Source organism: Amblyomma americanum, chromosome 2 (assembly GCF_052857255.1).
Source record: "Amblyomma americanum isolate KBUSLIRL-KWMA chromosome 2, ASM5285725v1, whole genome shotgun sequence".
Lineage (NCBI taxonomy): Eukaryota > Metazoa > Arthropoda > Arachnida > Ixodida > Ixodidae > Amblyomma > Amblyomma americanum.
In genome coordinates, this window is record NC_135498.1 from 171898502 (window position 1) to 172042680 (window position 144179).

Consider the following 144179-nt stretch of genomic DNA (forward strand, 5'->3'; position numbering starts at 1 on the left):
AAGGGCGGATACTAGAGGGTGAAGGCAAGGATGCTGGCGGTTTTTCAGAATAATCCGCATCTGTGTCTGTCGACCGAGCAACAAAACGGTTGGAAATCTTGACACCAGCCTGAGTAGGCGCAGCCACCGAATGACGTTTCTTTCGTGGGCACTTTGAATAAGTGATGTCATGGTCGTTCGCCTTAAAAAAAGGACATGTTTTCTCCTTTCCGGGCGTTAACGATTGACGGAAGAGCTGTATACTCAAATTAAAGTAATCAAATATCACTCAGCAGTTCATGTGTATTGTAAATCAGGTAGCATTGAGTGCACCAAAGCTTGACTTGTACATTAGGAGAGGGAAGGAATTTTACGGACCTCGTGAACTTACTGAGTAAAGAACATTCTAATCCTTTTTTTTGTAAGGTACCAGGTGTTGACCGCACAAGGCTAGGCACTTCTACTGCAGCTAGAAATGCTATCGCATCCATTCCATGTGCATGTTCCAAAAGTGTAATAATGTATCATCAGCACGGTTCCGGCCAAGAGCAATAGCTTTTATAAAAAAGCGAGCTTTATACCTCAGCGACGTCTGCTTTTCATTTTTTTAGGGCTATAATTTCTCGTCTTGCTTTGTCTTGAGAGGTGGCTTTGTGGTATCCGTGCTGTGTTTCCTGTCTAAATGTCGTGAGTGGGAGTCCCGGTGTTATATCCCCGTTTGTTTATTTCTCTTTCCTGCTGTGACGTTACTTAGTTAACCATCTTCAGCATTTTACAGATACCAATACCTTGTTTTACGGGCTATTATTAGTTTAGGATAAGACAAAGGTATTTCTCATATAACTGTCAGTAGGTCAACGATATTCAAGGAGCTGTTCTTGAAAATTTGAAAGAAATTGTACAATCTTACAATTTTGTAAACTTTTTCTCAGTAATTATCTTCGTCGCCTGACTCCAAAAAGAACGTTAAAAACGTCCTCGTCATTCACCGTCTTCCTAAATTTTACAGGAGCCACGTACACTCCAGATTCAGAAACGATGTTTTAAAAAGCGTTAACACAATGCTGATGTTTTCTGCAAGCAAAACATTTGCTTTGAATCAGGTGTTCATAAGAAAAGGAGTTAGTCGCGCCGCGTGCAGTCAACTTTTTTCTGTGCAAAAGGATGAAATGATTCAATAAGTCTGCTTTACTTCTAGAAAGCAGTTTCATTCATTTGTGAGGAGGGGGAGGGGACGTTCTCCCAAGAAATATTAAAAATTGTCTGTTTGACACACATCGTCTTTTTGAACTGTTTTAGACTTCCCTAGCATATGAAGGAGCGGATAGCAGCGCTTCGCAATTATTCTCAATCACCTCAGTTAGAATACCCTAAAGAGGCAACCGGAAGATATTTTAAATAATCAAACCTGAGGATCTTGCACCTCACTGGTTTTCTTACATTGAATTTTTGAAGACAAAGCGTTTTATCCAGTCCACTTTCATCATAGTGCGACAGACAGTTTCATGGCACATATTGTATGACATTGATAGTATTAAGAAAACAACTAAAGTGGCTCAGTGATATCCACACTCGGTATCAAGTCGAAAGAACGTCAGTTCTAACCTTGGTGCATTTACATTTGGTCACCTCGCTTTCCAATCTTGTCATATATATCATTAAAGATGGCCGTACGTATTTCGCCCCAAATTACCCCTTAAATCAGGTTCCGATGTAATATTTCTAACGGCTTGTTCTGGCGAGGAGTTGTATTCCCTTCTGTGGAACTAAAAGTTAATTTCTGTGTATGTTGCCCTGAAAAGAACGAATGGCTGTGATCCCAAAATGACTAACCTCTGGCACGCCTTAAGTGCTTTTTTTAAGTACGTAGCAAATGTTGCTAAAAGCACTTAATGTTCCTACTTTATATAGGTAGTAGATGTTGCTTAACTTCGCACCTGTGACTGCACTAAGGAGGCGGTAAATGTGACGGCTTTTTTTTTATTCAGACAGCGTGCGCTTTCCGAAAGCTTACAAAACTTTGGCCGTCAGAAAGAAAAAAATGGTATCTGCAGGTTTAACGTCTCAAACCGACTCATGATATTAGGGACGCAGTAGTGATGGTATCCGGAAATATCGACCACCTGGAGTTCTTTAACTTGCACTGATATCGCACCGTACACGTTCCTCTACATTTTCGCCTCCATCGAAATTCGACCGCCGCGGTTGGGATTGAAACCGCGCCTTTCGGGTCAGCAGCCGAGCGCCATAACCAGTGAGCCACCACGGCGGCCAGACAAAAAAATGGCTGTGATTGCATTTCGGAATATTACATTCACCTCGAAGCGGCCACCAGTTGGGATTACGATACGAAGCCGACTGGTAAATGCGTCATATACTATCCAGATTCAAAATTTTTGAATATGCGCGAACGAATAAATATAAGCACGAAGGTGAAGAAAAACTCAGCAAAGAGAATGGACGGTAACCACTGCAATGTGTCGATTAATCCCTTACCAGTGGTTCAATTGTATTGATGGCGGTCATTTATTGTTTTTTCACAAGTAGTAGACATTTGTCTTTATAATCTGGAGGTGCCGCACAGGCTTATTACTAAATAAATATCGACATTCGTTACATTAAGTAAACCAGTACCGTCCGTGATTAAGGTGGGCAGTGATATAAAGTCCTAGTGACGGTCAAGAGCCAGGTTTATTTGCTTTTATGCATCTGGCAGCCAACTAACAGAGCTGAGGTCGCCTTGAATGATGCAAGAGCGGCCAGAAGGGCTTGCCTCGGCAGTTCGAAAGCCGTGCAAAGAATAAAGAAGTTACATGTCAAGAACATGTCACGATGACAACAGCAACAAGATGGATGCCTCCAGAAGCGCCCATACGCCTGCTGACATTCCTGCAAGATTGTATTATCGATGATTAATGCAGGCAATTGCACTTGACACGAAATAAGCGCAAATTTATTCTTCTTCGGAGGTCGTAAGAGAGAGAGAAAAGGCGGAAATGAAAAAAAAAAACTGCGCATAGATCGTCCGGAGGCGTATCAACTGCCGCGAACAACTTTCTTATATAGTTGCATACATGCGGTGTGAGCCAACTTGTGCCAAGTTATTTGAAAGGACAACGCACTCAACGAACAATGCAAAAAATTCATCATGTTAAACTCAGAACCAGCGTAGAAGACGAAGACAACGACACGTGTGCCTGTTTGTGACGTTCCACAAGCAGGTGTAAGTGACACGACATCATAAGCAACAGCTTCCTTGTCAGCTTCAGGCGCATCCCATGTTCTATATCCTCGTTTTCCATACTAGTGCAATTTTTAATGTGATCATTCTACGAAGATTCGACTACTCGAGAATTGTAGGCAGTCATATAGACTACAACAAATTTTTAAAATGCATATTGGGCTAATTAAGGAAGCAAGATTAGCGTTTTTTCTATCACATAGTTTACCGCAAAAGTTTCATTTTAAATGTCATAGAGTTTTCTTGAGAACACCTCTCTAAGATGTTTTCCTGAAAAAGCTTTGCCTTGTTCTGTTATCTAGCTTAGAACAAAGCCCACAAGATTTGCACCTAAACGCATCTCAAAAGCTTCCACGCTGGGATGCTAGCATCCTCTATGCTCCCCCAGCTAGAGCTATTAGGTTTCACAATGCTAAGTAATAAGCAGGCCAGCGGCGAAAGCGATGCTTCCGCGATGAGAGTGGCCGCTCCGTTTTGCTAGACTCACAATGCTTCAGTAGTACATGGGGCACCGTCACTGTTGTTTCACACCTTAGAGGAGAATTCCTATCATCCCAACGTGGTATTTCTTCAGCTGCAACCGTAGGGATCGCACGAGCAGGCATAGCAATAGCACGAGGGTAGAGTAGTCAGCTCTCATTTTGTGCGTCGAAGGTCTGACGGCAGTTCGAGCTTTAAGGGTTTCTATTTAGGCTAATGCAGGAAAGTTTTTCTGTTTTACTGAAGACAAATGCCCGGCTTTGAAAAGCCGCTTGTCCACATGAAGATGCACCATGTGTGCGCATAGTCGTAGATCCATTCGTGCGCTAAATGTAACAGACAATTTCTAGTTTCACTGTTGCACCAAGGGCTAGCGCCACTAAACAAGATCTGCCTTCGTTCGAAGCAGCGCTATGTTTGTTGCCGAACAATGCAGGTGCTGATCGCACGTCTGTATCCTGTTCTGGAAGCGCATCTTGAAGAACAGTTTTGAAAACAATTTCCTCTCAGTTGTCCAGGTAACAAACTGTCCGATTGCGGCAAGCTTGCTTGCAAGTCTTGCGTACGCGGTAATGTCGCTGCTGGCGGCGCAGTTCCAACGCAGCTACAGAGCATGCGAAGCAATTCGTCGCAGTTATCGCGGTGAATCCGATGCCAAATGCTGTCGCTCCTTGGTGGAGGGTCCCGAGCCGCAAAGGCACTCCCGGTTGCTCATAATTGCCGCAGACCGTGTCTAGGGCCCAGAAACACTGTCGATGTGCAAAATGGGCAGTTCCAGTTGCAGAGTGGCAAGCATTTGGGCAGGCATAAAGCCCTCCTTACGCTGGGTCGACTGCAAGCGGCTGCCGAGTGAAGATGCCACCGAGCTGGAGGAGCCGGTGTACCAAGTACGTCACGATCCATTGAGCACGGCTCCCTTAGTAGTCGCACTTGCTGCTGGGCTTGTAGGTGCATAGTTATACGTACAAACCTTAGCACAAAATAAGAGGAATTCACAAGAAAGGTGGACAGGACAACGCGCTTTCCTGTCCACCTCTCTTGTAAATGTCTCTTGTTTTGCGCTAACGTTTGTACGTAGAAAGGCTCACTTTGCTCTCCTCGCTCGGGGTGACAGCAAGACTTGGATGACGGCCATCGAGAGTATCAAATCCACTGACGTCATCACAACACCTGCAACATTGTACATACGCCAGTTCAACCAAACGATGATTACGCGCAACCGCTGCTGTGTGCTGCTCCAGTGCCCATCCCAGTTGTCCAGCCATTCCGCACGTTCCATTGCATCAGTAAGCGAAACAGAACCAAATTGTTTTGGTTTTCCAGGTAACACAATGAACAAATGGGCCACGGAGGTAATTAATTAGAAAGCCTCTGCGGAGTTTTATAGAAAGAAAGGCGCTATCAAGACCCAGGAAATCTGTGTAGATAACAGTTGATAGCATTTTTCAGTAAATATGCTTGAATGTAATTTCACCGCTGTATGTCTGTTTATTGCACGTGCGCTTATCGTGCCACCTATCTGTTATCGAGCCTCTCGTAGTGATGTTTCAAAATACTCACACTAAAATTCCAGGGCAACGCTTTGCAGATAGTGCTACCAAGTCTGTTTCATTGGGACCGGTTGAGAGAGAAGCGAGCAATGCGTGCATTGTGTGTAGAATAATGTGAAGTGTAATTAATTCAGGGCGTCACTGTGTCAGCCCTCCCAACCCCACATGTTGCAGCTTGATCCATCGAGTTTCTGTGGACGGTAACGATACTTTCACCACCAAAAGCCGGACCAAGTGAGTGTGCGAAGACAGTTGCCACTCTCGGTGACGTCTATCTTCCAAGCGGCGTCAAGAACATCTTGCAAGAAGGTCCCAAGTACTCCTTTGAGCCTCAGACGAACCGCCCAGCACTGGTAGCGATGGCACGAAATATCGGCTGCAAAGTCAATGACAAATATAGGGACCGGACCACTGGGGAAGGTCTCGCATGCATCAACAAATTGCTCCATAGCAAGAAGCCTCCGCTCAGTAGCCTTGCCAAATACATGAAGTCGTCTGACCTCGCAGTTCTTGAGGCTGACAAGGATGCAAGTTAGCAAACCTTAAATGTCTAGGACACTGCAAGGAGGTAGAAAGGCTGAAATTTCTTTACCTTTTAATTCATGGCAACTTTAATATTAACACATCACTCTATTTTGCAATACACGCTAATCACACATCAAGACATCATCATAGCATGTATATTTCTGTGCTGCGTTCTTATAATGATTGTTTTAAGTACAGCTTTTTTCCTCGTGTTATAAACGAATAGATTATGCTGCCTGAATCCATTGCAAATATCAATTCCCTCAATGTCTTTCTAAAGTGCATGGAATCATACCTTGACCTTAATACACCAATATATTAGTTCTGCCTCATATCATGCGTTTTCCACCTCCACGCTCGACGCCATGCTCCCGAACGTCACAGACGAAGACAACTTCGATGTCGCTGCCCACACTCGGCGCTCAGAAGCTTGACGACCTGCACTATTGTGGATCAAAGATCAACAGGGCACTGACACCTGAAAGAGCAACCCACGCCGACGACACGCAGAACACAACCCGTGTGCCCGTGTATTGGTAGGGACGCCCATTCGCCGCTGCAGACTTAAGAGAAAAGCTTCTGCGCTGCTGCCTCAGCCATGTAAGATAAGTCGACTTGGAGAGCATGGCTACGAAGTGTCCGCCGGCAAAGCTACAGCGTCACAGCAGCGCGGTTCACGCCCAGAACTTGTGTATGTCGTGCGCCTAAAGCCTTATTAGGGACAACATCGGATGCTCTGTATTTGCAGCACCAGTGTTTTTTTTTACAGTGCAGTTTATTGCCTCTGGGCATAAGGGGAGTTTGGAAGAAAAGAGAAAGAGAAGATTGGAAGGGGGGGGTGTTAAAAGAAGGAGAAAACGTTGGCCGATCTAATTAAGGCGAGGAGGTAGCGGTGACGTGGCCCCGGCGTCCAAGCAATATATAAGGACGGGTTGTCTGGCTGGAGACCCGCTGCTGCCAGGTGGCTAATTCTGGTTTCCTTCAGCACCGGGAAAACCCACAACACATGGTGAGTGTCAGCCTCAGTGTTTTGCGAGTGGCAGACTGGACCCCCTACAGGCGGGGATATAAGTGGCGAAATTGAAGCCACGTCCTAATTACGGCAGGAGTGAGGGCAACCCCGACCCGGATCCTCCGGAGCAAAACCACCTCTGCACGGGTAAGACCGCGGGGATGGTTATCGCACACGGAGGGACGATAGCACGTGTGCGGCGCGGGAGGTGTTCCTTTCTTGTGAGAAGGAAGGTATCATCCATACTGAGTAATAGAGGCAGAGATGTATGTAGGGTCGGCAAGCGGGTTGCAGGATCTGCAGAGTTCAGTGAATTGAGTAGGTAACGTGGGACCCACTCAATTGAAATGCCATGCGGGATACGAGCCTCCAGGTCATGTATACTCAGTATAAGCATCGAGCGGATGCTTATTTCAAAGGGGCAGGTGGCTATATTATTTTGTTTGTGAGGCGAAATGCGAGCTGACTTACCTCGACTGATCGTGGACACAAACAACTGCAGTCACATTTCTCCAGTTGTTGCACTTCTTTTAGTTCCTTATTTCGAAGCTTCCTTGCCTGCCTTAACTTGAGCGCAGCCAAGAACTGCGTACATTCTCTTCGATGACCGCCGAGCACGCTTGTTGCTTTCAGCCGCCGCCGAGTCAGTCTATTGTGGGCGCATGTCAGCCCAATAAACAGTTTTCTTTCAGAATAACGTCTCGATGTCTTCCTCGCTTCCTGTACTACCGTCACCATTACGTGAAGACAAAACAGCATGGCAGCACCCAATATTCTGGAGTATTTTTTTTTTGGCAGGTAGCTGCCATCGAACATCGTTGCTGTCGCCTTCGAAAGCAGAGTAAACATCAGTATGGTATAACTTGGCAGTGTGGAAGCCGCGCAAATATTATATCACAAGACACATGACAGAGACAAGACGAATGCCTGCAGAGGTGGCCAAGTTTCTGTTGGCGTCGCAGCAAGACTGGATGGTAGATAAACCCTGCGCTGCATTACAGTAAATAACACGAAATAAGCGCAAAATAGCTCGTATGTCATGCATTAGTGAGAGAAAATGCCTAATGACAAAAAGATGGAGAAAAGGACTGCAGGCGTATGGCCTGTCATGAATGAGTTTAGAAGAAAGTACATGAAGGAAGCCAACAGGCACCAAAATGAAAAAGAACAGGGGATGTTTTTTTTTAATTTGTGGTGTTCATAACTGGGAGATTAAAAGCGCAATAATTTTGTCGCTTAAAGATAACTGATTAGAAAGCAGAAAAAAAAAACCAACCACATCCTTCCGGTGGGATCCGACCCAGCGATTTCTGAATTTTGCGTTCTGTGCTCTACAAACTAAACTTCGGCGATGGCTGTCCCTTCTTTTGCTTCCGGGGCTATTTACGTGTTGTGTAGCCGGCCCTTGAGATTGCTCACCAGCGGCACCCCCGCCCATAGCGGCGGACGTGTACACTCGTCCAAAGACTTGTCTAGACAAGACCTTATTGTGCATGCACATTGGCATGGATCGTGTGTAATTCCCCATGTCGTTAAAAGCTATATCTAACTCTCTAGGCAGCGGCGACTGTCATAAAGTGACAACCGAGCGCGCTGTTCGAGCCCTCTATACAGATGTTCGGACGACTGTACGTCCTGTATTACTGCGAGATCCGCGTGAAACGTGATCGAACGGTGAGGGTGGAAGCTGCGCGATAACCCTCTTATGCTACCTATGGCATCAAGACTGCTAGAACAGAGGCCCTTGTTAACTGCTGATCAGACAAGGGAAGGGAAAGCAGGCGCTCGTTATGATACACTTGACATACTTGACTGTTTGCTTCCTTCATGCATCTAATAACAAGTCCCCATTTTTCCTTCCTTTGTCTGAGCGCAGAAACACTCGGGCACAGCTGCAGTAGGGAGACCAGTGATAACAAACCCTAGTGCTGCATGTGGTTTAGCAATATGACGCAACCTGAAGGCTCTGCACACCGTTCCGCCCAGGCGCCTTTAGCGTCAAGGCCCCACAGCGCATGCTTCTCAAGACGAGGAAATTAGGCCTCGGAGGCAAGAAAAAGTCCAAGGAACCACGAAGGTGTTTCAGAAGCAATTCGGAGCGGTACAATCCTTTTGGTGGCAGCTGCTCTGTGGTACCGCCGCGAACTCATGCCATTACTATTCGCTCCCCACTTCGCGCTGCATCGAGCGCCTACGACTGGCCATGTGACTATATTGAAGTGTTTCATCAGCTTACGCTGACTTTCGCATTGCGTTGCCGTAACTTTCGAGCGCTTTTTTTTTATTTTTTACACCATGCATCTTGCGTATACCTTCAGGTGGCGCTGTCTTTGTTTCTGATATTTAAATAACAGCCAGCCTCTAAACGAGTTTGATGAGACCATATCAGCAGCTGAGTTGGACACCGGGAGCACAGTGACCAGCTACACGCTCAGACAGTCTAGTTATTCCAACCTGCTCTGAGATGTATATAGTGCAAGCGAATCATGAAACACCAACACGACGCCCATGACGTCACGTATGCGATTTTATAGTAGTCTCCGACAGAAATACGCCAGCACGCACCTGAAAGAATGGCCCAAATTCAAAGCAGCTGAGGAGAACCGACTTCGACACGTGGCGCAAATTTTGTGCCCTGTGCTCCACCTTAAACCTTTAGACATAATTTTTGTCTGCGATAACGGTGTACCACTCTGTTGAGACCGTAGTTCAGCAAGGGGTTCCGAGGCCGAGAAGCTGTACCCGCGAGACCCAGAGCTGAGGCTGGATCTCACCGTTATTCTCTTCACTAAAATGAATACATCGCAGAGCTTGCTCTGCAATGTCGACGCAAGACAGGCAGTCTCATATATGTACAAAGTAGTCAACAGACCATAAAGAATGCACAGGTAAATAATATGCAAGAATAAATAGCCAAAGATTCCACTCCTCGTCAATGTTTAACGCCAGAACCTTATTCTGTGAGGCTAGTCTAGCGGTGCTGTTCGAAGAACAGCAGGGCATTAAATGGGATATCATAGGGCTTAGGGAGGTGGGACACATGAAGTGTATAAAGTTAACATGCGGGGGCCCGTACTTTGCTATCATGGATTTGCGGACAGACGATAACTAGGTGCCGGATTCCTCATCAATCAGGATACAGCTAGCAATATAGAGGAATGCTATAGAATTAACACGAGGGTCGCAGATATGGTAATTAAGTTTATTAAGAGTTACAAACTGAACGTGGTACAGCTCCACGAGCCTACATCTAGCTATGACGTAACAAGGGAGTAATTACTCAGTGGCATCCGCCCAAGCACAGCCATACAGCTAAAACGTAATGCTACACAGGTTTCTCGGAAAATTCTTTGTTAAAGAAAAATTCGTCCTTGTCCGAGGTTCGAGCCCGGGACCACCGCTTCACCGGAGCATTCGCTCTACCAACTGAGCTAACCGGGAGAGCAAGCTTATGGTAGGGCGAGAGGGAATTGATCAATAACTCGGAGTGGTAGCAGTGTTGTTCAAATATTTAGGGGAATCCCACAAGGTGCAGTAGATTTCTAATAAGGGAGTAATTGCTCATAGCGCCGCCATACGGCTACAAATGAAAGCTATACAGCTTTCTCAGAAACTTCGTAGTTGACGAAAAATTCGTCCTGGTACGGGGTTCACGGGGTTCACGGGTTCAGGCAAAGCTATGACGACCAGATCGTATCAAGCTTCTACGAGGACGTGGAATCGGCAATCAGCAAAGTAAAAATACAGTTCATTATAATAACATGCGACTTCAATGCCAAGGTAGGGAAAAAGCAGGCTGGAGACCAGGCAGTAGACGACTACGGCGTAGGCTCTAAGAATAGCAGGGGGTAGTTAGTAGTAGAGTTGGCAGGAAGAAATAAATTACGGATCATCAATACCTTCTTCCGCGAGCGAGAAAACAGAAAATCGACGTGGAAGAGACGCGATGGAGAGACTAAAACTGAAATAGACTTCATACCATGTGGTCAGCCGCGCATCGTGCAGTTTGTGGAGGCCCACGAAAAGGTGCGTTGTAGCTACCACAAGATGGTAAGGTCTCGACTTAGCCTAGACTTGAAGAGGAACTGAAGAACTAGAGAACTATTGAAGCGGAAGCCCATTAACGAGTACGCGGTTAGAGGGAAAGTAGATGAGTTCTGGATATCATTGCTGAACTGGTATTAGGCTTTAACCGAGGACAACAACCTTGATGTTCAAGTGGTGAACGATGATCTCACAACTATCATTACGGAATGCGCAGTAGAAGTAGGCGGTAGGTTGGTTCGACAGCATATCGTCAAGCTATGTCAGGGGACGAAAGATGTGATTATGAAACGCATAACGGCATGAAGGCGTCTAACCATGCAGACAGATTAAAACAGAACAGACTGGCAGAGCTATCAGAGTTAATCAATATGCGAATGAGCACAAGGTAGCCGACATAAGAAAGTTTAATATGAAGACAATCGAGCACACTCTTAAGAGCGGAGGTAGTCTAAAAACGGCGAACAGAAAACTAGGCATAGGCAAAATCTAGATGTACTGGTTAAGAGACTAAGAGAACAATGTGCTAGCAATATGGATAAGCTATTTAAAGTGGTTGAAGAGTTATACGCAAATCTACATAGTGGCGAATGTAATCAGAACATTAATGAGAGAGGCAGTACTTCGCAGCAATGGCACATCCCGCCAGTAACGAAAAATAAAGTGAAGAATAACTTAGGAACAATTCAAAGAGGGAAAGCAGATGGTGAGGATCAGGTAACAGCAGATCTGTTGACGGACGGAGGCGAGTCTATGGTAGAAAAACTAGCCACCCTGTACACACATTGCCTTAAGGCCTCGACCATACAAGAAGCTTCGAAGAACACTAACATTAACTTAATCCATACGAAAGGAGACATCAAGGACGTGAAAAATTGCATACCGATCCGCTTACTGTCCGTTGCCCATAAGGTATTTACTAAGATAATCGCTAATAGACTCAGGATAACCTTATATTTCTATCAACCAAATGATCAGGCAGGCTTTCATAAAGAGTACTCGACAATAGACTTTATTCACACTGTCAATCAGGTCATAGAGAAATGCGCTCAGCATAACCAACTCCTATATATAGAGTGAAATAACAAGAAGAATAACAGCAGGGTGGATCGCATTTGGCAGGTTCTCTCAGATCATGAATGGCGGTTTACCGATATCCCTCAATCGAAACGTATATAACGGCTCTATCTTACCGGTAATCACCTATGGGGAGTAACAAAGTCTAACGAGAAGAGTTAAACTTAAGGACAGCGCATCCAACTATGGAATCAAAATGATACGTACATCGTTAAAAGACAGGAAGACGGCAGAGTGGGTCAGGGATCAAACACGGGTGAATGACATCCTACTCGAAATCAAGATGAAGAAATGGGGTTGGGCAGTGCATGTCTTGCGAAGGCAAGAAAACCGATGGTCCTTAAAGGGCAACTGCGTAGGCTTTAGAAATCAACGAGCTTAAAGATGTCATATATGTGAAACATGCAGGTAAAGCATGTAAAGTTATTTAGGGCAAGAATGTAAAATGGTGACACAATAGTCGATTAATATCTCGACGGCTTTCAAGCTTCTGCGCAGCGCACTGCACTAAGCAGGGTCCTCATGATGACGTCATCGTGAGTACCGGTACATCGTGGGTACTGGAAGAAACTCAGGTGGACGGATGAGATTAAGAAGCTTGCGGGGATAGGGAGGTCCCAGCGGGCGCAGGACAGGGTTAACTGGATAGATATGGGAGAGGCCTTGGTCCTGAAGTGGGCGCAGTCAGGCTTGTGATGATGGTGATGATACGCTTCTGGTTAATTTTGCGCACAGTTGCTACGATACTCGAACCGTAGGCGACCGCATTCGGAACACGCAGTGCCGATGTAGGCATGTCTCGGTTTCGACTCGGGCAAGGCGCACTGAGTTCCGCCACCGATGAGCCTCGCTTCGGGCGAATGGCCCGCGCGTTTACAGCGCGCGCTACTCTTGCGCAATCTCTGACGAACGACGCATACCTTACCGATGATGTCATCCTCCTCCGCTCTTCTCCTCGCGCTCTCTTCGCAATCGCTGTCTCTCTTCCTTCGCTGCGCTCTAAGAGAAAATACACACAATATGTATAACGTCTTTGAAATCATAACCATGCAACGGGGTTTGCTTCCCATGCGTGCAGTGGAGCCCTTACGGCACCCCTCATCTTAAAGACAAAACATCCCGAAAGGTGTGCAGAAGGGTTCAACTTACCGCACACAGACTTAGTGCTAAATGGGTGCCATAAACGCTTCACAAAACTGCTGCGAAAGAAACCAGGTTGACTGGTCGCTTTAAGCAAATACTGTGCATTATGTAGCAAAACCGCGCACTGCACACCGCCTGTGCATCAAATAAGTCAGTTCGCACGTAGCTGAAGCTTGGCATTTAGTCTAACGTAGAGCTTGGGCTTCGCTGGATGCACAAAGTCAGCACCAGTCCCGCCGCCGAATTCAGTCTGATAGTTCACAAGAAAATATCTGCTTGCAGTCCTGTGTGGACCACCTGTAAAACATCGAGCGACTTCAGAACTAATGGCAAAGACTTGAGAATCCCCATCTGATCCTTCTCGAGCACGATGACTTTCTGCCGCTTGTCAAAATAGTAGTTTTTCAGAGCTACCTTGACAGGAGCGGCGGCCGCCTCTGGCTTCCTGAAGGTGCTTTCGGGCAGCAACACAGTAGGCGGAGTCTACCCTTAGTTATTTGATCTCACGGCAGTTATAGACGACGTCGAGTTGAAGCACATGGTCTCTACCATGTACCAATGAAAACCTTGTTGTCGAACGCATCATGATACCCCGTGTTTTAACAGAATATCACGTGGAGTAATACGTCAGCCCATTTTTCCCAGCAGTAGTACTTGCTATAATCTGCTTGATTGTTTTTGCGTTGAGCTGCCGCGAGGTGATAGGCAGCTGTGGGGGAGCGCCAGATCCAAAGATGCTTCAAGTTGGCTGACGTTGAGCGAGCTACATATTTTGTGCCTCTGTCTGTCATCACAAGAAGAGAGTGCCCATATCAGATAATGGGATAGCACCTGTTTTCCCCGGTTTTCGCCAATCGTTTCCCAACTACCGCAGGCCAGAAAATATGAAGCCTTTCCACCGAAGAAATTCCGCAGGGAGTGGCTTATCGACAATGCTTAAAGAAACGTCCTTTCCTCACGCAGTTGGCTCACACGATGCGTAGCTGCCATTACCTGCCATTGCCTCTTGCCTCTACCGTTCACTTACTGATGAATGGACAGAAATGATGTCACCATGTTGTCTGGAAGTGCGAAGTTTCGATCGAAAAAATGTTTTCTGCTATTAGACGAAAGCGTCGCCATGATGTCTCCACATTGTTTGGCTTCTGTCGTTGGGTAATTACACTCGCCCATGAATTAAAACGAAAGACAAAGTGAGTGAAGTCTTCCCCTGCTTGCTGGGCAGCGCTGAACATCCTTTAATTAGAAGCCACCTTGGAGTTCACCCCATACAGAAAGGGAATCTTGACTGAAGCCCACGTATTTACGTTCAGCAGCTTAATAATAACTTTATTCGCATCATGCATACATGATGCCGGAGGCCTGTAAAAAAGCTGTCATAATGGCAGCTTGACAAGGCCACATGCTCCCGCACGGGGAGCATGTGGTCAGAAAAATATAAAAGTAAAAAAGAAATTCGCAGTTTCATTTTCAGCACACAGGAATAAATAATAGAAGAACGACATTCAACATTTAAGAAGCTACGTTACAGTCCAGAAATACAAATTACATGTATTGAAATTCCATACCATACAAAACAAAAGTTTGCATTCACAATGACGGGTGCGTTGCTGCACTGTACAGCTGAAAATTCCTCGTCGAAAACGTCTCGCTTCCAAGCAATCGATGCGTTCGACAACAGGGGCAAGTGCACTATATATGGAACTCTGCGTAATATGTAGCGGAGAGTTAACGCTTGGCAGAGGAACGTCAAGCTCTTTTTGATCGCTCAGAGCGAAAATGGGTTCTTTCATACCGACCAGCTCGCGTTGGAAACTGTCGAATTCGCTTCTCAAAGCATACGCTACGTACACAGCTGACTGGAAGGCTTCGAGACGGGCGTCTTCTTGTGCGCGGCACCCTCGTAGCATGGGGCCAGCGATGGTCATAAGAGAAAAGGCTGGTGCGAAAGCGAGCGGAATGTTCATTGTCCCTATATATGAGGTATAAGGGCGGCATTTTACGGTACATGGAGCCGATTGGAGGTCAGGTGTGAAACCTGACAACTAAAGACCGCTTTAAGTGTATGACACCATAGCGCCAAGGGCTCCTTTCAGCGGTCTGGGGTCGCCTTTGCATACCACTTCACGGACACGAACACTATTTCTTATTTTGTTTTTAGTTTATTTTTTATCTGCCACGAGACACACAAAGCCTCTTTTTGACCAACTTGAACGAACGATTTTCTGCGGTCGAGGTGTACCGTGCCCGACTCACGACCTAAGGGGCAGCTGTCAGAGTACCGGCTCGAGCATTTTACTATTCAGCTCATTTTCGTGTCTTTCTTCGGAGGCACTACATACTGATAATGGAATGACGTCATGACCTTATAGACCAATGAGGAGTTACGCAGCGCCGTCATCACCGTTGTGATGTGTGATCATTGTGGCGTTTTTATTACCCGCGCGAGCCAGTTAGTTGCGATGGGACGACCCTCTCCACTAATGGAGAACTATTGTCCCACAGACACGGGGCCCCGCGTCTAACGGGAAGCCTCACGCTATATCGTGAAAACACAATTCTGCCCGTTGTTCCTGTTGGGTCCTGAGGCCGGGAGGCTATACCCGCACGACCCAGAGCCTAGGCAGGATGTGCTATATTTGTTCCGCTGTCTCGATCGCACGCACGGCGGAGCATCTTCTTCCTTCTCGGCACGTGAAGGACAGCCCCAGAATACGATTTCATAGCTATCGCCATTATTAATGTGGTTGATCGCATTAATGCGATTATTATTGCGATTAATCGACACCAAAACCAGGCGGCGTTGACAAGCAGCAGTGGTCCGAAAATCCCTCAGTGACGTCACCATCGTCTCGCATGACGTCAGCAGTAGACCGTAAGATAGTGACGTCAATACAGCATAGAAATATAAAATCTCTTCCGAAGGTGTGGGCAATTGAACCAAGGACCTTGAATTGCGATGCGAGCCCGCAACCCACAAGCCCCAACCCCGCGATGCATCTCCGAAATTAAACGTGAACCTAGTGTGTGCGTTTCCTTGCGGGTGTATGCTAACGAGTAGGTGTGTCATTAGAAAGGAATTTCAATGAACCTCGTAACAGCGCTCGCAATGAGTCAATGTTTTCGCATTCAAAGCACGTAAGTAGTCAAAAGTGCCATCCGTAAAATTTTTTAGTAGCTTAGGAAGGGACCTGTTACGCCCGGGGAGTACGTCCCACGTAGAATACGGTGTATGGCAAATGAAATAATGTCAACATTTTGGTTTTCAGGCATGCAATGCGTCCAAAGAGACCTGGCTATATGGTGTCAACTATGAATGGACCCATTGGAAGGACCGATGTCAATTTTTTAGGACCACTAACTTGACTAACCACCGAGTGAATTACACCAAGTTTGTAATCAAAGCGACAAAAACGTAAGTGATTTTTCGTGGGGACATAAGCATATGTGCTTCGTCCGAACGTTGTTGTTCCTTCAAGCTGTAGCCATCAGGTCTGTCCTCGGGCTCTGCTGATGAGCAGGCTTGCCACTGAGAAACATTGAAGCCTCGAAGAGGATGAGCAGGAACGCGGTAGTTTTAAAATTTCGCGGACTTGCACCTTCGCCGAAAAAAAGATGCTACGCAATGCTACTTCGTCGGAAGCACTTGGAGGGGTTGATATTCGTGGTACTCGGCAACACCCTTATTCAGGCCTGAACGCCTAAAGCCACATTTAAAGAGTTTATAAAAAATATCAATTGATTAATAAAACAGCCCGAATAAAAAGATTCTAACGAGAACTTTACGTAACTCCTCAAAACACTCACTCGTTTTCCGTTTGGAAAATCGTGTTATTTTGTTTTAAAATCTTGATCCTTTTCAGCTGGGTCAATCAGTGTAAAAGTATCATGCGGATTTATGGGGTGGAAATGTAGTGAAGACAAATTTAAACTGAGGGGAGCGGCTAGGGCAAGCAGAGTGGATCGTGGAATAAACACGAGTTAATGATATCCTAATAAAGATCAAGAAGAAATGGGCAGGGAATGTAATACGAAGGGAAATTCCCAATGGTGCATTATGGTAGCGGAATGGATTGCAAGAGAGGGAAAGTTAAAGCTGTGGATGAGATTAACAACTGTGTGGGAATAAGGTGGGCGCCACTTGAACAAGAGAGAAATAATTGGTGGGATATGGGAGAGGGCTCGGTCTATTAGTGCGAAGTGCGTTTCCTAGCAACAGCGGCACCGCGTTAAGGGAAACTAAGCATGAAACACGGAGATCTTAATGTTGCACCACCGAACCCGAATTTGACCTAGCGCAACACGATGGCTACCTCCAGATATGGCCTACGCCATTGCCAAAATTTGGCTCGGGCTACCCCTGAAACTTAATCGTGGCCGATTTGTGCACAGATCAATGTCCAATCATAATTGAGCGTCCCCGACACGATGGCGACCTCCAAATGTGGCCCGGGTTATTTACAAAATTTGGCCAGGGCCACCCCAGAAGTTTGAACTTAGCCCATTTGGACTGAAGGCAAACAAGTGAAGCCATAGCTTAGTGCTTTCGTATTTTAATCGGTTTAAACCAGTTAAAATGCTGACATTTCTTTTTAGTTCTAAGTGTCTGTGTCTAGTTATTTCTTTCTCCTCATCCTGATCCGTGGCTGGTGCCTGGCCTAAGTAAACGTATTTCATTACCGCTTCTCGCATTATGCTACCAATTCTAAACTAGTTTTCCATGACAAACTGTTGAACATTACTTTGATATTCTGCATAGAAAATTTTAAACCCGCTGTTCGGCTTTGCCTAAGTCATTTATCATGTTTTAAAACTCATCTCCGGTGTGACTCGGTAAGGCGATGTCGTCAACGATTCGCAGATTATTTAGTTATTCTCCATTAACTCCTATCCCCAGCTGTTCACAATCCAAGCCACTGAAAGCGTTTTGTGAACAGGCGGTGAATAGCATTGGTGAGATCACGTCGCCTCGCCTGACGCCCTTCCTTATTGGAATTTTACTGTTGACGGCCGCAAGTCGCATGTGCCTCTGGAGGCACTGCTGCCTGCCACTAACGCTTGCGACTACTAACATGCTTGTGAAGCTATTGCCCGTGCTGACGACACTAGCTAACTGCCATGTACTCAAGTCGTTGCATCACAGACAGTAGAACAAAGCTACTATGACCGCCGGTACTACATAGCACCTTCTCACCTAGGTCTCTCGTTATGCTCTGGTCGCATTCGTGCCGTGTGGGACTATCAAAGCTGCTGTTATGCTATTGTGTCCCGTACCGTGTGTTCCGCCAGGCGACTGCAGTGGCCTAAGAGATCGATGCGGATTTTACAATGCCCCTTATATTTTTCTTTAGCGCGAACCTCGGATCATCGAATTTAAAGCGACGCCAGGTCAGCGTCAGAGGGCCCCCAACTTTGTACTTTCCCGCAAGAATTCGGCCTTCAATTACTGATCTGGGCAAAGTAACTCCAGCACAAAGAAATTACTACGTGGCTCTAGCTGCTGTCGCCTGATGCCGATGTTGCTGCTCTATGTGGATGCCAATGTTTTGCGCCAAACATCAGTGGCAGTTGCAAAAGACATTTACCAAAGCGGTCCCCGGTTCTGCTCTTCGATTCGGCCGCCTCATCACCTGGTTTGTGACACATGGCTTCCGTTGCTAAGAAGGACAACACGGTGTCATGGCAGTGCAACGGCCCCTCCTTGCTGTTTCTTTTCTGCGTTTCAACTTTGCTGCTGAGGGTGGTATTTTGGTGTTTTTAGTGCACTAGCACTGCTAGGCGCATTTTTCGATTTGAGGAATGCGTATGTACGTACCCCCTTTGCCAAAAGTAATCGATCAACAGGTTTTTGCTTCTCAGCCGTATAATAGAGCTTTTACGGCACCGCTAAAGACAGAAAGGTGTCAAAACAGGAGGGTAAAGCTTCACCTTACTAGACACAGACTGAGAGCTTAAGGGCTTCCGCAAGTGCTTCGCTACGCGGCTAACAAGCACACCATCGTTGCCAGGATACTTTTGGTAAAGACGGTACGCCCCTAAAGCCTGCTTTGTGCAGGCGGCCCACCCGTCCAGTGGGTTGTGGATAACCTGCCAAGTCTCTACTCTGGGCAGACCTTCACATGGGTCTCTACCCAAATGCCTTAGAGTAAATGCCTTATGCTTTAAAGGCCTTTTCGGTGAATGTCTTCCGGGTAAATGTCTCCAGGTAGGAGGCATTTAGGCATAAGGCCTTTGTGGTAAAGCTCTTTAGGTCAAATGCCTTTAGTAGCTATGGACCTTAAGTGCTCACCGAAACTAGTGCTACTGCACGATATTCCGCGCTTAGCCATGCTAAACCGTCTGCTAATTTCTTTTCTGTGTGTGCCTTGAGTGAAAATGTAATCCAGATGCACGTATACATGAGAGCCTTGGGCCGGGCATCCTTGTTCGGTAGTAGTAGGCACAATGCAGCTAACGCTATCTTGATCCCTTAAGGACTGGGATTTGTTATGCTAGGTTGCCGCTCGCAGTAGCTACCACTCCCCAACAACACAGGTTCATCGAGTTAGCCTTTATGAGCTTGTTTTTTCCCTCTTCGTAACAAATTTATCCAGAAAGTTTGGTTGCGATAAACAGCGACATCAATGCTTGAATTTATTGCAGGTTGACTACCTCAATATATGGGAGATTCTACAGGTATGATGGAGCGAGGAACAGTCAAAACAACCATGCGGTAGTTTATAATTCCGTCACTGTTAGTACGGAACCAGGTGAATATAGGCAAAAAACTTTCCAACGTTCTCACGCGTTATTCTTGTTACTGCTGATGTTTCAAGAATATGGTGTTGCTGGATATTTTCTGCACATTCCTGTCAGGTCACCCACTGATCAAGGGCTTTTGAATATAAATCAGTGCACCATTGCCAAATACCGTCGAAGGCGAATATCCAGTTAGTTAGAGTGAAGTGTGTTTTTAAATGCCTATTTGTGAACCATTCCCAATATGCGGTGGGGCGTGGTAACTTCTGCAGCTAAATAGGTAGATGCTGCTTTCTGTAAGCATCCGATGAAAAATACAAAACGCGGCTAGAAAATGAGGTTTAGGACCATTGAGGGCATCCTCGTTAGGCCGTAGCAATAGCCGGAAACCCGCTCACGAGGTGGGGGTACCAGAATTTCGTTTCCGTCGACGCGCATTCACTAAGTTTTTGCTGCCTATTAGAACTACGACATTGAAGATTTCTTCTAATTTTAGTTTTTTCCGAACTGCTTGCTTTTGACACTTCAATATCAATCACATTTAAAAAGCTCCTGTAAATACAAACTCTTCATTGTTCTCCCAGAGTCTGGGATCCACCGGAAGCCCTAATTATTGACAATTCACTCAAGCTGCATGTGGTGACAGCGGCCTAGGTATGGAGGCAGCGCTGCAGTATAGTTAAAAAAAGCTCAGCTGGCAGTCACAGCGATTCTGGCCTTTCACGGTCACATGCGCCTATGATAATAGGGGAGTATTTAATCATTGGCATCCACCCAAGTGCAGCCATACGGCTACAAAGGAAAACTGCAGCATTCTGAGGAGCTTCGCAGTTAAAAAAAAAATTCGTCCTTGACCGGTTTTCAAACTCGGCGCCTATGGTGGTTTCCATCAGCGGGCTTCTTTGCTTCTTTAATTCGATAGTATTAGGAGAATCATAAAGACGAAAATTGTCCGGTAGTATTAGGAGAATCATAAAGACGAAAATTGTCCGGCGGCGTACGTGTCAAGCCTCCATCGTCTAAATGGTGTTTAGGAGAATTTTCCTCCCTCCACTTGCCACATGGCAACCATCTCCCCTCCCTCCTCTTCACTTGTATGGGGGAGGAGAGAGACGCCAGAGGAAGACCGACTGAGCAAAAACTAAAACGGCTATGAAGAAAATGACTGAGACAACAGCCGGCCTGCGTGCAAAATATACATCATCACTATGTGTGAAAAAAAAGCTTCCGGAAGGTATTCCTTCTCCACATTGCTTGGCAAAAGCAACTTTGCTCTCGCAAGCCCCACCGATGGCTGTGTTTGAAACAAACAGCTGCCAGTTCAGTAGCGTATGGGCTATCCGCCGCACTACTACGCCGGTAATGGTGTGGGGACTCACCGCGATCTAGCATTGTCGCGCAATTTACCTAATTTCGTAGTCAGAATTGGAGTAGTCTCAGAGTTTGAGTACGTTTGGGACTAAAAGAAGAATGCTATCGCATTTCCTCTGCACCAACTCAATTGGTCGCTCAAGATTTTATCTTCATCATCTCTGAAAAGTAGCGTCATAGTGCTGCCACTGACATATAAGAAAACTTGCACAACAGCCTCTTATGAACCATTAGCAAAACAATTTGTGGGAATAGTTGGTAACTTTCTTGATTCACAACGGCAGCGAAGGAGCACAAACACAAGAGAAGAAACACGCAAACACACGGACGAACGCTGCACTCACAACTGGTTTTAACGGGAATAGGGTTTGCGTAAATATAGGATCTACGTGTCTGCCCACTATATAGAGGATAAAAAACAGCAACCTGCCACAGTAACATCAAAAACAAATTTTATCTTATAGCCGCGATAAGCTTGAACTCCGACCTTTTCGACCTTTTCGCAGAGTTCGACCTTTCGTTCGAATATCGAAGTTCGAATATAACTGTACCTTTAAAAGTACGCGGCTCCCAGGCAGGTTAAAAACATACTGCAGACTACCGCAAGCGACTTCCAACAGCACTCAGTTTGCTTCGAGGAAGTAACACGCTGCACTTTTTAAAATATTGGTTACTTTTGGCTGCGACATCGTGTATACATCAGTTACACATCCCACTTTATTGCGATTAACTTGCAGACAACATTGCGTCTTGTTGAATGTGTCTCTTTATCAGAAATAAAGAAGGGAGCAAACTACACATTACTGTATTCCAATTACAAGAACTGTTCGATTCTCGGCACGCCTCATCAAGCTTTTAACGGTATGTCTGACACAATAAGCTACTTCTATTTACTGTGTGTAAATTCAATGCGTCACATAATACGACATAGTGTAGATTAAGGCAGAAAAAAGAATAAGAAAAACAACCATCTCCTCCACCACTAATGTATGACAGCATAATGTAATGCAAGCAAGCCTAAACTCTGGTGTGCTCACCCATGTGACCCTAACCGAAAGCTTTTTTTTTCTGCCAGATGTGCCTCGCTTACCTAAATATCTGCGTAATCATCTAACACGAGGTCAAGTGATTAAGTTGCCAGCAGACCTTGTTCATAAACTATAACTTCCTGGACGCATTGTTTCAATAAAACCGATCGAGCGGCTTGTGGAGGTTGATGCCGATGCAGAGCTTAAATTGGCGCCCCAATTGAAGGCAACATGCGTGCAACCAGGACATCTCGAAAAAAATAAAAGTAGGATTTGCCTTCAGCTTGTTTAATAGTGACACGGCTGCCGCACTGCGCATGCTTGTGGGAGTGAAGGACAACAAAATCAATCGTGAAGATGCCCTGACCACGGCATGATCTGTTGATTCAGTTTTCTAGTGCCTCAAGTCGATGTCCTCAAAAACGACAAAGCTTTCCATCAGCCACTTTAATGAAAGCCGGTACGAGGAGACCATCATGTTTCTCAAAGACATGATTGACATTTTTGAGAACTTCGAAGTCGAAGGTGACACCAAGAAAAATTGGAAGCCTATTCAAACAGGTATCGTGATGTCAAATGCAGTAATGTTACATCGACAGAAGCTATTTCCATACGACTTAGGGTTCGTATTTCTTTTGTTGAGCCGCTTCAGCACTGACGCTTTAGAAACACTATTTTTTACGCTGAGAACAAGAAATACAGTCCAAAGGGGGTTAGAATTTCGTAGTTCATTGAAGACTGCCACTCTGTCCTTGTTTTTCCAGCCGAGTAAGGATAGCATCAATGCTGATGCTGAAGGTTTTATGCTTGCTGGAATGTGCAGTGGTAAACGAAAACATGACGCGGTGCAATCTTTGCACACTCATGACGACATGCTCGATCTGGAGGTTCTAGAGCAGGAGTCATTGGCTTACCTTGCTGGGTATGTTGTGCGCTGTACCAAAAGTATATGTGACCTGCCAAGACTGAAACTACACTTTCTAACAATGCTAATACCTGCAGGCTTCAACAGCTCATAAGTTACACCAAAAACAAAATGACACTGGCTATTCCATCAGCAGCAGTGTTGCAGGTTGTCGAACTTTCATATGCATACTTCAGGAAAAATGAAGTAGATCTTCTGAACAACAAAGTTATCATTCCAGCGCTACAGGTAAAAGTAATGGCATCTCTGTTTACTACTAATTGCTTTCCGTCATGTCATGAATTACCGAAAAGAATTGTGAGTTGTTTCTGCGAACCCGGATGCACATCCTGGTAAAAAGGTTTAATGCCGAAGCAGAGCGCAAACGACTGGCTTCAAAGAAGTCTGGCAGCAGGAGTATTGCAATGAGGGATGCCGTTACAAACATGCAATAATTTTGTATCAAGTTTTCTTTATAAGAATGTGCAGGTAGGTAACGTGCAATGATTGCTTTGTTTCAAAGCGTGATCATATTTGGAAACCTCTCAACGAGAAAAGGTACTCTTTATTTGCTGCAATAAACGTGTTTCCTTTGTTTCAACTGTTAAAAAGTTCTTGGCATTTGGAGGCGAACTCAGGGAGGTTCTGCTCGCTGTTCTCACCCAGTTAGTGATGAACGCGCGAAGGTGGGTGCGTTCGCGAGTTCACCATAAGCCAACGACTGAGTTAAAAAATAGTCCCGGTTTATGCTCTGCAGCGAACAAAAGGGCGCATTTTGGCAATATGAATACCAGCATGACTTCTCATAAAATGAGCATAATGGAAGAGTCGCCAATTAAAGAGCAAAATGCAGAAAGCGCACGCACAGGCGGAAACCAAAGCATATAACTGAAGGGGAAAGAAAAGCATGCAGATGCAATTGTAAATAAAGTAAAAACACATTGAGGGTATTTAGCACATAGCCGTGTTGTGTGTGCATAGTTTGGTGTGGCTCTTTGTTTTCGTAAATTCGTCAGGTAAACGGAACACGATTCGATTCCGAGAAACAATCAGCAGTACTAAAGGCTGTTTAGGATTGCGTTTAACTTGTTCTACCTTTCGTTTTCCTCGTCTGAGCGACGCAGATTCTACTGATAACTGACGGTACTACATATCTTATGAAGATATACGTATGAACCGCCTTGTGAAAATGCGCTCAGAACAGTCGCGTTTCAAGCAAGCGCTTCAACGCACCGCATGCGATACGAAATGAAGCAAGCGGGTGGTAGCGGCTGAGCGCTTCGCTCACTAATGGTGGCCTAGAGGGAGGGGCGAGGAAGAAACCGCAAGGAGAGGAGGAGTTTGCGCTACCTTTGAAAAATACAGGGACCTTAGCACTGGCTCTAGAACAGCACTCCCACCGCGCTTCTACTCGGCTGTGCAGGGAGTGCAGGGATCCCTGGGGCTGACGCTTCCTCCCCGTTGTTTTTCAAACACGCGCATGCATCGTGGCTTACATCGCGATTTTTGTCTGCTCCATGGAGCTGCACTGGCGCCGTCACCTGCGTCGCCGCGTTTGTCGCCTGCTTCATACAAGCCACCTGCCGCGTGGTGCTGACTTCTCTATACGCACGCTCCTCGTGCAAACGTGTGATGTGTCTGTACTTTCAGCCTTTTCGTTTGTGTTCCGCGGGCGGCCTTGTGGTCAGTATTAGTAATGCATCAAGGAAAGGGTAAGGTACTACAAGTTGGAATCAAGAGAAATGGGCTTGTGCAGGGCATGTGATGCGAAGGCAAGATAACCGCTAATCCTTAAGGGTAACGGACTGTATTCCAAGAGAAGACAAGCGTAGCAGGGTGCGGGAGAAAGTGGGGTGGGCGGATGAGAATAAGAAGTTTGCGGGGATACGGTGGCCGGAGCTGACAAAGGACAAGGTTAATTGGCGAGACATTGGCGAGGAGAGAGCAAGCAATGCAAACGCCGGAGCGCACAACAGACCAGAGTTGTGCTTCATGCTCTCTCCTCGACCATGTTTTTGTGCGCCGAAACGATGTTTCATAATGCAATTCAGAACCAGCTGGACCAGCTGTCTACACCCTTATTGTGACCGTCCGTATCCAGATCTTTGCCCAAGTTAGGTGTAGCGCTTTGCGTTGTCTCATTAGATGTTAAGTGCCGTTACTTTTTACCTTTTACTTGCTCCTTCTAGGTGTTCAGTCATGCAGGGTCCTGCTATCCCCATCAACTGTGCACAGTGGTATGCCAAAAGATTGCATACAGGGCTACAGGAACGCTTGCGGCGACGAGAGCATGCTTAAGAAGGTGTTTCAAGACGACTGCGACAAGCTTGACTCTTTCATTACTCTATCACGAGCCAATGCAATACATTAAATATGCTTCAAGGAGCTGACAAAAAGCACCCACATTTCTCGGTAACTGCCCAGGATGTCCCCGCTAAAATAAAGCTAAAATGATCAAATAGACTGCAGGGACACTTAAGCTCCACCTTAACGTTATTACGGAAAGCTTTAATAGGTTAGTGCCCATATGTGATGAATTAGCCGTCCTCTACATTCATAGATAGCTGGGATTCCTTGTTAACTCCGGTCGCGGTGGTGCACAGGTTAAGCTATGCGACACTGCTCTGCGATGGCAGGTGGCTGCTTAAACCACGGCGACCGTTGGGGCTTGTGCAAGTTGCTCTTCCCGAGCAACCTATCATGAGCTCGACCAATCATTGATTTAACTGCTACCTACTATGATGGGCAATTTGCTCACAATCCGGTGGGCAGGTTGTGTTGACGTCAGGAGGAAACTTCTGGGGATTTCTCCCTGGACTTTTCGCTCACACTTCCGCTGCTGCCGACAACGACGCCAGGTTTTTTCACTGAACGAAGCAGTTAACGACCTGCGTTAAAAAAAGCGTTCTTTCGAATTTCAATCAAGTAGGTGCTCTTAGATGTTACGCAAAGTACAGGCCAGTGTCCCTTTCGTTCCGCGTACTTTATTAATTAGTCGATAATACCTATTAACTGCGTAAATATGGATTTACGCTTATGTCTGCATTGTAAGGTTTCGAGCGCCATGATATTGGTCCACCCCAAGTGCTTTCGAACAAAGTTGCCTTAGCTTAGCCCTTTTTATTTGGCAGAATTAGAGCCTGCGTCATGCGCCTGAATGCATCGCGATTACAGCGCTCTCATCCAGGACTTGGTGACAGCGCGTGACAGGACTTGGTGACAGGATTTGGTGACAGACGGCGCGCCGCAGTCAGTGAGCCACCGGGGTGCTAATGTCGGAACCAGCAGCAAAGCGAAGCCATCGTCATGGGCAGTTCAGAAGGTGCGAAGCTGTCAGCGCTCTACGGCACCCCCCAGTCACGGATGAGAGCGGCGTAATCGCGGCGCTATCAAGTGCAAGGAGCACGCTGTCACGTGGTGTTCTTTAAGCTTCGCAGGCTTTCACATTTTCTGAGCAAAAAGGGTAAAGATAAGGCTACTTTGTCAGAAGCATATGAGTCGGACCATTTTCATGGCGCTCGGCAGCTTTTCAGTTCACATCACAGCGGTAATTTTTACAATAAAAAGTTAATTAGTTAGTGCACATTAATATTAAACAAGGCGGAACTTAAGAATGCTTGACGATAAATTATATTGCTCCTAACAATAATAACTTGCTTTCAGTACGGAACAACAGTTCGTTTGCTTCTTTTATTATTATACAATTTCAGCTGCGACATCCTATATTGAATGCTTCAGTATCATGATACAGTTCGAAACGATGTCACTTGATCCCAACTGATGTCTCAGAAATCTGGAGGCTGATTTTACATCCGGTCATCGAGAACGATAGTCTGCATTTATGCACTTGCTAAATATAAAGTGTTGTAGAAAGCCCACAGTACACAGAAAATCGGCGCCGACTTTACAAATAACACCCCGACAGCACCTCAACGACGCTAAGCCATACAAATGTTAGGTAACCCACAGAGTTAACCAGCTATGTAATCGTCTGCTGGAAATTTGCCAGGTGTTAGTAGTGAATACTCTCACGCCGCCATTGCCGTAATTCTATAATAACGTGACCTCGGTAGATGCCGTCGCAAAAATAGCATTTACAGTTGAATATTACCAGCCATGGACTTAAACATGTGACAAAGGTGCTGTATTATTTCGCTTATAATTGAAGCAGCATGTTGAATGGAGCACACGCGTATCGCATTTCTTCCGCCAGCCAGCGGCCAGCACGCGAATGCCGCGATGTTCTGTGGCTAGCAACTCATGTGCGAAGCAAGGGAAGGGGTAACAGCCTTTTACCACCAGCAACGCGATGTCACAGCGATTGTACTGTGCAGTTCTGCGTGCTTGCGTTTCCGAAAACAGAGGCGAACTCCAACATTCACACGCAACTGAGCGCTTCTCCCCTTAGTTTCGGTTCTCTATGCAATTGAGCGATAAACGTGTTTCTGACGTGCTCTGTGTGTTTGCTTGTCTCGCCACAAAGCGCTCGGCTGGGAACTGGTCACTTGTAAGCAGCGCTTGTCTGTGGGTTGCCGCGCGCTGAGCATTTAAGTTGTTAGGAGGTTAAGGATAAGCTGAGTGCAGGTTTTGTGCGTTTGAGAAGGCGGCACATGTTCTTTATTCTTTAAGGTATGAAAAAGTTGGCCTGCTCAAGATGGCGCCCTGTAGGCTGATCACGTAGCTACTGGCCAACTTCCGAGCTGAAATCCAGCTGGCATGCGAAAGTATTGTGCGGTATTAGTGAACGAGGAAGAAAGGAACTGGAACATAATGAGCTAATGCGTGTGATTTAATAACAGGTTGCAAGCCATTCTCAGCACGTTCACTTTCGTTGAGCGGTTTCAGCTAAGGTTCGTGCCATTGCTTAAGTCCATCATAGGGCCGCCAAGAGCTTTACACGTGTGGGTTTTCAGGCGGTCACTTTTAAGATATTTGCATCATGACAGAGCTGTTTCCATATTCTATAAAACACTCTGAACAAGGCCCCAGTATACCTCAGGGCGCATATTACCAATGTCTAAAATCCGCTTAGTGCGTTTTTTAGCATGGTACGGTGCTACATCGAACGCGGTAATCATAGAAAGGGCAAAACCCTTATATGAATGCGAAATCGGGGCATTCCTGGCTGGATGCGAGACATTTAGCAGTAAGGCTTGCTTCTAGCCAGACCACATGTGAGCATGCGCGGCCACATTGAGAAAAAGCGACGCGTTCCCGTCTGTCACGGATCTCTCCGGAGAACACTCGGACCGAAAGAATGGACTAGGCGACAGGTGTACCCACACAAACGCACATTTAATACACCCTACGTGACACACACACTAGAACACAAAACTAACACTAACAAAACTAAAACAAAACACAAAGATTATAAATACACACGACCCGGGCACGCTGCTACAAGCGTCTACTACTAGCGTTCTACTATTAGCGGTCGGTGTTCGTGCTCACGGTTGGTTCGGTGTGGCTGCGGCGTTGTATGGATCCAGTAAGCGGCGTAAAGGCGGCGTTCGACGTGCTTGGCCTGGCGTCGATGGCGGCGTCGCTGGCTGCGTCGTACAAGCTCCCGGTCCAAGCGCCCGTGGAGGTGATCCCGGTGTTGTTGGCGTTGCGGGCACCACCCCAATGTGCGGCAACAGCGCTGGAGACAACCCTGGCCGTAGCAGGTGGTAGCGTCCTCCGTTGGCTCCCCGGAACGGGCTCAGGCACAGCAGGAGGTCCACGATGCGATGCCGTAGAACGCGAGCTCACCGGAGCAGTAGCCGGCGTCGCTCTCTTCCAGCCGATGTGTCCCTGACCCGCCGGAGCCTCCGCTTCTCTGTTGTTTCCCCCGTGCCTCGCTCTCCCTCACCCTTTTATAGCGTCGGTGTTAGTCCACGTAAGCCTTGTCGTCGTCTTCTTCTCTTCACCAATCATCTCTCTCCACCTCACCGAATGCTTCATCTTCCGCTTCTTTATTCTTCGGTTAATCAACGTCGTCTTCTTCACACCTCTTTCCTTTAAAATTTAATTTAGGCTCCTTAACCTTTGTGACACCGTCAAAGACTTGTTGGTCGCCACAGGTTTCGCAGGCGGAAGCAACCAGCTCCGACTTTCTAGACATGCGTCTTCACCTCTGACTCAGGATTATAGCGGAGAGATTTAAACACCAAAATGAACTTGTTGTCTTATGATAGTGGGCTTTATCGCACAGTATTCAAAGTTGTAACTACATAAAGAGAATTAAACAAGCAAAAACTTTACGAACTAATTTTTAATGATGACCTCCTCCGGTAACCAGAAGTAGCTTACCGGCATGCAATCGTCGCTTCAAAGGCAGAAAAACTATAAAGACTTTCGGATAAATTCAGGCCTGTAAAGCGCCAGATTTAACTTTCACCAAGCAATCAAGCAATCAAGTTAAGATTCACTTCTGTAGAATTGTGATGTGTGTATCTGCTAGTGGTGTGCGAATAGTGCTAATTTTCGAATTGCGAATCAGGCACCTTCCTGTTCGACTCTGTAATGGAATCAAACAGGGAGCGTGCAAAGTTATTCGACACGAATACTAAAGATTTTATTTCAAGTTTTTGAACACCTTTCCACTCACTGGCGCGTAGATCGAATTTTCTTGAACCACTCTATCAGGAGCAGGGCCCACAGAGCGTTTGCGAGGCCACCGACAGCTACTTAAGGTGGACCTTCTATTTAACTTCTATTTCATTGAGCACAGACAAACCAAAAAATAACGAATGAAGTGAAGTCGGAAATTTCTTGGTATCCTCCGTCTTTCGTATGTGTATCAATGTGAAGCCGATTGAACTGAGCGGTGGCCGCTCAATTAGGCCCGGTGAGCGGGCACGTCTTGGAGGTTCGAAACACGCTTAGGAGCGCGTGAATGGGGCAGGCTACAAGCGCATTAACATGCTTTTTTTTTCATATTTCGCGGGATTTCTTTACACGCCGGAAAAAAGACCACGCAGGAGTCACGTTGCCACTAAAAATACAATCCTTTGTTTCTCAACCCCCTACACAACTTACAAAATGTACGTGGCTGACGTTGTCGCGTAGTGGGTGGGGAGCGGAATGACGCGATTTGACGGACATCGCCCTGCTCTCTCCGCAGACGCGAGGTTTTCGAATGGCGCGAGAAATGGCCCAAGGTAGTGTAGCCACAGCGACAATGGCAATTGAGTTTTTGAAATTTTGAAAACTTATATGGTTTATACTAACGGCCAGTTACAAATGGCAATCAGGTTTCTATCCGTAAAGTTAAAAAGGTCAATTATCATAGTTTAGTGAACAATTTAACTACTTAACATGATTTGCCTGTTTTATGACGTGCGCGAACACCGGAATTGTTGTGCTGCAAAACGCTTCGTTTTACGTAAAAAACCCTTCATTGAAAAATTAGCACCGGGTTTCTCTGAAACAGCCGGTACATATGTACACACACGATAATGAGAGGCATTCCTCACAACGTAAAATAAAATGTATTATACACAGAACACCCCGTCACATCTCCCTATGCACAACTGAAATTATTGCACAAAATGTATTCATCGCATAATTCCTCATAATGTCCCATGGTTACTGCGTCTAGCAAGCAGGTGGGCACAGAAAGCGCTTCCTAAAGAAACACAATTGTTCTGATTTGAGCCCATAAAGAACAGAATTCGACGGCGGCGATAGCAACAAACGTGCTCGGCAGTCGTCAAAGCAAAAACTCAGCACCGCTCTCGGCCTCGCTCCGTTGAAGGCTTTCTTTTCTTTTATTTGTTCTTCATAACATGACATACGAATTGTGAAAGGGGCCAAGAAGAAAAGCCGCTTCGTTAAGGCTTGAAAGAAATCTTGGTCCCCTTTGGCATCGATGGCGGCGAAGCAACACATTTAGAGAAGTAAAAGCATGACAATTTACACCAGGGAAAAAATTCAAAATACAATTCAACACGAACTTCCTCACAAATGCAATTATAATACTGGAACAGCAAAGCGACGGGACAAAGTTCTGGTTAGGATGATCGAGCGTGCTGGCTAATTGGAAAAATACAAGTAAATTTTGAAAAATTGGCTGTGGTTTAGCTCTGGTTAACCATAGTTGAATTTCGAAAGCTTCGTTTCCTCGGCACGTCGTCTTCGCAGCGTCTCATTCCGACGCTCTCGAGAACTCAGACCGGTCTCTTCGGCAGTTGAAGAGTCACTTCGGGACGTGGCACGACTTCTTTTAGCCGCATCTTCGTTACGACGCTTCTCGAGTCGTGCGGCGCGCTCTTCTGGCGTCTCTTGAGCGCGTTGTCTCTTTCTCGCTTCGTTCTGTCGTTGTTGCGTCTCTTTCGCGCTCTCCATAACGACTACAATACACTGTGGCGAAACGCACATATATATATATATATATATATATATATATATATATATATATATATATATATATATATATATATATATATATATATATATATATATATATGTTTAAGAGAAGTGGGCACTTCTCTTAAACCTTTACCCGGCGGAGCCAACGCAGCCTACTTTCGCAACCTACTTTCATAAGTGTATACATATATATATATATATATATATATATATATATATATATATATATATATATATATATATACACACTTATGAGCGGAGCCAAAACAGTCACCGAAACCAAATGCATAGGGGAATTTCTAATTTTTTTAATGTGTAGTGCTGATCCAGTGGGATAATAATACTTCGATTATTCTGTCGTTTAAAGAAAATTACTTATAAGCAGCAAAAAAACAACAACCATGCCGCCGGTGGGATCCGAGCCCACGACCTCCGAATATCTCGTCTGGTACTCTACCAACTGAGCTACGGCGACGGCTGTCTAATCTGCTGCTCTCGTGGGCATTTATGTTTATTGTGTGTAAGCGAACCTTGAGAGTGTTCACCAGCGCCACCCTCGTCCATAGCGGCGGACGTAGCACGTCCTGTATTACCGCGGGTGTGACGTGGAACGACATCTAACGGCGAGGGCGGAAACTGCGAGAGCCCTCTTATGCTACCTGTGGCATTATTCAACTGATCAGCACTACACATTTAAAAAATATTAAAAATTCCCCTATGCTCCTTGGTTTCAGTGACTGTTGGCTCCCTTCATTAGTTTGTCAAACAAGCCCCTCATTTCCTTTACCTTGTATACTAAATATATATATATATATATATATATATATATATATATATATATATATATATATATATATATATATATATATATATATATATATATATATATATATATATATACCACCCGCGAGGGGTGACAGCTCCTTTCCCTCTACCCCAGTGGACGGAGCATATATGGTGGAGCGAGCGGCGACGACAGCGCCATCTTTTGGACCGCGGCTGCGGTGTTGCTAGGCAACGGCGGCTCAAGGTCGTTCGTGGGCCCGCGCATAGGGCTGAAGTGCGCAACGAGCCGAAATGGATCGCTGGCTGGAGTAGTAAAGCTTTCGCTTTAAAACAACTCCTTGAGGTCCCGAAACTTCAGCTCTGAAACGTCTATTTCTCTGAAACGTCTATTCATTTAGTAGCCGAGGCAGGTTATTCTTGAGCGTTTGAAAGCAGTAATTGGTGCGGCATTTTGGGACTTTCCAATGCTCAGTTCTTCTGGTATTTTAGGCCACGTCGCCTTGTGATTCTTAGCGTGAAATTTCAAGTAATACAATGTTGTCTTTCTTAATGCTGAGCAGTCAACCGCGCAGGAGTTTATATTTATTTATATTGGTTACAGGAATAATCTTGAGGTTTTCGAAGATTTCTGAACTGGAATGAAAAGTTCGCACATCACTAACGACTCGTAAAATTTTCTTTTGCGTTCTTAAGAAGCTAGTAAGGTTTTTTTTGTCGTTGTGTCCCACACTAAATGCTAATAACTTATGGAGGATGAAAATAAAGCGTAGCAAATAGCTAGCTTTGCGGACATTTGGAAGACGTAACGATTTCGTTTAAGAATACCGGTTATGGAAAAAAATTTCTTCAAAATATGATTTACGTGGTCATACCGCTGCATTGTATTAGAGAAATGCACACATAATACTTTGATGCTCTCAAACCACCTCAATCTGAAAAAAGATTATGTCCGGTAGTTAGCTGCCTACCCTAGGAGCGAAAAATAACGGCCTTTGTTTTTTTAGTATTATTTTTAAAATGCTTATTGTCAGTCCAAGCTTCTAAGTTTTTTAAGGCTCTATTTTCTTTAATGAATGCTTCAACAGAGGAGCAATGGGGCACAAATAAGCTTGTGTCGTCTGCATATATAATGAACTTTAAGTCGGATGAAATAGAAACTATGTCATTTATGTATAAATTAAAGAGTAAGGGGCCGAGAATGCTTCCTTGTAGGACGCCTGTGACCAATGCTTTCTGATTTACTTGGTCAAATTGCTTTCTATGAGAGAGGTAACTGATTAGCATACTAAGGGCGTGTCCTCGGATACAATAGTGATTTAGTGTATTAAAAAGAATGGAGTGATTATTGTTCTCGAAGGCATGGGTATTAAAGTCAACAAAAAATGCCAAGAACGATGTTCTTATGCTCAAAAATTTGCATTATATAATCCTTTCGGTCAAGACGTGCCAGTTCTGTAGGCCGTTTTTTTTTTTAGAAGCCATACTCTGATTTTGTGACTGCGGTATATTTAGTGCAAAAATGAGAGAGCTGTTTGAAGCAATTTTTTCCAAACCATTAGATAATACGGGAAGTATTGAGATTGCACGGTAGTTCGAGACATCTCGGCAGTCGCCTTTCTTTTTGTACACCGGGATCGCTCGCGTTACTTGCATTCTTGATGGCTAAACAGCCGTTGATAGACAAAGATTGAATATGCACGTTAATGTCGGACTAATAATATCAAGGACACATTTTATCGGACTAATATGTATGTCATTGGCGTCACACCTGTGCGAGTTCTTCAAACCTGAAAACACGGAACAAACTTCATCACTAACTTTTGGTTCTAAAAAACAATGTATTGTCATTAGTTGAGTCTAGAGTGGGGTAATACGAGGAGCCTGAGATTACGTTTCTGTCAAAAAAATTCTTAATTGCATTAACCATCGCATCACCTAGCAGCGTTTTTCCCTCGAGAATAATCTCAATTACTGAATCGTTTCCCTGCCCACGACGATGGGAGCGTTCATTTTAATGCACACTTCACTCGTACGACCCGAACGCAAAGAAAAGTAACGAAAACAGTAAGCATCCCTGCATTTTTTAAGTTCTTTATTGAGGACATTACGAAAGCGTTTGAAAGCAAAAAGGTCCGCTTCATCACGGAAATGGATAATTTTTTTGAAAAGTCGTTTCTATTTCTTAATTTCTTTTCGCAGAGTTCAGGGTCATCCAAAGTTTTCAATAATGGTTATTTTTCAAACGTTGCATACGAATGAAAAGGCTGTTATAGATGCATAAAAATGACCTAAAAATTAATGACGGCCTTAGCCCGCTAGGCCAGGATGTATGTAGTGTAAGAGCGGCGACATCTGGTTCGGAAGAGTTAATATATGAAAGGCGCGCACTCACTGATCCTCATCATCAGCCTGACTACACCCACTGCAGGGAAAAGGCCTCTCCCATGTCTCTCCAATTAACCCTGCCCTTTGCCAGCTGCGCCCACCCTATGCCTGCGAACTTCCTAATCTCATTCGCCCACCTAACCTTCTGCCGCCCCCTGCTACGCTTGCCTAGCTTAGAGATGTTATCTCGTGGTCGTCGGATTTACAAAGGCCGCATCGATAAGCCACTTTCCCTTCCGATGTACTTTCACCGGCTGCAGCGAAGGAGCAGGATTTGCGCATATTTCCAGTGCGGAAGCAGTTATTGCTATATACCGCACACGGTTTATATGGCCGAGGCCGTAAAATGCAGCCATAATAGTACAGACGGGCTGGTAGTGTAAGAAGGCCTTGCAAGGTGACTATGCAAGAGCGCCCCCTTTCCCATGCGTCGGGCCTGGATGACACGGTGCGTGGGACAGTACAGCTCACGCTGGAGGGCAGTTTGATCCTCAGTGATATCGACGCTGTTGAAGGATGGAGGGGACATCGTGCTAGAAAAACTAGCCACCCTGTATACGCAATGCCTTATGACCTCGACTGTACCAGAAGCTTGGAAGAATGCAAACATTATCTTAATTCATAAGAAGGGAGACCCCAAGGACTTGAAAAATTACAGGCCGATCAGCTTACTATCCGTTGCCTACAAAGTATTTACTAAGGTAATCGCCAATAGAGTCAGGGCAACGTTAGACTTTAATCAACCAAATGATCAGGCAGGCTTTCGTAAAGGATATTCTACAATAGATCATATTCACACCATCAATCAGGTGATAGAGAAATGCGCAGAATATAACCAACCTCTATATATAGCTTTCATTGATTACGAGAAAGCATTCGACTCAGTGGAAACCTCAGCAGTCATACAGGCATTGCGTAATCAGGGGGTAGAAGAGCCTTATGTCAAAATACTGGCAGCAGCGACGTGCCCCGTGCGCACTGTGTTAGCAGTTGTACGCTCTTGTCACAGGCACAAACCGCTTGGCTGCACTCAGCGCCCGCACCGGACCAAGCCAGCTCTCCACGCCGGACTTGAGCTTGTTACGCCGGATTTTCCGCAAGTTGTACCAGGAGGCGTGACCGTCAGCTGCGCAGAACTACTGCGCTGCCCTACGCCAGTGCCAGGAGCTACAAAAGGAGCCACATCAGCGCAGCTAGCCTCACTTGGCAGCAGCGACGTGCCCCGTGCGCACTGTGTTAACAGTTGTACGCTCTTGTCACAGGCACAAACCGCTTGGCTGCACTCAGCGCCCGCACCGGACCAAGCCAGCTCTCCACGCCGGACTTGAGCTTGTTACGCCGGATTTTCCGCAAGTTGTACCAGGAGGCGTGACCGTCAGCTGCGCAGAACTACTGCGCTGCCCTACGCCAGTGCCAGGAGCTACAAAAGGAGCCACATCAGCGCAGCTAGCCTCACTTGGCAGCAGCGACGTGCCCCGTGCGCACTGTGTTAACAGTTGTACGCTCTTGTCACAGGTTAGTGTTATCGCCGTATCGATTCCTTGACATATCTTCTGTATTGTGTGTCGTCGCTGCTGCCTGATTTTGGACTTGTGCCTGCAGTGCTTTATTATCTTGTTGCACCCGAAAGGCTGCTTGCTTTCAAATGTCTAAAGAGTTAAATAAGCTGAAGGAAGAAATGAGGGCTGAATTAGTTAAACTTAAAGACGAAGTAAAACTTGAACTGAAGGCATTTCGAGAGGCTATGGAAAGAGATTTGCGAAACGAAATTCGTGAGCTAAAAACCGAGCAAAAAAGCTTGACCGAGAGCCTTGAGTTCGCGCATGGGACAATAGAGGACATCAAAAAACAACTGGATGATGAGGTTTCCAAAAACGTGCAACTATCAACTGATAATGAGGCGCTGTGTGCCAGATGCGCATCTCTCGAAAGTAAATTGCAAAATGCAGAAAGCAGGCTTACTCATGCTGAACAATATTCAAGGAAGTGTAACATTGAAATACAAGGAATAGCAGAGACTGAAGGCGAATCCCTGAGTGACATTCTCTCTAAAATTGGCAACACCATCTCAGAACCGATAGAAGAAGCTGACATTGAAGTCTGCCATCGCGTGCCGACGCGAACTGCTGGGAAGTCGCACATCCTCGTCCAATTCAAATCCCGCAGGAAGCGAGACATTGTCCTGACGAAGGCGAAAAAAACACGGCTTACAAGCAAAGACATCGGCCTAGACAAATCAGATGCAATATATGTTAATGAGCACCTCTGTCCCGCATTGAAGAAACTACTTGCAATGGCTGTGAAAAAAAAATATGAGTGTAACTGGAAATCGGTGTGGTCCTACAACGGGAAAATCTTTGCCAAGCAGGCAGATAACACGCCCACTGTGCATGTGACAGGTGAGGACGTTGTCGACAATATTTTTTCTACTCAAGCGGGCAACACAGCTCGTGATGCCGATAACGTGTGATTGCCGACATCGTGCTCATCTGGCTATCTGCTTCGTGTTTTCAAGCATTGAAAGATGGATTATCAGGAGCTTACTCTGCCATCTGATGTGAAGTTTGATTATTTATCATGCGAATCAGTTATGCATATCAATGCACGTTCAGTGAACCGTAAAGAAGATGACATTGTCCTTTTATTACAGCAATTTTGCTCTCAATTTTCTGTCCTAATGCTGTCGGAAACTTGGTATACAAACAGCAGCAAAATGTTGGAACTAGATGGTTACAATAACTTCTTTCTTAATCGTAAAAACAGCAGGGGTGCTGGCGTCGCAATTCTATTTGCAAAGCACAAGAAGTGTGAAATTTTGCCGGAATTCAGTAAGACCACTGTGGATTATGAAATCTTAACGCTGAAAAATAAACAAGAAATAATTTCTGTCTTGTATCGTCCACCAACTGGGAATGTTGCACGCTTCTTAGAATTTTATGAAGACTTCTTGGAATTTATTTGTAAAAACAACCTTAGGCTCATCAGTGGTGGTGATTTTAACATAAACATGTTAGAGGAAAATAACTGTGTTCGTGACTTTAGCACAAAACTGGTTTCATCTGGTTTCATAAATGTGATTAAAACACCAACTCGAATTACACGTTCTACATCATCCATGCTAGATCTCATTGTTACGAATCTTGACACTGAAATTTACAATGCAGGCACAGTTGCCTGCGACGTTAGTGATCACTGTCCTACTTTCTTAACATATCGCACTGATTCACTGGACAGGAATGTGAAAAGGGAAACATTTTTTGTTCAGCGCATTACCGAAGGAAAGCTAATCTCGTTCAAGAATGAAATCATGAACCAAGATTGGTCTGCCGTGCTAAAAAATGTGGATGCGAATGACGCGTATAACGAATTCATAAATCGTTTTGTGTGCATCTATGCTAAACATTTCCCTTTGCAAACTATCGTGCCAACAAAAAAGATTAAGAAACCATGGGTCACTCGAGAACACTTACAAATGATCAAAAATAAAAATCGTCACTTTCATTCTTTCTTGCGTTCACGTTCAAAAGAAACTCTAAAGGAGTTTAAAATATTGCGGAATAAGCTAAACGCTGAGCTTCGGAGAGCCAAATCTTTATACTATGAGCAGTTATTTGCAGACTGCGCTCGACAACGCCCGGATGCTGCATGGAAAGCAATAAACACTGTTTTGGGTCGTAAAAGTAAAAGTTCCCTTCCGGATGTTTTAACACATGAAGGTGTTGAATTGAGCGGTAAAGCGCTTGCGGATTACCTTAACAATTATTTTGTGAGTATTGCAAATCCTTGTGACTATCCTCCAGATACAACTGGAATCTCCACTAGTACAATGAAAACAATATACCTTCAGCCTACTGATGAGCAGGAGATTTATAACACTTTCATGTTGCTCCGAAACAGTAAGGCGCTTGATATTGAAAACATTCAAATCATGCCGATAAAGTATGTATTGACCTTACTTACATCCGTACTTGCTTACATATTTAATTTAATACTGGATTCGGGCGTCTTTCCTGAAAAAATGAAATGTGCCAGGGTTTCTGTAATCTTCAAGGGCGGCGACCCAAACTTGGCAACAAACTATCGCCCAATTTCAGTCCTCCCTGTATTTTCTAAGGCACTAGAAAAAATCATTTTTGCTCGTATAACTAACTTCTTTAACAAAGAAAACATAATAACAAATGCACAGTTCGGTTTTAGGAAGGACAGATCGACGGAAACTGCTTTACTAACATTAAAAGAAAATATTTTACGAAACATAGAAAGTAATTTGTTCTCGTTGGCTGTTTTTATAGATTTCAGCAAGGCTTTTGACTGTCTGGACCATAACATTCTTCTATCCAAAATACAAGCTTACGGGATCCGCGGCACGTGTCTAGCTTTGCTGAAGTGCTACCTCAGCAACAGGTTTCAGAGAGTGTTTGTCAAAAACTGCAGCTCATCCCTTTTTCCGATAAAGAGTGGCGTACCCCAGGGAAGTGTGTTAGGTCCGCTGTTGTTCAATACATACGTTAATGACTTGGTGAATATTGATAATACAGTAAAACTAGTGATATATGCTGATGATAGTACTATTCTTATTTCTGGCCCAAATGCTGATGGTTTAATCATGCAATGTAATGAATTTTTAGCTAAGCTATCCACATGGTCCAAGTTAAACAGACTTCAAATCAATTGCACTAAAACTAAAGCTATTATATTCCGCGCTAAAAACAAATTAGTTGAAATAAATCACATTATAACCTATGAGCACCAAGAAATTGAAATCGTTGACAACCATAAAATATTAGGTGTACATTTTTCCTCACATCTAACCTGGGAGGCTCACATTGATCACCTTCGTAAAAAACTTTCCTCGATTACAGGAGTTATATCGCGCTGTCGTACTGTACTTCCACCCAAGATAAAACTTCAAGTATATCATGCTTTGTTTAACTCTCATTTAAGATACTGCAGTCTAGTTTGGTGCACAACCACAAAAACCAATTTAAATAAACTCCTGGTTTTACAGAAAAAAATCATCCGTTACATAGCAAATATTGAGCCCATGGAAACTACAAAGGGTGCATTTGAATCATTCAATATCATAAGTGTAGACAAGTTGTATGAATTTCGCCTATTACAGTCAATCTACTTTTCCTCCCCTGAAGTTACTAACCTTCTAAAGTCCTTGGCATCCTTAGAGCGACGAAATATTAGCGTGCAAACAAGAAATGTTGATGCGTGGGCAGTTCCTCATTTTCGTACATTTTATAAATATCAGTCACTTACCCATAACCTCCCTACAATACTAAACAAATATAGACACACAGTGGGCTTGAACAAAAAACAATTACATTCCTGTTTTGTGCAGTTGTGATCCATTAATTTTTGTTTGTTGTTTCCGCGTATGTGCTTTTCAGTTGTTTTATTTTGGTTTCAGTTCATTACTGGTAGATTTATGTGATTGACATCATTATTACTTGTCACAGTAACTGTTTTATTATTTCCCTATTACTGTCTACCTATGTACTATTCATCTATTATGTTTCTATTCTTTACGCTGCTGCCTTGTAATGGTCTCTTGGGCCTCGTCAAGCTTTTGTGTAGCTTTTAGCCCAAGAGACCATCCAGTTGTCTTCTGGAAAATAAAGATGTATGTAGATGTATGTATATATATAGCAACTGCACAGCTACTATAGTCCTCCATAAAGTCAGCAATAAAATTCCAATAAGGAAGGGCGTCAGGCAAGGAGACACGATCTCGCCAATGCTGTTCACCGCATGTTTGCAGGAGGTATTTCGAGGCCTGAATTGGGAACAGTTGGGAATAAGAATAAATGGAGAATACCTAAATAATCTGAGATTTGCTGATGACATTGCCTTGCTGAGTCACTCAGGAGGTGAACTGCAAATCATGATCAACGAGTTAGACAGGCAGAGCAGATCGATGGGTCTAAAAATTAACATGCAAAAAACCAAGGTAATGTTCAACAGCCTAGCAAGGGAACAACAGTTCACAATTGGCAGCGAGAGCCTAGAAATTGTGCCGGAATACGTCTACTTAGGGCAGGTAGTGACAGCTGATCCGGATCATGAGAGGGAGATAACTAGAAGGATAAGAATGGGGTGGAGCGCATATGGCAAATTCTCGCAGATCATGAGTGGCAGTTTACCAATTTCCCTCAAGAGGAAAGTGTACAACAGCATAATCTTACCGGTACTCACCTACGGGGCAGAAACGTGGAGGCTAACGAAAAGAGTTCAGCTTAAGTTAAGGACAACGCAGCGAGCCATGGAAAGAAAAATGATAGGTGTAACGTTAAGAGATCGGAAGCGGGCAGAGTGGGTGAGGGAACAAACACGGGTTAATGACATCCTAGTCGAAATCAAGAGAAAGAAATGGGCTTGGGCAGGGCATGTAATGCGAAGGCAAGATAACCGCTGGTCTTTAAGGGTAACGGAGTTGGTTCCAAGAGAAAGTAAGCGTAGCAGGGGGCGGCAGAAGGTTAGATGGGCGGATGAGATTAAGAAGTTTGCAGGCAAAGGGTGGATGCAGCTGTCAAAGGATAGGGTTAATTGGAGAGACATGGGAGAGGCCTTTGCCCTGCAGTGGGTGTAGTAGGGCTGATGATGATGATGATGATGATGATGATATCGACGTTGTAGACGACACAGCGCTGCAAGTCGGAGCCTTCAACTAAATAGACTTGTACTGGCACTGAGATTTCGCTTGTCAGTGAAATACTGGTGAGCGTTTGCAGCCGTTCTACGGCAGAGTCTGAAGCCACACTGCAGTGGTGTTGGACTTTGTCCTGGCTGTGAAGCCCCGAAAACCTTTGGTTCCGAGGCACGCGTCCAAGTTAGCTTGTAAAATCTGGTTGGATATATCCGTAAGCTTTTGTTGGCCAATGATTTAATGGTCACTTTGTAAGAAGACGGGTGTAGGCTCCACCGAGTTCTCGATCGTAAGACAAGTGCGCTAACCTTGGGATCCATCACTTGCCGAAGATGCAATCGGTTGGCTGTCGTTTGAGGGACACTTGTGAGTTGCGCGAGGGCACTTTTGCACAGGTAGAGGTGCCGATAAGTCAATTGCAATGCCCTGTTCATCATGCAGTGCGGTTTGAGGCCCATCCGGTGGTGTAGAGTTGATGGCCATGTGCCCTCGTGGCAGAGCACTCACCAGCAGTCCGGCATTTCGGGAAGGCAGGAGGAGTGCATCTGCCGATGAACCGGGAGCACAAAGCTGGACCTGGCGCCGCGGATCAGGTGTCGACTGCGTGGCAGGTGATGCCACGAGAGCCGCCGGCAGAGCTACCTCCGCCAGCGCGGCAGCGGAGGCACTAAGCCTAGCGTCAGTGGCCAGCTCAGCTGCACTCATGCATGGTTCCCAGGTGGCCTCAGACGGTGGGAGAACGTCCGGAGCTCCTTCAGAAGGCGAGGATGCAGTTCTCTTCAAATAGGGCACGTATTTACGCGGATGGCGAGGTTTTTCTGAAGAGCGCTTTGCAGCCACTTAAGCAGGGACACACTTCTTCTCTGATAAAAAAAAAACTTTTCTTTTTTCTGAAAAAACTTTTCTCGATTAAATTTACGCCTCGATATTTTAAAGTGGATTGAAGAGATTTTGACTAATCGTTCGCAGTTTGTCTCCGTTAACATTAAGAACTCTAACTCTTAGTAACATCGGGCATCCCACAGGGGTCTGTGCTTCGTCCACTACTTTCTCTCATGCACATTAATGATGTGCATTCAAACATAGGATCTAACATACGCATGTTCGCTGACGACTGTGTACTTCATCGTGCTATTCTCACCACCACTGACCAACCTCCTCTTCAAAATGATGTTAATGCCGAACAAGTTCCCACAGTCGTACAATATAGTTAGCTCTTGGGCCAGCTGATGTATGTTAAAATTGAAAATCTGCGTGCCAGCGAAAACGCAAGGACGCATACACAAGAAAACGGTGATAGACAAGAACAGACGCTGGACTTTCAACAGTGCTTTATTGAAAGAGAAAATGCCGCACAAACCTTCCGACGCAAGCGCATCTTGACATCGTCCTGTCAATTTCAATAATATCAACCCTTATCAGCCCTCTAGGTATACACGTTTCTCGTTTGTAAGACACAAGGAAGTGTCACTAATTGTGTATTCTTTCTGATTGCCGATGTGAAAGTCTTCTAGGATTTCACGCTGACATCTGGTCCTTCCCCTCCCCAGAATTGTCACAGGATTGAACAATGGCACATTCTGACTGTACTTATCGCAGCTACGGCAGTGAGCTGCAAATGTCTACCCTGGTCCCCCGCTCCCTCAAGTGGTGTGTTGTGTTTTTGCAGTCGCCTGTTAATAAACCTGCTTGTATGACTTATATACACTTTACCGCAGGCCAGCGGCAAGCAATAAATAACACCAGTCCTGCACGCGACAAATGGTTCACAAGTCTGAATTTGCACTCGCTTTTCTTCCTTCCCTCATTCGCAATCATAGCGCACAGGGCAGCCAGTTTGCAAGGTGCCGAAAACAAAAAACCTACACCGTGCCTTCCCGCTACCTTCTGGTATTATCGGAAATTTTAGGTATGTACAGCAATACTCCCGCCCCCCCCCCCCCCTCCAGGTTTGTCATTTTTCCGGTTTTGGCGCCTGCTAGCCTTCACACCCCTTTAATTTCCTGAACCCGGTTTCGGCAGCCACCTTGATGACTGAAAAAAAAACCCGCTGCGAGCAACCTCTCGACTTGCTTTGTAAGGCTATAGAGGTCATGCAGGTGGCAGCAGCTTTTTCACGCTGCATCAAGAAGGCGTCCCGACACTACACCTCTCTTCAATAGCTTGGAATGATTAGATTAATGCGGAAACAGTGCTTTCTTTGTTCGGGGTGAGAACACCCAGCACACATGGTCATTGTCGTGAAAACTTTAGATGCAAGTCGAGGAACCAAATGGTCTTCGCAATCGGCAGTTCGATGGTAAAATTTAACCCTCGAGAGCAAACTTCAAAACGGCTAAAACACTTTGTGCCTCACTTTCCTCCGTATCTCCTGGGGATTGCCTTAAAAAGGTTAAAAAGGCACCAATATATCTGAACGCAAAGATCACGTGATCCCTGTTCAGGGCTTTGTGAATGAGGTTGTCAATTTTTGCCAGAAACAAGCCTCACGGAACAGGGGCTACGCTGGAACAGATACAAATTTCTTTCTTTCGTACAAACACGCGGCATTTATATTCGACCAGCGTGGACAACGAATAACGCGAAAATACAACGAAAGACTACACTCATGCCTATTTGGTTTTGAAATCGAACATCCCCACTGAGTTCAATCGCTTCACGCACTTCTACAAAGAATTATTCGTGGGGAGTCGAGTAATAGAAATCCTCTATGTGCAAATAAAACGCCGCGGACCGATGGCCACTTGCACAAATGCGGAAGTTTACATGTATAGCGTATGTTCTCTGTTACGTACACCCATTTAACTGTGACATATCTTTTCGTGAGGTTGGCAAGCATCGGTCGTCAATTGGCAAGCATGGGTCGCCAATAGGCATAAAACCAGCACTTCATGTCCCTAAAAGCAAAATATCAGTGCAGAGTTTTGCACTGACGCCTCCACGACTTCCTCAGTTTCATGCTCAGTTCACAGCTGTTACTTTTTCGAAACAAAAACAATGAATAGACACACAGTAATATTTACTGCAGAATATGGAATGGTATCCTGTCGGCTGTTACGTCCATCCTGCAAAAGAAAATATCATCCTCTATTATTTACTCAGATTAAGTGTGTTTATGGCCCTGCCCTCACGGAAGCCCTATTAAACCCCTGCAACCAATTCCCTTCAGAAATGCCTTATGTCTGCAGGCACACTGAACCTTAAAATTACGATATGCTGGGTACCCGGTCACTGTAGAGTCGATGGAAGTGAAGAAGCTAATAGGCTTGTAGTATCAGGTGCCGAACTGCGTAGGATGAATATTGTCACGAAGTTGTGACTGCTATCCGAGGAGCAGAACGACAGCTAAGATGCCGTCTAAACAGAAGTTTATTTGGGGCTGACTTGCGCCCACAATGGACTGGAATGAAATGAAATGAAATGAAGCAGTCGGCGGCGGCGTACCAACAAGCGTGCTCGGCGGTCGTCGAACAGAATGTCCGCCGCTGTCGGCAGTGCTCAATTTAAAGCTGATAACGAACTTTCGTGATAAAGCGTGCAAAGTTACTCAAACATTCCGGAACAACGAAAAAGAAGCTCTGCCTGCCTGCGATGAATAGAGATAAATCAAGTCCCGCCTTGCGTCGCAAACAAAGCGATAAATTGGCAAGGCGGCAGATTTGAAGAGTGAACAAAGATTGCAAAGATTCGAGCCATTACTCCCCTATAAAAGAAGAATCGACCCGATGCATTAAAACAAATAATGCGTCTAGCAACAACTAATACGGATCGTGCAGAAATAAACACGGAATGTGGAAATGCAGCGTCCTTTAGGGCGCATAATAGGGCTTCAGACGGACGACATGGACAACTTCTGGTCGCACATGGCGTCGCTAGGATGCAGTCATTGTGTCAGGTAAGACTTCATAATCCATTTCACCTAGCTGACGAAGAACCTTGTAAGGGCCGAAATAGCGGCGCAAATGCTTTTCACTTATTCTTCGGCGGCGAATGGGCGTCCAAACCCAGACTTGGTCTCCTGTCTTGAATTCCGCGTGGCGTCTTCGTAAGTTGTAGCGTCTGGCGTCGCTCCGCTGCTGGCCTTTGATCCGTAATCGGGCAAGCCTTCGAGCTTCTGCGTGTTGAAGGTAGGCGGCGACGTCCACGTTATCTTCTTCGGTAACGTTGGGCAGCATGGCGTCTAGCGTGCTCATGGCATCCCTGCTATAGACGAGCCTAAAAGGCGCCATCTGGGTGGTCTCCTGCACTGCGGTTTTATAGGCTAAGACGACGTAAGGCAGGATGACGTGCCAGGTTTTATATTCGGCATCGATATACGTGGCGAGCACATCATTGATGGTTTTGTTGACGCGCTCGGTCAGCCCGTTGGTCTGCGGATGGTATGCTGTTGTCCTCCGGTGGCTGGTTTGTGGCTTGCGTTAGTTCCGCCTTGAATGCTGTTCCTCTGTCCGCAATGAGCATATCGGGGGCGCCGTGTCGCAGAAGAATATACTCCACGAAACATTTGGCGACTTCTGCTGCTGTTCCATTCGGTAGGGCTTTTCCCTCGGCAAAGCGGGTCAGAAAGTCAGTCGCTATGATGATCCACTTAATTTCAGACATTGACTTTGGGAAAGGGCCAAGCAAGTCTATGTCGATCTGCTGAGAGGGTCTTGAGGGGTGTTCAATGGAGTTCAGAAATCCTGCTGGTCGGTTGGGAGGGGTATTTCGTCGCTGACAATCTAGGCACGTTTTCACATAATGTGCGACATCGGCAGACAGTCGGGACCAGTAATACTTGTCTTGAATTCGGCGGAGGGTACGAGTAAACCTGAGATGTCCAGCTGTCGGCTCGTCGTGTAAAGCCTGTAAAACTTCTTCACGAGGACAAGCAGGTACAACAAGGAGGTAGGCTGTTTTGTTCACTGCGAAGTTCTTCATGAGGACATCATCCTGTACACAGAAGGAAGAAAGTCCTCGCTTGAATGAGACGGGGGGTGAAGAAACTTTGCCTTCCAAACACTCGATCAGGCGTTTTAGGTGGAGGTCTCAGCGCTGCGGCTGGGCAAAATAGCTTGAGCTGACGGGTCCCTGGAAGGCATCCTCATCGTCGTCCGGCAGCGGCGCATCTACAGGGGCTCGTAAGAGGCAATCGGTGTCAGAGCCTTTGCGTCCGGACTTGTAAACGACGTTGACGGAAACTGCTGGAGGCGCAGACTCCATCGAGCGAGGCGGCCAGAGGGGTCCTACAAATTGGCAAGCCAGCACAGCGCTTGGTGATCGCTGACTACCTTGATACGGTCGTCCGTACAGGTAGGAGTGGAATTTCGACGTATCCCAGATGATGGCAAGGCACTCCTTCTGAGTTTTCGAATAGTTAGCCTCGGCTTTGGAAAGCGAACGGCTAGCGTATGCAATGAATTTCTAAAGCCCGTCGCTTCTTTGAACGAGGACGGCGCCTAGGCCCACGCTGCTTGCGTCGGTATGAACTTCAGTATCAGCGTTTTCATCAAAATGCGGGTGGATCGGTGGGGACCGTAAACGGCGCTGAAGTTCTTTTAAGGCTTCTGCTTGCGGCGCTTCCCATATAAATGGCACGTCTGCCTTGGTCAGTTGGGTAAGAGGGTCGGCGATTCGCGAAACGTTTGTACAAGTTTTCGGTGATATGCGCACAATCCGAGGAGTCTGCGCACTACTTTCTTAACGGCCGGTAGTGGAAACTGTTCAATGGCAGCTGTTTTATGAGGTTCTGGGCGTACTCCATCCTTGCTAACGATGTGGCCTAGAAACAACAGTTCTTCATAGGCAAAGTGGCACTTCTCTGCTTTCAAGGTTGGGCCACAACTTGATAGCGTCTATTACTGTTCGAAGTCTTTTGAGCTGCTCTTCAAAGTTCGAGGCGAAGACAACGCCGACATCTAAATATACCAGACAAATTTGCCACTTCAGGCCTGCCAGCACTGTACCCATTACTCGCTTAAACGTTGCTGCTGCAGAACAGAGACCAAATGGCATCACCTTGAACTCAAACAGCCCATCCGGAGTGATGAATGCCGTCTTCTCGCATATCTTTCATCGACCTCAATTTGCGAGTAGCCGCTCTAGTGATCCATCGATGAAAAATACTTGGCGTTGCAGAGCAAGTCCAGTGTGTCGTCGATGCAGGGAAAGGGGTAAACGTCCTTCGTTGTTATGTTGTTCGATCGGCGGTAATCAACGCAGAATCGAAGTGCCCCGTTTTGCTCACTAGAACGACCGGTGCCGCCCATGGGCGGTTTGAAGGCTGGGTGACATCGTTGCGAAGAATTTTTTCCACTTGGTCCTGGATGGCTTGTCGTTCTCGCGGCGACAAACGGTAGGGGCTTTGACGGAGAGGTCGAGCGTGCTGGTCTGTTATAATGCGATGCTTGGCAATTGGCGTTAGTCGGACCTACGGCGATGACGAAAAACACTCGCTCTAGCTTCAAAGCAGATGGCGGATCTCGTCTTGTCTGTTCCGGGGCTGGGCTGGGTTGATGTCGAAAGTGGGCGAGTTCTCTTGGTCAGGCGAATATTCTTCGGTTGGATTGGAAAGGGCTAAATAGTCTCGTACGTCAAATATTTCACCGAAGACAGCAATCGTCGTTCCTCTGCTGGTGTGCCAGTATTCTTCACTGAAGTTAGTCAGCAGTACTCCGGCCTGGCCATTCCAGAAATGTGCGATTCCTCTTGCGATAGTGATTCTTCGGTCTAGAAGCACAAGCATGTTCCCCTCGTTGATGGCTTCCGCGTTAATGGCTTTCAGGGTGCCTACGGTCACGATACCGCTTGAACGGGAAGGATCGCTCACTTCTTCCTCCAGGACACTCAGGCCAACGTGATTTTCCAGAGTTCTCATCGAAGCGATGGCCTCGCCAGTCAAAACAGTGACCAGCTTGGATCGCAGGTCTATGATCGCCTGATGCTCACTAAGGAAATCCATGCTCAAGATCACTTCGCGGATACATTGCCGTAGCATAGCGAAGGTCGCTGGATAGGTATGTCCTTTGAGAGTCACTCGCACTCTGCATCGTCCTGAAGGCATAATGAAGTGGCCCCCTGCGGTTCGAATTTGTGGGCCGTCCCAAGCGGTCGTGACTTTCCTCAGATGTGCAGCGAATGTTCCATTCATCACTGAGTAATCGGCTCCTGTGTCGACAAGAGCGGCAACTTTTCGACCGTCGATAGTCACTTCTAAGTCGGATGTCCTGGCTCTTGCACTGCACCTCGGCCTCGGGTCACGGCTTCGTCGCGTAAGCGAGTCGTGGGTGGGGCGTGTCGTTCAATATTTTCTGGGTGGCGTCGTCCATTTGAAGGCGGTTCGCGTCGTGGTTGTTATTTTGTGCGGCGTCAGTACAGCGAGTGTAGCTTCTTCATGCGGCGTAGCGGGTGCAGCGTCTTCATGGGGCGTGGTCGGAGAAGGATCTTCGGCGTTTCCCTCGTGATCAACTTCACATCCAGAGGTTGCTGTCTTTGGTTTCACCTACAGGGGCTGGGAGAGCTTCCTCGTACCGCGGCTGCGTAGCTACGTCTTGGCGACGCAAACCGCGAGGTGGACGGCGATGGTGAGCGCGAAAGGCCGTTCGGCGTGTCCTCCTCTCGACGCATTTACTCGTCGATTTCCTGCGAACGTTGGCCGAAGCCTGGTCGTGAGGCGCCAACGGGAAATCCTCGAAGACCGATACGTCGGTACGGGCAGTGACGAAGAATATGGCCGGCCTCACCGCAATGGAACCACAACGGCCGGTTGTCAGAAGTCATCCCGGCGTCGCATTGCCTGGGGCTTGAGTGTCGCTCGTAGGCTGGGCAGGCAGAGGCAGGGAGGTGGCGTTCGGGAACAAGTTGTTCATGTTAATGAGGACGTAGGGGTTGTCGTTGGGGCTGAGGAGTGCGTGCTGCAGCGGCGTAGACCACAGCCTGGGGTTATGTGGCCGTCGGGGTGCCAATGGTGTGTTGCACTTCTTCCCGTACCACATCCACGACAGTCGCTGCTTGTGGCTGTGGGGAATATGGCAGTAATCGGCGTAGCTCCTCTCGGACGATTTTGCGGATAACTTCCCGCAAGCTGTCGCTGGAGGTGGCCGGCGTGTCCGAACGGATTGCACAGGCAGAGGAAGTGCGGTTGTACTGCCAAGCCCGGACGTCGAGGGTCTTCTCAATCGTGCAAGCTTCTTACATGAATTCATCGACTGTTTCTGGCAGCTTGCGGACGAGGCTGCCAAAATAGTTGTTCTTTTATGCCGCGCTTTAAAAACTGAACTTTCTTTTCCTCGGTCATCTCGGGGTAGGCGCGCCGAAATAGGCGCTTCATCTTATCGACGTAACCCCGGACGGGCTCATTCGGAAGCTGGATCCTGGACTCGAGGCGTCGTTCGGCTCTTTCTTTCCTCACGACACTGGTGAATACCTTCAAGGGTTCTCTCTTGAATAGCTCCCATGTCGTTAAGGATGACTCGTGGTTTTCTTGCGGCGTGCGTGCGGAGCCCTCCAATGAGAAAAATACGTGTCCAATTTTTTCCGCATCATTTCATTTGTTGAATGATGCCACGCGCTCAAATTGGCCCAAATATTTTTCGGAGTTTTCGCCTAGGGATACATTGAAAGTAGGCGGCGAGGCTGCAGTGCTCGTAGCGGCGTCTTTTCGCTGTCTGGTGCGGTCGGGCAGGGCCCCGAACCCAGGCTCCTCCCCCTGGAGACGTCGGCTGGCTCGCTGAGCTGCTGACTTGGCCTCGGGTACGAAGCGCAGAGGGCTGGTGTCACTACTTGAAGGGGGCGTCCGGAACATGGAAGGCACCCAGCATCTCCACGAGATGTCACGAAGTGGTGACTGCTATCCGAAGAATAGAACGACAGCGAAGATGCCTTCTAACCAAAACTTTATTGAGGGCTGGCTTGCGCCAACAATGGACTGAATCACTCGGCGGCGGCGTAGCAACAAGCGCGCTCGGCGGTAGTCGAACAGGATTCACGCCGCTGTCGGCCGTGCTCAATTTAAAGCTGACAGGGAAGTTTCGAGATAAAGCGTGCAAAGTTACTAGAACATTCCGGAACAACGTAGAATCAGCTCTGTCCGGCTGCGATCAATCGAGATAAATCTAGTCGCGTCTTTCGTCGCCAACAAAGCGATAAAGTGGCGGCAGATTTGAAGAATGAACAAACACCGCAAAGATTCGCGGCAATATAAATCAACTTCTATACCAGGATCTCAGGTCACATATTAGGACTACACTACGCAAACAGTGGCAGCAGGATTGGGATGAAAAAACCGACAACAAACTGCACAAAATAAAATCACAGATTGAGAGGTATGCCGCAGAAAAACAAAATAAGATTCAAAGTTGCTCTCTCTAGACTAATAGTACATACATACATCACACACGCACATCTTTTGAAGGATACTCCGGCGCCACTATGCGCGAGATGTGGAGCCCACATCGCAGTTCTCCACACATTATTACTGTGTTCGAGATTGGACACAGAAAGATGAAAGCCCTTGCAAGAACTGTACACATTTAAAATACCAATTCACGCTTCTTTATTTTTAGTTGATGTCCGCATGTTTCATTGGATAGGGTTTTTACATTTTTAACTCATGTAGGCTTTTTAAAAAATTTCTTATTGAAAGTAACCTCGGCCCTTCTTTGCTGAGGAGAAAGCTGAGCTTAGCCGTGGCTTCCAAGTGCCGCGCCCTTTTTGCTTAAGCAAGGACTGTGGTTGAGGCTACCTGGCTTCGTCTTCTACGTGCAACAACTCTTACAACAATTTTTAGGCGCTATATACCACTTTATGGCACACCACCAGTCTTATACACCTTCTTGACGCACTACAATCATGCTCATACTCACTGCCCTTAGGCCCTACACACCCGATGCTGATTTTAACACGTGGGCCCACGTGCGTCTGGATCTACGCCCACTGACAGAAATGAGGATTCTCCGCCGGTGCCCGCGGCAATCGTCGGCGGTGAAGGTCTCCAATGCACTGCACAGCATCTTGAGAACGTCTGGCGTGCACGATACGCTGTGACTTTACCAAACGCTTGCTGACTTCGTGTAGTGACTCCAGTTCCCTGCCACTTCTTTTCCTATTTCTTTTTGTTACCCATCACCCCTTTCTCCCCGTGCAGGGTAGCAAACCGGTTATTCTTTCTGTTAACCTCCCTGCCTTTGCTCTTCCTCCTCCTCCCTCAATATATGCGCATATTATAGCCTGAGCCGACCATAAAACCTTCTGATTGGTCTTAGATGCCCCTGCGCCAAAAAAACTAAACATTTCCATCATCCACCAAAAGGAATAATTGCAACACTTGGCGTCCCTGCACAAATCTGATGTAAAATATGCGCGCTATTAAGCAGCTGCTTCACACGAGCACAAAGGCATGATCGTTACAATGCGTGGCAAGCCACCTCCAGAATCAATTGTCAATGGATACTGCTGATGAGACATAGAACAGAAGTCCGAGTGGGTAAGAGAGTTAAGTGGAAAGAAGTACAAACAAGACTAAGTGCGCTGTAATGGTTGGTGTCGTGTCAGGCAAATGGGAATGATGGTCTAATGCTGTGCATATCTGTCGGATCGGCGCATCAATCGCCTGTAAGTTTTGCCAATATGTCAATAAAGGATAGCTTGAACGTAACTAGTGCGCGTAGCACATAATAAGGTCTAAAATATGCGATGACCACTGGTTCGAAACCCGGACCAGGACGAAAGTTTCTTCAACCACGAAGTTTCTGAGAAAGCTGTATAGCTTTCCTTTGTAGCCGTTTGGCTGAGCTTAGGTGGATGCCAAGGAGTAATTACTCCTTTATTACTAGGGTTCCTTGCTTTAGGTATATGCCGGTAAATCCCGAATAATAACTCTCTAGGTGCTGTTTACTGAAGTGGTGAAAACAGAAAAACTCCGAATTTCACTTGTCTTTCAAAGAAGAAACGCCGGCTTCACTGGAAGAAGTATTCTACCCTACTCCTGTGTCTCGTTGACCCAGAAGGCAGACGCCTCGGGTTCGTTATTTTTCTATAGAAACCACATTAATTGTCCCGTTTCCTTCTCTTATTTTTACTGCCATGACAGTTTCCCAGTATTTAGGACAGGCATACGTTTCCTGCAGCAAGGAAGACGACACGGAGTACACAGGCCAAGCTCCCCCTCCCCCAGAAAGCTCTCTACTCTTTTCACTTTACCAGAATCAATACCCTCCTGAACGCCCAGCGTTTGGTGAATGCACCAACGCACGCCAAGACACAATAAGCTCTGATGTTCGAGTGAAATGTGTGCACAGCTTCAGCGAGCTCTTCCTTGAAATTGAAAGTGGTAAGCCTTTGTAAACAACAACATACAGGCCAGTTTTAATTTCCCGAGAAATGACTTCCGGCATCAAGTGCAAGTCTTGGTTAAAGCAAGGAAGCAGCAAATAATGACAGCAGAACGAAGACATTGTTCACGCCTGCCGTCATTGAAAGAGGAACTCTTAGAAAATGAGTTGTGTGGCGTTGGGTTTAATGCAGCATAAGCAGCTAAGGGTATCATGCGCCAAGCTCAAGGTATAAGAAAAATGTTTTCTGCAGATTTTTACACTTACGTGAAAAAAATGGTGGTGCACAAAGCTTAAAAACTTGTTTCCTTCTACCTACCATTAAGAGCAAAAAGAAGATATATGAATGGCTACCAATAAAAGTTTCAAAGTAGGTCGAGTAACCCCATCGGCCGGCCTTGGCTCGGCAAGGAACTGGAGGCTCCCAACCGATCAAATAAACACCTGAGCTTTTTTCTCAAGAATGAGAAATGGCTGAGGTGTATCAGGCGATGTACTGGGTCATGATTTACATATTTTGAAAAAAACCTACTTCTGTTAAAAATCTAAAAACGCAAGATAATGTGCACAATTTTATTTTGCCGTCGCGCGCCATCTGTTGGGGCAGTGGCGTACATTGCGTGGAGGAGGAGGAGAGATTTTTCGCTCACACGGAGGAGGAGAGATTTTTCGCTCCCGCAGAGGAGGAGGCATTTTGCGCTCACGGCCGACGCCGACGACACTAGCTTTTCTGCGACACGAGCTCCTTAACGTTGCCTCGCTACAAGACGTGAATGCAGAGGGTGGTGGTGATGAAAATATTAATTATAGAGAGAGGCGTTGAGGAGAGAGGGGTTGTAAGGGTGGGATGGACAACTACTAGGTGGGATGCCCCGTCAGGCACCCCATTGGTGGTTGCCGTAGCCGGGGCGCGCTGCGTTAAGGCCCTTTGGGCCTCGAGGGTGCAGCAGCCGGATAGGGTCGCCTCCCAGTCCTCTCAAATGGGCTTTAATTGGGATAGGGGGTAGGGATGGGTTCTGCTGGCAGGCCCACACCATGTGGTCGGTGTCAACCGCCTCCCCACAGTGTGAGCACCGCCATCGAATTGAGGATTGAAATGGTTTAGAGTTGCTGGGCACAGCATCGTGTTATTGAGCAGGCGCAGGAGTACCCGCTCTTTGGCCTTCCCCATCCCTTTGCACGGGGTGGGAAGAGTTTGGTGCATGGATTTGTAATTATCGCATATTTCTTTAAAAGTGTACAGCGGATTGAAATCGGAGTCATGGTCAGCGTCGGGCCCTGTGGGAAATGGCTGGAGAGAAAGCACGTGGGCGGTGGCGTCAGCTGCTTCGGTTCCGTGGAGGCCTTGGTGACCTGGAGCCCAAACGAGAGATCGGTGCGCAGGATCCGAGTCTCGGCTACAATTTTGGTAGATGCGATAAGCCAGGGAAGTACCCCATCCTTGCTCGACGTTTCGACAAGTCCCTCGCGAGTCGGTGATTACGTATTTGGAGGAGGAGTCGGAGACTGCCAGGGCGATGGCAACCTCTTCTGCGTGAATTGCTGACTGGGCCTTGAAAGTAAGCCGTATACTGTTTTGTCCTCGTGAACGACTGCTGCCGTGTACCATCCCCTGGGGTTCGGGCCGGAGGTGCCCACGTAGAAGACTCGTGGTATGCTCCCAAAATGGCGGTCCAAGGTTTCCGCCCACGCCAGGTGCCTGTCATTATGGTCCTCTTTGGGCATGTTTGTGGGGAGAGGCCGCACGTGGAGGGCGCATCTCCAGTGTTCGGGAAGGCGGCATCTTACCTCTGTGAATTTGGTCTATTGGATGTGAAGACGGGCTACAAGGCGGCAACCCGACCCTGCCTTTGTGAGACGAGTGTATTGGTCGTAGAGGTAAGCTTCCGAAGCTCCCTGAAAGTGTTCACCTGTTCACCACCCCCCGTGCCATGAGGTGGCTGGTAGAGGTAGAGACCGGGAGGTCCAGCGCATGTTTCATGATTTTTCGGAGGATGACTTCGAGGGCATTCTCTTCCCGTTTCCGCAGGTGGAGGTAGGGAGTCGAATACAAGATTCGCCTGGTTACGAATGCGTTCGCCAGCCGCGAGGCGTGTTTGCATCGTAACGCACTGCGCTTGTTGGAAACCCGGCAGACCATGCGGCCCACCTGGTCCCCCACCTGCCGGAGCTTGCCGAGTGTTCTGTCGCAGCGCCGCTGGTTGTGTATGAAGAGTCCAAGAACTCTAATTTCTTTGGATTCGTGACTGGGACCGCTTTGCAAGGAGGGATTTATTTGTGTCGAGCATGTGCGCGAGGGGCGCAGATGCACGAATTGCGATTTCTGCCCGGCGCATTGCAGATAACAGTCTCGGGCATAGCGGTCCACTCTGCTCGAGGCCATTTGCAGGCTGGTCTCTACGTCCCCTAGGCGTCATTGCGTAGCACAGAGGATGATGTTGTCGGCGTACAGCGCGTGCTGGACCCATTCGACAGCACCCAGCAGGTCAGGTAAGCGCATCATGGCTATGTTTAATAGCAGAAGGGAACAGCCCCCCGCCTTGTGGAGTCCCCCTCGTGTCGTGCAGGAAAGGTCCATGCTCTTGGTCTTGAAAAATTGTTTCACGTAATTGAAGGTACTGCTGCCGCAGTGAGCTTGACTCAAGTGCGTGAGTATGACATCGTGCGTTACGTTTTCGAACGCTACTTTCAGGTCGAGGGCGAGGACAATTTTGTCGTTTTGGGGGCGTGAGATGGGGTTCAAGATTTCGCGGTCGAGTTGGATTTGTGGAGTTGGATCCTGTGCGGATCTGTGTGAGTGAAATCCGAACATGGTGTCCGCGAAGGTGTGTTGTTCGAGGTATCCGGACAACCGATTCCTCACCGTCGTCTCCATCAATTTGCCCACACACGAGGTAGAGAGATGGGCGGAGGTTGTCCGTGTCGATCGGTTTCCCGCCCTTCGGGATGAAGGTGACAAGGGCCGTCTTCCAGTCAATGGGGAGGGGGGTTTCCCCCGTCCATATTGCATTGATGTATTCTAGAAGGCACTGCTGAATCAGGAAGGTTCGCCGAATGTTTTACGGTGACCTTGTCTAAGCCCGGCGCGGTGCCCCTCTTCATTTTGGCCAGACTGGCCCTCAGATCGTGAAGATGGAAAGGCTTGTCCAACAACGTGTTTTCCATGCCTCCATAGGAGTAGGCCGATCTTCGGGCGTCCTGAGTTGTGCACAGCTCTCGATCCCGGAGCGCCTGTGCCAACTGCGTTGTATATCCTTGGAATGAGTGCATGACTTTGTGTAGTTGTTTCTGCGTTTCTCTGCGGGTCTGTGTTTGGTTTATGAGGGCCCGGAAGAGCCGCCACCTGTTGTGGCTCGACATTTGCCTTGTAGCCGTGTTGCAGCGGTCCAACCAGTTGGAGTAAGCGAGTTGGGCCGCGTACTCTACTGCCTGCCGGATGAGGTCCGCAATGCGCGCTTTCAGCTTCATGTTGTGTTTCTGGCGCTTCCAGCGGCGCGCTTCCCAGAGGTGGAGGAGGTGGTTGTACGCGTCCGTGACCACCTCTGTGAGCTGTATCTGCTACTTGTGGGAGCGAAGGTGCGATATGACTAAGACCAGTTCATGTAGCCCTGCTCTGTGATGTTCGTGTTGGCGTCGGATGGGAAATTTTGGCGAAAGGTGGTCCAACTGGGGATGCGTGCTTGTGTGGTGGGGCGCTTTAGGTGGCGTGCATAAACAGTGGTGTTGATGATGCAGTGGTCGCTGCTGAGGGTATACTCGGTGTTGATTCAGTCTGCGTGTCTTATGTTGCGAGTGAACGTGAGGTCCGAGCATGTGTGTTCGGTTCACCTAAATGCATGCGCGGGTAGGAAATGCCGGGTCGGTGTGGAGGGTGAGCCCCAGTGTGGGCACCAACTCCGCCAGCATGCGTACGCGCACTTCCTCCTTACGATAGTTCCATAGCTGGCTAGGGGCGTTGAAGTCGCCCACAATCAGCAGGGGTCGCGACCCCCTCTCTAAGTGCACGACTAAAGAGGTCCGCGAAGGTCGCTCACTTCAGTTTCGGGTGCAGTATAAATTAAGTACGTGCAGGGGAGGATCCGATCGGCGAAGGGGAAGGATCATTGCCGTGGCGTACGAGTACGGTATATTGAGATCGAGATCAATTTTGGTAGTTGTGTACGACTTGGGTACGGGGAGACACGACGGGGGGCCTCGCTGGAACGTCGCGTAGTTAATCAACTTGTCCGCCGCTCCTGGCTCCTCGAGTGTGACCACGGCGGGCAAAGCATCGAAAGTTTCTAGGTAGAGGCGCAGGTTCGCGCTTTTGTGCCGAGCCCTGAAGCCTCTGCAATTCCATTGCGTTACGGTTACCAACTTGTGTGTTTTCGGAGGAGGGACAGAAACACACAGGGAACAGAATCTGCAGTTGTGCCATTGAGTTTAGAGTTGACTATGCAATTCTGTATACCTGTACTTTTGGGGCGCGTGAAAGTTACAAGCGGGACACTTGGGAGCATTTTTGACAGTAGGTTACTCTATCCCACAATACTAAAGTGCTTCTTGAAACTTTTATGGACGTTCGGGTGGGGCAGGGCGGTATTTGTGAAAGCAACAACTAGATTTGAAGGGTACGGATTTGCATGGGTTTTCAGGCGTTCCTTGAGAGATATTTCTCGCAGATCAGTTCCGTTACGTTTTCAGTAGCGTAGATAATGATGGGAGCCTGATAGAGCTGGTTTTTAAGAACCGACCGCAGGCGGTTGTCATCTTTATGAAAGTCCTCTGAACACGAACAAATCAGTTCAAATCAATTGGCCTGGGAGTAAGGAATAGAGGTTTTGCCGTGGCGTCACACAAGCTATTAAAATGGAGGTGCTATTTATTTCGAGTGGCTTTTTTGTGAACATTTGTAATCAGTGTGCCATCTTGTAGTGAAATTGTGAGGTAAGAAAGTTCATTTAGTCGCTGCGAACGATGTGTGAACCGTGTGCGAACGATGAGTTTGAATGGGCGCTGTTTATTCCGATGATAAACCGTTTCAGGTGAGAGACAGACAGACAGACACACACACACAAAGACAGACAGACAGACAGACAGATAAAGAGGAAGAAGGAAGGCAGGGATGTTAACCATAAGGATGTCCCGATTTGCTACCCTGAACTGGGGAGGAGGGATGAGGGAATTAAAAAGAGAAATGGAGAAGAGGGTAGGAGCACAGTCATGGAGGACCCAGTCGCTCTCTCGAATGGTGTAGTAGCCCTTGAGACCAGCCGACTGCTGCAGCCATGGTCCGAGGATGTAATCTGTTAAAGGCGATGATCCAGACGGTCCGGAGCACAACACAGCGGGTCTTTCTGTCGCAGAAGGCTGTCAGTAATTCGAGTCTTTCATGAGGAGTTTATTGGCTGCTGAACTCAGTTGCAGATTGAAAGGCTGAAGTTCAGCCCAGCTAAAAGAACTGGATGTAGACCATCCAGTACTTCCAATGCGTTGTGCGCTGCTGGCGTACGCAGGTTGGAAAGCACATCACGCATGAGATTCATGAAGGACGCGAGCATTCCAATTACTTGTACATTTTGGCCGCAGTCCAGATCGTGGCTTTTGTCTGGAGCCGCCGTGGGCGTTGGAAACTTCAGTGTCGCATCGTCCCTGACCCAGTGCACGTGCAAGGCTTCGGTAGTGGTGGCCAAATAATGTCAAGAGAGCCGGCTGAGGTGGTCTCTGTGTCTGTACATAACCTGAATGTGCCATGAGAAAGCATGTGCAAAAAGTACGTTTAAATGAATTAGGGGAAAAAAATTTGATTCAATGTCATGCATACATATGTTGGAATAATTTCTTGCCACTCTAGTGCCGGTGGCTGTAGAAATTGTTAGAAGGTAATAGGAGGTACCGAATTCGAAAGAGTTTAGTTCCAGAACGACCTTGGTAAGCGCCTTGATTGTTCTTGGGTGCTGGCACGTTCTGTGTTTTGCTCTTGTGTTCTTCATACGATGTGAGCAATGCATCGAGGCCGTCATCATTAGAGATATTGGTGTAGAAGGACAGCACATCTAGGTTCATAAGTGCCGCGTCCTTGAGAACTCATTGGTTGACTCTTTCAGCTAGTGGTTGGTATCACGTACATGTAGGACGGGTGCGGGGTTGGTGTATGTCTGATCAGGGAATCTTTGACGGCGGAGTTGTGCCCCATAAGTCTGCCTATGCCGGATGTTATTGGTCGACCCCGGTTATTTTCTTTTATGTATTTTTGGGGCAGGCTTGTAGAAATATGCCGGTGAAGAGTGTTGGCTGTGGTAAATGCTTTGCTTATTCGGGGTGTTATTTTTCCTTCCTGCTTCTGTTTATTAAGACGGACTGAAACATAAGTAGGATACTAATATAAGTGTAGCGAAGTGACCTTTCTGGTAAGTCTCCAGTCTTCGACATGCAATCAGGGTGTCTGGAACACTGAGCCAACTTCTAAATCTTGTGCAACGCCCCTTCAGCGTGTTATGTTATTTAAGCGCGAGTGAGCAGTGTACTTGTGTCCTGGAACTAACGAACCTAGCGCTACTGCTGTAAGTTCGCGTCGCTCTTCTTTTGTGAAGTTCAGTGCTTCTACTTTAGAGTCAGCATATTATCCCCTGTGTCATCTGCTCTTTTTTTCGTACATTACGCAGTGTGTTCCTGATGTAAGACGTAAAGTCCAAGTGTAGTACTTGGTCGATATCCGTGGCGGACAGCAGGACATAGGACGCATAAAGCTAGAGTAGCCTGTTAGAGTATCCTGGTACTGGACAGCTGAGTTCAACGTCTGTGCGGGCTTGGAGTAGCTGATCCCACCAGTCAAGAATTATGATCCAATACAAGAAAGCCTTTAAAACTTTCATATCTTTTTCGGGAACGTGCCTTCTTTGCACAGGAAAATATCCATTTCTCCAGAGCGTTAACTATGTAACTTCTGCCACGTGCTCATATCTCAACATCATGTGTCAGCGCAGCTGTAAGCGTCTAAGCTATCTGACTATTAACTAATTTTTGTCATAAAAACTGGTTATTTAAACCATTCGTCCAATCTCGGGTCTTCTGAAGCGGCCAAGCTTGAGAACAAGGAAACGAAAACACCCACTCACAGCAGCCATATCACCGAGCTCAAGTAGAAGACGAATGCGTCCATCATAAAAAAACGTTATATGCGTCCATTTCTTACGCCGCGCTTCAGATCGTTCTATACGATGTGTCGCAAAGGATTTCACGTATCAGCTCAAGCTATTCGCGGTACATTACATCAAAGCAGTAAGCTAAACTGACATGAAATGTACACGTGATAGGAACATGATCGAAGGGAATAAGATCCCGTGGAGTCTGTATAAATTGCAGGAGCAGAGTTCTTCTTCATTCTTTCGGGTCATTCCATTTCATAGAATGTATGATTTTATCTGCTTTCACTTCGGTATGTGCGTTTATTCTACGCGTATTCTTCGTCACAGCCATCTATTGTCGAATCCGCTCGTTCTCATCTTTCAAAACGCTGACACTGGCGTTCTATATCAGTTTTGTTATAGTACTTTTATTAGGTCCTCATTGCGAGAAGCCAGCGCCACGCACTTCTTAGGCAGCACAATCGTAACTGGTATAAGTAATGCAGCGTACCCTTGTACAAAACCGCTCGCCTCCATCCTCAGACTTGTACTGCACATGTGCAGCTGGAATACGGTTATTTCGATGATACTGCTTCGTGCTCTGGCGTTCATTTTGATCTTTAACTTTTGCAAACTGGATAAAGTAGCAGCGCAAAGTGTCAGAAGAGGACCCTCCACTGACATTGTAAAGGTATTACCACTTATTCATTGATTATTATTCTTGTTATGTGGTTGTTTTTGCAAGAGTGTGCAGAATCGTACCATTGGCGTCATATCTTCCTGCTGTTTCTTCTGCTAGGAGCACACTTTCCACTGCTGGAAACATGCTTAAAAGAAGCGTGACGATCCGGTCAGAGCAAGATCTGACGGACCTTCAAGATGGCGAGCTGGCCTGTTGATCTGCAATTATTCCAGGCGTGCTGGCCAATACGCTAGGCCCAGTAAATCCGACGTCTCTATTCATTCTGCCGCGAACAAGACTCCCCGCTGGTTTATGCTACCAGCCTAGACCGCTGCTTGAGTGGGCGAGCTTGAAACCTAACTGACCGCGTTATAGATGATTGCTCGGTGGCATACTGGCGTTTCCTTCATGACGGACAAAGGACAGACATCGCGAAAAGGAATTGTTAAAACTGGTCGATCGCCTCGCACTCGATTGATGGCCTCGCTCTACGGAAAAACTTGCCTTAAATCGCTCCACACCTCACGGGACACCCTTTCCAGCTCGGCCACTGATTTTAGATGAGGTCTGCACATGTGTCAGACCATGATCACTGAAGAAGCCAGCGGAAAAAGTCTTAGCCGTCGCCCTTACAGCGACTTGCGCTTCCCGCAGCCAGCGACGAGGCCGGCCGCCGTGCATCGTATGCTAATTCCGCCGGCATTGAGGTTGCGGCTGCTACGCCTTCTACACCACAGAAAGGCATCTCTATGGCGGAACGCCCTCCGGGAGCGTTTGCAAAGGAATTATTTGATTTTCTAATTAACAATTCTTCAAATTGTTCAAATTCGAAAGTTTTCGAGGCGCACCACTAAGTCAGCCTAATTGCACTATTGCACGGCTCTTTCTCTATGGCAGCCGAAAAGACCGACAAATACTGGTAAAGAATTTGAGCTTTAGGGTAGTTATGAATCTTGTCCCTGATTGTGCGTTAAATTAGATTGCTTTGAGGCGCCTACGTTTTATTGCAGTGTTTGCTATATTTTTCTGAGAAAATAAAACGACAAAACTAAGTGTAATATTTCCACCAATTCAAAGAGAAAGGAAATTCTGCTAATGAACCCTTGTCTAAGAAACGATAGTATTTTTTTGCTAAAGTACTGTTCAATATTTTTGTAGGTATAACCCACATGCGATATCAAAATTACATTGAAAGAAAAAGTTACCATGACACAACGACAACTGCCCTTAACCGATCATACCCAGTTTACTTAAACAGATGCAGACATCGCAGGGCCATCTTGCCTTTAAAGGCAACCTGTTAAAACAGAGCTTAGAAGATACAAATGTTATGCAAGCCTTTAGATCTGTCGACGATTTTAGTGTTTTTAGATTGAGACGAGCAGGAAATGTCTAATCAAGTTTCATCAGTGCTGTCAATGTTTAATAACGCCTTGTCTCCTCTAATCTTGACGGACGTACTTCCGGTTGAAAATGCGTTAAGATCTTTAGATTTAGAAATTCTGTTTTCTCGGGGCTTAGTTTGCTGGAGGTACCAACCGAGAGCGCGCAAGCCTATTCTACCGTACGAATCAACCCACGCCAAAGTGATTAAGAGATCTATTGTTCAATCCTGTCCATCCATCGCACTTAACAAGTAATGTAAGCATTTAATGCAAAGCAGTTTCCACTACCAGATCCATCGCCTTAGAGAGGCGGGATATCCTCACCATGTCATCTCATCTGTCGTCGAAAAATGCTCAAAAAGTCTAAAGAATCCAAAAATTCAAGAGCATCCACAAGCAAGGACCTCTAGAAAGAGGCATGATGTCATTCTCTATATCCGTGCTGCATCCCACAGCATAAAAAAGGTGGCCGCGGGGGCAGGTGTCAAATTGTTTTTTTTTTTTCTGCTCCAAGGCGCTTAGGAATGATCTGCATTAAGTTGAAGTGAGAACGTCGACAGCTGGCCTGTAGGAGAAGCGCGGTCAGGAGGATATCAGTTGTGATAAAAGAGTTCTGCACTCCATTCCGCTGAGTCGTAGTTCCACGCAGAGGCGGGAAGATGTGGGAATGATAGTTTGTATGAGAATCATTATAAGACAGACAATCAGCTGTCGGGTGACATAAATTTCCACTGCCAAAAATATAAATGCCAACGCAAATTCAGGAACACATGCGTACTAAAAAGAGCTGTAAACCAAATAACCAGAGAAATATTTGATGCTTTGGAAATCTAAAAGCTCGGCGAACCCTGCGTTAGTAGCACCTCAGTGTCCTCACAGGCTTAATATTAAAAAACCACGAGGATCATTACACGACGTAAGCCAGTAGCGTCCGTTATTTACGGCGGCCAGTCCTAGTGATGGTCAAGAGCCAGGCTTATCCGGTTTATGCTTCTGGCAGAAAACTAACACCGCTGAGGTCCCCTTGAATGACGCAAGAGCAGCCAGAAGGGCTCAGCTCGGCAGTTGGAGAGCCGTGCAAAGAGAGCAGTTACATGTCAAGAACAAGATGGATGCCTCCAGAAGTGTCCATGCGCCTGCTGACGTCGCTGCAAAATTGAGTTCTTCAGGATTAATGCAGGCCATTGCACGTAGCCCGCAATTAGAGCAAATTTATTCTTGTTCGGAGGTCGCAACTGAGGGAGAGAAGGCACTAATAAAAAAACAGCGCATAGGTCGCCTTGAGGGGTATGACCTGTCATGAATAACTTTATTATATAGTTGTATACATGCTGTGTGAGCCAACTTGGGCCAAGTTATTTGAAAGGACAACGCACTCAACGAGCAATGCAAATAGTCATGTTAAGCTCGGCAGCAGCGTATAAAACGAAGACAACGACCTTTGTCGACGCTACACAAACAATTGCCTGTGACACGCATAATAAGGAACATCTTCCTTCTCGTTTTCAGATGTATCACATGTTCTATGTCCTCGCATTCTGAACTTTATCCATGTTTAAAAATTGGAGAGGACACTTAAGCTCCGCCTTAAGGGTATGATGCGACAGCGTAGGGGGTTAGGCTTTCCATTCTGAGCAGCTTCACACATTTGAACGCACTTTTCAAATTTTCAATTGTTTCAACTACTTATGATACAACTACACACTATAAATTTTCCTCATTATCATCATCAAGCATTTGGTTCTAATTCTCAGCATTCTGACACCTTTGAAGCCCCCTTTTTCTAGTTTTTTAAATAGTGAATTAATTACAATAATATCATTAAACACGTCATTGCCTTTAACACACCAATAAATAACTAGGACAACAAATTACCATGATACATTTTTTTTACGCAGCCTCCGATTATTACCGACACGCGGTACCGAATAATACTACGCAAACAGCTTTTCAACCGACCAAGCTGTATAGGCTGCCGCGTAATATGGTGCAACGTCCAATATTCAACTGCTGCAGGGCTGTAGACAGTCATCCGGAAGAGAACAACAAATTGTAGAAATGAGCATGCCTTGCTAATTAAGGAAGCTAGATTAGCGTACTTTCTATCGCTACGTTTACTGCAGAATTTTCATTTGAAATGCTATACAGGTTTGTTGAGAACACCCTTCGAAGTTGTTTTCTTGAAAATAACTTTACCTTGTTCTGTTATCAAGCAAGGAATGAAGCTCACGAGATTTGAAAATAGTCGCATCTTAATAAGCTTCAACGTCGCGAAGCTAGCATCTTCTAAGCTCCTCCAGCTAAAGCAATCAGGTTTCACTATGCTAAGTAATAAGCAGGCCAGCCGGGAAAGCGGTGCTTCGCGCGAAGAGAGCGGCCGCTCCATTTTGCTAGAATCATGATACAAGAAGGTGCACCTTCCGTCTGACAGTTTCTAGTTACACTGTTGCACGAAGTTCTAGAGTCACTGAACTAGGTCGCTCCCTCCGTTGGAAGAAGCGCCGTGTTTATTGCTGAACTGTGCAGGTGCTGATCGCACGCCTGCATCCTGTCCTGGAAGCGCACCTTGACGACGGTTGGTTTGGTTTATGGGAGTCTAACGTCCCAAAGCGACTCAGGCTATGAGAGACGCCGTAGTGAAGGGCTCTGGAAATTTCGACCACCTGGGGTTCTTTAACGTGCCCTGACATCTCACAGTACACGGGCCTCTAGAATTTCGCCTCCATCTAAATTCGACCGCCGCGGCCTGGATCGAACACGCATCTTTCGGGCCGGCAGCCGAGCGCCGTAACCACTCAGCCACCTCGGCGGCACACCTTGACCAACAGTTTTGAAGACAATTTCTCCTGAGTTGTTCAGGTACCACAATGATCGATTGCGGCAAGCTTGCTCGCATGTTTTGCTTACGCGGTAATGTCACTGCTGGCGGCGCAGTTGGCAGCGCAGGTACAGTGTGTGCGAAGCAAGTTGTCGCAGGTATCGCGGTGAATCCGGAGCCAACTGCTGCCACTCCTGGGTGCAGGGTCCCGAGCCGTAAAGGTACGCCTGGTGGCCCATACTTGGCGCAGACCGTGTATACGCCACGGAAACACTGCCCGAATGGAAAATGGGCAGATCGAGTAGCTGGGTGGAAACCATTTGGGCAGGCTTAAGGCCCTGCTTTCGCTGGGTCGATCAGAAGCGGCTGCCGCATGAAGATGCCAGCGAGCTGGAGGAGCGGGTATACCAAGTACAGCACGATCGATTGAGTACGGCTCATTAAATTCCTAAATCCTAAATTTTGCCTATAGATACCGAAAGTTTTTAACCTAGATTGCTTAGGCTGCAAATTTTTTTTAAAAATGTGTGATACAGAATTTGGCGCCTTTTCAATTGCTTTTTTTCGTTTACAAATGCTCACTCCGCAATTTTTCAGCCCTTAGAAAAAAAAATCTAGCTAATGTTAGGTGCAATTATAGCCCACATTTTGGGCGTCGTATAAGGTACATATCAAGTTATTATTGCTGCACATGTAGAAGGTGGGGGGCGTTAAGTAACAAGATGTCGCATTTCGCTTAACTGTAAACAACGATTCGAATGAGGAGACTGGCTTACGCAGCCAGTTGATGAACGCCGAAAGGGCGCCCCCCCAAAAAAGTGAGTCAGCCTGAGCTGCAGGTCAAAAAAGTACGGCTCTTCTAACCAAGCTGACTCAGCGCACATTCAGAGTGCTTAATTCTTCAAGACTATAGACAATGCATCATGTGCACGCCGCAGAAGCTTGCTGTGCTACGCAGACGATGTTCGCCTGATCGTCGCCAACATTCCGCGCGTTCCTGTATAAGCTGTACAACTAGGCACGTCAATGCCTCAACTCCCTATATTGTGCCCTCGTCATCGTTCATAAGGGGGTGTGAATAGCCAGAGGTGAAGGGAACGGATGGCGCGGCACGTGTTCAAGCGCTGATGCGTGGGACACAATCACATGAGATAACAAAGGAAATAATGGCGCTCCAGTCTGTGCTGCCCGACTGATTGATCGCATACATACCGTTCCTTCCCCAGTGCTACACAAGCGTTTTCAACGTAACGCGGTGCAAAGACCGTGCCGTGCGTGATGCCGGGGCTAAAGCAAGGCGGCTCCAGCACCAAGTCTCACACTGCGTGCCTCACAAGCCGCAAAATAGAGGTGTCGGAAGCAAGCGGCATCCGAAGGGGCCACCAGTGTGTTTCTCAAGCACTTTTGAGACTTTGATTACAGGAGCTCTTTGCGTGACCGTCTGTCGTTGCGCATGGACCACACGACATCCCGACCGACTGGCCGCTAGTATTCAACTCAGTACCAGCTAGCAACCTCGCGAAGTTTCAGTCAGTTGTGTGTCTGCTGTCGATGCTCTTCCAGCTAGATTGCCGTAACCTCCTGAGGTGAAGTTTTGGCTTCATGCGCCACGCATCGAGCGGAATTTTCGGGCCGTGCTGGCTATTTACGCTTTAAGATAGCTGCCCTATTGATGATCATTTGCGGCGATGTCACCATGGTCGTCACGTCAGGAATGAGGATTTTGGCGAGAAGCTGTGCTTTACCCAGCCTGCTTATCGCGGCCGGCTCTCGCGTCCATTCCGCAAGCTAAGCGTGGAACACAATCACGACGCCTGCGAAGGCACATGTCACGCATCCCCGGAAAAAGTGGCTAAACGTGAATCTCGAAGGATAACCGGATTTTTAAGCAGCTGCATACAAGTCATTCAACCCATTAGGAATAGTTTATGCTTTCTTCGCCCCATTGAGGCCCAGTTTTAGCACTAGATGCCATTAATGACAACATAGTTAACGTGTTGATTGAATAGTTCAGAAATATATCGGAGAGGTTTATAAAGAGCACACATCTCATAGGCGTCAAGAGAATAACGTCTCATTTAGGGTGTAGGATGTGCAAATATTGGATGTTTTCGAATATCAAATCGAATATCTTCCTAGTTGATTCGCTGAACGAATCAAGAATTCCATGTATCCAAAAATATTAAGAACGAATCGTATGCAGTCTGAAGTGCTGCAACAAGCGCACAGTTAGAAACGGGCGCGCCGCACTTTTCATCGACGGCTGTTTCAAAAACAGGGCCGACTCCGACACAGCAGAGAGGGTGACACGGGATGTTTCAGCCAGGTTCTACAAGCCCTGCCTTCATGCCTGACAGCAGATGCCATGGCTCATAACTCCAGTCGTTGTCACCAGCTGACATATGGAGCTACTATGTTCGTCGACGCTGTCAGTAGGAAAATGTAATTCTCCAAGGGACATGAAATGATGCTCACAGAGTTGATATACCAATTTCGTGGCTGCATTCCTCCCTGGGCCTTTCACTGTTGCGTCGTTCGGAAAGTACAGCTTAAACCTCACGCTTTGCGGCGCCGGCGCAGCTTTTATCTGCTTCACATGAATACACGTTGTGCACGAGTGTTCGCGCGAATCGCGAATAATCACGTATTCGATTCGTATTTGACTCGGTTCTTTCATTATGCGAATCACATTAGACTCGATTTGTGGCTTGAATATTCGTATTCGATTCGGTTACGAAACCAGACTATTCGTATTTCATTTCGTTTCGAAAAAATTATTATTCGCATACCGCTAATGAAGTGCAATATGGAGGAAAATTATTTCTATATATGTATGATTTGCAGGCATCAAACGTGTCGAGAGAAAGCTGGCTGTTCGCTGTCAACTACAATTGGACCAAGTGGGAAGACCGCTGCCAATTTTTTGTCACCACCGGATTAACCCACTACACTGTCAATTACACAAAATTTGTAATTAGAGATAATACCACGTAAGTAATTATTCTCAAGACCATTGTCGTGAATGTTATGCAAATACTGTTTTTATTCAATCTCACTACACAAGCGTTTTTCGTTTCGAGACCCTCCTTGGAAGCCCAGCAGGCGCCGCCGATATTCAACCATGCAGCTTCTTCGTGTCTACATCAGAACGCATTGTTACTGTTTCACAGAAGTGAGTAGCTATATTGAGATTTAGTTAAGAATCCTGAGCGTTATTAAGTCTTGTACGCTAACAGTTGCGCTGCAGTAACCATTTTGTTGGTGCAGCGACGACGTGGAGGTAGAGAGCTCGTGTCGCATGCAAGAGTACACAGGTTCAAACCCTGGTGCCGAGCAATTTTCCACCGGATAAAAAAATGCGAGTCAATAAAATTGTATAACCAGGCCTGGAGGGCGGACTCATCCTGGCGACCACATCCGACAAGGCGCCCACTGAGCAGAACAGGATTTGGCCTCGCTGAGTACTTGGCACAACCGCCTTCATGAATACGCCAATTAATGCCCAGCCTTCAGTCCCGAGCGGTTGCGGAGCAACTGTCCTAGTCGACGATCAGACCTGCGATGCACCGGAGGGTTATAACCATATCGGGCTCCGGAATGGCCGCTATTGGAAACTGAATCTAGCAGCGCCTAACGCTATAACCTTATACAGTTAGGCTAGTCTAGCTGTATGTTCGAGGAACTAGCGGACCTTAAATGGGATGTCATAGGGTTCAGTGAGATTAGGGACATCGATAAACGTATACAGTGTCAAAGGGCGGGCGGGTCCTATATCGTCGTGGTTTAGCTGCCCGGGGAGAGCTCAGTGCACGTACCTGATCACTGAAGATAAAGCTGGCAACATCGAATAACTCTAAGCCATAAACGAGAGGGTGGTAGTTACCTTAACTATGCTTGATAAGAGGTAGGAATTGCAGGTTGTACATAACTACGCACCTGCATCCAGAGGTGATATAGTCGCAAGGTTCTAGGAAGGCGATGTTCATGAGTTTTTATGGCGCAAGGTCATCTGTTGAGTTGAAGGCCCGTTGGTGCGACATGATGAGTAAAATACCGCAACAGACGCAGGACAGAGCACAATGGCACATGGTTTTTTTCTTCGGCTCAAGGTGGGGTGAAAGACCCATTTACCAAGATATTCACCCTGTATAAGCCGAAGAACAGGTAGGGAAGGCTTGAAGACATTTTATCACCGGTGGGCACCCGGCGGCACAGGTGATCGAACCCCGCACCGGTTTCAGGAAGACATGGAATCGGCAATAATTAAAAATTAGGGGGACACTTAAGATCCGGTTTGCAAATATGTAACGACAGCGTTAATGTGGAAATTCTTTCTTAATGCCTCTTCCTAATTGCACACCTTCATTAACATATCTCAGTAGGCATACGAGACCACGTGTTACACCACAAGTCACACAAGGTCTCGCTTCAACTAAGTAGAATAATTGTGCCTCTGTAGCCTATAGGGATAGCGTGTATGACTCTCAGCCCAGGGGTAATGGATTCAATTGTCAGCTGATTACCAAAATTTTAATTTAAGCGCGATTGCATTATTTCTTATACTTATATGTCATAACGGCATTTCAGTCATGCTGCGACCTCACTGTCACAATCTAATTTTAGTTTCAATCATTTTCATTCTAAGTCTAAATTTGTGGCGTCAAAACCCTCTCGACCCATCGTGAATTCGTGTGTCAACGAGCATGGTGTTTACTCCAAAAGTCCAATCTAACTCTGTCGTGTTAAAAAATTACAGATGCGACTAACACGGCAGAGTTTCGTTATCATTAGTGTTCACCTAGAACAGAGCAGCCGCAGCCGCTCATAGGTTCATACTGTGCGAGCGGGTGTCGCGATCCACTCCGTCAATCACCCTGTGACACGCCATAACCCCGCTTCACTCTTTCTCATTCCTTGCTTCGCACCATCTCTTCATTTTCTCTCTCTGTCCTCAAAAACATTTTGCGTCTGAGGGGCTAATGTTCCGGCGCAAATAATAGAGCTGTGTTTGCAGGAGCACTGTATTCTTGTAGAACTGATAGCGCACTACATTCAAAAAACCGCTCGGTATTTGTTCGAAGCTCCAAGTTTGAAGCCCTGCTGAATAGGGTTCAAGTTCTTGAACCTCTGTAGTTTTCTATTCACTTTATGAAAACATTTTATTTAACCAAACTAAAATATTTTGCTCGCATTGGTAATATTGCTAAGAAAAATCGCGAAAATGGCTCCAATAGCTTTTCTTTTCATAAAAAGCACTTATAGACTCTTCAGGAAAGTTATAATTCCTCAACTACACAACACCTGAACTGCCTTGAGTCAGAAATTTCAGTTCTAAAAGTAAAGCTTTATTCACTTGCCTCTTGATGTTTTCGGGAGTAAGAATATCAATAATAGTAAACTATAGAATCTGATAATGATAAATCCTTTACAATGTGTTATAATATTCCTGAGTGTCATGTACTTTTTACCTCTTTGTACATAATTGCGGCACAATATGGTCAGGGCCGCCCAGGGATGACACGTTACTAGGTCAAGAAAAAAAAGATAAGAACCTCCAATACAAATCCTGGTTCTCATCGAGAAAATCAGTGCTAGTGTTATTCTTTGACCTCGACAAACAGTAAAGTCAGTCCGTAATGTTGAGGAGAAAGAAGGCCATTTACAAATCTGTACATGCGAAGTATTGTTTTCAGAAAGCTATATGTTAACTTCGGCTATTTCTTGCATACTGTGGGAATAAATGGAGTGACAGTATTATTTTTCACGCTTTATGGTCTATGTTCGCAGAAGGGATAATACAAATAAAGCACATATTTCGTTCTCTGAGCACTGCTAGAAGCATCATTCGAAAAAGTTAGCTGTGTCGATCGCTGCGTTGGAACACACAACTAGCGAGAGGAGCCGGCATTTTTTAGTTGGCCGTTTAATTTCAACGCCAAGCGCCTCTTGTTTGCAGGCATGAGGCATGTCGCGCTAAGATTTAGGCTCAATTGGCTACGACGAGAGCACATAGACAAGGAATGTCATCAGCCAAACGGGCGCCTCTATACGTTGTGAATGTGGTCTCACGTTTGTAGTAGCCCAAGCCGTTGACTGCAGCAGTTTTTAGTCGTGATGCGCAATAACTGCAGCGCCTCCTCGCACTACGTTTCCCACAAACAATAGTCATGTTTGCAAACAAAGGTGGCGCTGCGATCGGCAGCGATTCGTGGTGTAGGCAAGCCAAGCTAACGCTACCTTCGAAACCAACTCGTGTATGCAAATACCGTGCGCATCGCTTGGGATTAGAAACTTTGCATTGATGCCCAGTGAATAGTTCTGCATTATTTCAGCTCGTTCACTAGAAGGAATTACTAGGCGGAGCGTTGCAACTGCTTCCTTCTCCGCTCCTAGTTGGCCGCAAATAACGTGGCTGTGGCGAGCGACTACTTTGACAGAACAAATGAAACCGAGAAGGCGCGAGGTACAGAGAGAAACTAATCGTCTGCAGTTATAAACTTTGGGCCTATACAGAGCACTCAATCGCTAGTCCAAGCAATAGAACGACGCGATGCTCAACGCGAAAATCTTTTTTTTTTCAAATCGCGAATCCTATGATGTGCTTCCTGTTTTCTACGAGGTACTTCCCTCCTAAGGTACTTTCCTCATTACTTGACACATCAGTCATGCAGTTATTTTAAATATGATAAATGCGATTTTCTATTCTGTACAGTTTTGCTTCATTCTGACGAACGAAGCATGCATTTCTGGCAGGAGTCGAGGTGTCGCTCCATCGATGAAGTTCGCAAGAATGCTCTATTTTTGCTCTCTCGGCTCTGGCAGAGCTGCACAAAGTGCTTTGACGTGTTCCTCGAGCTTCGAGCAAAACCTCCGTTCACTATGCAATCTTCTTGTCCTTTCAAAAATTGAATTCAAGTGCGCGCCTTCTGCTTGATATAAGTGGCTTTCGGTGTGAAATTGGCTGTGCACGCCAGACTCTGATCCACCTGTCGTGGGAAAATTCAGATAATCTATGATATAACACAGCGTGACATTGCCGAGATCTTATCGTTGTTGAAATGTTTTCTAGGAACGCCACTGACACGACACACTTATTTGCGAAAGTGAAAATAAAGACAAAAGTACGCGTCGTACATAATACAACTCCAAACTGTTCAAACGTCGAGCTTAGCGCCTCGCTGCGAGCGCTGAAGGCGACTGGCAGCTGGTTTAGCTTTCGTTAAACCTGGAGTGACGCGATAGCTACAGCTGGCCGAGTGGAACTTGGTCACGTGACCAACCACATGACGAACCACGTGATCAGCCACGACGCCGCGCCGCCGGCAGCTGCTTCGCACCACGATACAGCGTGGCGGCGCAGTCACAGGGTGGCGGCGCCGCCACCGCCACGGCGGCACCAAGCTGAAGGCTCGAAGTGCTACCGTAATGCGGCTATCGTTACAAAATACGCAAGCGTGGCTCACCGAAGGGGGGCGGTCCCGCCTTTTGACTACACATTGAAGGTCACTGCAGACGCCAGCGCCCCGTGTCTTCGATACTTCACTGTTTTGCTGTTGTCTATAGAATCATTTAATCTTAAAGCTCCAAATTGCTGTGTATTACTTCCTCCAGCTTGAAAAACAATTTCATGCTGTTTTGCGAATGGCGAACGAAGTTTTTCCAAAAGATTAAGGCATCACTTGTTTAACAAGCAAACTGAATACTCTAGAACGCAAAAAAAAAATATTATTCGGACCGAATTGGCTTTTGAGAATATAAAACAACACTGTTTCAATTAAAAGGGTCGCTACGCGATCCACGGCCCCGTATGCTATATTCAAAGCATGACATGTCGGTGCTATAGCATGAGAGCATAGAATAATGCTTCGGGAAGTACGAACATCTGGCGTGACATGAAAATGAAGTTCTACGCCATCCCTTTGTTTGGCGAGCATATTGTAGATCTCAAAGGTTATAACCGAGCTACGGGGGTAACGAGTAACACACATAAGGAAAGCCGCCGTTGTGAAAGAGGGTGTGGGACACGTGGGCGAAAAAACTGGGTCGCACAGTAAAAGAAGTGCAGGCAGGAGTTCAGGCTGCGACGGTGGTACCATTTTGCTAATGCTGCAAGCGTATTTCGTTTATTGTAATCTCAGACTGAAACATCTGCGCTGCACGACCGGGAGCGAAGCGGCCGCTCGTGCGCAGCACGCTCGATCGGATTAGGAAGCAACAGCGTCTTGTTGAAGGAGATTGCACGTTTCCATTTACACGATTGGTTGGATTAAGGATTGTAAGCACGAACGAGTTGCTGTGGTCTCGCAGAGTGCCCATTCTGCTATTCAGAAAGTTTGGTTCAGTTCGAATTGGTTTGGTATAAATAATGGTGCTTAATGTTCCAAAGCGACTCAGTCTATGGGGGCGCCGTAGTGGAGGGCTCCGGAAATTTCGACCAGTAGCTGGATTCAATCCCTTGGCAAAATTCGAACCCCGGTCTTTAACGTGAGCACCATAGCCACTGAAATCATTCAAAAAATGTCGCTACATTGGGCTTATTCCTTCCACCTCAGCTGAAAAGTATTGTTTCAAGCTGTCAAAGATGTCGGTGATGTGGTTAGACCTGCCACTGCAGAAAAATTAAATTTCCTACGCAAGCAGTGACAGTTTCCCCGGAGTTGTGCTTGACTCGCCGCTGACGTGAAAGACAGCAGCAGTTACCATCGCTTCCTCCTCACTAGCAAGGCTAGGCCTGTTGAGACACTTGGCTGGGGTGACGTGGAGGACTGAAACATCTGCATTCATGAAGGTGCCCTCAGTTGTCAGGTCCAACAGGGTATTATGCGTGCTGCCTTCTGTAACAATTTCAAACACCTAATAATATTGACTTCATCCACGGAAACGGAATGGGTTGTCATCGCCACTGCAGTAGTAATCCGTAATGACCACTCCCACTCTCCGCTGATACCCTGTAAGAATACATGCAGAAAGGCGCACTCCATACTCTGGCCTGCATGGTCATGTGATCACGGTCGGCACATGTGAGATCTGGGTAATGTACTGCCATGCGACGCAGAGTGCATGGTGAGACACTGAGAATTATTCTGTACTCACAACGAGAGAAGTATCCGACGTTTCCTGCCTCCGGCTACGTGGTTGGTTCACCCAATCTACTGCTTAAATAAAGCAGTCTTGCTCGTTGCTTGCCTTCATAAAATCTGACTCGTCGCGAAAGGTTTATTGACGAATTCCGACGGCGCTAAAAGGCGGAAACTTTGTTTTACCTTTGTTATAGGCCGAATACTTCATATTATGGATTTTTTTACCACCTTGGTAAGGCCGAAGACATGCATAGAAGACATAATGTGCCCATTTTTAACGCCGTCACAGTTAACAAGAAACCACGTGAGTGTTACTTTTGAAATTTAAAATGAATAAATCCCCAAATTCTTAGGCTTATGTTGTCACTATTGATACTTATTCTATAATCTGCAGTTGTACGATTGATTGCCTCTTCTTCATGTAACGCTCCCTGATTGATCTGCAGCATTAAAACGAAAGCAATTGCTTCGAAAGCAGATAATCACGTGAAACAGCACTCGTTCACTTATCACAAGAAGGATGCACAAATAGGTGTTTATAACCTCTCCCAGTACCCAATCAGTAGAGCTGAAGAATGAAGCGCAACTAGTTTAATGCGGTTTTGCATAAAATGCGGCTGAAGCTACAGAACGTGGAGACGAAAGATAACAGGCAAGCACACCTACAGGTCAGGTCAGACCAGGTCCTCTTTTAAGCCGTGTAGTGGGGCGTTTACGACGGCCCCGAAACTGAAATTGTGGCATCCTAACCCTAGAGGACATGTGCAGCTCTATAGGCCAATATACCGTTCAAACCTCGGCTCTGCGCTCTCCAGCTGCGTGTTTCGAAGGCTGTAGTGCAGTCGAAAAAGGATGATCCTCCATCCAAAAACATAGTGAATTAGATTATGTTATGTTTTTCAAGTTCTACTGATTTTTTTTATATAGCGATCATTCAGCTGCCATGAAATTACCTTTTATAGATGTGTGTGTGCATGTATGTGTGTGCGTGGGTGTGAGTGTGTGTGTGAGTGTATGTGTGAGTGTGAGTGTGTGTGTGTTAGAGAGTGTGTGAGAGTGCGTGAGAGTGAGTGAGTGTTTGCGAGAGTGAGTGAGTGTTTGTGAGAGTGAGTGAGAGTGCGCGAGAGTGAGTGAGAGTGAGTGAGTGTTTGTGAGAGTGAGTGAGTGTTTGTGAGAGTGAGTGAGAGTGCGCAAGAGTGAGTGAGAGTGGGTGTGAGTGTGTGTGAGAGTGAGTGAGAGTGTGTGTGAGAGAGAGAGAGTGTGAGAGTGCGTGAGTGTGTGAGTGTGTGTGTGCATGAGAGTGAGTGAGAGTGTGTGCGAGAGTGAGTGAGTGAGAGTGTGTGAGAGTGCGTGAGCGTGTGAGAGTGTGTGTGAGTGTTCGTGATATTCCAAAGTTGTATTCAGAACGCGATTTACTTGATTATCTGAAACCACAAGGTGTACTGCACGTGAAACGACTTGTGCGTCGTGTGGAGTCTCCAGGAAAAGAATGGGCTGCGAAACCTACCAACTCTATCGTGTTGACATTCGCTCCCAACTCAGAGCACCCCGAAAAAATTGATCTGGGATTCACAAAACACGCAGTTGCAGATTTCACTGAAGCTCCTCCACGATGTTTTAGATGCCAACGGTTTGGGCATGTGGAACAAAGTTTGCACAAAGGATCGACGCTGTAAGTGGTGCGGAGGCGACCACGACTTTAAAACCTTGAGGGCAGATTTTGCTTGCGCCAATTGCGGTGGCGATCATCCAGCGAGTTTCGGAGGCTGCCCCTTCCGTGTGAGCACTCTGCACCGTCGGGTGTCCTTTATTGCTGGTCCAAAAACCCCACCGACTGAGACGCCTGTCCCTGGATAAGACGAGTTCCCAGTATTGGAGTCTGATGTTGTTGCGTTGCCCAACAATGTCCCTAAGAGACCTGAGTCCAGCAAGACGCCAAGGCCCAGTGCGCGCGAGTCGACTGTTCAACCTCCAGCAAAAAGTGTCCATGTTCTTCAGCGGCCGGATCACAGCAGACTCCACGACAAGGGGGACCCTCATATGCACAAGTGACAAAAAAACCAGCTACTGCGGCCAAGAGTGTGTCCCCGTCGGCATCTTTTATCGATGTTGTAAGTGAGTGCGTTGCGCAAAATAAGGAGCTCAAAAATCAAGGTATGTCTGACCTTCATGTTTTGTTTGGGGCCCTGCGTTCACATGTTCCAGCGATGGCGCCTGGTAATCTGAAGAACTTCTTACAGCTGGTGCTTTCTTTTGAGTCCCTAATTTCCACCTTCGCAACAAACTTCCTTGCGAACTAAAATGGATGGGGCTAAACCTCGTGGATCTCATATGCACCGAAAAGTGCCGTTTATATTGCAGTGGAACTGCGCTGGGATTTCAAGTCGGTTAGCTGAACTAAAACTATTATTGAAAGAGACTTGTGTTCCAGTATTGGCACTGTCAGAAGCTGGCCTGCCAAGCGGGAGATGTTTGACTGGATATGTCGCCCATAAAAACTGCAGCCTAAAGTCATGTCCTGCAGGAAGTGCTGCGCTCTACATAAAAGAGAAATTCCACATGTTTCTGTAAGCGTTGCCGATCTTTGCACGGATGACATTGAGGTAGCGGCTGCAAGAATACAGCTCGGCTCTCGAACCCTTTCTATTGCATCCGTGTACGTGTCTCCGCGGAAGAAGGTAGCATTAGATTTGTTTCTACAGCAGCTCTGCGACCACTGCCCAGCACCTAGAATCATCTGCGGTGATTTCAAAGCCCATCATGCCGTTTGGGGTGACAGGAACACGGATTCCCGTGGACGCAAACTTGTAGAGGTTATTGACAGATTTGACCTGTGTGTTGCCAATGACGGAAGCCCCACTTTTTTCCGGCCTCCAGCCTCAGCGACAGCTATAGACCTGACACTGCATTCACCTGACGTCCGCGTGAGTTGGTCAACAGCATCCGACCGCATGGGAAGTGATCACTATCCGATTTTTGTGTTTGCTGCCGACTTTCGTATGCATGGTCCTAAAATTAGCAACTTGGTCAACTAGGACAAGTACAGAAAGCACCTAGAACGTGTTTCTGGTGATGTTGTTGACAAAATGGTTTCTAGTAAGCTAGCAGCAACTACGGCGGTCAAGTTACTTGATCATTTTCCGGCCCCGGATTTAAAACTCGGGAACCTTTGCGCAGCGAGAAGGGCGGAGCGCCAACTCGTGCGGAAGAAGGACGGCCGGCAACTGAAGACGACCTTCAATAGGCTTAATTCTGCTATTAGACGGCACACGAACAAGCTGTACAGGTCGCAATGGGCCTCATTCTGTGCTAGTTTGACTGTGTTCTCACCGATAACGAGAATATGGCGAGTTATTGGCAGCCTTGCTGGAGAATCTCGCCCTTCGAAGCCTTTTGAAGCTCTTGCAGTACGCAAGTAAAAACCTATTGCGTGCTTGGCAGAGGAATTTGCAGACGCACTCGTACGCGCTGATTCTGGAATAGATATATATTGACCACCTGCTTCCTCCAGGTCTATCATGGACGTCCCGTTCACGCTTCGTGAGCTTCAGACTGCGCTCAGTGGCCTGCGGCGCCGGTGTTCAACAGGTCCCGACGGCATCACCAATCAAATGCCGAATAATCTGCCCTTGCAACTCAGAAAGGAGCTCCTCAACTTCATCAATCGAGTTTTGGAGACTGGCGATGTTCCTCCGTCATGGAAGGTGGCACATGTAGTTCCGGTACTGAAGCCTGGCAAAGAAATGACAGACCTTGCCTCGTATTGCCCAGTGTCGTTGACCTCCTGTGTAGCTAAGTTGATGGAAAAGCTGGCAAATGAACGCTTATCATGGTGGCTTGAGGACAGCAAGGCACTGCCATCCTGTATGACAGGATTCCGCCGAGGTCTTAGTGCCCAAGATAGCGTCTTAGACTTGATCGGTCACATTGAACACCAGAGCGCTTTCGGCCTTTCCACCTTAGCCATTTTTCTTGATGTTGCGAAAGCTTACGACAGCGTGCTTCAGAGCTCAATTCTAAACAGTTTGCAAGGCAAGGGCATTCAGGGCCATGTTAAGATTCATTTGCAAGTTTATAAGTGATCGCGCGGTTCGTGTACGGTTAGGGAGTACGTTAAGCACCTAAAGGGTTCTATCACGAGGTGTGCCTCAAGGAAGTGTTCTTTCCCCCACGCTCTTTAACGCCGTAATGGCTGGCCTACCGGATTCGTTGAAAAAAAGTTGAAGGCAAGTGCGTATGTCAATTTATGCTGACGACATCTGTATTTGGATTACTGGCTACCAACACAAGCGATTAGCCCTGATAGCTCGACAGGCTATACTTTCGGCACAAGCTTACCTTCAAGGTGCGGGGTTGTCTCTGTCAGTGGACAAATCCGGCTTTATTCTGTTTCCAGGTGTAGGAAGACGTCAAGCGCGGTTGAAGATAGACCTCGGTCACTCTTGCATTCGTCAATTCCACCACGCGCGTTTCTTGGGCGCCATTATTGGCTCCCGTCTACAGTGGCGAAAAGCTGTAGACGTGATTGTTTCATTTATATCTTCTCGTCTCAATGTGATCCGTAAAATTGCACGTGAGCAATGGGGAAACCATCCTTCTTCAATGGTCAAACTTCATGAAGCGCTGGTGGTCAGCCGGATAATGTACCAATTACCTTTAATTTCCCCCTCGGCATCACAACTTGAGCGTCTTGAAGTTGTCCACAGAAAGGGCCTAAGAAGAGCCATTGGAGTTCCCCAGGCGGCTGCGAATAAGGCAGTACTTCATGAGTCCCTATCGAAACATCTTAGTCTTATCGCTTCTCAGAGACTATTAATGCATCTTGACCGCATAGGAGAGACGGTAGCTGGGCGATCCCTTCTCCAGCGGCTCTGCAAGAGATATGAGTCGAATGCTTACTTGGCACTCAATACTCATAGTTCTTTACGCATGAATGTGCGAAGGCAAAGGAAACGGTTGAAACCCCCCTGGTCTTTTCCGAACCTCAACTGTCCCCATGTGAGCGCAAAGCGCAGCTCTCCTTTGGAGGCAACGCGTTCGCTTGTACTGGAATACTTGACAACAGAGTATGCCTGCCATCTTCAAATTTTCACGGATGGTTCTGTGGACAAGGTCAAACAAGCTAGCGCAGCGGCTTTTTACATTCCTTCTTTGCACTGTAAGTGGTCCGTACGCTGTACTGCTGTTGTATCCTCCATAACGGCTGAAAGTGTTGCTATTGAGGCGGCTTTACGGAAGTTAGGGTCTTGTCCGGCTCAACCTGTTGTCATCCTAACTGATTCAAAATCTGCCCTTCAGAGGTTAGAGCGCCGCTTCCCTACTGACGCCTTTTCTCTAAGCTCTCTGCGCTTGGTGCAGAATCTGCACAGCAGAGGCTTTACTCTACATTTCCAGTGGGTGCCCTCTCACATAGGAGTCAACGGTAATGAGGTGGCAGACAGTCTCGCCCATAAAGCTCTCTCAAGGATTCCATCAAGAAAAGTACCTCAAGATGGGAAAAGTCTCTACAGGAAAATGGTGCTCGATCACTTCAGTACCCTGTGGAGTGCGTCTCACAAGCCGTGTGTGGCCAAGGGACTGAGAAGATCTCAGGCGACCCTTCTACATCGAATTCGCCCGGCCTCTGCTCGCACTCCTGCATGGATGCATAAGACTGGCATAGCATCGTCTCCGCTCTGCTCTTTATGTGGTGTGCGCGGGGATATCGAACATTATATTCTGTACTACCCAAAGTACAACGCGGAAAGGCATGTGATGTTCGCTTCCTTCAAGAAGACAGGAACCCGTCACAGCACAGTGCAGGACATTGTCTACCCGAGTGGAAACCAGACATGCAGAAAGGGGGCTGCACGCCTTCTTTTAACATTTCTGCAGAACACGGATCTTGTTTTTAATTGGTGACAGCAGGAACGGACTATGGTCTACTGTGATTGAATGTGTGCGTAGATGGTGTCTTCCGGAGTGGACTACTTTTATACTTTGAATGTGTGTATGAAGTGTGGCACTACAATGGCCTATGTTCTACTGTGACTGAATATGTGCATAAATGGTGACTTCTGGAGTGGACTGTGATGTGAACTGTGTGGATTGATTGTGTGCATAGATGGTGACTGCGGGAGAGAATGTGTGCTATTATAAGAGACTGTGCGCTTAGCGGGGTAGATGCGGCAGTGTTAATATCGAAGGGACGCTGCGGTGGAGCAATTGCCGGCAGATAAAGCAAGGCTAACCCCACCTGTAGCATTCGACACCTCAACCTCAACCTGTGTGTGAGAGTGAGTGAGAGTGTGTGTGAGAGTGAGTCAGAGTGAGTGTGAGTGAGAGTGAGTGAGAGTGTGTGTGATAGTGTGAGTGAGAGTGTGCGTGCGCGTGCGCGTGTGTGTGTGTGTGTGTGTGTGTGTGTGAGAGAGAGAAAGTGAGTGAGAGTGTGTGTGAGAGTGTGAGTGAGAGTGAGAGTGAGAGAGAGAGAGTGTGTGTGTGTGTGTGCGTGTGTGTGTGTGTGTGCGCGCGCGTGCGCGTGTGTGCGTGTGTGCGCGCGTGTGTGCGTGTGTGCGCGTGCGTGTGTGCGCGTGCGTGTGTGCGCGTGTGTGTGCGCGCGTGTGTGTGCGTGTGCGCGCGTGTGAAGCCATCTTCACCGACACCAAGGTGCATATGGGAATGTTTCTATTGTTTTTAATTTGTAGTCTGTTTGTAGTTCGGAGGTCGTGGGTTCGGATCCCACCGGCGGCTTGGTTGTTTTTTCTGCTGCTTCATAAGTAGTTTTCTGCAAGCGACAGTTTAATCGAAGTATTATTCTCCCACTGGTGGGGGGATAAGAACTAGAAATGACAAAGAAATAGAAACATCCCCTATGCACCTTGGTTTCGGTGACATTTGGCATCCTCCATGTGTTTGTCAAACGAGCCCCTCATTTCCTTTACCTTGTCTGCTAATAAATTAATAACGGTGTGTGTTCTGGCAGTATCCATGCCGTAGGTAGCATAAGAGGGCTCTCGCACAGTATCCGCCCTCGCCATCAGATGACGTTCCATGTCACACTCGCGGTAATACAGGACGTGCTACGTTCGCCGCTATGGACGAGGGTGGCGCTTGTGAACACTCTCATGGTTCACTTAGACGCAATAAGCAAAAATACCCACGAGTGCACCAGTTTGGACAGCAGTCGTCGTAGCTCAGTTGTTAGAGCAGCGAACACGATATTCGGAGGTCGTGGGTTCGGATCCCACCAGCGGCATGGTTGTTTTTTCTGCTGCTTCATAAGTAGTTTTCCTTAAGTGACAGATTAATCGAAGTATTATTCTCCCACTGAACAGAACTAGAAATTCAAAAACATAGAAATGTTCCCCTATGCACCTTGGTTTCGGTGACTCGGTTTCCTTCATATGTTTTGCAAATGAGCACCTCATCTCCTTTACCTTATATATATACGCACTGCAGCGGTGGCCTACTAGTCGTTTGAGCATCCGCCTCGCATGCGGGAGGTGCGGGGTTCGTTTCCCAGTGCCGCCGGGTACCCACTGGTAATACAATGGGTACAAGCTTCCCCTGGTCTGGTGCTCGGCTTGTTTAGGGGGAATATGTTTGATAAATGGGCCTTTGACCCCTCCTTGAGTAAAAGAAACAACCTTGTTCCATGGTGCTCTTTGTCCGCAGGTGCCTTTGCGCAGTTTATCAACGCTTCAACAACCCGCCGTCAGACTTTACAGAATCCACTTTCCCGGACCAGATGTTATTGGAAGAAAATTTTCGCGCACAACAAACTGCGTGTCTTTAAGCTGATAGCCTTTTTATATGATCTATTGTTGTTCATGAAGAAAGAAAACGTTTTGTAGCAAAAATATGTCCAGCCACATTTATTGGAACCTCTTTGTTACCGACATAAGGTGCAACTGCCAACACACTTGACAGGAACACATTTTATGCACATTCCTAAGTATTTTAAAAGTGAAGTCATTAATTTTCCGGAGGCCCGGACGGTGCGCACCCTCTTAAGGTTAGAATTTCTTCTAGAAGCATAGCTTATGGTGCATGGCGGTTTAACGTTCCGAAGCGACTCAGGCTGTGAGGGACGCCGTAGTGAAGGGCTCAGGAAATTTGGGCCATCTGGTGTTCTTTAACGTGCTCTGAGATCGGATGCTACACGGGCCTCTAGAGTTTCGCCTCCATCGATATTCGACCTCTGTGGCTGGTGTCCAACCCGCATCTTTTCGGGTCAGCAGCCGAGCACCATAACCACTGAGCCACCGTGGCGGCTTCTAGAAGCATGAATATTAGCGTTGCACACACTGTAGTCTGTACACCAGTCTGAAGGAAGCACGTAATGCGCGTTCTGGTTTCATTGCTCTAGAAATGCGCATAGGTTCTTGCGATAATTACAATTTATTCTTGTTCCCTCTTTAAAGGAAAAGAGTTGACATCGAAGCGAGTGCTTACATTTTGGTAAAGGAGATGTCATCAGCGCATTAATAACCTTTTATTTTACAGAAAATTAATGAGGTAAAGCTGTTATATTTTGGCCTTTTCAGATAGGTGGGGTGGAACAAACTACACGCTACTTTACTCGAATTACAGAAACTGCTCAATTCTTGGCACGCCTAACAAGACTACTAACGGTATGTATCGCAGAAGCAGCCTATTATTTGTGTAATTTGGCGGAAGTCAGTATTCAAAAGTTGGTGTTGACCCTTCACTTACAACTAGAAGATTACTCTTATTAAGTAGTTTAGCTATAATCTTTCTATATATATATATGTCTGTGCGCGCGTATTCGAGTGCGCGCGTGTTCGTGTGCGCGTGTGGGTGTGTGCGTGCGTGCGGGCGTGCATGTGTGTGTGTTTAGGGTGCTCTTATTTACATTGACAGATTTTTATTTTAAAAAGAGTGGGAGATAGTTGGGTGCGGCCTGTTGAGCAGGATAGTACAAGAAGGCGGACATTATGTCCTTCAAACATGTGTCAATATTTAGACGATTATTTAACTAAAATTAACCATAAGCTTTTGTATTTTTTTTATTTTAGAGGTCCACGTTATATCGCGAAATGCATGACCCTGTTCATCAGACAGCCCAGTGCCCTTCATCCTACAAATATACTAGCGGCGTTTAAACCCGTGTCCGCCGCGGCGCTTTCCGTTGAAGAGCGGCGGCCCTTGGGCGAAAATAACTGCTCAATTAAGGAGGAGTGCTTGCTCGGAAGACAGAAAAGAACTTTGGGCACAAATCGCAAGAAATAAAAGCCAGGAAGCAATAATAAGTAAAAGGGAATTAGAAAAAATGCGACAATAAAAATATATAAAAAGGTCACAAAGTTTAGAGCATGCTTGGCGCAGTACATGAGATTTCGAGACCGGACCGCACAAGCACGTTCAATCACTCTGAGATTATCGTGTTGGCCGATGTTAGCAACAGCAGTAAATTAAAAAGTTACAAAGGATTTGATGAAAAGTCGCCACAGAAGCATTTACCTCATTCGTTTCACCTGTGGAAATTTTTACGCTCGGTCCGACAGAGCAGTGTATTTATGAATGCTCGCGCGTGCAGCGAGTAAGGATTGCTATAGAGAGCAGTCATTTTGCCTTTTATTGCATCAGATGTAGCAGAATGTGGCGCCATATTTTAGAGGCGTTTCCGCTGTAGGCCATATAAAAACGCTCAAGGCACGCAAACCTTCCACATTAAGAAACGCGGAGGTTCTTGAGTGAGTGCACAATATGTATGGTGTTGGCGGAGAAGGCTTCATATTTTTTTTATTGTTCATACACAGTCTTCTACTTGCACTGGTTTTGTCCTACGCGTTTCTGCGCTTCATTTCGGTCTGTGTTTTAAAATATTCAAGTGGTTAGCTCAACGTGGCCACGTACTCTTCTCTGTAGTTTTGTAGCGTAATTTTGTGATTGGTTACGAAAGTCGCTTGGTCGCATGGGCTTTCAAATTTTTGTTAGCCACATAGAGCCGAAATTTACGTTCAGTCTGCATCAGGCAGCTGAAAATTGACAAAATGAAGGCAGGGTTTTTAGCCTTTCATGCTCCATCTCGGACCTACGTAGCGTTACCGTTGGCAGCGCCACCTGGGGCTTCCCGAGCTCTATCCTGAACGCTTGGCAGGAGTGCTATCGCGGCATGCTAGCGAGTGGTCATTTTAGCCTGTTTAAAGGGATGAGCTCTCATTTCGTTTGGTTTGGTGTTATGAGGCTTAAATTCCCAAAGCGGCTCAGGCTATGAGGGACGCCGTTGTGGAGCACTCCGGATAATTGTGACCACCTGGGGTTGTGCAACATGCACTGGCATCGAAAAGAACAGGGACCTCTAGCATTTCGCCTCCATCGAAATGCGACCGCCTCGGCCGGGATCGAGCCTCGTCAGCGCCCGAGCACGATAACCATTGAGGCAGCACGGCATCTTTGAACGCAAAAAACAGACGCGAAAAGGCATTGATCCGGCCACTTAACACTTTTCTAATGCGATCGAAGTTCTTCACCGGAGTTCCGACTGGAATGTCACCGAATAAACCTTGACAAGTCAGGTATTTCGAGGAAGTATGGGTACGGTAAGGTACGTATACTTAGTGGAGTTCAAAATGCTAAATCTGCACACTGGCAGTTAGAGATGCCGTTGTGGAGGAATTCAGTGGTTCTGACATCGCACAGCACTCAGGCGTGCTCGCCTTTATCCAAGTGCAGCCGCAGCGGACAAGAAGTAAAATTACCCCATCCCACTCTGCAGCTTTTATCCGCTGGCGACGTAACGGTCGTCAGCCAGTGCCGCATCGTGCATTGTTGAGTAATAATTCCTAATTTGTGCGTTTTGCTTCAAATTTTCTAGGTGGCCGAGCTTGTAGGGTAATTCTGACTCCTTCGGCTGTGCACCAAGGTATGCCAAGAGATTGTCAGCTGGGCTACAACCTCACCTGCGGCACAAAAAGCCCATTGGTGAAGGTGTTTGAAGACTCATGCGACCGAAGATTCTCCTTCAAAACAGTTCCGCGTGTTAGAAGAGTACATTGAGCCAGCCGCGCCGACAGATGTCAATAAGACAACCAACCATTGCGGCAGCTACAAAGATAATGAATGGATACGGCGGAACAAGGAAAAACGAGATATCTTTCAGTTTGCTCAAGTCTTCAAAACCGTGAACAAAGCGAATGTCCTCCAGTGCCTTATCCTTATGTGGCTACAATGACACGTCAAGATCGCATGGGTGGCCAACATGCTCGAGATGTCAGAAAGGTCGTTACGAAATATACCAGTTCCGCGAACTGAACGCTGAAGCCGCTAAATCAATGCGAACAACTAGGATCTTTAGTGAACTCATTAGGTGATATCTCCAACGCTGTCAATGGGGCGAAAAGGCGCAAAAAAATTAAACGGTGCGAACCGTGACCTAGCATAACTATATACCTATAACTATAAAAACAACACCGCTCCGCTAACTCAAGGCAAAACATCGGTTGATGACTGCATAAAAATGGTATTTCTGGTGTCGAGGGAAAGAATATAGCACAAATTTTCTGAGAGGAAACATTTTCTAACGTGCCAAAGGGGTAGCATATATTGTATACAGTACACAAGTACCGCATTTCCTCAACGAGCCAGCACAGAGCTGCGCTAATAAAACGCGGCGACGAGCACGAGTCATAGGAGTGAAGGTGAGGGCGTACAGTTGCGCGCTGTGACTACGCGGGGGGTGGGGGGGGGGGGGGGGAGCTCAGTTGCGCTCAGAGGAGCGCAACTGTGTTCTTTTGGAGGGTGAAGGAGCTGTTCCTCGAAGGCAAATCAGGCGAAGAAACAACTAAGATGATCACGAGGTAACCGTCTCTCACGGCACGAATCTCTACGACTACCCTCTGAATTCCTGATATCTGCTTACACCATAGTCGCTGTAGTGCGATTTTCAATACCACACCACTCTTCCTGCCATAAGAAGTGCATTGGTGGCTGTGGCTTACGACTGCGGGGCCTATAAAGCGGCTTCCAATCCCGGCCGTGGAGGCCACATTTTAATGGAGGAAAAATTGAAAAACACCCGTTGGCTGTGCGCTATCATCACCTCAACTGCTGCCACTGCACAACAAAGGTCTCTATCATATTATTCCAATTAAGACTGAAGTGAGCCAAGTGCGGCCACCCTATTCCCGCAAACTACCTAAAGTCATTTGTCCACCTCACTCTCTGCAGCACCCTGCTACGCTCGCCTTCTCTTCGAATCAACTCAGTCATTATAAACGACCATCGGTTACCTTCCCCTCGCTTTACATGGTCTTCCTATGTACATTTATTTTTCTTCATTTAAGCTAGGATATCACAAACCCTTATTTGTTCCTGGCAGTTGAATGGAACTTAATCCCGGGAATAATAAGATCTCTCACATTAAACTCATTCCTAAAGAAATTAATGCCACATGGTTTTATGTATTTTGTTGTGTGTTCAATGTACTGCTTGCATTTTGTTCATGTTACTGCAACTATCATATACTCTTCGCTAGAAATTTATATTCGTTCATTGTGCTCTGCCGTATTTCATGTCAGTTCCTTTCTCATTCTTTGCTCTTTGTGCATTTAAATTATTGATGATTTGTTTATCCCGCTCCTGCAATAGCCTCGTATTGGGGCTGCATTATGTACAAATAAATTTGTAAATAAATTAACTTATTGACACACTCTGGTCTCTTTCTGTTTCCCAACGTTACACAAAACATTTTCTTTTCCATCGCCTGCGGCGATTTCATCTGAATTTGATGCCTTTCTCCTCCTCAAATTTTCTGCCGCACATGCAATTTGCGATGCCAGTGCACGTAAGAGAAGCTCGGTGATCAAATTAAGGTCGGGCCGCTGCACCACGAGGTCTCACGAGATCCATGTGGATCTTTGGAACTTTAAATCCCACACATAATACCTAACCCTGAGAGGAACACTTACTATTCGTGGAACACTAATAATCCTCTTATCCCCTTACGTCAGTGCGCTGAAGCTGTAAAGGCGCTTCGAACGTGCTATGTGTACAGCTCTATACGGATCTTTTGCGCCACGACTTGGGTGCAAGGGTGAACACATGAGTAGCACCAGCACGAACAAGTCCATGCCTTCCAAGCAAGCCGATCGCAAACCATCCACATAACCTGTAACTTAATACGAAAGATTATAACCACTTGCGAAAAGCTAGGAGCAAGTTCCGTGATGTGTAACAGGAATCACACAGTAATCATTTATTTCTGTAAAACAGAGTTGGCCTGCTCGCAACCACATCTTGTGCGGTGACATCTTTGCCCTGGCGGAGTGGTGCGCGAGACTCTGGCTTATTTTAAAAGATCTTCTTTTGAAACTATTTCTCGTAGCAGCAGTGAACAAACATAAGGAAGCGTTCTTTTTTGTTTTGTGATGCAATAGCCGGCAATGTGCGATTTTTTTTAATTTGAATATCACTGCTCCTCCAACCATCTATTTCACTGCTTTACACAAGAAGCAAAGCAGCAGCAATACAGAAAGTCTCAATTATCATAAATCTAAAATAATCACTCCAAGAAGGTGCCGCAATCTACATTGAGAGCACAGGTATTTTTGTTGGCCGCTATACGTGCGCTGGTGAGACAGTAATGGCAGTACTCCAGATGTCTCTTCATAAGGTGAATCATGTACCAAATCCTCTTTGCTGTTTCTTCGGGCACTCTGTAGACCAGCGCCTCCGGCCCCCCTCGTATGTAACCAACATCCAATTAGCTCTGAAATGACCGTCTCCTGTGGCACTTGGGCTTTGTCGTTATTTTTTAGTCTCGTCTTCTATGCAGTTAGTACAAACGAGCCATGAGGACACATTTTGCAAACTCTTACTTAAAACTGTTACTTAAAAATGAATTTACTGGCTGGTACGTTCTAGCTGCTGAGAGCAGCTGACAGAAGCAGGTTGTCTCTTCAGAATCCACGCCCCTCTCGAGGACCTCTCGCGGAAGTACACGAGTGAGTCGGTTAACTTGCTCATACCCAGCACTTCTGGACGAAAGCATTTTTGAGCGGAAAACAGTGTATCAAACCATTTTTATATAATGTAAGATTCAATACAACAATCAATATATCCGCAGATCGCTTGACTGCAGTATTGTATTTTTTTTCCGCAGTCGTCGAAAGCTTTCCCCATTTCTATGGTAGTCTTCAATGTTTGATGCGATCGATGGAAGCACTTTAAAAGAAAGATTTTGCTACATATCAGAAGAATGGACCATTATCTTCAATATTTCCATAACAGTGTCCTAGAATTTCCAATTTTCAAACTTTTTGCCCGCGAATGGTGAATATAAATTAAGAAACAGCGTTTGCTATTCAGATACGTCACTATACAAATTCGAACAATGCCGGATGCAGCGCTGACAGTTTTTGCAGCTGCACCGCGGAATGGGAGAATGGTGGTCGCGCCGGTGGTGTTGCTCTTGTCACTAGTCGAGTTTATCTGCATGAAATGCTGCAGGCGGCTATGAAACGTGCCTACAACCCACATTCTAGAAATATGCAAGCAGAATATTCCCTCCTACATTAAATACATGCATTAGCTAAGATTACCATGAACCGGTTTTTACGGGCTTTGGAAAACGCGCTTATTTTCTAAGAATTTATTTCTCGTGTAATCTTCACCGCGTCAATACAAACGTCCGTCCATGTCAGGAAACGTCCGCTGTACCGTGCTTTTTCTTCAGCGCTCAACGAAAAAAATACGCGCTACATTCTGAGCTTGCATTTTTCGTCTGCATATTCGTTTAATGTTCCTTAATATGATGCTGCCTAAGTTCTGCTTTTAATCATGGCTTAACGAAGCTGGGTAAGGTGGGGGTGGCGAGGAGAAGCCAGGCCACTGCACCGGGTGCCGCTTACCCTAGTGACGCCTCTACCGTTACAGATCTCAGCATGTTACGTTATATTGAATGAGGTGCACTCTAGCTTTCAAGAAACGTACTCTCTCCAGGCAGGATGACTCCTATGAGGCAGTGCCAAGACGTAGGCACATAAAGATCATAGGCACGGGATGCGCACGTGTGTCAAGGGGAGGAGAGAGGCAGGCACCCCTCTTTTGATGCCTAATATTCTTGGCGTTGTCTATAACAATTTAAGAACTTCAGACTAGTGCCGCATGAAAGTGTTCTTTTTTTATCGTCAAAACTTCTCCAGAATATCAAAGTCACTTGCTTTCCCAGTGTGGCAGTTCAAGTTTTGCTCAGGTTAAGCAAGTCTCAAGACGACGAGGTGCGGGTTGAGCGCATGGTTGTGTCTGCCAGGCTGCTGAGTGTTCGAGCGAACCGGATGTAATCCCGAACCCCACGCTTCCGCCTTCTCGGCGACGTTTACGACATGCAGCGGAGCGACAGTTTCAGACTGCCGTCTAAGAAAATTGCCGGCTTCCCCTCCCCCTCCTGATCGATCGCCCCCACACACCGCGCAGGGAACCTATCTGGCGGTGATCCGGGGCCCATGCGGCACTAAGAACTATTTTCGGATTAGGACCTGACTTTACGATAAAATGGACGGCAGGTGAGAACATGTTCCGGGTCTTGAGACAATAAATTTTGCTCGCTTGCTATCAAGCTACGTACTGCTAATCTGTACTTAGTTACACCATCTCTCACTTCATGTAGAGCCGCAGCCTCTCTGTTTTAGTGTTTATGGTTTGTAACGTCCATGTACTGAACCCCTGTGTATTTGCTCTCTTGTGCTCAGCCAGAAAACCTCCTAAGAGAGTTTCTGGTGACTTCCCTGAGACTAATGCGACCAACCTCCGCTACAGTATACAAACACAGCCCATGGCATTAAAAAAAAACCGCATAATGTTTATCCCATTTCAAGAGGGCGCTGCAATTAAAACAGGAAGGCACCTGAATGATAGGGAGGTTATTGCAACGTTTTCAGAGCACTGGCGGCCTTCTCGGCTATTTCTAAATGTTTCCAGCGTACGACTGATCCAACTCTGGAACGTGACATTATTGCAAAACAGAACGGCCAGTATGCAGGAGAATGAACGCGGCCAAAACGGCAAGACTAGAAGTCACGATTTGGAGGGGGCTTAGCTCGAGAGAAACAAGGACATGAAAGCAACACTAGGCGAGGGCACATGCCCACAGGACATTAGGACACAAGGACAAGGACACAGTACTCAAGTGTACGGCACCTAAGAGTTGCAATTGATCTATAAGACTTATCGTCTAAACACGATCATTAGGATCCTAAACAGGCTTTAAGAATACTGGCCATTTATAATTTTACTGATTCTACAAAGCCGTTATTCGGAAATCTTCAAATATTGCGATAGAATTTCTGCGCGACAAAAAACACAGCATAATGTGTAAAGTAGTAAACTATAGTCGCCCTTTCCAAGCCTCTCTATTTTACGCCTCCAATCGCACAAGAAGAAGAGCCACTGTAGAAAACATCAGTATACCGCCAATAACCAAATAAATGGACAATGATCACTAGAGTTTCACGTGCAAAGGTTTTGAAATTGGTTGCCGCATAGCGTACAGCAATCATCGCATTTTTTTCTAAAGACCTCATTCCATGCTTCTTCCCGCTGAACTCCTCAACTAGTTTACATGAAGGGATTTGTACATATGTTCAAGATTGGAAATGCACTTTCTCGGTGTTGTACTAATTGAAATGTCTACAAAACGTATGTGATGTTTCAAACGTGTGTATATATTTTGTTGCTTCTTTTCTGTAATCTGGGTTGTTGGCAAGTGCTGTCATTTACTTTTGTAATGTTCCACTCCAGGAGCGCGAATGATGCGTAGTGCACATAACTCCCAACTTGCTACAGTATATAAAGAACTTTAGCCAACTGTTAAAATTCATGTGTGTCATTTATGCGCACGTACTGTTTTCCCACTGAGTTCTCCGCTATCTTCTTTCCCGCGGTACGTTTGAAATGGTTCGGCCGCTCCTGCCAGGCGCCAGCACCTACTTCCAGTTTTCGCTGCACGTCTTGCTGCGGTTTTACTTTTCTATCTTTTTTAACTGTGTACCAACCTTCCTGCACAAAACCCTCTTCAGCGGAGACGTTTTTGACCTCCGCGCCTATTTCAACTGCCTCAATTCGCCGATCAAGGGGCATGTCTGCCGTCATTTCAAGCCCGAAGGCCGCCGAGTTGGTTAACAATACCGGTATGCTTAGCGGCAAGGCGTGGTCTGACCCTTCAAAGTCCACTAAAAATCGAACGGGTGGACCCCCCTTCAAAATCGAGGCATCCTCTTGATCGCTGAGTGATCTGGCAGAGTGATCCCTTGCCCACGACCCGAAATTTCGGGTCGTGGGCAAGGGATTCTGCAGATGAAGAAGGTTTTTGACGGAGCCCATGTGGAACATCCAGTACTTTCTGAGTCACACAATCTCAACAGTCTCAAAGAAATGGCATCTACAATTTTGCGGCAAAACTTCCAAAGGAAAGCCAGAAGCTGCGCCGCCGCCGTCAACGCAAAAAACGTGGCTCCCCAGAACCTTTCTGCTTTGGGGCTAACACACCACAAACACTCCTGGTGGCAAGAGTGTCATCATCCCATATGGCCTGTGCCATTTCCTTCTCCACAAGTGTAGGCATCTTTGCAGTCTTTTTGCTGCTCGCACTCCTTTTATCCTCACACCACCCACAAGGTGGATGGTCTCCGGTGGCTCCCCAGAACCTTTCTGCTTTGGGGCTAACCAACCACAAACACTCCTCGTGGCAAGAGTTTTGTCACCCCATATGGCCTGTGGCATTTCATTCCCCACAAGTGGGGGCTTCGCAGTATTTTTGCTGCCTGCACTCCTTTTATCTTCACATCATTCGCTAGGTGAATGCTTTCTTCGGTGGCACCCCAGAACCTGTTTGGTTTGAGGCTGATGAGGCAGATGTTTCATTCTGTCTTGCGCATTTCGGCATCCAAGTCCTTCAGCTAGTAGCTGAACAAATCCCATGTCATCCACGCCTTTCTATTTGATGAAAGTTTTTTGACTGCCATGTTCCTTTCATGCCAGTGACGATTGTTTCATGCCATGCCAGTGACGAGTGATGAGTTCATGACGAGTGTTTCACTGGCATCCTGTCTTCCAACCTCAAAATAGGTGAAAGCGAGCTCAATGAAATTCTATGCACTTTTGCAATAGCCTCCTTCTTTTGCAGCTATAGTAGGATACAACTTAAAAAAACAGCAGTTGCTAACAGTGGGCCACAATCTGCGGTGTACTGTATTACTCCACTGGCCAGGTGCAATAGTTAACGAAATCAACTCTTCAATGTTTGACTATATTAAACAGTCCAGGTATCGAAATTCTAGCCCTTATAGTTTTTTCTTGTGATTAGTTTTTTGTTTAGAATACAGGAAAAGTTTTCAGCAATTATGGTCTACTTTTTTGTCATGGAGGAAATCTGTGCGCCAGTCGTGAATGTAGGCGGAGCTTCACTGCAAACTTAAGTTGTATCCGACTATAGCCGCATTATTTGCAACTAGCTGCCCACTCATTGAAACAAATTATCTCAATATTGCAGAATATTTATTTCATTTCAAAAAATTGCACACTGCAAGCACATAACTCGTTTAATAGCTGTCAAATATGTTGCATCAGAACTCAGTCCATAACCATGCAATAAATATGAGTACAAAGCGAATAATAAAATAATATGCATTGAGCATTATAAGTACAATGTAATTAGTATCGCACTTCTTGAGCATTAAAATATAGTTTTATAACAATAGGCACCATACCCTAACACGGCCACTACCAGAAACTTTTCATGCTGTAGCACTCATCACAGACACAGCTTCTCTAGCACGTGTTATGTAAAACAAGATACAAGTAAGACTAAAAATGAAATTAATTTTTACAGCCTAGGCTAACTTGTGACCGCAAAATTAAGGCATTGTTTATTATGTACGCATAGAAACAAAGCCGCCAGTTCCCAATGGCACATCACAACTACAGCATATTACAACCCTCGGTGATTAGAACTAAAGGGGCCCTACAATTTCTCTTAATAATGTAGAGTTAGCCGCTGTTTTCTTACTACCTATTTTCTTATCTTTTGTTTGGGTTATATGAAATAAAAATTGCTCTAATTGCATAGACCAGTGTACTGTGCAGTGTCACTTTCCGTTACAGTGAGTCGCTTTGGGATGTTAAATGCCATAAAACCTTACAATATGGAGTTAGTGCGAGCCTTTCTAATACCTTTTATCTGATGGAACCAAAGTGTCAGTTCAAACTAAGTGAGTTAGGTTTAATCAGTGTGCAAACCTGACATTGTGACAGTTATTTGATCATGGCACTTTGGCTCCTTTGGTATCGCATTCAAGCGAAGTAAAAAAAGGTTACTTAGAACTGGCCAAAACACAGTTGCTGCCAACACTTGATTAGGGATTGCACTTCGGTTCCTCTAGTATCACATTAAAGCCCAGCAAAAAGGCCACTGGAGACAAATGGAGCCAGCGGGTTTCTTTGTACCAAGAGAGTTCCAGCCTTTTTTGACTGGGTCGTAAAGCAGAGAATGCCTGCTGGCCGGTAAAAAAAAAAAGCAATCGATCATTACTTGGAATATACTTTTCAAGAACTGAGAGCAGGCCTTTCTGGCACCTGATGAGGTCAGCAGAGGCAAAGAGCGCATCAGTGCTGCTACGCCCTTTGCAAAGTGTAGAGCAGCGTCGTCTTGTTCCTGAAAGGCAGCTGCAATTTTCTCAACGGCTGCAGTTCTTTTCAGCATTGTGTCATCCTGCAATTGTCCACGATTTGCCGGCCTTGAGGTACTGCTACGTGCGAATGCAGGAGGGTCAGGCTGTCCATTCCTAACAGCAGGAGGTGGCTCAACAGCTCTCACGATGTCAGAGAATGAGGTATCTTCATCGTCAGGCTTGCATGAAAAACACAGAATACTCTCACTAGCTATTCATGACAGCATAAATTATGTGTTAATGGTGCGATGTTGTTGTACTCTGAGCACCATGAAATAAAAAATGGGAGCATGCTCTTAACCCCGTGTAAGTGTGCTGTATGGATTGCGCAGTACTTAAAACATGACAAGCTAGCACCACAAGGCTTGATACGTACTTGTACACATTTACAGAAGAAAAAGACAGCTTTTGTAGCTTATTTAATATCTGTGATGGGTCATTCAAACAGGCAGCTGGCACTTTGGAAGACAGTTGGTGCAAAAGGGTTAATTTCTTTAATGCGCGACACAGCCTGATATGTTGTGATATGTGGATAGTGCTTGAGGCAGCAGTAATCTTACTCTTTCAGATTCCTCGCGGAAAGCTTCGGTATATGTTCTGGACGATGAAGTTGGCTGTGTTGATTTCACAAACGCCATACAATTGAAGAATTTCTGTTTCCCAGTGTACACTTCGCTGTCAGACTGACCACTTTTCGTGTTTCTTATCTTCTTTTTTTTTTAGCCCTGTACGTCCTTTTGTTGATGAAGGTGTGCAGGAGATCTACAACAATGCGAAACATTTTGATTTATAACCGCTCACGAGACAGTGTATATTCAAAGCACTAGATTCACTTGCATTTGCTGTACGCGCGCGGATACACCATGCTATTAAGCAAAGATGGGAACAGGCTTGTTGGAGCCTCGAGCAGTGTTTTGCGGAGTGTAGCAAGCGAAATTTTATAGATCATGTAGTGGTTTGGGCGGGTAAGGCTTGCGCGCTCAGGTGCTGCCGCCTAGTCGCACGTGCAAAAAAGGAACAAGCACCGGTCTTGCAACAAAGCACTTGCGCTTAGATTTGGCTTCGTTTCACATGCAGCACACTCCTGCAGCGAAGGAGACAAGCCTGCTAACGTCTCTGCGAATGCCAGTAACGGCGAACATACACCCAGGACAATGTGCGCGAATTAAGCGCTCCGCTGTTTGCAACAAACTCATGAACAAACTGCAACATGAAGGAAAATAAGAGGAAATAATTTGGGGGTTTTTAAGACTGTCAAGATATCGTGGGCGGCTGTGGTGTTGGTTGGCGCCGAAGTTACAACTAATTGGGCCAACCTGCCCACCACTGCACTCTCCGTAAGTTCGGAGGGGGAGGAGCGACAAACTTCTCCACCCCGCGTGCGAAACATTGTGATTCGACTGCTGACCGGCGATAGGGGCCACGCCTGATTAGTCGTTGACCGGAGGCATGAGGCGTAGGCAAGTTCCGTAGCGAATTAATTTAATTAGGCAAACAACAACCAAGTATTACAATATGCCCGACAAGGTAGCGCCGTACACTGAAGTGACGCAAGTAACACAAGCACCAATTGAACACGTTAACACAACAATTAACGCAAAGAAAGAAACATCAGGGCGATTGCTATACAAAAATGTTACGAGACGGAAATACAGTACAAAGGATTACAACGAGAAACACAGAAAGCAAAAATACAAAGATAAAAGAGTTGAAGTGAGTGGTGAGAAACGATGGCTTAGCAGCGGAGTGGCAAGGTCCGGTCACAGGGAGCGTCGGGCTGCGGTTGCTCGTCGCGGGGCTAATGGGGGCTTGCGGATATGGGCGAACTTGGGCCTCGCGTCTTCGGGACCACCGTCGCCGCGCTCTACGCGTCAGATCTCCGCCTAGGCTCCTTGCCGACCACTTCCCTGGCTGACCTCACTCACGACCGCACGCACCGAAATCTCCAGCCCAACTGCCAGCGCGCGGCGTTCCCGTCGCCCCCTTCGCATGGCAAAGAATGAAAAAAAAAACACGGAAAAAAAGGACTCTTCAGGAGCCACGCACAGAGGAATGCAGCTCCCAAAAAGAAAAAAAGAACACATGAAGGAATGTCGAAAGAATTCGGCACAATGGCTTAATCCCACGAGGAGTCATTGGGGGCCGCGAACAGTGCCGGGGCATTCAATCCGCTTCTGCTGTTCCCAACACGTGCAAGCGCTTGCTGCCTGTTTGGCAGCAATGCTAGGGGAGGGGGGGGGTAGTTTTGAGTGACCCCTCCAGCGCTATGGTGAGAATGCCGTTCCCCCGCGGAGGAGGGGGGAAAAGTCGTCGACGCCGCTCCGCGACATGTTTTTGGGAAACAAATGTCAAAGCTGGACAGGGCAGGCATGAACTTTGTGACAAAGACGTACCTGGATTAAATGAGCCGCAGTCCGGGAACTTCAGCTGCATTTCTTAACCAATGTTAAGCCACAGCGTGGCACGAAAAGGATTGTCAGAGTAGTCATCCCGGTGTATATCCCACAGAGTGGGAAAGCTTTCAACAAGCGCGATAAAAAAAAAGGCCGCATCATCCGTGAATCTAGAGCCTTACGAACACGACGCGCTTTGGCCGTTGGAAAGTTCGGCAAGTGAATCCATCGGGGACATTCACAGTCGTTCGTGGCTGTCAATACGGAACTTTACAGCCGCTCTCGTTTCTCGGCCTCATGTACTCCGGTTCAGCCACAGGTATGGATTGGATTTTGAATACGTGAACGTTGCCAGACTAAACAGTTTAACCGTTAAAGCTTTTGAGAGTCACCGCTAAAGATCCGAAGCAATCCGAAGTGTGAAATGGTCTCATGGCCATATCGCAAATCGCTGCTCGCGAAGTGAAGCGGAGCAGCAGGAATCAGTGACGTAGTGTCATGTCACGCCCATCTGCGAAGGCACTTCGCGATTTGGTCCGTCGTGTGAATCCACCTTAAGGGTGTTCTCTTCTAACTTATTTAGGGATTTATGTGGTGTTTGATACTCCTTCCTGGCTGTTCTGTATGGCGCGAGATTATCCGCATACACTGCTAAAGCTTTAAGTCGCTGCTGGCGTACACGCAGCGTTACGACCCGCAGCCTGTCTAGCGTCAGTGCCAGCTGGTTCATTCCATAAAATCGCACTCAAGCACAATGAGTAACCGCATTTACACTTACATTTTCATATAGAAACATGTAATACAGGAGTGCTAATATTATATGCACAGTAGTCTGCTGTAAACCTATGGACAATTGAGGCTCTTACCGCGCCAACATCGTTCAAGAATGCACTCATCAGCCGAGCAACGAAAAGTGGCCAGAACTTAATCGCTCACGATTTACTCGCAGAGAGAGATAACCTTCACGTCCACTACAGCTTTGCTTGCATGCATCTGCCAGGGTTTAATTAGTTGGCTGCTATAAGTAAGCAAGACGCGGGCACTAGACTGTTTATCTTGTAGGTATGGTATGTACTACATACTTCAATTCGGAAGGGAATAGCAAAGCGGATGGGAATGCCTGCTGTCTAGTTAGCAAACTTTAAGCGAGTTACAGCATGCCGTTGTGCAAAAGTACTTACAGAGACCTCAACAAGCTACGATCGGAGCATTTTGTCTTGCCTAGCAGCTCCATATTGTGTATACTCCCAGGATAGGTTCACATTTTGTAGCATATTTAATATTTAGTGTCCCTATAAGGCCTGTATCTTGCCCACTTGTTTACAACACTAAGCATTTATTATTGGTAAACTATTCCACCGGTATTAATTGCTTCCACTTGCTATTTATACAATGAGCATCTTGCTTGTTTGAAACATGTCCATGTTCCAAGAAAATTTCAGGAATGTTGTCAGAGTTGTTCATCTCAGAATTTTCTGCGTTGTCTCACGATTTTTACCTTTACTTGGCTTCAGGCATTAAAAATAATAATGATCTATTCATGTCAACAGGTATGAAAAGGAGTCGAGGGAAAAAGCCACGAAGCTTGACAGGCCCTCAACCCCTGGTACAAACATACTGGCAAGCAGGGTTTTTCTTTCCACAAGACAGTCATTTCCTGGCACGGCACAAGCAAAGTTCACAAAGACAATAATGCATGTTTATACAAAAACAACAGAATAAAAAAACAGGAATAGATTCGCAATTAATAAAACCAATAAAATTGAGTAAAAAGAAAATTATAAGCATGATTTTAATAATATGCAAAAAGGGCCTTAAAAGATAGGACACTTAAATCAACATTGTTTTTTCTTAGTGTGGTTAGGGGTTTTGGAAGTTGATAGGAGCAAGCTTTTTATGGCTTCGGCATAGGTCTAAATAAACCCTGCATTTATGCAGCTCTTATTCCAGCACAGTCCTAGGGGTCTCATGTGTTACACAGGAGTGATGCTGCCTCATGGAGTATGTGATACCAGTGTGAATACATACTGAGTACTAGAACTTGTGCAGATTTTTCTAATTTTGACAACTTTCTGTATTGGTTTTAATCAGATTTATATATAAGTGAGGTATGATTGTAGTAGACCCCCTCTAAGACGAACTCCAAGTGACCATGAAAACTGGTCATCTTATCAAAAGTTCACCTGATCAGGAGTGCTTTGAAAAATGATGTTCTAGCATGCAGTGCGTCCAAATACTTCGTATATGAGAACAAATCAATGAAATGGTCTTTCAGAAAAATATGACTGCAGTATAAGCATTTATTGCACTACTAGTAGTCTGCTGCACATTGGTTGCCCTAGTAAGGTATTAAGCACTTTTGACTGTTACCCAGTCTGTTATTTTTTTGTGTCTGTCGAGAAAATTGTCTGGCTGCTACAAACGCAGACATCTCACTTAACCTTCTAAGGTACCCTTCAGTGCCTTCACATTGTTTGAAGAAGTAAAGTGTCCAGGCTAGCGTCAGCTGCATCACACGTCACTAGTGCAGATTCAGGTGCAATGTCCATGCTGTCATTGTCAGAAGCAGTTTCTGATGGTACGTCAAGAACCTCTTCAATTAAAGCTTCCAGTGTGTCAGCCTTACACGTTTGCACACCTTCGTCAAGAGAGAGAGAGGGTTTATTGTTAGGAAGGGCAGAGAGGTTGGCCTGAAAAATAAATATCTGGCTTGCTACTCTGCTCTGGGGGACGGTAGAAGGAGATAAAAGAAGGTCACGATGGGGGACGATGATGATGGGAGGAGGCAGATGAAAAACTACTTTTAAAAAAAGGCACACTTTCGCCAATGCTCACATATGTTCTCATGTCAATAGAGACACCTTAATTGCTCAGCTTAGAAGCAATGCTTCTCTCGAAATTCGCAGTCGCCAGGCACCACAAACCCCGCATGGCGGAAGGCATTGGCAAAGCTCTCTTCATTAACCTGCTTTCAGGCACTTGTCAATAAGTGGACAGCACTTAACTCGCTCAATGTGTACCGTAACTGGTCCCAATGCAAATTAGCATCCTTTCCTACAGATAGCGATGATAGTGCCTTTTTAAGCTGCTTATCACTCCCTGGTCCATGGGCTGCAGCTTCGCCGTTGTATTTGCTGGTAGAAATTCCAGATAGATGGCAGAAAGTCCAGCGACATGACCATGTCTCGGGAAGTTAACAACAGAGCTTTTCTCTCTATGGAAGCGATGATCCATCTCCCGAAGCAACTGCTCGAAAAGCGCTTGCATCATGCATGCCTTCAAATTAGCCATGTATGTGACCGGCAGCGTTTTTGTTTTTAAAGTAGAGTGGTGCTTTACACTTCCCAATCCCCAGCAACCCAAGGGCACATCTTAAGCGAGTTTGCCTTAACGGGAGTCTACTGTACTTGTTCCCCACATATTGTGACTTACATGAATAGGTGTTTTTCAAGCCGTTTCAGAAAAGTAGCCTTATTGATTGTGCTATATGTTTAGGAATGCTACTAGTCTGCCATGCAGAAAATGAATCATGCAAGAGTGCAAAAGTGTTGCTGTACTTTCGCCGCTTGCTACAGTCAACAAATGGCACAATTTTTAGCTGTAATGCCTGCCTGGTGTGGCTAAAAGTGGGGAATATTTTGTCCGGGCAACAGTTCACACGTTTTGTATTTTCATCATCATTTGTTTATCCTTAAAGGCCCTTGGCCTAGGACATTACATAAGGAGTTGTTTTATATCCTTTAGTTTCCATTGCAAAAATTGTGGGGTGTGAAATCTGCTCTATGTGCTGCTAATTAAGCAACATATGGCTACAGGGATCCCAGCAAAGAAACGTGCCAAATTTTTTTATTTTCTGCATGGTGATTTAATGAGCATGAAGGGTGTATTTTCAGGGCTGGTGACGGAAGGTAGTTCCATCAGTAGGCACGTTAATGAAAACACAAGAGGCTGTCAGATTCCTGCCTACGAGGCTAGCTGTGGGTTAAATGACATGTGGTTGATGTTGTCTTTCCAGTGGCACATGTACAGGGCCGATCAAAATATGTGCGAATACGGAGAAGCGTGGCCGCACTCCGCGGAGCGTCAGCGCGTCCGGCGTGGTCGCGCATCGAAACAATGTGGCGCAGGCGCACAAGAGACAGGAGGCGGTGCTTCGTGTCGTCTGCTACAGTGCGGAAGTGCACCGTGCTTGCTTTGCTGGGAAGCATACCTAACTGTGTGCTGGCAGCCCTCAGACCTGACGAGATGGCATTGCCGCATTTTACTGACTGCAGCGCGTTGTTGGTCCCGCACACGTCAACTCAGCAGCATGTGTCCCCGTGGAGCGTACTCGGCTAAATGCAGGTGTTGTTTGAAGTTTCTCAGCTCTAGTCTGAATTGGTTTATGCTGTGAAATGCCCAAAAGCGACTCACGCTATGGGAGACGTCGACGTAGTGAAGGGATCTGGATCATTTCGACCCTCGACGACTCTTACCATGCACGGATATAGTCATTAAATGATCGTCTTTCCTTTCGCTTCAATCAAAACAGGGCCGTATCGGCCGAGATCGAACTTGGTTCCACCGGCTCATAAGCCAGGTGCTCCCCACAGTGCAGGCGCCGCGAGACATTCTCAGCACTTGACCGCACTCCGCAGGCAGCATGGGGTAACGGAGCACAGCTTTGTTTTCTGTCCGTTCTTCCTAAGTCGAATGAGATGCTTTACAGCAGGAGCTGCTAAACCGTGTGCACGGAGTTGGCTTCAGCTTTGTTCTTCTGGGTCCATGATACGCCTAGGGCGAAATAGCCTGCAGATTGCTTGACAGTACTTCGAAACTTACTATAGAAATGAAAGAAAGCACCAAACTTTGTACGGTTTTTTAAAAAGTTTTAAGGTAAATTTGTACAATCGTGTGACTTTTTCTTTACTCAAAATATCCTTACTTGCACCATTAAGAAGGCTGAAGAACAATGTATTTGGTTGGAAGCTCATGCCATAAGTCAAAGGACCCTGATCGTAGCACTTAATTGCTTTATTAGAATTATTTCTCCTCTGTTGCCGCGCCACTCACGTGTTTTTCCTGTCTCCGCTGACGCTTTCTGCTGGCATCGCTTTCTTCTAACGTGGTGTACCGTATCGTAACACCAAGGAAACAGCCGTATGTAACCACGAGGAAAGGGCCTAATCAGGAACAAATATTTATGGCAGGAAGCACATTTGCTATAGGCTTCCAGTCGAAAAGCCTCAGGTGGTGACGGTGACCATAAAAAGAACGCGGCCCTTGGGGTCTATGCCAGTTAAACGCTCCTTGCAGCAGGATACTTCGGGCCAGAGACCTCATAATATATAGCTCTAGGAATGAAAGCGACAAAATGAAGCGTTTGCACCTAGGTTGATAGAAGGCTTTAGCTGGAATCACATTCAAGATCGGCACACAGAATTCATTCACAGCAGTAAAATCTGAGACAAAATAATTAGCTTTAAAATTTCAATGCCTCTGCGCTCGTTGTTGTTGTCGAACATAAAATGCTTATTTCATTTACTGTTGTGATTGCTCATGGCACACGGCCCACTGCTGTATACTGTTAGCTGTTTTCTTTTTGCACCCTTTCACACCCAAGTTCATCGCGTCGAAAAGAAGTATTTTTAGTTCTCGACGATAAAATTGCTTAGTTTTTCGGATTAAAATACCAGCTGCTAATATTTTGCGGGGAAGTGAAAACGTAACAAATGCCAGAACACACAGAAACTCCCAAATGCCAAGAATTAATAAATAAACAGTCGAAAGAGCGCGAAATTTATTTATTTATTTATTTATTTATTTATTTATTTATTTATTTATTTATTTATTTATTTATTTATTTATATACAATACTGCCAGTCTCAGTAAGAGACCGTAGCAGGTGGGCAACCAGTACAATATAATGTTCAAAACACAAAAGAGATATTACAAGCAGATCAACAAAAAGAGAACTCTTACAATATGTGTTACATAACTACTAGTAGGTAGGTTACTAAAGAATACCTTTAGGAATCAGAACTGTAACAAAAAAGAAAACAAGTACAGCAGCAGTCATTCATGCCAACAAGCATGCTAGTATTCGAAATATTTAACAATAGGAACTTGAAGAAAGCGAAAAAAAAAGGTAACGGGTTCCAATAGACAATGCAGTCATCCTTAAAAGTAACATAGTATCAAGAGATGTAAGTAATTGTTGGGCAGTCATCTGGTAAGATGTAGGACTATTGGCACATTACTGATTCTTGTTACATTCTACTAATCTTGAAGTGAAGGAAGATAGTGAGTCCGACATGGTAATCGATGGATCGAGTCGATTCCATTCGCTGATGGCTAAAGGAAAGAAAGAATGCTTGAAAGTGTTCGTTCGGCATGAGTATTCAGTTAGCGTGTGCGCATGTTTGTGCCGGGATTGCTGTGACTGTGAGAAGCATGCGTATTTAAACACATCTATACTGTATTTGTTGTGCAGTAATTGATATAAAAACTTCAGGCGGGATTCTTTTGCCCTAGATGATAGTGATGGAAGGCCAGATGATGCGGCAAGATCGGTAGGTGAGTCAGAGGGTTTGTATTTGTTATGAATGAACCTTACAGCTTTTCGTTGCACCTTGTCAAGCCGATTGATGTTAGTGATTGATTGTGGGAACCAAACAGTGCTTGCGTATTCTAAAATTGGCCTTACGAGGGTAGTGTAGGCAAACAGTTTGGTGTTCTGAGGGGCCAGACGTAGGCATCTTCTAAGAAAGAACAGCTTTCGCAAGGCAGCCGAGGTAACATTGGCTATATGTGCGTCCCATCTTAGGTCAGGAGTTAAAGTTAACCCTAGGTATTTATGTTCAGAAACCCTTGAAAGCGTTGATTCCTTGATACTGTAGGCATAGTTATATGGCTGTTTTTTTCCTGGTGACTGTCATGCAAACGGATTTTTTATTCTTTAATGTCATCTGCCAAGTTTTACACCATTCAACAATTGTGTTAAGAGAGCTGCTTAGCATAAAGTGGTCTTCGGGATTTTTTATCGTTTTGTACAGAATGCAATCATCGGCGAAAAGTTTTTGAATTGAATTGCAATTCCAAACAAGCTCATTACGCACCGTATTACAAATACGATGGTCTCTCTCTTATTTGGCAGAATATTGATGCATAAAAATGCACACGACGAAAAACCCTACTCACAACCCTACTCTGCATAGCGAACTAAGGCTCCTGCTCGAGCATTGCACCGGTTCCCTTTGACTTTCTGCTGCCATCTTTCTTTTTCACTGCGCAGTGTGTCCTAAAAATTATTTACTACTTTCGTCATGAGACAGAAAAAGCTCATACGTGCCACACACTCCCAGAAAAATGCGTGCATTCAGCTTGTACACACTTGCGTACATAGCGCGTCAAAAGTTTAGATTGTATCCTGCTATAGACGCTGAAGGTGTCGGTGCCCCTCTACGGACATTTCGCACATGGTAGGATTACAGTAGGCGTTTAAAAATCGCCAACTTGACGAGACAAGTAACCATCTCTCAGAATCGACAACTGGCGGGAAAATTACAACCCTGCACATCAGGTATCCTTTCATGGACACAAAAGATTGATATCAAGATAAAGCATATAATTGAGAACGCAAAACTGATTGTAGGAAATAAAATTCATTATCCACCGAGTCTGTTCAGGGTTTGCTCATGCGCGGAGTTTTATTTTCTCCTGTGTGCTGCTCTTCAACGAGTTCCATGACCAAGGTCAGTAGCGGATCGGTTCGCCTCCTGCGTTTATGACGGCTTTCATCCTGTTCTGGAGGGACCTGTATAGGGACCTACAAAGGCTCGCATTGGACCTCAGCCGCTCCCACTCCTCTTGATCAACAATCCACAGAGCATCCGCTGAGAGGTTGTGCAGCTGTCGGCCGGTCATAGCGCTCTTCATGATGCCCCAGACATTCTCAATAACATTTAGGTCAGGGGACTGAGCAGGCCATTCCAGCACTGCGGTGTTGCGGAGCTCAACAAATGCAGCAACTCTTATCGATTTGTGTATTGGCGAGTTATCGTGCTGTAGAATGAAGTCGCTCTCCGGAAATCGCTCTCCGGAAGTCGCTCTCCGGAAAGAAGGTATGGGAAGGGCACATCATCCAGGATTGAGCAGTAGGCCTCTCCATTGAAGCGGCTCTCTAGGCGAACCAGGGGTCCCAGGCCTTCGGCGGTCACAGCGCCCCAAACATTCACAGCGGGCCGGCCGCTGGCAGCGACTTGCTGCATGTACTCAGGCATATACCTGCAGAAAATGAAAAAAAAATTCTTAGTGTTGGTAAGAAATGCAGGTGCGACCGGCAAGCTAGAAGGAACAGAAATATCAATTACTATCTTTTAGGATTGTCTAGCGGTCATTACCAGGTCACCTTACACAATCATACAAAAAATTGTGAACGAGGCCATTCTTTTATGAATTCAATTGTTTTGAGAGATCATAAAATACTCTGAGACTATGCCACACTTTAAAAATTGGCTGTCTATCGGCGCCTATTTCTTGATGAATGAATGAATGAACTTCATTCCCTTCATCACGGGGCCTCATGGTCAGGGCGCAGCAATTAGGAGGGGGTGCCCTCCAGCCGGCTCTCAGTACCGGAGACCGCGGAGAGAATCTTGTCGTAAGCGGTCTCTCTTCCTGACAGATGATGAGTCTTTGCTGATCTGGGCCGTGGTCTGGATCAGCTCTTCCCTGGTCGCAAGGTCTAAGATGCTTTTTAGCCCCAGGAGAATCTGGACACTCCCAAGTTAAGTGATTTTGCGAAGTCATTTTGTGTGCAGCTAGTGCACAGCTCATGCTCCCCGGTGTCTTCATCGTGTAGTATACAGTACGGAAAGAATCTGCTGACCTGAAGCCTCCTCTAGGCCCTGCACTCTTTTGGAGTGAGCGACCTATGTGGATGTGAGTCTTCTCCTATCCAGCCTAGGTGTTTTGGTTATTTCTTTATACCTCATGAGAGGGACTTGATTCTCACTCAGGGACACTTTCAGCGAGACTGTGAGCAGCCTCATACCCCGGAATGCTCTCATGAGCAGGATCCCTTATGAGGGTTCTCTGTTTGAGGGGTAATCTGGCAGCTTGACTGGAGACCACCCCCTTACAATAGTTGTGAACAGCTGCATTACTGTCAGACAAGATGGTCTTGACTATGGTACTGATGCACGCTAGGGTAATAGCAGCCTCCTTTGCCATTAACGAATTCCTAATATTAACCGATTCTGCAGTCACTTTCTCACCATTCCCATATTTCTCGATGAGCAAGATATTCTGCATGATATAAATGTACGCGCCAGCTTATAACATTCGATATTAATAGATTTCAGCCGTAACTGCCACAAACTCTGAAACTCCAGTTATTATGTTTGCAGTGTTCGTCACTGATCATAGCTGTGCTGTTATTTTAGAGGATTTCTTTGTTTTTGTCGAAGTTTATTATGATATTTTGCTTCATGTACGCGCTTTGCGGAACTACAGTTGTTAGGTCTTTGCAAAAATTATTCCTGATACTTGTTAGAACAAGCATATTAAAGTTTAAAGCTTAACAACAGTAAATACTAGTGCCTAAAATGATCCTTCATTTTAGGATACAATCGCTTAAATGATTACACTTACCGGCAGTTTTCAGGCCACCAGACTCGCTGACGATGGTCCACGTGGTCGTGAAAGCAGATTCGTCAGTAAATACGACCTTTCTCCAGTGCTCCTCTGTCCATTGCTCACGATTCAGATTTTGTACGCTTCACTAAAATTAACAAGCCTGGAAATGTGCAAACTGCAACATCCCGTCCTCACTCTGCACAAAAAGCAACTTTCTCATTAAAACAGCTTGCTTTATACACACCTTCAGGCAAAGATGACAGCGTGCTGCAAGCCAGGATTCTAAATATGAAATACAGCAGACACAACATTAGAAAAACTCCTGGTCGGGTATTTCAATTTTTTTAACTGCTTTTTTTACGCCACCAGTAAGAAAAACAAAAGCATGTAACTCAAACTACTAGGTTTGGTGGCTTGAGCTGTTAATTTCAATAATGTGCTTTGCAATTAGGCACAAATTCACTTTGCTTCAACGTTTTTATTCTGCTTTTGAGTCAAAATTCTTAGTTGCTGCTGGCAGCCACCAGTTAAAGGGTCCCGACTGCCCTCTGGCCAAAAATGTCCTCTATCCAGACGATTGTGAGGCATCGTCCTCAAAACACACGGCCGGAAACAATCGTTTGACTCATTGAAGGGGCACCGCAATGTTTTCCTCAGTGCCAATCAATCTGCTGAAATGGATTCACCATACACTCCAGAGACCTGTGCAGAAAAAGAAATTTCAAAATCTGAGCATGTGCAGGTGAAAGTTATTCCATTTCAAAAATACAAAATAAAAAGATCATATGAAAATGTATTTCACTCAACCAGTACCGAGATTGGTGATGCCAATAAAAACTGCGCCTAGTGCACACGCAGCAGAAGCTTGCATGCAATTCTTACCTTGCCAGGGCAGCCCACAACTGCGCATTTTAATAGCGTCATTCCCCCGTGTACATGTGTCACTAACACAACAAAGGAAGCTCCGGGATGTTTCTTTGTTGGTAGGATTGAAAGGCTACCCTCAACCGCTCTCAAATTTCGCCTCATACCCATCTCCTGTTCAACCTTTCTCTTCACATTATTGGGTATTGTGCGTTAACAAGCTTTTTTTCCCACTACCTTCTTGGTGTGGTTTCAACAGCGCTTGCCCCACGAAAATTTGAAGCAGCATGGAGTCTCAGCCCTAGCGTTATGCTTATTGGTTTTCGTTAGCTTTCATAGCTTTTTTTCAGGTTTTAATGCAAAAGCATTGTTTTTAATGCAGAAAGCAATAATGTAGTGGTTCATTATAATTAGCATGAATTAATAATTAAAGCAGTTATTTTGCCAAAGTATTTAATTAGTTGAATTAGTCAATTCAAATTAAGTGGTAATTTCATCAAATTGAATTACTTAACTGAATGGGTTTCAAAAGGACATAAATTTAATTGCTCAAACAGGTTGCAGGAATCATTAATTAGTTTGATAAGGCAATTAATCAATCAGTTCAATTAGTTAATTACTTCATACATTTGCCAGTGATTAAAAACAAAATTATAATTAGTTTGATTTTGTGAGTTATTTCACATGTGTACTATGAATTGAATCGGATTATTCAATTTATTAATTATGTTACTAATTAATTATTGTTTTGGTGTGCTTACTAGACGCTCTAGCAACGGGACCCACATCTTCAGACGTGCTAGAACCAAAGTTAGATCGAAAACGCGACTTAGAAACGGCAAAGGCATAAATAAACGAACACGCAGCAACATAATTGGCAGCAGTAAGAGAAATGCTTTTGCATTATGCACTTAAGCAGACTTAAGTGAACCATAGAATTTTGGTACCATGTGAAAAACTTGGTTCTAGTACTTGCATGGTTCTAGTACTTGCTGAGACTATCTGAATGCCTGGTCTAACCACTACACTCATTTGTTTAAATTGCCTAAACCCAGCTCGGTGGCTCTTTTATTCTCATTATTCTCCAGAATTCAGGACCATTTGTACATGACATTCTAGACACTGATGATTTCCTGTCACTAAGGTGTTGAAGCACAACCAAGAAATAGCACAGCAGAAATCTATACACTGTCAAGATGCAGAAACAAAAAAAGAACAGATTTCTGCCGTTACAACAGCTATGGTGATGGCATAGGGCGTAGCACTGCCAAGAATTTAATTTCATTGCATAGAGTTCATTTTCATAAAATTGCAATTTAAGATTAGCCTTCAAATAGCATATATCAATACCAGACAAAACCAATCACACAATTAATTGCACACGGTAATCAGCACAAGTTACCCACTTTTGAGACACTTATACTGCTTATCACTCCCCAAATTTGTTGAGAAAAAATCCTCAATTCAATCATGGCGGGCCTGGGCTCTGCCTTTTCTTTGCGTACTTCTTTCAGTTTCCGGAGGATGGCGGCATTTTTCCGGCGCTCTTCCAACAACAGTTTCTTTAGAACAACGTCATCATCTTAGCTCGAGTTGTCCATAATTTCTTGCAGATTCTGCCGCTTTGCTGTTTTTGTACTTTTTGCTGCATCCTTTGCTGATACAGCCTGCAGTAAAATGCCCCATTCATGGGCTTACAATACAAGTTAAAGCATGAAAACAAAGCCAAACATAAAAAATTGATTCCAGGGCAAGCTTGATGCCAAGAATTTTCTAACTAAACAATAATATGCATAGCTGTAAAGGAAGACTAAAAGATTATCTTATTCATTATGCATTTACTTCAAATTACTTCAGAATATCAGGTCATTCTCAATGCAATTTGCACAAGCCTTGATACTTTTACATCAAGAAAAGCATTTTCAAATAGGCCATTTGCACTTCCGTTGTTCTTGCGAAAGCTTAGAACATTTCTGACATTGCAGTGTCAGGCCAGATCTAGAGGCTAGACAGACCTAGTTCTTGATAAAGATGATACTCCTACCGTGGTAACTGTTCCCTTGCCACGCCGTAGGCCATCGGCCATATATGACCGACGTTTTTAACCTTCTGCCAAAAATTCAAGTCAGCGCACATGGACAAGCTGCACCGTATAGTTAGCTCCTATAACACTATCTCTTTGGTTTCATTTTAAAGCATGTCTAGTTGCCCAATGCACCACATCTTTCACTGTCTACCCTGGTTCAGCAGTAGTTAAACAGCAGGTATTTTTTTTCTTTCTTCATTTTCTGATGCAAGGAGGTAAGGTGAAAAAATGAAAATTTGACCTGACATCAAGAACACAACATATGAGAGAATGAAATCAGCACGATGCTCTTGCCCTCGTGTCCTTCGCAATCTTTCCCATAAGCAATATGTACTGCCAAGCTCAGTGCCAGTCTATTCTGCAATTCAAGATTCCGCTTCAAAACTCTTGACGAAGGCTGCCTGGCTGCTTCCAGCAACCACAAATATTTGAGACATACAGAGAGAGACATGTGTCTGGCTCTTCTCTTAGTACATACGTACTGTTGCTGCTGGCTCGGACTCCTCGAAGTCAGTCCGGCACCGGAATTTTTCGCTTGGCTAGCCGGTGTATAAGGTCTGCCTTTGTTACTGGAACAGAATAAATGAGACAAAATAATGAAGGTGCCAACAAACACAAGACAAGCTATGAAAACTGATGCAACTAGCAGATCTGAAAACAGCGGGCTTCTGCCTGCCTGATGCAAATAGTTCAATTTATGAAAGAAAAAAAACACTTTAAATAGCTTTCGCTGGACTACCTGCTATGTGCATGGGGCACAAGCACTAAGAAAGTGGTAACGTAAGCGTTCTGCAAGCGTTCGCAACAGTAAAAGAAGCACGTGCATGGCTTCATGTAAACAATAAGGCACTTTTTCATCCCGACCACATACCTCATTTAAATGCCACCAAGCTTCGTTAAAACCATATAGGTTGTAAATACACCATGTCAGTGTAAGCGACGCACTTTTGGCAGGCTTCTCAAATCTAACTGACCACGTGGTGAAATAACTGCAAAACTCACCTCCAAGTTCCATTACTTGGGCGGAATAAAATCCCTCCTCCTTCTCTTTTTCGCCGCCCCAGTAAATGTCTTTTGTTTTTCGCCAGGTTGCTAACAGATGATGGTGTATACTCACGTATCAACGATAAATGGACTATCGCATTTTTCCCATCGAAGTATTTTACATACACATAGCTCGGCGCAGCTGATGAACTCATAGTCGAACGAAATGTTGTGGACAATGCGGGTACAAAACAAACGTGTGACAACCCCTCACATGCAGCCTGCATGTACCTATACAACAAGGGTAACAAGGCTAGCCAACTCGGATTGGCTTGGCTCCGCACAAGCCGCAAGTGCAAGGTACGGAAGCCGCTGATTACGATGATGATCGACTTACCAGCATAATGAATACGTTTTATTCGTTCTGTTTTGTCTGTATAATTTCAGTGCCGGAACTTAGTCTCCGACGATGAACTCAATCCCCCTCCATGTCGCAACATCCTTGTGTAGCACTTCAGGCCATCCTGTTGACTGCATGTAGTAGCAGACGACGCAGGGCTTGTTATATTTGTCTCCAATAGTTCACACCATGAATTACTTCAAATGTTTAAACAGTTACAAATATTGCTGTAAGTATTGCTTTAAAAGGGAAACAGGGAATGGGAAAAGAGAAATAAAATAATGAATATATGTGATTTAAGCAGCAAGTTTTGTGTGGCTTACGACAAGAAACATTACCTGAAGCGTTCCAGTGTGCAGCACACACCTAAAAAATCTGGGCCTTGGTCTCGAACAGTGCTGAAACATTTTTGGATGTGGTTTCAAGATACAAAGGTTCTGTTCTGCGGCTCTTGATTTTGGTCTTTTGTCTGCACTCTAAATAGAAACTTCTGGCAATCTGCAAATAGAAAACTTAAATCTTTTGGAACGTTCCTAAGTGCAGCAAGTGCTTGAAGAATCTGAAACTGTTGCAAAATAAGTGTCTTCTGGCAAGGTTCGTGGTATCATACTATTGCCACTTACCAACATAGGAGGAATTATACATTGTTAAAAAATGCAGCGCGAAAAGACAAAGACAAACCAAGAAGTGGACACGATTGCAGCGCCAGTCTTGTCCACTTTTTCGTTTGTCCTGCCTTTTCACACTGCATTCTTTAACTATTGTCACTGACCAACAAGCCCAAACAGCCACTTTATTTCATCAGTGGAAATATATAGATTTCTGGACATGTAATTCTATGCACTGAAAGAATTTACACTATAAAATCCAAAGAATGAAAGGTGTGAGCAGGAAGAGCTTTGCTCTGAAAAAAAAATTTCAAATGTGCGCTACAACACGGAATGGCGCAACATGCAGAACCACGCCATCAATCGAGGTGCTTTGAAGAGTTCTCTATAGTTTCGCATTGTTCTCTACCGCACCGATATATCGTGTCGGGGTCATATCGGAAACGGGTAAGGGTTTGGACCCTGCTCGAGACAATATAAAAGTAGCCGACCTGTCAGTAAACACCCCGCATACAGTGGTCAGCCCGCGTTGGAGAAGTTATCTCGCATATTATATATCTGTAACGTCCGAGGGCATTGCGAGAGATGTTCGATCGGGCGATCGAATCACTCGGCCGGCGGAAGGATCTTTGAGGGCTGCCTGTGGTGTATAGGATCGTTTTTATGACTAGCTTTTGTTGAACTAGGAGCTTTTTTTGGATTTCTTTATTTGGCATATATGTGACATAAAAACCTTCATTTCTCTGAGGAAAGAAACATGCATAGTGTATAATTAAGGTTTATGGTTTATGGGGGTTTGTATGTCCCAAAGCGACTCATGCTACTAGGGATGTCGTATTGAAGGCCTCCGGAAATTTCGACCACCTGGGGTTTTTCAACGTGCAGTGACATCGCACAGACTGGCAATTCGCCTCCGTCGGAATACCACCACCGCGGGATCAAACTTGCACTTTCGGATAAGCAGCCGAGTGCTATATTCACTGAGCCACCGTGGTAGCTTACAGTGAACAAGGCTCATAACAACCCTCGCAGGCTCGGCAGACAGGTTCAAGGAATCAGGTTTAGGGGGATTTAACGTCCCAAATCAACTAAGGATATAAGAGAGGCCGTAGTGAAGGGCTCCGGAGATTTCGACCACCTGCAGGGGTTCTTTAACGTGCACTGACATCGCACAGTTCACCGGGCTTATGAATTTCGCCTCCATCGAAATTCGATCGGCACGGCAGGGATTGGACCCACGTCTTTGAGGTCAGCAGCTGAGCGCCATACTGAGCCACCGCAGCGGGCGACAGACAAACTTTAAAAATGACGAAATCCAAACGATGAACACGACATATCGAACAACCACCGAATGATAGGCACATAAATACGCGCGACATGAGAATATAAGAAGTAGACTCGGAGGCACAGACATCGTACGCGAACACATTCAAGAAAAAAAAAGGCGGAATTCGCAGGTGGGGTGCAGCTGGCAGAAATCTTATATCACTGCGGCTCCAAGAAATTTCGCGTGAGCTACGTACATTTCTTGTATATACTGAATACACAGCTGCGTTCTTTTCTGTCGGTGTGGTTTGCTTGCAGTGCTTTCAAGACAGTTTGCAAATTATCAGCAGGAGTGGTTCTAGCGCAAGACGTACAGTTGGTGAGAAAAGACTGGCCGGTCCACGCGTTCCTCAAACGAAGCCAATATCTCTACTATTAGCCGCGGTAGCTGGAGACGTACCGCAGTTATAGAGATGAAAGAACAAAATTCTAGATTTCACCTCCACAAGTTTGGTCTCCAGCTGCCGGCTAATAGCAAAACTACCACCGCCTTCGTTTGAGGAACACATGGTCCACAGACTTCTGTAACCGACTGTACACACACAATAAGACAGAAGACAACATGGAGGTGGAAGCGCCCTTCTTTCTTGTGTGTGTGTATGGCGTAAAATCTTTTTATTATGTCTGACAAATCCACTAGCTTAGCAGCTATCTCTTTTAAAAAAAAAGTCCTTTCGCCCCTTTATCCTTGTTCTCAAAGGCCCGGACAAGGGAATGGTATATATTCACACATGTGTAGCAAGCATGCATGCACTACTTCTGAATAAGCTTGCTGTCTTGGAACATGATGGCACAAACTTCTCAAACACATGAAAGGTGCTTGGCAGCTCCGGTGTCAGAAAAAAAAACACCTTGAAACGCTGTTTCTAGAGCTGCAGCCCGCAGAGATTACATGAATGTAAGGACTGGCTTCTTGTTACGCTGGCTTAAAATGAATCGGAGCGTTGCAGCAGCGCATTTTCGCTTTCTAATAGTTACAGCGTGATCTTCGATATGTCGCAGATAACAGGTTTTTCGCTAAACAAACCAAGGTAACGAACTCAAAAACAGTTCTCAGTGATGGCTACTTTTTGTTGCGACGACAGTCACAAAAATATTGTGTGTCGGCTGCTAGCGGTTCATCTCAAAACAAAACCACCAAAACACTGCCGAACGGCGAATGGAACTAGGGGATGTGAGCCGCATTTCGATTTAAATGGTTCAGTCATATTGTTCAGTCTTATCCATTCACCGTTTTTACTCCACGTTTATTATCGTCCTGCAAAGAGAGTCCGGCGAGTTTTCTACAGGCAATATCCTCCGAAATTGCTTTTCACCACGCCGCCTTGAGCCAGGGCAGCCAGCCTGCGAATCCAAAACGTCGCAAGCTATATATGGAAAATGAAAGCCGCCCGTTTGTTGTGCTACGCTCTACAGCGTTGTTCAATAAGCAGCGGTCACTCACGGCGAGCGTGGCGTCTGTAACGTCGCCTGCAACGTCTGGTGACAGGAAACCGGCTTATGTCTCCGACTCCGCTAGCGTTGAATCTGGAGCCAGCTCTAGTGCCGCTGGGCCAATCCAACCAAGCAGTGAATCCCACTTCGGGGCTGTACCCTTAGCGGTTGCCGCAGCCGAAATTGGCTGCAGCGAGGAATGCTCTCAGTTGAACGACAGCAGTGGGGCCAACAACGGTTCTCTGTTGCACACTGACGACGTAGAACCGCGAATGGATGCCACAAGCGAGGGTGACTGCAGCAGCAGCAGCGAGGAGTACGTTGACCCGGACGGCGGCGAAGACGACAGTGCCGGTGGGCCGCATGGTAGTACTGTGCCACAATTTGACAGCACAGCGCTTGAATTTTTTCACTCAGAATATTTGTAAGGTTCGCAACCGCTGCAGTGGCGCCTATTCCTTTCTGTTGAGACCAGTAAGTCAGGGTTGCTGCAAAACAAAACAGAATTGTTAATTTTTTTACAGGCGACCATAAGCTAGTAAATCCCGCGGGCAATATACATTGGTAGTAATTAGGCGGCAGTCAGGATAAATTTAAGTTAAGCCACTGGTGAGCTCTTTAACATACACTGACATCACACAGCACAAAGACGCGCATGTCACGTGCATCTAAATACACCTGTTTTTTCAATCCTGCAACCTTGCACTCTAAATCGATTCTAAAATAACTATAGATAATAATAATAGTACTATATTGCACCAAATGTTTAAAAAAGTGCAGAGAATCCGGCCTGCCAAAGCCTCATAGGGCTTGAGTGGCAGAGCCCGACAGGCAGCAGAACCGTGCAAACATACCCATGGGCATAAATGCACATTAAAAATTACAGAATGTCAAATTACTTCAGAGGCAGCATAAAAATATACAAGAATCCAAAATGGCATAATAATACCTGAAATCCGTGCAAAAAATACCGCAATTACAAGTGAAATCATGATTTACTTGACAGGTGTAAAGCATATGTACAACGTCGAAAACCACTAATTAGTGTATCACAGCGTCCTTTATAGTTTATATTTAGTTTTTGCCCGGCGAACACTTAGAGGTAGCCTGTTGAAGTAAAAGGGAACATAATAATCTCTTACTCGCTTTCCTATCTTGTAGACCGTGTGGAAACATGCGGAATCATATAGCCATTGCACCAAAAATGTTTCAGAAAAATCGTTTCCATCAAAAGGTGATCAAAATCTGGTAGCAAAAATATCTTAAAGGCATCAGAATTAGAGTGAAAGCCTAAGCATAGCCAATATTTTTTAACAAAGATCGTAGGAGAGAATTGATCCGATACTTCCAGCGAACCGCACAGTGACCATAAATCGTTATGCCATACGCAGTACGCTATAACCAAGAGCATTTACAATAGCTTTGCATATTGAAAACAGCATGCAGTACCCAATGTTGTAATGCACGCAGGAGACGGTTCTGAGCTTTTTACAGACGTGGGATAAGTGATCATTTCATGAAAGAGCACTGTCGAAGTAGACTCCTAGGTACTTCACTGTAGTTGTATAGCTCAGGGGTACACACTGACATTGGAAACAATCAGATCCGTGCAAGAACAGCTGGTGGTTTAAATCTACCTTCTTCATTGGGCTGTGAAAGCATATAAGTTGAGTCTTAGAGCTGTTAACTTTGATTAGGTTGAGTGAGCACCAGTTCATAGCAATAGTTACTGCAGCTTGAAGAGAAGAAAGTGAGTCAGAGTAGTTCGGTGATTGGGATACAAGGACAGTATCGTCAGCGTACTAATACAGGCCTATAGGCACAGCATTTTAAAGGTCATTCACGTAGATATTAAATAACGGGACTAATTATGGAACATTGAGGAACGCCAGCTTTTATAAGCAAACAAGCGCTCTTTGCTCGCCCAATCGAGACATTGCGTTCTGTGCTGTCAAAAATTTTCCAAAAGCGAAAGCAACACTCCACGGAAGCCTATCCTGGACAGTTTACACAGTACCACACTCTGACATACACTATCAAAAGCCTTGCTGACATCCAGAAACAGTGCACACACCACTTGGTTACTTTCAAAAGATCGATTTAACATGTCAAAGAAGTCCTCCAAAAGCATTCCCGTCGCTTTGCCTTGTACAAAACCATACTGACGTGGTGACAGGATTTTGTGCTTATCTAAAAAACTTAATTAATTAACTTAAAACTTAAGCTAATTGTCAAAGTTGTTCAGAGTATCCTTTATTGATAGTGTGCTTTAAATTCTTTAGGCATTCACTCTGTGCTGCAAGCATGCAATGCAATGATTTTTGCTAATGTAGAAAGACTAGCTAGTTGGTTGTAGTACCATGGACACATTTCTTTAGTGTGTTTAAATAAGATCACTCTCTATTTTGTGTCTCATTTAAATGCAGTGAAAAATTGCACTGAAAATCGCTGTGTTTTGAAGCCATGAAACAGCAAAACTAGCTTTGCAGGCATAACCATCAGTGTACTGCATGACATCAGTTTGTTTTCTGCATTAATTTTGTACTGAATGATTTTATGGTTCGTGTCATTGCTGCAGGTCTGCAGAGCACTGATGCAATATTTATTCCAGTATAATCGATACTTCGGATTTGGCTGGTGCTTGCACCCTGGCAAGTCAGTTGGAGGTAAGAAAATATAATTAGATGCCATGTTTTAAAGCCTCTCTAGTTGATTATTGCATTAGCAGATATGTTCCTCACGTTAATTGTAGTGTGCTGCCCGTGCAGAACACAACTGCAATTTTGCTCTTCTGTCATGTTACTTGTTCTTTTTTTGTTGCTTATACTTTTTCTGCTCTAAAATTTTAATGCCGCCTTGCTACAAAGCTAGCATTCTGAGCTTTTTTTGATAGCGTTGTTTATTACCTCTGGGCAAAGGGGAGTTGGGAAGAAAAGAGAATGGAAAGAAAAGAGAATGGAATGAAAAGATTGGGTGGGTGGGTGTTAAATGAAGGAGAAAAGGTGGGCTGATCTAATGAAGGCAAGGAAGGTGGCAGAGGAACGTATATACGTAATCCTATTTCATTATTCATTGCACATGCTGAAAGCATTTCACTTTAGAGGTCTTCGTACATGTTTTTTTTGTTTACTTGACAGGAACAGTCAAGTATCCTCTGAACGCAGTGCCTGCACGTGACAGAGCAAAGGAGAGCATGCTGAAAGACATGAATGAGGCATATCGCACTGCTGAATATGTTCGTGGTGTGAAAGGCCCATCCTCGCTCATCAACCTGGCTGGATTCGATATTGTATGATTCAGCATGGACTACATGCATGCTGTCCTGCTTGGAGTGACACACCGGTTTATGGAGCTGTGGTTGTCAGAAGTTGGTGCAGCACACTATATAGGGTCACCACAGCGGCTAAAGGATATTGGTGAGCGGTTGTGTAGCCTAAAGCCACTACAGTGCATGACTTGTTTACCTAGATCAGTCCAGCTACGAAAGTTCTGGAAGGCCACTGAGTCGCAACAGTGGTTGCTGTATTTTAGTTTGGTGAGCTTAGATGGCATCTTGCCACCTCAGTACTTCAAGCACTTTAGCCTCCTCGTAAAAGGAATATACCTCCTGCTTCAGGATGAGGTGTCTTCAAGCGATGTTGATGACAGTACTGAGTGCCTTGTTGGGTTTGTTGTTGGTGTTCAGTTTTTGTACCCCGAGGATATGATATACAATGTGCACTGTGTGCAGCACCTCGCAAAATGTGTTGTGCAGCAAGGGCCTTTATGGGTACATTCGTGCTTTGGCTTTGAGGGAGGCATAGGAAGGCTGAAGAAGCTAATAACATCAGCAAAGGGTGTGCCTCACCAGGTGGTGAACCATGTTGTCATGGCTCAAAATGTAAATGCGTTGAAGGTAGCGGCAAGGCCTGAAATTTAAAATTTCTTGCGCCATACAGTCGTGTTCAAGAAAGAGCCTGTAGCCCTTTTGGGGAATCCAAAGGTTGTAGATGGGGTCCTTCTGAACTTAATTGGGAGCCAAGTTCCTGAGCAGATCACTGGCCCTGTTGTGGAACATGACAGAGTTCGTATCTCTGGGCATGTGTTTCAGAGCGAGCAATACAAGAAGCCAGACAAAACTGACTGTACAGCCATACCAATGTGTGTGCAAAAATGCAGCACATTGTATCGACTTACTGCAGTGACAATAAAAGAGTTTTCATTGTATATAGGGACTATGTTGGCTGTCCTTGTTTTGGTGCTACCCACATCTTAAAAGTACAAAGGTGGGCTGCACTGAAGGTGAAAGATATTGATGTGAATGCTAGAGCATGTGTTTGGCTTGAATGCAAAGGTAGGTCCTATTTCTGCAGCCTTGTTAATTGTTTTGTATTGTAAGTTTGATCATGGGAAATATTTTTGTTTTTGAGTTACCTTTGATGGGTTACGGGGTTTAATGTCCCAAAGCGACTTGGGTTGCACCGCACCACCGGGCTTTGGATAATTTCGACAACCTGAGGTTCTTTAATGAACTTAACGTCGGGGACATCATATAAGCGCCATGCAAGAGGAATGAAGGCAATATTGAACAGCGTTGGTGACAGTACCGAGCCTTGGGGTACACCGTGAACAGAGACAAATGATCCTACGGAGTCACCACTGAGGCGTATGGCAAATCGTCTGCCTTCAAAGAAAGATTTTATAAAATTGCATACGCGAAGAGGCAAATGCAGCATGTCAATAGAATGCAAAATGGCAGCATGACTTATGTTATCGTAAGCCTTTTCGATATCCACGGCGAGGACGCGGTACGTACACTGTGGCTGCGAGTTGATGACAGAATGCGCGACGCCAAGACAGCCAAACCATCTTCAGTGCCGATGAATGGACGGAAGCCAATTTGGGCAGGGTGGTAGAAACCGTGGTGCTCCAGCGACTACGACAATTGTGTGGCTAACATTTTCTCTGTCAGCTTGCACAATATTGATGTTTAGGAAATAGGCCGGAAGCTGCCAAGATCCGTCAATGGCTTCCCTACTTTTGGAATTGGGATTACAGTGGCCAGTTTTCCAGGTCTCCAGAACAGAGCTGTTTAGCCATACTGTGTTAATGGTACCCAGAAGTTGAGGGAGGACAGTGCAGCTCATGTTCTTGTACACCTCAAACGGAATGGCATCCGGACCGGGCGATGTCTTTCGTTTAGCCTCATCTATTGTTGCAAGCAGCTCAGATATTGTTAAAGGAGCCACCTACCAGTGCAGTCTTGAATTTCTGTAAAGTGTTTTATTTATGTCTTGAAAAAATGAAATAAACCATCTTGATTGTTTTTCATTCGTGCTGCCTTAATTACAAGTTTATCAACTGCTTATTACATTTACAAGTCTTATTCTAGAGAAATAAATACAAAGCATAGTGTAATCCTAGCCACCAGATTTCAATATGTTCCCAGTCAATCAATCTTTATTCAGCATTCTTCTGCTCATGACAAATGCTAGCTACAAGAACAAAAAAGCTGCTATGAGTGGCTTGACTCTCAGAGTGCATTGCCTGACTGGTAGTGTAGCGCAACTTCTTGTGAAAGTGGTCTGTTAAGAGTACTGAATTATCTTAGTTTAGAGTAGTGGGCTGGTTTTCACATAGCCGCATAATTAAATATATTGAAAGACTATATGCCACAAGTAAAATAGCTTTCTTTTTTTTCAGATCGCCTCCTGCAACGCTTCGTGTGCCGAGCTGCAGCACTGTATGGGGAGCGGTGCATGAGCTTCAATGTGCACCAGCTGACGCACCTAACCCAAGCTGCCCGCAACTTCGGACCCTTGTAGGCCCATTCCGCCTTTGGATTCGAGAGCGGGAACGGCCACATCGTTAAACTGGTGACGGCAGTAAATGGTGTGCCTGATTAAATCTTGGAGCGGGCAATCATGAGTCAGGAACTGCACCTTGTTCTTTCTTTGAACACAATTCCACTGAGGAGCCAGCAGTTGTGCAGGGAATTTCTTCATTACCCTAATGTGAGCAAGGCTCACTATGTGCAGGGTGCCTGCATGTTTGGAGTGTTGAAAGACGTGCCTCTGCTTCTGCCAGGAGAAAGGGCTGCTCTGGAGGTAACGTTCAACAACATTCCTCGAGTGCAAGAATATTTTTGATTTTTTTATAGAGGAACTGATGCATAGCCAGCATACAGAAGGGGCACCAAAAGTGACAGTAGTGTCATTGAGTCTCAACATGGCGAATTTTTCGTTATTAAGAGAATTTTCGAAGTAGTTAAGGGGGGTTCCCCAAGCAATGGTGAAGTTGTTTTGCTCTGCGGGAAAATTGTTTCCGAAGATTGCGAGTTGGACTTGCCAGGTCACGTAATGCAGTGTTTTTTTTTCCTCTAGAATGCCCACTGGTTACGCTGAACCTCAGTGGAGTAGCCAAGCCTTGCATTCTTGTCACGTTCAGCAATGAAGAAAATTATGGTTGAAAAATTCCAAACCTCACTGAACGAGACTAGGAGGCAGTATTAAAGGTGCACTAAAGAGAAATCTGAACTCGTCTTTTTGCCGCAGGAACTCTATCTGCACACTCCGGGCATTCTTAGAAACTTCAAATTATTGTCCTGTGCACCAAATTTCTATCATTTAGATCGGATTAAACGTCCCAGCTCCTGCCCTTTTTCAACTCAACGCTGTAGGTAGGAGGAGTCAACGCAAGGAGCCAGTCCTGTGGCGGCTTGCCGCTCTGCCATCGGCGGAGTGATTTGTCAGAGTCCACGCGTATTTTTATTTTCATGGGCCTAATTTATGGCTATGTTGTCTGCGACTGAAACTATTTATTTACAGAAACCTAAAAACAAAATAAAAGCTAACGTGAAGCCGCCACTAGACTGGCTGAAAGGCACTCCACACATTGGTTGACTCGTCGTACCTACTTGCGTTCAAAAAGGGGCGGGAGCCGGGAGGTTTAATCCGATTTAAATTAGGTAAATGGCCCACACAGGACAATAATTCGAAGTTTCTAAGAGCGCCCGGAACGTGTAGATAGAGTTCCCGTGGTAAAAAGACCAGTTGAGATTCCTCTTTAGTGCACCTTTAAGCCTTTGTCATTTCACTAGAGCTTGTTTGCCGAGCAAGTTGTTAATAAGAAATTAATTTGAAAAACTACTGTATAGTACGGTCGTAATCATCATCATCAGCCTAACTACGTCTACTGCAGGGCAAAAGCCTCTCCCATATCTCTCCAATTAACCCTGTCCTGTGCCAGTTATGGCCACCTTATCCCCGCAGACTTCCAAACCTCATCTGCTCACCTGGCACTTACAATCCCTGCTACACATGGCTTCTCTTGGAATCCACTCCATTACCTTAAAGGGTCCCTGAAAAGGGTGTTTGAGGTTGTCTATAAAATGCCCGCATTATCTAGAGTACAGGGCGATGAGCGTTCATGCCGCATACAAGACCTCAGAAGCGAGCCGATAATTTACAATACAAATTTTAAAACTCCCACTTGCGCGCCTAGCGGTGACCTGTGGTGCTGGGCTTTTGTCCGAATCCGCGCTTGTTACGTCATGTAGTGCTCATTACGTCAGCAGCAGACTGCTAGCATTGGTTCGTGCGCGTCGGCAGGCGGATAAGGGGGCGAGTGCGAGGGGCTGGCAGAGGAGCGCCAGCATTTCAGCGTGCATAAAGTGACGACAGGAGATGGAAAGGTGCAAAGACGCGGAAATTCAAATGTGGACTGCAGATAACTCAGCTTCCACAAAACGCATAAAAAATTCTTTCTGGAGAATATTTGTGTAGTGGCATCATTTAGCATCCTAGGCACATCGGATCTTTGCTGATACCCCCTTTCACAGCCCCTTTAAGGGGTCATAAGTCATCTTGCCTTTGCATACACGCCCTGCTCTTGCGCATTTCTACTTCATGGCAGCTATGGTGGAGAGAAGGCGGGCAGATGGTTTCTTAATGGTCACAAAGTGAACAAGAGAGGGGAAAGCCTCAGGGTGCTTGCCAACGTTTCAGCTAGAGGTTAAGACAAGTGCTTGCCAACGTTTCAGCTAGAGGTTAAGACAAGTCTGCTTGTTGAAACATTGGCACGCACCCTGCCACTCTCTCCTTCCTCGTCCACTTTATAGGTGGCAGCTAGGATACCAATAACTGGTGTTCGTTCTCTGACCTGGCCACTTTGCTCCTTTTCTGGCTCATAATGTTTCAGTTACCATTTTTCATATCTTGCTATGCTGTCTGCAGTTTAAAGGGACACTGAGGAGAAATTGAAGTTGGCTTGTTTCGATAGAATACCAGCTCCTGATCACAAAAACGCCGCTATTACTGAAAACGAAGCTCTTGTAAGGTAGAAAATAGTAAGAACTAAAATACAGGTAGCGCCGCCACAGGCCAAACTCGCAAGTACAAGCGTGGTGACGTCGAAGGAAAAGAGACGCCACCTTGGAGGAATTTTCCTTCCTACATGTGGCGCGAATCTCTAAGGCTGACAAAGGAAGATTGCGCGGTTCAATATTGAAGTAAGTTTTGTTTTAAAATGGATAGTGCACTTTTTTCACACCAAGAAAGCAGACAAAAGGCAACCTGAATGTTGGAAGCAAAGAAAACCGATGCTTGGCGGAGCCACAGGCGGCCAGAAGAGTTTCAATTTGTTAAGGCGCTTCGCGTCTATGAGCTTTGCGTGCCCCTTGGTTTTGTTTTTGACGCGCCTCGATTTACAAGCGCCAAACAACAGAGGAACTCCAAGTGCCGCTTCAAGAGCTAGTTAACCTTTGAAGGAGCCTGTTAAGGCTGCTCAGATGATCGCCACGGTCAATGAAAAACTATGATGGCACGATGGTCGGTAATCGTACAAGGCAGCACTTGTGTCTTCGCACGCTCGCCCGGCGAAACATTCCCGGCTGTGCCAGTCAACTTCAAACTACTTAACGGAAATCGTTTATTAGGGATGGGAGACAAGGTACGAGGCAGTTCAAAAAAATTGCTGACGGCCTAGCTCTGTTAGGCCAGGATATACGTAGCGAAAGCACGATTTCTGCATCGGAAGCGTACATTAACTAGATGCGCCTTTATTGATGATTGCTACTTGAGTCGTCGTGGCAGTGTGGTAGCGTCTCCGCCTCAAACGCCAAAAGCCCTGATTCGATTCCGAACCTTGGCACAGGTTTTTGTTTTGTTTTTTTATTCAGTGAGTGGGCTCCCATAGATGCCGCCATCGAATACGTTGGTTAGCGGTTAAGCGCAGGCTCTGTTAAGGCGCGTTTATGCTCCGGCGTAACGCGCGCGCGCGCGCTGCAAGGCGACGTCACGTCGGCCAAAGCGAGACCATCTATACTCCAACTGCGCTTTACCGGCGACGCGTTCGGCGGCTTCGGCGCACTCTGACCGCACTGGCGGGGAGACTTGGAGCATATCTATTTCGCGCCGAGAGCGCCAGCCGCCGCCGGCCCGGCCAGACTGATTCGGCTCCGCGGCGAGGTGTGCGTTGTGACGTAATTCAATAACTTCGGCAGTTGGGCGGAGCTGTTCTTTTCGAGCTCTCGGCTAATTTGATCCATTCACAATAAACATCGGAAGGCACATGCAAGTGGGCGAGAGAGCCCGATCCAGTGGACCCGTTGGATCTAGCGGAAGCCGTTGAAGCGTCGTGCGTCGGCTTTAGTTTCAAGGCGCCCACTTTAAACGCGACCGCACTTGAGCACTTATCCGTTTTTTGTGGCAATAAAATAAAAAAATAACTTCGCCCTTGCAACCGTGGGAGACCTCGACGGCGCCTGCTGCCCCGTGCAACCACGCCGTTCAAGGAATCCTAATCCGTTGGCCGCAAACCCCGGCCAGCCTCCGATGGGCGCAACGCGCCGACCTTGTCCTGGCGCCTCGCGGCTTCCCGCACTGGGGTTATGCTATTTAGTTTGCAACGGCTGCTCACTGAGGAAGGGGGAAACGACCCGCCGGCGCCTAACCTAACCGTGCTCCCTCAAAAGCATCGCGCACGCTCTGTGGGGCTGAGGCCGCTGAAATGCAGGCCGGAGATTTTGCGAGAACTACGTCGTCGGGTTCGGAAACGGGATCCATCGCAACACTGACAAGACGCCGGTGCAAACATAAACAGAGCGACGGTAGGGACCCCCGATAGATGCCTTCAACATGCGGTGGCGGTAGCTTTCATTTCGGCAGCTGTTAGACCGCACCGCTAGCCGCCAGAAATCACGGAGTCTCCGTTTACGTCACGTTTCACGTCACTCCGTCCTGTGACTTGATAAGAGTTCTCCGTGTCGTCATAAGAGTTCTCGAGTTTGAATCGGAGCGACGGGAAAACCTTTTTCAACTTCGAATCCAGATTTCTTTGAAATAAATGCATCTTTCGCTGCCGGACAAGCGGCAACAAAGCCATGAAATGCCGAACTATCAGATTTCGCTAACAAAAAAAAATTGATAGGTTTCTCCTCAGTGTCCCTTTAAGTTGAGCACTTTTTGTTAGCTTTCACATTTTTGCTCCATAGGTAAGGGTAAGATATAACTGTTATAGCTATTCTCTTGAGGAATACTGGCAATCTGCTATTCACGACCTAAGTGTGCCTGCCAAATGCACTGTGCCCCATTCTGACTGCTATCATCGTTCCACACTCATGGACTAGATCTGTGGTCACTGCCTGCACTAAGCAGCTATGTTTAACCTATGAGGCCCTCGAGCCAGTAGCTTTGTATATATGTGACTAGTTTTTAGTGTGGTGTATTTTAACACGTTCATTAATTCATTCATTCACTCATTCATAAGTTTACCACTTCCAATAGTTTGCTGCCTATCACGAACTGTTTTTGCCTTGACAACGCTTTTGCACATTATCGTAGATTTGTGGATAAGTTTTAGACCCACCATTGTGCTTGCTTGTCTTGGTCCTCGATCATGCTATGTGGGGATTAATGTTCCGAAGCTGCTCATGGGTTATGAGAGATGCTGTAATGAAGAGTTCCGGATGAAATTTGACCACCTGGAGTTCTTTAATGTGTGCTGACATTGCACAGGACGCGTTTTTTTCTGCACAGCAGTGCAGTTGCACTGGTAGGAGTTAAATCCTGTGACCTTGGGCTGAACAGCCAAATGCAATAGCCACAAAACCATGGCTTTGGAGGCGCCTTCTGTACTGTGTGAAGTGATGTTCGGAGATTCCTTGTGTACTAAGGTGGGCAGTAATAGCTGGTCAGTCTGGCGATACTGAAATGTTAAGCTCCTTGGAAGATGCTACAGCTTGCTACAGAGTGCCACGGATTGCCAAACCAGCTTTGCCAACTTCCCGCAAGGTTAAGTACTTTATTCTTAACCTAGCACTGCTGCTGTGTGATGAGCATGTGATGCTTGGTGCTCCTCAGAGCTTAAGTAGGCATCCGTATTCCAGCAAAGTGCATGTCGCAGGTACAGCTTTTGTGCTGTTCTTCACAGATTAATCGACCATACAAACCTGATTTTTCCACTTGTGGACTACCACTCATGCTTGTGGCATCGTGTGCCTAAACTAAGCTTTGAGCTACTTTTACTGCATATCACAGCAAGGCTGATAATGTGGAAGCATACGAGCCATTCCAACACGAAATAGGATGGTGGATGCGATCAGGTACCCTAAAATCTTCAATCAGAGGTACTACAGGGGTACTGTGTGAAACTAAGAAACAGATGAGAGACGACGGGGAGTCGCAGGATTGAATCTTGGTATCCGCTTATGGTTCCCTACCTTCTGCAGGCACCGAGTGTGGATATGGCTACCCTAGCTGTTGTGTTTATTAGCAGTGCCAGCAGTCAGTGTGAGCTTGTCGAGGCCCACTGTACGAGTTACTAATCCCCAGGAGAGTTGTCAGTGTACCCTCCACAGCATTCTGAGTGTGCTGCAGCCCATGTTGCCCATTATTTCTGTCCATGAGAAACAGGTAGGCATTGACATACTCCATAATCCTGTACTGAATGCTTTCTGACGCAGTTTCCAAGTCCATTTTTATCTAGCTAAGACAACTCTTCTTCACAATACGTGCGACACTGGCAGATACTGGCTTTTCTTATGTACAGATTTGATAGCCATGTAATAATTGTAGCGTGCAAAGTACAAATTTAAGATGACCTACTGCAAAAATGCCCTCAACAGAAATATAGCATTTGGCTTTAAAGGCAAGTTTATCATTCTTTCGTGCTGTTCCTTTCTAGAATGAAACAATTAACTCAGCCAGCTCTCCATTGTTATTGTGGTTGTTGCCTCTGACACTTGCACATGCTGAGCAAATGTGTTGAACAATTGCCATTATGTTAGCATGCGGCTAAAAAAATGGCAACACGCAACGGATGTGTGGACAGCCCCCTTCCCCTCTTCTGTACGTTTTGTGCTGCAGAGTTCTGGCTGTATTTCCACTGTGCTGATATCATTTTGATGGGACTGTAATATAGAAATCTTAATTGTACGCAGGTCTATGTCCTTGCTGTAATCCACAGCTGACTGAAAGGACAGCAAGCAATCCTCACATACGTGAGATAACTGAATGTGTTGCATAGACGGTATCTTAAATCTGTTCTTATACTTAACCAAGGCATTTTTTGAGTAAATTGTGTTCGCAGCCTGTGTTTTACATGATCAAACAATTCATTTCGTGACAGCTCATCACTATAATATTTTTTGTCAGTGTGTGACCACCAATGATGCAGTGTTTGGTAGTATGTTTAAATGGAAAATTCCAGTTGCTATGTATAACAGATTTCCACATTCTAATGTCAAAATGGTTACTTTCATTGAAAAACTTTTTACGCTGGTAAACGCAAAAAAAATATTGCATACAGGTATCCCCACCACTGTCCTTTTTCTCAAGCAATCTTTGGTGGTGCCGGTGCTATTTTCCCGCCATTCACTTTCTAGCAGTGATCAGAGTATTTCTCAGTCTAGACATCATGAATTTCAATGAACTAGCGAGGAAAAACTATTTCATTTTTAAATGCAATTATCCCAGCAATAAATATAAATTTTGCTGGTGAAAAATATCGCAATGGCTAGAAAAGGCCATACAAAATATTTTTACTGAGAACAAATCGACATATCCTCAGTGCCCCTTTGAGTAGCAATACTTACTTTTTTTCTGTTGTGTAAACTATAGTTGGATGCAGCTCAAGAAGTGGCAAATGCCCCTCTATGCTTTATCTGACAAGTTGTTTGCATTGCTATGGAAGGTACAACGACCTGAGTCGATCAGGATGGTGCGCACCTTATAATTGTGTTCCCATGCACGTGCCTGCCATGCCCATTACCTTGCGACAGGTAGCTCTATTCCTGTGAAAGAAGGTTTAGTATGTTTAGGTTGTTTATTTATTCAGAAGATGACACTTGGCATCTTTTTGAATGAAGATCCACTACTCGCATGCAGAGCTGAAGGTCAGATCTGTTGCTCAAATGATCTTGAACGGGAGGTCCACCGCCGCCACAGCTGTGTGGCAGTTACGTCCGCCGCTACACCGACCATCGCTCCATCCGTTCGCTCTCACCAGTTGTCTCGTGGTTCACCCAGTGACTCCCTCTTGCTAGATAAAAGGGCAGCACTCGCCGCCTAGATAACAGGAGAGGGACAGCTGGGGAGGGCTGCTGCTCCTGGCCCTACGAGGCTGGGAACTCAAAGGGCCCGTGCCGTTTCCAGCAGGGGTCCTCTTGCAACCGGTGCATCTGTTGTGCATGCCACCATCATCCTAGTTGCAAGGTGCATCTCCTCTCTCTCTCCTACTTTCTTTTTCCTTGCTCCCCTATCCTCTAACTTCTTTATCTGCAAGAGGCAGCGGAGGTGGCTCAACATAGCCAGTTGGAAGGCTCGTGTAATGACAACAGCTTGTATACGTTGCGCCTAACATCTATTTCATGGACATCATGGCTATGTGTATGCCCTACTACCGGCACAATAACTGCCCTATAGTACTCTTTGGAGGAAAACAGCCGATTTCAGATGCAAGAAGACTGGTTTGCCTCTCACCTCCGACCCTGCAGTGTCAACCACCCGGTGGAACACTGCCTTACACTTGGTATTCTACAAGTTTCCGCCTACATGTGACCTGGAAGTTTCCCGAATTGAAACTGCGGCAAACTACTCACGAACCATAAGGCTTTGTTTACCTTATTTTGCAGAAAGAACCAAGACTTGCCAAGAGTTAACAGTACAGAATAACTGCATGCTGCAATAAAGATGAACGCAGGCCTGTGTGTAACCACATTTAACCGAGCTTCCGCTCTGTGTAACCTGGCTCAGCTGGGTGGAGCCACAGCAATTTATTATCTTCTCATTTTGTTTTGAGATCGGCGGACACATTCACCCGTTGATAAGGGCATATATAGGCTAGTTTTTTTTTGTCACCACCTATCCATATTCAGTTCTTCAGTTATCGTGTCACATTTTTTGGGGGGACGTACATTTATTCACTACAGTGTGGTTTATGCCCAATGTGGTCTATGCCCAAGGAAGCTGGGCCAAATCCAGGCGAGGGCAGCCACATGTCGATGGGAGTGAAATGGAAAACAGGCCTGTGCTGTGTGTTGTCAGTGCACATTCAGTTGAATGTAATCCGGAGCCCTCCACCATAGCATCTGCAGTAGCTCATCATAGACATTGTCCTCATTTTTCTAATCTCACTCTGTCAGTAGTGGATGTGCTTGGCTTGTATACACACATTTAATGAATCACATTAGCCCATTAACGGGCACACATCTCATCGTCATCATCAAAACTTTCATGAACACAGCTGTTTGTGTCCTCCTCCTCCATGCTGATTATAGCACCTGGTTTTTTTTAGGGGCATCTGCCACTTTGTTCTTAAGTTGTGTCCAACTATAGTAAATATGAAGAAATGTAACTAATATTGGATATCACTTGCTGCTGTGTTGTTCCTGTGGTTAGTGTACAAAACTAACTATTGGGCCATGATATATTATGCAGTGTTTTGTGTAATATTCAAAGTTGAGTTTCATTGAGCAAATGGTAGTGGTGAATTTTGTACGAGGGGTGTTCAGTATATTTTGCCTCCTGGTGTGTAACACATCATTAACTAATGAAAGGGAAATATGTTACAATGAAAAGAAAGTTTATGTTTTCATTTTCCACATGTCGGCACTGATGTTGCAGTAGTCACACGGAAAATGTCGGTCTGCATCAGTGCACGGTTAGAAAAGTGTGCCGAAACCATACTTTGGATGGCAGAAGGTGTTCCTGTTATCAATATTCATTGTCGAATGAGTCCTCTTTATGTCAGGGTGTGTTATGTTTCCAGTCAGAAGGTGGGAAGGGACCGTACACATGCAAGATCCATCCTTTTCGAGTATGAAACAAGGAGAGCAGTGGATGCTTGGTGCTTGCATCTCACACATGAGCTCATGGCACTTGTGGATGATTTTATTTGTGATGATTGTCACATTAAGCAGACAGCTACTGCGGCATTCTTGAACTTGAGTATGCTGAAGGAATTGCGTGCACTTTTGCTTAAAGTTTGTCCTAAAAAAAATACCATTTAACATGACAACGCTTGGCATGACAGTTTTCATCCTCTAACATGCTTTATCAGAATGAGTTTTGAACATTATTTCAAGATTCAGTGGCATATGATATTATCCTGGATGCTCAAAAAACAGACGTACTCTAAATGCAGCTTCAATACAACAGTTTTAGAAATGCCCCCTGCATACTCGTCAGCTATCAAGGAATAAACACAACATACCTCCCCTTCTTCCTACGTGTGGAGTGTTGAAAACGTGGCTGCGAGGAGCAGGAACTAGCCAAGAACATCAGGCTTCTGCAGTGAGCCTATTTTGGCTGATATATGTCGTCCGGGCTTGCGCCGGAGTGGGCCTTGATCTTGCGCCTCTCACGCAAAAATTGTGTTCGCAAGTTCGCGAACCGCGTGCGCACTTGGGCAACTGAAAAGTAACGCCAGAAAAGGGAGCACTGGGCACAGCGTGGCAGTCAAATAAAGTTGGTGGCTGCTGTCTGACTTCTCGTGCGGACGATGCCCAGTCACATAGTTAATGCAATCGACGGTAGGGAAGTCACGACACCACACCAACCAGATAAGCAGTGCTAAAAAAAAGAACAGACACCACAGCTTCAGATATAGTCTCCGATACTCTGCGCGATGTGGTATGTATTCGTACATACCGGTGAATTGGCCTCCCAGTGCCTCCCAGTGCCTCGCATACCTCCGCGTATGCTACTTCTTTAATGTCGTGGCGGTGGTAATGACGATCTGCAACATCCCATATCAGGCTACGCTCTTCGATTAGGGAGATCAGCTTCATCTCCACTTCCAAAGAAAATGTAGGTGCAGTCATTCTCGTTCAAGGTGTCGATTGAAACGACCAGCGTACGCTTAAAAACCTGCCCAAAGGAGGGTTAAAGCTATGTTGACACGATGTCAATTCGGTTGTTATAATAATTTAAACGTTTTGGGAGCGCCGAAATGTATCCGGAATTTATTCTCCGCAGGCTGGATATGAAAGCGGGGCCTTCTTTCGACAATTTTTGCTCGGCGACCGATCTCACGATGGCACGGTCGGCAGACTTGTTTTGTCGGCGTCGCGAGCGTCAAAGCTTCTCACACTCGAAAACATCTGGTCGTCGGCCGCGTTGGTATTGTAGTCGGCCTAGTGTGAGAGCTCGGTCTGCCACAGACAAGGTCTGCCGACCGGGTTAGCCGATCTTTGGTGTCCGGTCGGCGTCGGCGGCGTGTCGGTCTAGTGTGACAGGGCCCTAAGTGACACCACAGTAGAGAGACTGATTTTGATTACCTGGGGTCCAATTAATTATGAGCTCAGTTGTAATCCACGTGACAGACAAGATGAAATGCAATGCATTTAAATTCATATGAGCCATATAAAAGACACACATATGAGCTGGAATATGATTGAGACACATATTTGCCCAAAGCAAAGACACATATTGTCCCTTTCGAGCGACTGAGAGACACATCCGAGTGATGCAATAGGCGCATATTGGCTCAAATGAGTGATACGAGAGACACATATTGGCCCATACGAGTGATAAGGGAGACACATATCAACCCATACAAGTGACTGAGAGACAGATATCAACCCATACAAGCGATACGAGTGATAGGAGGGACACATATTGCCTTATACGAGACACATATTGTACATATCTCTTATTACCACATAATACACGCATATAAATTCATATGACACACATATGCATCCATATGAGATGTTTCGATATGGCGTGCAGTCCTTGAGAAAGTGATTGGAGGCTTAATTGTGCACAGAGACACATATCAACCCATACGAGTGACTGAGAGGCAGATATCAACCCATACAAGTTATGCAAGTGATATGAGGGACACATATTACCTTATACAAGACTCAGATTGTACACATATCTCTTATTACCACATATCACACACATAAATTCATAGGAGACACATATGCATCCATATGAGATTTTTCGGTCGGGCGTGCAGTCCTCAAGAAAGTGATTGGAGGCTTAATTGTGCACAGTGTACAATCCAAAAGCCTGACATGCCGCTGAATATAGAAAGCTGAACCGACAGATCAACCAACTGCTTTGTCACACCCTCAAGTGCGCAATGCATGTAATCTGGCGTTAGGCCCCATACAAGGTCAAGGCCCTTCAGTCTGAAAAGTGGAGATGGCCCCTTGAAGCCTTCAAATGTTACATCCGGTCCCCTCCTTGCCGCATTGCTTCCAGCACACGTCCGTATGTCCGTTCACAGGCTAGCTGGCCATTGTAGAGATACTTGATCATGCCTGAAAAAGTTGCATTAATAAACAGTATATTCACCTGTTTGAATCTGATGGTCTACATTGGGAACAGTGTTTAAGCCACTTAAGGTCAGGAAGTTGCGCTATATTCATGAATTTCTTTATACATTTAATGCCATGCTTTACTTTCGTCCAGCACTACTTTAGCACCTCCCCGCAGAGGGGCATCTGCTTCTGGCGGAATTTTGTGAGTGGTGACACCACGTGTTCCCGAGCGTCCGCAGGGACATCCCCGCAGGGGGATGATGGTGAACAATGCATCAAAACGGACCCGAGCGCCCGCGGTTCGCCGTGCGTGGCATCACTGTGTCCGGGGAAAGGAAGATTCTGGTGGTTGAGCCAATGCCGAGCGTTTGGACCTTTAAGGCTCCTCGGTGGAAGCAACACATCACTTTGGCCCCAGCTTCCTGTAAACGGCACCTCCGTCCTGACCCGACCGGAGGAAATCGGCAGTCGCCTTTTCCTATCCTCCCCTCTATCTTTCACTTTCCTACCCATTTCTCACAACTATCCTGTCTACTACTCACTTCTTCGTTTTTCCTTTTTTCCTGGTGGCGAGGGTTAACCTTGTGTGGCCAACCACCCTGAGTTGCGTCATATTTGGTTATAATTAAGGTGTATACAGCTGACGTGGGCAGAACTTACAAGTTCCTATCCCGTCCCCTTGTTGGGCTCCATGGTGGGTGGCTGGCACCATGGCCGAAGAACACACTTTTTTTATGGCTGCCTCTCTCTTTTCAAGTGATCGCCCTCTGAAAAGAGGGCGGACCTATGTCACCCATCAGTATTTAAGCAAAGCGAAAATTACGTTCCTAAAGTATCACATCGTTCATAGCGAACAAAAAGAAAGGCCAACCAGACTTATATTTCCGTTTCTAGTATCCAAAGTTCTCATAGATTCTCTGGTCCCTAAGTATAAAGTGACAAAACTAGCTAGTGGTGACATTTTGCTCGAACTGCTCGATATCATTCAGATTTCAAAGCAGGCAAGCATCGATACATTTAGTGATATCCCTGTCTCCGTGACCCCACATAAGATCTCTAAACACAGTGTGCGGTGTCATTTCTGACAATGACTTCTTGCAACTAACCGAAGAAATGCTCGAAGGATTGTCAGATCAGAATGTGACTAATGTACACAGAATCAAAATCCGTAAAGTAGACAAATTCTGACAAAGCACCTGATTCTGCCCTTCGCCTCATGCACCCTGCCCGAGTCAATCGTGGTTGGATACGCAAAAATCTCCATCCTTCCGTATATACCTAACCTTCGACGCTGCTTCAAATGCCAGAGGTTTGGCTATGGCTCGCAGAGCTGCCGCGGCCGCGATACCTGTGCTAAATGTGCCTCCAATGATCACCAATCAAACGACTGCGATGCTGCGCTGCGCAAACTGCGAAAGCGCCCATGCCTCATTCAAGGTCATGCCCTGCATGGAAAAAAAGAAAAGGAAATAATTACCATAAAGACCAAAGAGAACATAACATTTAAATAGGCAAGACAGTGTTACGCTGACTCAGGCCACATTCTCTTTCACTGCACATACAAACTTCGCCGATGTGGTGCGTGGGCGCAGCACACCACAGTGGCCTTCGGCACCTACCCAGCTCACACCTAGTGAGGCTGAGGCAGGACCATGCGCGCCCCTGGCAGATGCAGCGAAAGCTACTATACCACCCCCGAAATAGGGACCGCCGGGCACCAAGTCGGAAGCCTGCAAGGCTTCCCCCGTTCGGGAGCAGCACACAACCTCCCTACCCGCGCGTTCCCCGCGGAACTCCAAAGCCTCCAGTGTGGCGATGGACACAAGTCAGAGCTCGCCTCTGCCGCTGCGGAGGCGGAACTCTCTTCATCAGAAAAAACAAGACACCTTAATAAGAGGCCCTCAACAAGGAGGGACTTAAGGTCTCAAAACAATCCCACCCAAAATCATCATGACCGTGGAATTCTAAATAAGTACAAAGATGCAACAGATACCGTAAATTCTCTATCTCCTGTAGCACTGTGTCTGCAGGAGACCAACTTGGGACCTTTTCATAAAAATATTTTTAAAACGTACAAAGCCTTTCGCCGTGACCGTGAGCAGGCAAATAGGCTCTGTCGAGGCGTTGCTGTTATAGTTGAGACTGGTGTTGCAACCAATGAAATAAAGCTCCAGACAAATTATGAAACCGTTGCTGCCCCCGTCCTTACCTTTAAAACAATTACCCTATGCTCTCTCTCTCTCTCTCTCTCTCTCTCTATATATATATATATATATATATATATATATATATATATATATATATATATATATATATATATATATATATATATATATCTTCCACCACATCTCACTGTAACACAAGATCTAGAGAAACTTTTTAGGCAGCTACCAGAGCCGTATCTTGTAGTCGGTTATTTTAATGCACATTCATCGTTTAGGGGGAGTGAACAGACAGACACTAGAGGTCGGGTTTTAGATTTTATTCTGTGCAACAACGTCTGCTTGCTAAATACAGGAAAACCCACATATTGTTCTCATCCGCAGGTAGGACGAGTTGTATAGACTTGTCTTTTAGCTCTCCATCCGTTTTTACTGATTTTAAGTGGGATGTTGTTGATAATTCATATGGAAGTGATCACTTTCCAGTAGCAATTAACTTTTCATCACCACCAATCATTCCAACCAGCCACGCCATTGGAAGCTCCACTTAGCAGACTGGCCACTATTTCAAGGAAAGGCCTGTCTGGAGAAAATATTCTGATAATGTTACCGTTGACGAACTAGATGAAATTTTGACATGTATCATTGCGGCTGCACGTCTAGCCATTCCGCAATCGTCAGGAGTTGTACGAAAAAATAAAAAGCTCTGGTACACACAAGAATGCAGAGAATCCAAAAAGAAACAAAACAAAGCTTGGGAACCTCAAAAATTTTAAAACGGCGAGAACAAAACCACGGTACAATCATCGCAATGCTGAAAAAACTTCATGGAAAGACTACGTGTCGTCCATAAATAGTGCAGTTAAATCAAAACAAATGTGGGAACAAGTCCACAAACTTAATGGCAGCTTTACTCCTTTTACAATTCCTTTCCTAACAGCTCCTAATACACAAACAAGCATTAGCGAGCAGGCTGACAAACTAGGGGAACACTTCGCCACAGTTTCTAGTTCCTCACACTACACACAGTCATTTTTAAAGTACAATAACACAACTGAAAAGCGACTGCCGATAAGTGGCAGTGCAAATGAACATTAAAATAAATTAAAGGGACACTGAGGAGAACCCTATCGGATTTTTTTCATTAGCAAAATCTGATAGTTGGGCATTTCATGGCTATGTTGCCGCTTGTCCGGGAGAGAAAGATGCATTTATTTCAAAAAAATTTGGATTCGAAGTTGAAAAAGTTTTTCCCGCCGCTCTGATTCAAACTCGAGAACTCTTATGACGTCACGGAGAACTCTTATGACGTCGTATAACGGAGTGACGTGAAACGTGACGTAAACGCAGACTCCGTGATTTCTAGTGGCTAGCGGTGCGGTCTAGCAGCTGCCGAAATGAAAGCTACCGCCGCCGCACGCTGAATGCATCTATCGGGGTCGCTGCCGTCGCTTCGTTTACGTTTTCACCGGCGTCTTGCCAGCGTTACAATGGATCCTGTTCCCGAACACGACGACGTAGTTCTCGCAAAAACTCCAGCCTGCATTTCAGTGACCTCAGCCCCACAGAACGTGTGTTGCTTTTGAGGGAGCACAGTTAGGTTAGGCGCCAGCGGGCCGTTTCCCGCTTCCTCAGTGAGCAGCCGTTGCAAACTAAATATTGCCGCCAATATTTGCAGTGTTTGTTCGTTTTTCAAATCTGCCGCGACACCACCTTATCGCTTTGTTTGCGACGCAAGACGCGACTAGATTTATCTCGATTGATCGCTGCCAGGCAAAGCTGATTCTACGTTGTTCCGGAATGTTCTAGTAACTTTGCGCCCTTTATCTCGAATGTTCGCTATCAGCTTTAAATTGAGCACGGCCGACAGCGGCGGGCATTCTGTTCGACGACCGCCGAGCACGCTTGTCGCTTCGCCGCCGCCGAGTGATTCAGTCCATTTTGGGTGCAAGTCAGCCCAATAAACAGTTCTTTTACAAGACCCTTTCGTCCGTCTTCATCGCTGCTTCGACTGCCGTCACCACTACGTGACATCTGGTGGAGGTGCGGGGTAGCCTTCCATGTTCCGGACGCCCCCTTCAAGTCGTGAAGCCAGCCCTGAGCGCTTCGCACCCGAGGACGAGCCAGCAGCTCAGCGAGCCAGCCGACGTCTCCAGGGAGAGGAGCCTGAGTTCGGGAAACTGCCGGACCGCACAAGACAGCGAAAAGACGCGGCTACGAGCACCGCAATCTCGCCGAAGATGTCGACACCGATCATACTGCAGCAGCCGCGGGTGCCGCCAACTTTCAATGGATCCCTAGGCGAAGACCCTGAAGAATGGTTGGACCAATTTGAGCGCGTGGCGTCATTCAACAAGTGGGATGATGCGGCAAAGATTGGACACGTTTTTTTCTCATTGGATGGCTCCGCACGCACGTGGTACGAAAACTACGAGTCGTCCCTTACGACATGGGAGCTATTCAAGAGAGAACTATTGAAGGTATTCACCAGTGTCGTGAGGAAAGAAAGAGCCGAACGACTCCTCGAGTCCAGGATCCAGCTTCCGAATGAGCCCGTCCGCAGTTACGTCGAGGAGATGAAGCGCCTATTTCGCCGCGCCGATCCCGGGATGACCGAGGAAAAGAAAGTTCAGTTCTTAATGCGCGGCGTAAAAGAACAACTCTTTGGCAGCCTCGTCCGTCAGCCGCCAAAAACGGTCGACGAATTCATGCAGGAAGCCTGCACGATTGAGAAGACCCTCGACGTCCGAGCTCGGCAGTACAACCGCCCTTCCTCTGCCTATGCAATCCGTTCGGACACGCCGGCCACCACCAGCGACAGCTTGCGGGACGTTATCCGCGAAATCGTCCGAGAGGAGCTACGCCGATTACTGCCATCCTCCCCACAGCCACAAGAATCGACTCTGATGGACGTGGTACGGGAAGAAGTGCAACAGGCACTTTGCACCCCGACGGCCGCAGAACCCCAGGCCATGACCTACGCCGCTGCAGTAAGGACTGCCCAGCCCCAACGACAACCCCCCCGTCCTCCCCGAGATGAGCCACTTGTTCCACAACGCCGCCTCCCAGCCCCCGCCCGCCCAGCCTATGACCGACGCTCAAGCCCCAGGAAATGCGACGCCTGGAGGACTTCCGACAACCGGCCGTTGTGCTTCCATTGCGGTGAGGCCGGCCATATTCTTCGTCACTGCCCGTACCGACGTATCGGTCTTCGAGGATTTGCCGTTAACGCCCCACGACCACGCTTCGGACAACGTCCGCACGAAATCGACGAGTACCTGCGTCGAGAAGAGTACACTCCGAACCGCTTTTCGCGCTCACCATCGCCGTCAACCTCGCGCTTTGCGTCGCCACGCCGCAGCTACGCAGCCGCGGTACGAGGAAGGTCGCCCAGCCCCCGTAGGGGAAACTAAAGGCAGCAACCTCTGGAGGTGAGGTTGCTCACGAGCTAAACGCCGAAGATCCTCCACCGACCACGCCCCATGAAGACGCTGCACCCGCGACGCCGCATGAAGAACCGACACTCGCTGCACCGACGCCGCACACAATGAGAACCTCGACCACGACGCAAGCTACCTTGAAATCGACGCCGCCACCCAGAGGAGCTTCGACCACACGCCCAACCCGTGACTCGCATACGCGACGAAGCCGTGACCCGACGCCGAGAGCGACATGCAATGCAAGAGCCAGGACCTCCAACCTAGAAGTGACTATCGACGGCCGGAAAGTTACCGCTCTAGTCGACACAGGAGCCGATTACTCGGTGATGAATGGAACATTCGCTGCGCAGCTCAGAAAAGTCACAACGGCTTGGGACGGCCCACAAATTCGCACCGCTGGGGGCCACCTCATTACGCCATCAGGACGATGCACAGCACGAGTGACTGTCAAAGGACATACGTATCCTGCGACCTTTGTTGTGCTACCGCAATGCTCCCGCGAAGTGATCTTGGGTATGGATTTCCTTAATGAGCATCAGGCGATCATCGACCTGCGATCCAAGCTGATCACGCTTTCGACGGACGAAGCCATCGCTTCGATGAAAACTCGGGAAAATCACGTTGCCCTAAGTGTCCTGGAGGAAGAAGTGAGCGTCCCACCCCGTTCAAGCGTTATCGTGACCGTAGGTGCCACGAAAGCCATAAACGCTGAAGCCATCATCGAGGGGAACATGCAGTTGCTACTAGACCGAGGAATCAGCATCGCAAGAGGCATCGCACATTTCCGCAATGGCCAGGCCGAAGTACTGCTGACTAACTTCAGCGAAGAATACCGGCATATTAACAGAGGAACGACGATTGCTTTCTACGACGAAATATCTGACGTACGAGATTCCTTCGCCCTCTCCGACCCCTCCGCAGAAGATCCGCCTGACCAACAGAACTCGCCCACTTTCGACATCAACCCAGCCCTGCACCGGAACAGACAAGACCAGATCCGCAATCTGCTTCAAAACTACAGTCAGTGCTTTTCGACATCGCCGAAGGTGCGACAGACGCCAATTGCCAAGCATCGCATTATAACGGATCAACACGTCCGACCTCTCCGTCAAAGCCCCTACCGTGTGTCTCCGCGAGAACGACAAGCCATCCGGGACCAAGTCGAAGAAATGCTTCGCGACGACGTCATCCAGCCTTCAAACAGCCCATGGGCGGCACCGGTTGTTCTAGTGAGAAAGAAAGACGGCGCACTTCGATTCTGCGTGGATTACCGCCGCTTGAACAACATAACAAAGAAGGACGTCTACCCCCTCCCCCGCATCGACGACACACTGGACCGCCTCTGCAACGCCAAATATTTCTCATCGATGGACCTCAAGAGCGGCTACTGGCAAATTGAGGTCGACGAAAGAGATCGCGAGAAGACAGCATTCATAACTCCGGATGGGCTGTTTGAGTTCAAGGTGATGCCATTTGGTCTCTGTTCGGCACCAGCGACGTTTCAGCGAGTAATGGATACAGTGCTGGCAGGCCTGAAGTGGCAGATTTGTCTGGTATATTTAGATGACGTCGTTGTCTTCGCCTCGAACTTTGAAGAGCACCTCAAAAGACTTCGAACAGTACTAGACGCAATCAAGTCGTCTGGCCTAACCTTGAAAGCAGAGAAATGCCACTTTGCCTACGAAGAGCTGCTGTTTCTAGGCCACATCGTTAGCAAGGAAGGAGTACGCCCAGACCCGCAGAAAACAGCTGCTATTGAACAGTTTCAACCGCCGGCCGATAAGAAAGCAGTGCGCAGATTTCTCGGACTATGCGCATATTACCGACGATTTGTGAAAAACTTTTCGCGCATCGCCGAGCCCCTGACCCAACTGACGAAGGCAGACGTGCCGTTTAAATGGGAAGCGCCGCAAGCAGAAGCCTTCCAGGAACTTCAGCGTCGTTTACAGTCCCCACCGATCCTTGCGCATTTTGATGAAAACGCCGATACTGAAGTTCATACCGACGCAAGCAGCGTGGGACTAGGCGCCGTTCTCGTTCAAAAAAGTGACGGGCTGGAGAAGGTCATCGCATACGCTAGCCGTTCCCTTTCCAAGGCCGAGGCTAACTATTCGACCACTGAGAAGGAGTGCCTTGCCATCATCTGGGCTACGTCGAAATTCCGCCCCTACCTCTACGGACGGCCGTTCAAGGTGGTCAGCGACCACCACGCGCTCTGCTGGCTTGCCAATTTGAAGGATCCCTCTGGCCGGCTCGCTCGATGGAGTCTGCGTCTCCAGGAGTTTGACGTCACCGTCGTTTACAAGTCCGGACGCAAGCACACTGACGCCGATTGCCTCTCACGAGCCCCTGTAGATGCACCGCCGCTAGACGACGATGAGGACGCCTTCCTGGGACCCATCAGCGCAAGCTCTTTTGCTCAGCAGCAACGCTCGGACCCCAACCTAAAAGGCCTCATCGAGTACCTGGAAGGCAAGGTTTCTTCACCCCCCGCTTCATTCAAGCGAGGACTGTCTTCTTTCTGTGTACAGAATGAGGTCCTTGTGAAGAAGAACTTTACAGCGAACAAAACAGCCTACCTCCTTGTTGTACCTACTTGTCTCCGCGAAGAAGTTCTACAGGCTTCACACGACGAGCCGACAGCTGGACATCTCGGGTTTACTCGCACCCTCCGCCGCATTCAAGACAAGTATTACTGGCCCCGACTCTCTGCCGATGTCGCACACTATGTGAAAACATGCCGAGATTGTCAGCGACGAAAGACTCCTCCCACACGACCAGCAGGATTTCTGAACCCCATTGAACCTCCCTCAAGACCCTTTCAGCAGATTGGCATGGACTTGCTTGGCCCTTTTCCAACGTCAACATCTGGAAATAAGTGGATCATCATAGCGACCGACTACCTGACCCGCTACGCCGAGGCGAAAGCCCTACCGAACGGAACGGCAGCAGAAGTGGCCAAATTTTTCGTGGAGTGCATTCTTCTTCGACACGGCGCCCCCGATGTGCTCATCACGGACAGAGGAACAGCATTTACGGCGGAACTCACGCAAGCCATCCTGCGCTACAGCCAAACCAGCCACCGGAGGACAACTGCATACCATCCGCAGACCAACGGACTGACCGAGCGCCTGAACAAAACCATCGCCGATATGCTCGCTATGTATGTCGATGCCGAACATAAAACCTGGGATGTCATCCTGCCTTACGTCGTCTTCGCCTACAACACCGCAGTGCAGGAGACCACCCAGATGACGCCTTTTAGGCTCGTCCATGGCAGGGAGGCCACGACCACGCTAGACGCCATGCTGCCCAACGTTACAGAAGAAGAGAACGTCGACGTTGCCGCCTACCTTCAACGCGCAGAAGAAGCTCGAAGGCTTGCCCGATTACGGATCAAAGATCAGCAGCGGTCCGACGCCAGACGCTACAACCTACGAAGACGCAACGCGGAATAAAAGCCAGGAGACCAAGTCTGGGTGTGGACACCCATTCGCCGCCGTGGATTGAGTGAAAAGCTTTTGCGCCGCTATTTCGGCCCGTACAAGGTTCTTCGTCGGCTGGGTGAACTGGATTATGAAGTCATCCCTGACGCAATGACTGCATCCCAGCGACGCCGCGTACGACCAGAAGTTGTCCATGTAGTCCGTCTGAAGCCGTATTATGCGCGCTAAAGGCCGCTGCATTTCCATGCTCTATTTTCGCAAAATCTGTTTTTTTCCCTTACTAGTCGCATTATTTGTTTTAATGCATCGGGTCGATGCTTCTTTGAGAGGGGAGTAATGCCGCCAATATTTGCAGTGTTTGTTCGTTTTTCAAATCTGCCGCGACACCACCTTATCGCTTTGTTTGCGACGCAAGACGCGACTAGATTTATCTCGATTGATCGCAGCCAGGCAAAGCTGATTCTACGTTGTTCCGGAATGTTCTAGTAACTTTGCGCCCTTTATCTCGAATGTTCGCTATCAGCTTTAAATTGAGCACGGCCGACAGCGGCGGGCATTCTGTTCGACGACCGCCGAGCACGCTTGTCGCTTCGCCGCCGCCGAGTGATTCAGTCCATTTTGGGTGCAAGTCAGCCCAATAAACAGTTCTTTTACAAGACCCTTTCGTCCGTCTTCATCGCTGCTTCGACTGCCGTCACCACTACGTGACAATATCATAACCCCAGTGCGAGGAGTCGCGAGGGGCCAGGACAAGGTCTGCGCGTTGCACCCATCGGAGGCTGGCCGGTGCTTTGGGGCCAACGGATTGTGATTCCTTGAACGGCGTGGAAGGGCCAAGTTATTTATTTTTTTGCGGCAAAAATGGGTGGGTGCTCAAGGGCGGTCGCGCTTAAAGTTGGCGGCTTGAAACTAAAGCCGGCGCACGACGCTTCAACGGTTTCCACTAGATCTGACGGGTCCACTAGATCGGGCTCTCTCGCCCACTTACATGTGCCTTCAGATGCATACTGTGAATGGATTAAATTAGCCGAGAGCTCGAAAAGAACAACTCCGCCCAACTGCCAAAGCTATTGAATTACGTTACAATGCACACCTCGCCGTGGAGCCGAATCAGTCTGGCCAGGCCGGCGGTGGCTGGCGCTCTCGGCGCGAAATAGAGACATGCTCCAAGTCTCCCCGCCAGTGCGGTCAGAGTGCGCCGAAGCCGCTGAACGTGTCGGCGGTCAAGCGCAGTTGGAGTATAGACGTTCTCGCTTTAGCCGATGTGAGGTCGCCATGCAGCGCGCGCACGCGTGTTACGCCAGAGCATAAATGCGCCTTAACAGAGCCCGCGGTTAACCGCTAAACAACGTATTCTGTGGCAGCATCTATTGGAGCCACTGAAACCCACCGGCTCACTCACTGAATAAAAAAAAAATCCTATGCCGACGCTCGGAATCGAACTAGGGCCTTTGTTGTTCAAGGCGGAGACGCTATCACTCCGCCACGTAAAAGGTAAAGGCATATCTAGTGAATGCACTCTTCCGATGCACAAATCTCCGCGCTTTCACTATGTATATCCTGGCCTAACCGAGCTAGGTCATCAGCAATTTTTCTTAACCGCCTTGTACCTTGGCTGCCGTCCCTAATAAACGATTTCCGTTAAGTAGTTTGAAGTTGACTGGCACAGCCGGGAATGTTTCGCCGGGTGAGCGTGAGACGACACGAGTGCTCTTTATAATGCGAACTGCCTTGTACGATCACCGACCGTCGTGCCATCATAGTTTTTCATCGACCGTGGCGATCATCTCACCAGCCTTAACAGGCTCATTCAAAGGTTAACTAGCACTTGAAGTGGCACTTGGAGTTCCTCTGCTGTTCGGCGCTTGTAAATCGAGGCGCGTCAAAAACAAAGCCACGGGGCACGCAAAGCTCATAGACTCAAAACGCCATAACAAATCGAAACTCTCCTGGCCGCCTGTGGCGCTGTCAAGCATCGGTTTTCTTTGCTTCCAATATTCAGGTTGTTTTTTGTCGTTCTTCCTTGTGTGATAAAAGTGCAGTATGGGTTTCAAAACAAAACTTAAATATTGAACCGCGCAACCTTCCTTTGTCAGACTCAGAGATTCGCGCTTTCTATGTAGAAAGGAAAATTCCTCCAAGGTGGCGTCCCTTGTCCTATGATGTCGCCACGCTTGTACTTGCGAGATTGGCCTGTGGTGGCGATACCTGTATTTTAGTTCTTGCTATTTTCTACCTTACAAGACCTTTGTTTTCTGTAAGAGCGGCGTTTTTGTGATCAGGAGCTGGTATTCTATCGATACAAGCCAACTTCAATTTCTCCTCAGTGTCCCTTTAATTACACTACAAGAAATCTGTAACGTACTGTTGGCGGGCAAACAGACAGCACCAGGCCCAGACGAAATTCATTATGAAATGCTTGCTCACCTCTCCGAAAATGCTGTAGAAGCTCTTCTGAAATTGTTCAATAAAATATGGTAGTCTGGAAAATACCAGAAGCATGGAAACAGGCCGTGGTTGTGCCATTCCTGAAATCTGGAAAACCGCCAACTTTGGCTGTTAGTTACAGGCCAATAACACTTACAAGTTGTCTTGCCAAAAATTTTGAGTGTGCTAAATATTAGGTTAACGCTCATCCCTGCATTGCGAAAACTTCTTGATATCCACCAATGTGGATTTAAAAAGCATGCTGTACAAATGACCATCTCGCCCGTCTTGAAAACTGTCCGTGAAGCATTCATAGACAAACAGCAATGTCTGGCAGTATTTTTTGGCTTGGAAAAAACTTATGATACCACCTGGAGGTTCGGGATTGTTCGTGACCTTGCGGATCTAGGTATCCGTGGCAGGGTGCTGAACTGTTTAAAAGAATCCTGAGCATTCCTTTCGTGTATGTCTAGGTTGCATGCTTTCGAAAAAATTCATCCAATAAAATGGCGTACCGCAGACGTGTATTCCAAGTACCACACTCTTTATTGTAAAAATGAACTCAATATCGCAAATAATTCCAAAGCCCATCATATATTCCGTATATGTTGACGACCTTCAAATTTCATGCACATCTTCCAGCTTATCAACATGCGAAAGAAAGATACAACTTACACTGAACGAACTAGCGACTTGGGCAGACCAAAATTGGTTTTAGTTCTCTCCACAAAAAAACAGTTGCCGTCCTTTTCTCACTGAAAAGAGGCGTGCAGACTGATCCCACCCTGCACTTGAATGAAAATGTTCTGCAAATAAAAAAGAGCATAAATTCCTAGGCATAACTTTTGACAGAAAGCTCACATTCTTACCCCAAGTAAACACCCTCAAAAAGAAAGCTTCTCGATCTCTAAATATACTGAACGTACTCTCACGGAAACACTGGGGGTCTGACATGTTACGCCTTTTACAGATCTACTGCTCCATAGTACCGTCCACTTTGGACTATGGATGCATTTTATATGGGTCTGCAAGACCATCATACCTAAAAAAACTGGATCCTGTACAAACCCTGGGCCTCCGTGTATCAACTGATGCATACAGAACATCCCCCATAAATAGTGCATATGTAGAAACAAATGAACCATCTTTTGCAAACAGAAGAGCAATGCTTACCTCTGCATATGTACTGAAAATAAGATCCCTAACAAAACACCTTTGTTACCCCATAGTTACCAAGTGCACATCTAGAAGTCTGTTCAATAATAAACCACAATCAACCAAACCTTTGTTATTACGCTTTGAAGATGTATGCCATAAACTCGGAATACTAGATGCCCTACCTAAAATTGCCCTGAGACAGGATCCATTGCTGCCATGGTACTGCCTTCCCGCTGCGTGCGACTTCACGCTAATAGTTTCGTAAAAAACAACCATAACATGAACACCTACTACAAGAATACTTGGCTTTGAGAGAGAAATGTTCAAGCTACATCGAGTTTTACACAGATGGCTCTAAAACAGCTATGTACGTTGGAAGTGCCGTAGTACAGGGGAAATGAGAAGAACAGTAAGGTTGCCAAGTTATGTATCAATCTTTACTGCCGAATGTTATGCAGTGTGTATGGCTGTGAACAAAATAGTACATGAGAACGTTGAAAACAGTATAATATACACAGATTCCCGAGCCTACTCACAGCCCAGACGGCCAGCAATATCCGACGGACATCCGCAGGAAAAACGAAGCAGATCCGAAAGCGGACAGCCGAATCCGGATGTCCGGTGGGCTTACGAGGGGCGTCCTACTTAGGACCGATTTTGAAAATGGGCACAACGGAAAAATCACTTTTCCATTCGGCAGTAAGCCGGTATATTTCTTGTCTGGTTTTTGTAGGAGGCGGGGATGGCTAGAGAGCTACCCCTCCCCC

General features: G+C 46.2%; 1 long non-coding RNA gene and 1 pseudogene across 2 annotated transcripts; both read left to right on the forward strand.

Annotated features, from left to right (window-relative positions):
- Window positions 1-60240: 60240 nt before the first annotated feature.
- Window positions 60241-97318, forward strand: LOC144119273 (uncharacterized). 2 transcript variants are annotated; one of them, XR_013312315.1, is made up of 5 exons: window positions 60241-60376; window positions 67415-67560; window positions 73845-73954; window positions 82176-82262; window positions 97261-97318. It is a non-coding gene; the product is annotated as an uncharacterized LOC144119273 (long non-coding RNA). The 2 variants fall into 2 exon arrangements; XR_013312316.1 differs by lacking the exon at window positions 97261-97318 and adding an exon at window positions 84470-84739.
- Window positions 97319-115623: 18305 nt separating this feature from the next.
- Window positions 115624-118834, forward strand: LOC144120235 (uncharacterized; annotated as a pseudogene).
- Window positions 118835-144179: the final 25345 nt, after the last annotated feature.